This window comes from Falco cherrug, chromosome 9 (genome assembly GCF_023634085.1).
Source record: "Falco cherrug isolate bFalChe1 chromosome 9, bFalChe1.pri, whole genome shotgun sequence".
NCBI classification, from domain to species: Eukaryota; Metazoa; Chordata; class Aves; order Falconiformes; family Falconidae; genus Falco; species Falco cherrug.
The window spans coordinates 32121799-32236729 of record NC_073705.1 but is presented as its reverse complement, the minus strand read 5'-3'; the positions used below and the strand labels follow the sequence as shown (position 1 = coordinate 32236729).

At 39.2% G+C, this 114931-nt stretch overlaps 2 protein-coding genes across 9 annotated transcripts; one reads left to right on the top strand and one right to left on the bottom strand.

Annotated features, from left to right (window-relative positions):
* Positions 1-5596: 5596 nt before the first annotated feature.
* PANK1 (pantothenate kinase 1) lies at positions 5597-53963 on the bottom strand. 7 transcript variants are annotated; one of them, XM_055721453.1, is made up of 10 exons: positions 53826-53963; positions 52704-52828; positions 44990-45085; positions 44224-44342; positions 24350-24702; positions 16096-16349; positions 13683-13859; positions 13161-13284; positions 8211-8336; positions 6060-7563 (listed from the first exon to the last, which is right to left on the bottom strand). In XM_055721453.1, exons 5-10 carry the CDS (start codon positions 24683-24685, stop codon positions 7504-7506), a joined length of 1077 nt encoding a protein of 358 aa, XP_055577428.1. In that variant the 5' UTR covers positions 24686-24702; positions 44224-44342; positions 44990-45085; positions 52704-52828; positions 53826-53963; the 3' UTR covers positions 6060-7503. The 7 variants fall into 7 exon arrangements, with proteins under 7 accessions (XP_055577427.1, XP_055577428.1, XP_055577424.1 ...); XM_055721449.1 differs by lacking the exons at positions 44224-44342; positions 44990-45085; positions 52704-52828; positions 53826-53963 and adding an exon at positions 33425-33709; XM_027797507.2 differs by lacking the exons at positions 44224-44342; positions 44990-45085; positions 52704-52828; positions 53826-53963 and adding an exon at positions 32906-33042.
* A 228-nt stretch (positions 53964-54191) lies between these two features.
* On the top strand, positions 54192-97504 carry KIF20B (kinesin family member 20B). Of its 2 annotated transcripts, none has more exons than XM_055721448.1 (33): positions 54192-54329; positions 56769-56925; positions 57455-57541; positions 57654-57770; positions 57957-58095; positions 60296-60480; positions 62470-62518; positions 63164-63355; positions 64825-64936; positions 65395-65466; positions 66535-66681; positions 68246-68408; positions 69441-69680; positions 70366-70505; positions 71083-71233; positions 72263-72464; positions 73040-73101; positions 73285-73404; positions 74972-75134; positions 78900-80109; positions 81453-81591; positions 82668-82790; positions 83263-83323; positions 83959-84084; positions 84349-84485; positions 85462-85617; positions 86638-86814; positions 87394-87558; positions 91112-91315; positions 93319-93396; positions 94171-94309; positions 95854-95996; positions 97301-97504. In XM_055721448.1, exons 2-33 carry the CDS (start codon positions 56770-56772, stop codon positions 97373-97375), a joined length of 5430 nt encoding a protein of 1809 aa, XP_055577423.1. In that variant the 5' UTR covers positions 54192-54329; position 56769; the 3' UTR covers positions 97376-97504. The 2 variants fall into 2 exon arrangements, with proteins under 2 accessions (XP_055577423.1, XP_055577422.1); XM_055721447.1 differs by having other exon boundaries at positions 54214-54329; positions 72197-72464.
* Positions 97505-114931: the final 17427 nt, after the last annotated feature.

The following is a 114931-nucleotide window of genomic DNA, read 5'->3' as shown; positions in this document are numbered from 1 at the left end:
TTTTCTTTTTTTTTTTTTTTTTTTGTGTGTGTCCAGAAGTTGCCATCACTGTTGCCCGTCATACACCACCACCTTCCTAGCATAGCAGGGGAAGTGGAAAGTTCAAGGACTGAAAGGAAACTGACTCCAAACGATCTTTCCTCCAACAGGTCTGCAAAGGGAAATAGGTTAGAAAAGGAAAAGCCGTTTCTTCTCTTACTCCTGTGAATAAGGAGATTTTATTCACCGAGCCTAACAATCTCCATACATAGGAAAGACAGACTTCTAGTGTCTTCATATCAGCAGTCAATGGGCTCCACTGAATAGTCTTAGTAACACCGCTTGTGTTCCTGCGCTGATAAAGGCACTTGTAATCCCAGGGTTGGTATCTGAGGACTTTTTAGTAATGTGTAAAAACGAAACTTTAAAAAAATTCCCATAATTCTGTGAAGCAGATGCTCATGGAAATCTGATAAAGAAGTTTTCTTAACCCTTTCAGGTAAGAGAGCCAGAACAGGGAGACATGTATCACGGGTTAAAAATCAGGCTCCTAATAGTGCAGAACAAGATCAGATACTGAAAAAAGATGTCTTCCTGACAAAAAAGCTAAGCTAACCTTGACGGTTCTTCCCATGAAGAAAAGGTGAATTAATCTGCAGGGGTTGATACCTTTTCTGCTTAGTTTGTGGTTTATTTTTTTTTAAAGCAATTTCTCTTGTGATGAGAGCAATGAGTGGAGGGGAGAGATGACTTATGAAAGTTATGAGTATTTTCTGCCCTACCTGTAAAAGAGCAGCTGTGGTGTGAGACAGATTACGAGTCAGTCTGCAGCCATTGTCAGAAGCAGCTTTAGTTTCCCTTGCACTGACTGCTCTTCCCCTACAAAGAGGCAAACCAACGATGCACAGGCAAATCTGCTGGAGAGAAAACTTCAAACCTCCTATATCTGGAGAGAAGAGATAACTTGCTTTCTAAGCCAAAAAAGAAATGACTAAAACACTGGGAAATTTGGGAGTGGTTTTGGCTTATCTTGTAAATATTTCTGGATTTTGCGAGCACAGCCTTTTGTAGCCAAGTGCAATATGCTGAATGCTAGCTGGGTAACAGCATGCTCCATGCTTAGGACATAGAACAGCATGTATTTGTTTACTTATTCAAATAACACTAGGGGTGAAGTTGCTCAAAAAACAAAACAATTTTGCTAAAAGGAACTAAAATTTCTTTCAAGTACATTCAGCATTCTGTGATTCATTTAGCCAGCCAGCTTTGAAAATAGAAAAGTCATTTGTTCGTTTAGTTTTTTTGCATTAGTATACATTATTTTACAGATCATTTTAAAAAACACTAAAAGAGTGAAAATAATTTTCAATTACATGACAGAGTTCTCACACTCAAACCAAACTCAATAATGATTATTTCTATTTCCAGGTGCAGCCTATACAACCTTCTTGGAGGAGAAGCTTCTCGTAGCTTCAGTTGCTTGCCCACATTATACTACTGCATTTCACAAAACAGATGTTCACAGACCACATTTACTGTGCTGCCTCCGTTGCACACCAGGCTAAGGGTATGCTGGCAGTCAGGGTATTGATGGGTAATGCCAGCGGGAGGAAAGAGGGGGCAGATTCAACAGAGCAGGTAAAAATTCTACTATCTCAACACGGTATTATATCTGCCAGTCGGTAATGATTTACTGACTTACACAACAATACTTTGATTGCAGTCTTCCAACTGATGCAACTGTTACAAAAGCTTGTAGGAAGGAACATTTTGATCAGCAAATTTTTCCTATGGGCTTGAGGCATTAATTTCCTCATCCTTACTGGCACATAAATATGCCACTTCCACCCAGCCTAGCACTTGCATTGGTAACTCCTACGAGCCAAGACCAGCTGTTTTACTTTTGTGCAACTGGCTAACATGAATGCAAAACAAAACCCCAAACAACAACTAAAACCCCCAAGTTACATCATACCAGTGGCCGCACGATCTGGTGTTCCTGCTACAACAGTCTTCTGCGTTATCAAACCAGTGTCTGTTCTTGACGAGGGTCTGTCTTGCTCTAAGCCCTGTTCCTTGGTGCTTTTGATGCAGCTGAGAATACGTATTCCCTCACAAGGGAAAGTTCCTTTAACAAAAGAATTTAAACCAGAGAAGTATGTCGCTTGGAAAAAAAAAAATAATTCCAACATATTATGTGAGAAAGTGGTAACATCATTAGCTGAGGCCACGCCCTCACAGACGGGCATAAATGGGGATCTCGGTAATGGGGGTAAACTCAAGTCTCTACAGGCATTGCCAAGGCTGCTTTGGTATATCACAGCATTTGTTAGAGGGTGATTTCTGCTGTGTATTAGACACAATATTCAGATTTGCTGAAACTTTTAAGTTTGCAGAGAGATGGATGGGTCATCCACCCAAAAAGCTGAAAAACAGCGAAGCTGTCAAACTGAAGAGACACTTGTGAAGCTGGAAGTGCCCTGATCATCACAAAATAAGCAAAATGACTTCAGAACAGAGAGCGACACATTGCTGTTTCAGTACTACATGATGCCATTCCAGGCTGTTTGCCCTCCTTCATTGCCTTACATCGTATCTTTAACTTGGTGCTTCAGTTGCATCCACAGTGTCCAGAAACAAACCGGGCAGGACCCAAGCACAGTGCTCTGGGCTCTCCCCTGGCTGCACCACTCTGCCATTTGTAAGCAGCTCGCGATTTACCTCGGGGGAAGCCGCAGGAGGCTGCTGACCCCTTGCTGCAAATAGCTGCTTTGCACAGCTGCACGCAACTGCAAAAAAAGGCCTGCAGAAAAAAAAAGCCGTTTCTGATGATAGCATAGAAATGGGTTTGATTAAAAAAAAAAAAAAAAAAATCATAATTCAGAGGCCAGTACATCCCCGATTGTGTGTCTCACGTACAGAGACAAGCAACTGCCTGCACTGGAGGGCATATCTACATCCAGAGACCTAATGCTTCAGCACAAGCCGCTGGGTGATTTACACCAGGGTGCTTCAACCAAATAGTAACCATGAACTGCTTTAGCTCACTGATACCCAGCTGCACCCTTCCTCCCCTCTGCACCAGGACCACACCTGCCATTCTGTCAGACAACCTGACCCCCCACCTCTGCCACCCACTTCCCGTGGGCTGCACTAACAAAGACCTAGTTTGCTGCCTACCCCGCAGGGCCCTTCCCACCTTGTTCGTGTCATGCCCAGAAAGCTCTGGAGATGCTGCTGCCATGTCCCTCTCCCCGGCTTGGTAGCTTCCCCTCTTGTGAGCTTCAGCTTTTGTTACTCACTTCTCCTCCATCCCTCCAAGCACCAGCACCTCCTCTTGCTTGAGGTGAACCTCAAATCCCAAGGCAGTTGACAGGTTCTCCTAACCTTTACAACTAGCAGCACAATTTTTATTCTGCTTCTTTTTGTTGGGATTTTTTCAGGGGAAGGCTTGAAGAACACTTATTGCACAGTCCCTACACGTCTTTTTTTCTTCAAGCACACTAATAATCATGCAACTAGCTAAGTTTCAACCAGCACCAATAATACTTAGAGGAACAGAAACTGGATTAATTTTTTAGGTTTAAACAAGCACTAATTTTCCAGGATATCCTAGAGATCAGACGTCCTCTACCTCCCAGGTACTAAAAGGTACGATAGACAAAACAGACTGTGGTCTTCTTCATTGCCTGTATTTCATTTAATCCCAAATTCAGACACCTTTTACTTTAAAAACAGATCCCAGTAGAAGAGCTCATCTGACTGGAAACAATCATGTATGTTTATTTTGTCACTAGTTCAACCCCATACGGTTTTCCCATCTCAAATTCTGTTGTGTCCTGCCAAAAATCACTTGCAAGTATCTTGTGACAGTCTAACAGGAACGTAAGTGCTGATAACAGTGAAACACCAGGACAGCTCTGCTGAGGGTGGAATGCACTGCAAACACCCCACTTGCCCTGGAAGTCAGATTTTTGTACTGCCCGTGTGCTAGTCTTCTCTACCAAATCTGATCAAGCAAATACTCTTTGTTGTCTCACTCTTCAGTCAACATTAGCAATTTCCCCCCCTGACAATTCAGTCCAAAACCTTTACTTTAAAACACAGACCCTTCTTCCTATGGGATGTAATCAGACTTTTTGTCAAAACCTTTAAAAATTGGGGTTTCTTGGCATGGGGGGAGACAATGAGGAGAACAGCATGTGTTTCACAAGAACAAATACTTGAGTCCAAAAGAAGCAGATCACAGCACAAGCCATCACAACTGAGAGGAAGGAATCCCACTCATTCTGCTCCGGCTTACATAATTACCTGAACATGTTTCAGAATGAGAAACTAGATTAACATAGCCTAGCTTGTTAAGAGCTCTCATAAATTTATACTGAAACAAGTGTTTTGAATACATATTAAATCTGCAAACTCATGGATCTTCCTCAGGGAAGCCTGCTCCTTCATCCTCACCATTCCCAAAACAAAAAGATCCAAGTATCCGGGTAATTCTAGGTTCTCAATACAACTCATCAATAGTGCTGCAATAGAGCTTTGCTTGCTCAAATTTCCAGTTTGTACCAGTTATAGTAGAAATTCATCTATGCAGTTGAGTTAAGACTGTTTTCAGACTCCTTAGGTAGCTCTGGATGGTGAAGCAGGGCAAAGAGCCCTCCCATCAGGATGACAGCAATTGCACATAAAACCCATATAAAATCAGAAAAATTCATAACAGTGATGCTTAGAACAGTGCCAAAGAGCGCCCCTATGGCAAAAATACTGGAACAGTGCTAGAAATCAATCTCACTATCATTTGTCCATTACCTTAATTATGGAGGAGATACACAGGAAGAAAACAAAGGTTGGGACTAGCAAAGGCAGGCAAAGTCTAGAGGTAAACAAACAAATTACAGTACTAGCAGATTCATATGATGCTTCTGGTGGGGAAGGAGAAAAAAAGTCAACTGCAGATTTCAAGGCAACAGAGAAATACTTCTGCAGTAGGCTTTTCTCCTTCAGGAAAGGAAGAATTTGACTTACAGTGCCATTTTCCTCTAATTTCTCTTCTTTAGTGACTTCTAACTCTCCATCCTATTAATTTGCTAATACTTTTCCCAACCAAGTGTATTCATATCTGTAGTATACGCTTCAGAGTATTTTTTCTAGCCTTTTAACTACAGCATCTTACCTATTACGCATTTTAAATTTCAAATTAGTATTTTGAAGTTAACATTTTATTTTGTGCTTCTCTTACCACTGCTGTGATCAACTTAACCTGACAGGACCTGGAATCTTACAGCTAAGGCCAGGGCTACCAGAATTGTGCTTTCCTTCTTCAACCACACAGCTTCAATTCGTGCATCTTGCGTAGTCCATACATACTTTCCTGTATGATTTCCTAGGGTTTCAATTTTTTTTTTTTTTTTTTTTTTTTTTTAGGACTAGAGGATTTTAATCTTAAAAGAAGTGCTATTTCCTATTTGTTTACTTACCATTATATTACTATAAATGATAAGAACGCAGCAATATTTAAGTGACAGATATTCCCATATCAAATTCCCTTCAAAAACTGACCAGGGAGAAAAAGATGGAATCTTTTCTCTGAAACAAACCAACCCCACAAACTGCCCCGAGCTCCGCTGCTTCAGCAAAGCGCAGTTACACTGTCGATGTTACACTTCCCTCTACCGTTTATCCTAAGAGGTGCAGTTACCTCTTAGTCTTCCTTAAAAAAGCCAGCATACAACCCAATCTTTAGTTGCGGGCAAAACTTAGCAAATAACCTTAATGAAAGTTTCATTTTGTTCATGAAAAACCAAAGGCACTGAGCAGAACTACTCCCACTTACCTCAAGCCTAGTATTTCATACAAATATCAACTACAACATGCTAACTGTTGTAGTTTATAGTCTATGAAAATGTCAACTTCCAGCTGCCAAAAAGCTTTAAAGACCACAGCAATGCAATGAAGATTAAAAAAAAATGTCAAGAACCAAAGAATTATATGGAACTAGCTAGTTATATGTGTCACAAAACAGTGTTATGTATTTCACATCACTGATTTCAAGAAATTAATTCCACAGATAACATTAAAACCGTCAAAACAGTAGTGGTCTTTATTTCCATCAGACAAGTTAACACTTCAGTTAATATTAATTTGTTTTAACATTTGGGAGATAAGGAAATTAATGGATATTATAAAGTGAAATAAACCCCCTTCCAAAAATATACTGGATAATAAATGTCTGAATTTTATACGGTCCCTGTGATAAGCCCTTTACATTATGTGATATCACATACAGTTTTGCAAGACAAAAACATTTATGTACTGGTTTTCAGCCTCTGATTTGTGTGCCCTCATGGTGTTTAAGAAAAGCAAGTTTATACACGCTACTCAGTAACCTAAGTACATAGATTTCAAAGGGGTCTCAATTCAACTGGGAAAAAAACCCATCTAGAGGTCCACAAATCAAAAAAAGGCAGAAAATACCTTATTGGAATAAACATTAAAATCTTAGTGTCCTGGAAGAAAAGTTAACATTAGCTTAAAACCAGAAAATACATTAGTCAGTGTTTTTCTAAATTTAGAAACTGGGCTTTGAATAATGCAGTTATCAGTTGCTTTTGATTAAGAACAAGTTAAAAATTACAGACTACAGAAAAAGTCTTCAAATAAATGAAAACAAAGTCCTCCCTTTGTCATTTAATGCCAAGCATATACCATATAAATCAGATTTTCAAAAGACAGCATTTCATTTTAGTGTCAAGCCAATAATTTAAATTGTAGTTTGTATATTTTTAAATTTTTTTAATATAAAGGAGAATTAGTCCTGCAAAACCAGCTAGCAGTCTGTTTGTGTTCCAAGTCATGACTACTGAAAAACTACAATCTTAAACCCCCTGCGCCCATCAAGTCTTTTTGCAGTCTTGCCAAGAAACTCATGTAGTCATGAAAAGCTTGTAAATTTTTTTTTTCTTTTGGGGGGGCACACACACAGGGCAGGGGGATGTTAAATAAGAAAGTGTCTCATCTAATGAGGAAAAAAGGAAAGGCAAAACAATCAATGACTAGTTTTCACAGTAAAATGCATCAGCTTTGTAGTTTCATTTGAAACCAAGAACAAATCATGAAACGTCATGAAAATAAGATAAAAAATCTCCTAGAGTGATTACTAAATAAAGTTAAAATTAGGCTAATCAGTAAACCCCAGAAGAAAAGCAGATGCCTCATATCGCAGGTCCTACATTAAACAGTATCCACTTTTTAAAATAAATCCATAAAATCTGTATGTTTGGCCGCTTTGCACATTTTTCCCCTAAAAAATACAGTGTACAGAACAAAAAAAATCTCATTAATCCCAGTATGAATTCTGAAGTACAAGCTCAAAACCCAGAAGTTAAAGATCAGCTAAAAGGATTTTAAATTATTTACAAATCCAGCAGGTAGAACTACCATAATGGCTTCATTTCCATCCTTGTAGTGGCTTTCACTCTTATCCAGCAGCATCTGCAGTAGGAATCTCTTCAGATAGCTTCATCACTGATCATCTGTCATTTTAAGCAACTCTAGAAGAGCCCCAACAGCTCCAAAATAACCCTTTAAATGAGGCAAAAGCAAAACAAAACCAAATCAAATTCTACAGTAAGACATAAGCACGAGCATGTAAAGTCTTCAGTTCTGTTAAGGCAATTAAAAGACCTTTCTTGTAACATCAAACCTGCTGTGCCAGGTATTTGCTGTATCTGAATTATGATTTAATATTGCCTTGTTTAGGTCCAAGAAAGGGCCTTATACCGGGAGAAATCTTACACAGTTCTCCAAAACTGTCAAAACACAAGAAATGACAGAACCACTATAATGATGCTGTACTGAGGCAGGGCAGTTTCCATTACAAACATATTCATCTGACGGTCACCTCAAAATTATTTACAAAATAATTTTGTTTACAAAAATTAATTCTAGTTGAGATTTTTACATCAGACCACACAAATGAACATTGTTGGTACTGGGGTCACAAAGCAAAAATAAGAAATATGCAACGTTCAGCAACAAATTCTACAAGATTAGTCATCAAGCCAAGGAGTTAAGAAGGGGTATTTTCAAATGAATTTGTAATTATATTTATGTAGAACTTAAGTCTGTGCGGTCACTTCAAGAAATTCTCCGTTTTAACTTCACGACGTCAAGAATCACAAGATTTTTGTACTTACAAATAAAAGTAAGTTCAATATGTATTTCCTTACCTCATGTTCCAAAAACAGAGCTTTCAGCTGTCCTTTGGACCAGTAATCCATAGCATATGCTAGCACCTTCATAGAAATCATATTAATTCTGAGAAAGTTGCCAACAAATACTACCTTGTCGATATTCTGTAAAATTGAAAAGCAGACCAGCAAAAATTATCTTCAGTTGCATTATTTGTCTCATTCAACATGCACTTCTGCCTTCACTATAAAGTTAAACGGGAATTTTGGGTTACACAAACTCTCCAGGCTGGAAAGTCAACCCCCCGCCCCCAGGGTTACTGACTGCTAAGTAGAGGTGTTGCAAGGAAAAAAACCAGAAGTTTTATTCCAAAGGAAGAGAGAGGCTGTTATCACAGTTGGTGAGTATTTGTTTAAAAGCCTAGGCCCTTCCTAACATGAACATGATTATAAGTGTTGTTTTTTGGTGTTTTTCTTTTCTTTCTGTTTTTCTTTTAATCATATATGACATGGCTGCACTGAAGACAACTTTCTCCTCTGCTTGTTAAATGAAGCAACTTTCCAGAGATCACTATGATTATTAAATCCAGATGGAGAAGCTCTGAACTGTATCTGAGGAGGATTACAGTAGAGATGGGCAGAAGCATCTTTCACTGTCTATTATCTGGACTGTGGCTCCATTTTCAAAAAGCAAGTGAAACGTGGCCAACATCATACTTGATGTATTGCATTCCTTTGTTTCAAAGCTCACTTGAAATACAGAAGCTTAAGATTTCTGAATAATCAGCACTACACTATCTGTGAGAAAGCAATACGCTATCTTTACTTTACGTACATCAGTGCATGTAAGCAACAGTTCTAGTACTAGAAACAATGGCCATATCCACCTTATCTAGCCCCGTTTTGCCTGCTATGCATAAAAATGCTCTTCCGTTTTGGACTGGTGTACCATATGATGTTCACCATACACTAGAATTGGTCTAGAAGATTCAGCAGGAGAACAGATCTTTGAGACCTAAGCTTTTACAGGAGTCCTGAAGGAGCCCTAGAAATGTATCTTCTAGAGTCCTCTGTTGAAAACCACCGAAAATCTGCATAGAGGCTAGAATTACCAAGTGTGACCTCTCCACACTCTTACAGCTCTGTAAAGCCCAACACTTGGTTCTGCAGCAATCACCTTGCTACAGACCACAGTCCTGTTGTGTCCAGTACTGCGCAGGTGACATACCACAGAGAACATCCTCACTTGAATGCTCAGTATTGGAGAGTGCTGATACCCAGATGCAGTAATTAATTTACCCAGTCTCTGATGACTGAGTTACATGTCTGCTTGTCCTCACACCAAACACAACACAAGCTTTATTTAAATGATTATAGCCATCTATCTTAGACTCTACAGCTGTATCAGCATGCATTCATACTTGTTCTTAGGAACTTATATGGCTGAAAATAAGAACTTCTCGAATTGCAAAAGGCTGATATTAAACACAGCCAAGAACACTTTGCATCCTCTGGCAAGGCAGTTTTGTCTCTGAAGTAATTTCTGAATAGAGGGACAAACATGTATCTAATTAATTTCCTGTAATGCAACACCATCAAATTGATTAGAATCTACATTTGAACTTAATTTTCATGAAATTGTATTTTTTGCTGAATACACACAGAAAGCTACTGTTACCAGAAATTGAAGAAAGCAGTACTTAAGAGTATAAAAATTACCAAAAAAAATTAAATCTAAAAATACTGGTCATATCTATTAGCATAGCAGAGTGTATATCAACATGCAAATTTCACATATTTTTTTTCCCCCAACATTCCTTAAGAAGGTTAAAAAATATGTTAAAGATGTAAAGTTTCCTGGGTCTTTGAACTGAACTAAAAACAGCTTTAGAGTTTTCCAGGAGTTGGGAAAAAATGAAGAAATGCTACTTTTATCTCTTAAGTCAGCCTGGCCAATTTACTTTTAAATTGTTCATTACTGAAACATTCAAGACAGAAGTCTTAAGAAGTCTTAAACTGGTTAAGGGATAGTGACAAAATGCCTACTTAAACTAACCAAATTACAACATCCTGAAAAAGACATGCACTCTTTCACTCTGTGAGGTCTTGCTAAATTGTTCAACTACCCTGCAGTAGAAATTTGTAGTATAGATACAATATAGTATATACACCTATTTGCCAATATAATTGAAGAGAGGAATCTATACCAAAGATGCAATAAAATAACCTCTGCACCCATTTTTGCAAGAAGCCTCGTTCAGATGCAACTTGCATGTTCTGCCAGTAAGAAAAGTATAAACCAGGGAGATTGGTTTCTTGATGCAGTTCTGCTGTGCCTAGGACAGACTGTTTCAAATGATGTGTAGCCAAATGGTTCCAGACTATGGAATTTTTCTGCCCCACTGCCAACTTTGTGCAAGCAAACTTTGCTTTGAAGTTCTGCAGACAGAATATTTCATTTATTACCCAGCCGCATTTTTTCCTGCACATATGCAAGTCATTTGCAACACAATATAAAAGCTCCAATCACTGGGAAAAAAACCCAAAACCACCCAACAACTTACCAAATCTCACGCTTCAGGGTATAAATTGATTTTGTCAAAGAACCTAGAAGGGAGCTTCACTGTAACTCTAATCTAATGCACACAAACTCCACAAAAGAATATATCATATTCAACATTTTTAATGCTCTTATTTAGGCATTCCATTCATCAACCTTGGTGAGAGTCAGAGCTGCATCTCCCAAAAGCAATTTAGGTGTCCAGCTTATTTAGCAGAATGATAGCATTACCTTCCCCAGCAAGAGCAAGCTATCTGGAGATTCGCTTACTTCCAATGATGTATCATGTTTGGAGTTTTTTTTAATAGCATGTAAAGCTACTAAATGTAGTTTTCACTCTCTAAAGCTACGTAATTTAGTTCGAGCGTTGGAGAAATTCTACTTTGACATTGTCTGTGAAATCCAGAATACTTCACACATCAATCCAGATTCCTTCACAAAATTCTATGGATCAAGTCCAGTTTTTAAGTAAACCTGCCCACAAAACAAAGATGTTAGGAACTCCTCCACAATGACTCAGAAGCATTAGTTTCATTAGTAGCCTATTCCCTCCTCTGAATGCATTGCACGTGGTCCCCTGCTGCAACTCTCCATGCTTTGATAGCCCTGTACAATGCTGCTTGAACTCCATGCCACAAGGCAACACTGTAAAGAAGCTGAAAGCAAAGAGAAGATTGAAAGAGAACCATCCTGACAAAGAGTCAAAGTCCCCCCCCCCCACTCCCCGAATGTCTGTAGCCGCTTTTCATGATGAAGGCAGGTTATCAGTGGCATTTGATAGGGACATGGACTAAGATTTGTGCTGTTCAACATATTTTAAAAATGGTCTAGAGAGGAACTTCAGCAACAAACATTATACCTATTGGCATACAAAGTTATTCAGGAGAGTCAGAATAAAAAATGAGCAGTATAGCAATGCTGAAGAGACACTCAGTGACCGAGTAATAAAATGGCAGATGGTTTAAGTTAAAAAAGTGCAATGACACAACAAACAGAAGGGGGAAGACACAGAGAGACTTCAGTATTCAGACAATGACAGGCTCCAAATTAGCCACTATCACTCAAGAAAGACTGTGGAGGGGCTGGTTTCTTAAAAATACGAGCTCCATGCTCACAAAAATAAAATATTAAGAACTTTTAGTAAAGGAACTCAGAACATTAAATGTATCAATATGCCATCACATAAATTCATTGTGCAACCACTGTCTGAATACTTCATGAAGATCTGATCAATCTCAAAATCAGAACCACAAAAAGATTAAAAAGACAAAATGAAACAGCAGAAAAGACGCACACAGCGTCTTCCACAGGAGAGGAGACCAAGTATTAGCACTTTCTGTCTTTGAAAGAACAACAGGGAGATATAAAGATTTACTAAAAAAAAAAAACCCAAAAATGAAACGCACCACAAGCACTAGTGATGAATTATATTTGTTATTTCTCATAAAGCAAAAGCTAATAGGATCCAATAAAGTTTCCTTTATATCCTGGATAAAGTATCCTTTACATCCTGGATATATCCTATATATCCAGATAGCAGTTTGGTGAATTTCTTAGCTTTGTTTTGTTGGGGTTTTCTGAGCTGTGTGGGTGTGTTATTGAAAAAAAAAAAAAAGCAGCACTTTCTTCTAACCACAGAATGCTGTGAACCTAAAAACATCTATGCATTAAAAAGAATATTAAATAAATTCACCAAGAGCAGATAAAAGGGATTAGTTACCACATAATATAAAATTTGCAATTTGCAGCTCAAAACAAGTGCCTCATGTTTGGGGTTTTGGTTTGTGTTTTGGTTTTTTTGTTTGGGTTTTTTTGTTGTTGTTGTTTGTTTGGGTTTTTTAACTGCTGGAAGCTGGAAAAGTGTATGGATGGAACAATCCGTTCATAATTATCATGCCTAAAGAATATAACAAGGACATAATAGGAGTTTGAGGCAGGATAATGAGCTCTGTTTTTCTTCCGTCTGACCTGATACAATGGATCTTATATCTATCAAACCACTGAACACATCATGCTATCAAAACAAGCCAAGAAAAATACTATTTAAAGAAAAAAAAAAATCTGTCATGGTATACTAAGTTGTGTTAATAACTACAAGGTAATTGGGAGTATTAATTTTGATTACAAAGGTGTTAATATCAATGTATTACAGCTTGAGAGAAACCGAACAGCTCCAGGTATCAATGGATCAAGGAGATCTTTACAGCCAACTTTTCACCCCTCTTCCCTACCTTTGAAGCTCAAAATACCTTACACGTTGCATCAAAGCACACACATAACAAATCACAAGTTTCAGAACACCATATTAAATATATGCATATTTAGTAAGGCCAGTTACACAGCTACTATACCAGCAATATGCATTGTTGTATTCTAATATCTATGTTGTTTCTCAAGGTTTTAAGCTCATAGTAAATACGCTATCTTACCTCATTCAATGCACACATGCGAGCAATAGAACCTATGTTGTTGGTGATGGTGACCAAAGTAGCTCTGGCCAAGTCCTCTTTACTGATGGAATCTCTCTTTTCTTTACTCATCATATGACCAAAGCTGTGTGAGGAAGATTATTCCTTTTAATAAGAGTTACTCAGGAGCGTTAAAAACCCTTAGAAATGTTATCATTTAAAGAGCTTTGCTTGGATTTGATATCCATTGCTTTGAGGCAGATTTGAAATGAAAAGGGATTTCATTGGAAAGGCAGAAAAATGAGTGAAGACGCTTCTAAAATAACAGTAATTTAAGTAGAAGCAAACTACATCAAGAATTGCTTACACCTGCCTAAAAAAAAAAAAGCAAGAAGTAGGTGAGAGATCTAGACGAACCACATGATGAATTCTGAGTGACATTTCACATGGACACAGTGCATAGTCCAGGGCTTATGCACTCAGTTCAGCATGCACAGGAAGTTTCCCATGGAACTGCTTAAAACCAGGTCAATTAAAACGTACCTTGAGGCTACGGCAGACCCCTCAAGGCCAAACCGCTCATAGTCTCCTCCATAAATATCTTTCACCAGCTTATCCACATTGGTGCTGTCCCCTTTCGCGGCCATTTCTAGCGCTTCTTCAAACGTCTCGCAGCCAGTCAGCAGGCAGCACAGGCCCAGGAATGTTCCTCCTCCAAGACTGGAAAAGCACAGTTTTTTCAGACCAGCAGCTTGAATCAGCTTTTAGCACAGCTCTTCAGACTCTTAAATGCAACACTGTCTACATAGCTACCAACTGTATCTTGCAGCTCCTCCCTCAGAGAAGACAGACACTCTAATTTGTATTTAACACAAATGTCATCCAGCACGATTCTAACTGAACTACTCTTAAGTCCTTAATATTTAAATAGGACAAATGATGCTAAATAAAGGGTTAGCCAAGAATAAGGTCCAATCCAACAACACCGCAGATGGCTGTTTGCTATTTGTAGCATGCTAGCAAGTTTTCCTTGTGCAAGAATAATTAGCCAGCAGATCACTTAAGTCAGCAATGAAAGAATAAACAGAGATCAAAGCTAAATATCTACGCAGGGGCAGGCAGCCAAGACATATCTTGTTCCCCTAGCCAGTGGCAGGAAGCAGTCTGGTTGGTTCCTGTTCAAAGCAAGAGTAGCATCAGCCCTGAATGTCTCAGCCCTCCAAAGTACTCTTGAGCAAGGAGCAGTCACTATAGCATCTTGCATAGGCTCAACTACGGTATTTACCGACTATATTGATTCAGCAGGGAGTATCTGACTGTGTAACAGCTTGCTAACTCATTTCATTAAGATTCTACTTCGGACTCTTCAGCCTTAACAGACACGAACTTCAACTTACTAACCTCTACGTCCTTCCTCATTCTTTCTTAACCCTTGAGAAAGTTAGCTTATTTGCACTGATCAGAGTCACACCGACTGGAGCCATTGTAAACAAGAAGATTAGTGAGAGACCACACTTGCACTCCATGAAGCAGTACAGGAAGTCAGATAGGAACACCATTTAAGTCAGCGCTCTTGGATTATTAGGGAAGTTTTTCGGAACACGTCTAGTAGCACAGTAATATATTCAGTATCTGAACAGTAGGAAGCTCTGCACACCAGCCACAAGACAGTATTGATTTCATCACCTGTAACAAGTCAGCAACACACTGCAGTCATGTTTTTCCTTTCGCAGTGGAAACGATCAGAAGCGCATCTACAGGTATCAAAAGTGCTATGCTTGAAAAACAACCAGAAACGCAAGAAAACCAATACTGCTTCCATTCAAGTTTGTTCATCTGTATTGTATACAGAAAAATAGCTCATGGCTACCACTGTGGCAAAGATATGCCCTAGATAAGGCAACAGAAGACACATATGCAGTCACGTCCAGTATACAGGAGAAATTTTATTCATATGTAACGCACTAAAGAACAGAATACAGCTTTCCAAACAACTATAGCAAATGCAAAAAGCTTCTTTGATTGTTGTTTTGGAAAGGGATTTTTTTAGGTTTCCGTTTTAAAGATTACAAGATCACTAAAAATGAAATATATCAATTTAGTTTGCATGTAAGCGAAAAAAATGCGATATATTTATTGGTATTTTTACTACTAGTCTGGATGGACACATTTGTAACTGAAATGGTTTCCTGTAAGCACTGTTGCCACTTCTATAAAGTTAAACATGCCTCACACTATTTTTTTTGGCCTTGAGAACAAAATTCTGCATCCACACTACTGAACTTCTGAATTTCTAAACAGAACAGTCACATCTAAATCTCTTACTGAACATAGGCCAGAGACTGTTTCAACTCTGCTGTACCCTACAAATAATTTCAGAGAGCACTAGCTGACCTGGGCTGAAATTATGCTGAGGACAATTTAAGAATACAATCAGATTTTACATGCTGGCATTTCTCACCAGTATGGTCCAAAGACTAGTGCAAACAGCAAGGAAACAAGATCTAGTGAGATTCCTCTGCCAAAATTCAATAGTAATACTGGAGTTTTCCTATATCCTAGATATATCCTAACTACTAAGCAAGAGGTTTTTGTTTAGTCCAAACATTTTTATTTCACTGTTCTGGCTGTTCTGGGAAAAAAAAGCAGGGCATAGAAGATTAATTTACTGGGACAGCTTTATTGTGGTAATTTACAGCAAGACACAGGAGTAGCTATGAACACCAAGAATAGACCAAGGCAGCTCTGAAGTTGAAAAGATCAATGATTTCCCTGCTGTAGAACCCCTCTCTGAATGAATCCTAGGATATTTCCAGCCTTGCTACTGGTGGGCTTTTAAAAGCAACGGGAAGACAAGAACAATTTGGGGCTCCACCTAACAGTCACACTGTCTGGTTCTATCTGTTCAATTATTAAGAAGAAAAAAAGAATTTAAATAACACAGAATTAAATTTACCTGGATCCTGTGACTCTCTTATAGTTGTCCTTAGAATACACAGCTAGGATGCTGACCCCTGAGCCTATGTTAACCAGCAGCATAGGATATGGATTATCAAGGCAGTAAGGCTTTTTCTGGCACTGTTCAGGATCTGTAGGATTTTCAAAATAATAGCACTCCGGCTGGCCATTGAAACCAACAGAATCAACATAAAGGAGGCCCTGGATCAAACAGTCCAATTCATCCAGTTTATGGAGTTGTAGATCAGCAATCTGGAAAAGAACAAGAAATTAACAAACATTTCCTAGTATAATACAACACTGGGAAGGACAAAAGGCTCCACTGAAGCACTTTGATCAGTTTAATAGTAACACATTATGCTACTTAAACAGTACAAAGATCTGTCTAAGCATGAAGTCCGAAATAAGAAGTTAGCTATCTGCCTCACAATGGGTACCTCACAAAACAATGACGGGCTGACCAGTAATATTGTTTCGTTCCTCTGCCTCGGAGATATTCCCTGCTCTGCAAGCAGGAAACATTTCCCACCCTCACCCCTATTTTGAAGCAATAGATTTCCTTCCCCTCATCCCCATCCCAAGACGAGCTGTGTTCTGCAGCTTTTGGACAGTATCTGACACATGCCTGCACAGCAGCATTCCTCGGGTTGCAAAGTGCTTTAACTCATCATCCAACTACATTTCCCAGCAGTTTAATTAAACTTTCAATAGAAGCATTATGATGAAGAAACTTCAGTTAAAGACAAGATAGTTACAAGCCTTACAAAGTGCACGTGTTTATGTTAATACGCATTAAGTACGTGATCAATTATGCTCAAAAGATTTACATTTTTTTTAGTATACGTCACCAGTAACCCAAGAGTGCTATTTATTTAAATTATGATGAGCACTTTAAAATGCCTTATGAAAAACAGGGTATTCCCATTGTTTGGTGAAAAACAATAGAAAAACCCCCTTAAAAAGAGCTTAAGAAGGACATTCCCTCTGAGACCTCACAGCTCACCCATGGCTGTACTTAAACAGACATGTCTACTTGCCACAGCATTCTGTTTACTAGAATTAGAAATCACATCTCTTGAAATAGGATACAGTGACAATCTGTAGAAAGTCTCCTTTCCAGATAACATTGAGCTAACCTGTGTTAGGGAGAGGGAGGAAAAAAAAAATACAATAGTAAAATGGCCTATCCAAACCCTGAGGTCATCTGCACTCTCATACCTACAAAGTAGGTCTTACTGTCCAGCAGAAAAAGCAACAGGGTATTAGGAACACAAGGCAGTTACACAGTACAGAGCTAGTTCTCAAACATTTGCATATTGCAGGATGTTTTTACAACAGCTCATGGAGAAGATTTACAAGGCTAACTACCTCCTATTTTTAATTCTGGAGGCTATATTAAGTCACTATAAAGAGGAAAGGTATTTCTGTGGAACAGGCACGGCCAATAGGTTACATTCTTTTGAGCTATTTAAATCTCTCCCCTTAATTTTTTTTCTTTACTTGTACATAGCTCTAACTCGTCTTAACTGAAAGCCATTCTACTCTTTGGATTTGCCCTTTTGTTATACTAGCTAGTCCTCAAATCCTGGAACCATAGAAAATAAACAAGACTAAATAACACCAAACCAAAGACCTCAGTATAGATAGTTATTCATAGGACAACAGAGACAGGTGGAGATCATCTCTTCTTGTTTCAGTATTTCTTCCTTTAACTTTTGCAATCCCTTCCTATTTTTCTTCTTGGTTACCACATGGCTACACAAATTACAGTTACAGAAATGCAGCACAAAAGACTTGAACCATTTGGCCAGCAAATAAACACAAATCAGGAGAAAAGTTTTTAAAGAAATATCACAAAAACGTTAAGGCTACTTTGCAAATATCTTGGATTTCAGCAATTTCTTGCTATTAGACTGAAGGGAAAAGCTCTAATCAAGAGATACACAATACAAGGCATTAACAAAACAAATGCTTCGTGCACACTTTCTCACAGTGGACATTGTATGAAGCCCACCAAGTCATCACCCATCAAAGGATTTATTTATTTTGTTAAAACTCAACTAACATTGCACATAGCTAGTCAGAATAAGGAAGGGTTCTATACTAACCATGATCTTTCTCTAGATTTTGGCTGTACAGTCTCAGTTTGCTCATCTTATTGTATAAGCTAGATGCAGCATGACCAAACACGATGTAACACAGATACAGCACGCACAACCACGCTACAAACCAGAAGCCTGCTATACAAAGACAAGTCATCAGCAGATTCATGGCCCCTACTGTCAAAACTTCTGTCCTCCCATAAGCCAAATAGCCAGCCACAAGCTGCTTTTGTCTCATCCACGTTAAACTTTTATTAATAGGTAAGCATGAGTGAGAGACTTTGCAAGACACAAGCAAGCAATACAAATCTAAGGGTAAAACACTGCTGGCATCAGTGCAAACACCCAGACAAAACCCTTGTTTCTCGTCTCCAGGCAGCTCACCAGTTTTGTAAGGATAGAACAAAAGAAGTAAATCAAAGGTTCTTTTTCAAGCACTAAGCATAATAAGCACTTATTAGGTCCAGCCCTCCACATATAAAAGACACACTAGATTTTGTTCTGGTTTTTATAGCTCTGTGCTATATTTAACAGCTGATACCCTATAAGCAGAAAAGCCCTATTACTGCTTTCTTTCATCTATGATATTCATAGCAGACTGAAAAACTATTCTCCTGCGCTGTTGCTGCAGTCTGGTTTTGATTTTTGGAAGGTGTTAAGACTGGCATCAGTATTCCATGTCAATCCCCCTTCATTCAGAGAACTGTAAGCTCTGCAACCACCAGACCTCTGAGGCTCCAAAGAGCCCAGTGAGCCACCACTGTTCTTGTTTCTGAACACAAATTAGGGCTCAGTTGCAAGAAATGTAGTAATCCAGTCTTGTACAAGAAGCTGTGATAGAGCCAGGTCACAATTCCCAGTCCCTTTCCTGGCATACAGAACTGCCTTTTCCCTATTTGTTTCTTTGCTTACAATGACTCAAGCAGCAAAACTGCATCACAAAATACATGTGCCCGTAAACATCCTAACTAATGCACAAGTAGGCAAACTTTTTTTATCTCGTGTCATCACTTGACCTACAACAGACTTACTTGTCCTCATCTTTCAGCTGGTTGAACCGCTTCTTCTCGCGGGAATCAAAGTTTATGTGCAAAAATGCAAAACAGAAATGGGAGCTGTATGCAGAAGCACATTTTAATTGGACCTTTTTCCTAGAACTTTTTACAAAATGCATATGCAGATTATTTTCCAGCACTTTACAAGCCCCAAAGTGAGGGCAGAAAGAGTAACGGTCAACTTCCTCCGCTCTGCACTCTTGTAACTATATGCAGCATGCTGCCTCCCTAGAAAATTTTATGTCAGAAAGGTGTGCTATGAGAGAAGAACTGCAGAACGAAGTAGTATACAGGACCCTGGAGGGAAAAATTTATGAAGGTTACAGGGAAACCATATGTACATTTTTTTGTACAAAGACCAATTTTTCTGCATTATAGCCAGACAGTAGAAATACCTCTTTATTTTGAACTGTTTTTTAAATACCAGGGGAGAGAAGGGAACAAACCACTCTGAACCTCAAGGAACTCTTAAGTACCATCAAAAGGAGGGACTCGGGACTTGAACCATGCTTACAAGTGAGTGCAACACAGCAAGGAAGTTGTGAACATTTCCCCATGACAGTTCTCACCTGGCAAACTCCTGAAACCCAGCTGATTTCAAGGATCTACAAAAAGTCTTTTGTTGCTACATACAGATGCTACCCATTCACATTGAAACAAGGCAAAGTCTATGCAAATTAAGGGTAACCCCAACATCTGCTGACGCAAAAGAGAAGACAGACTCTGCACCAGCCTTTAAAAAAAGAACTAGTCTGGGATCCTCTGCAGAGGATCTGCCCTTTTGCCCAGCTAGCTGTAAGGATCTTTCCCCTCTCTTGGCAGGGAAGAGATGCACAACGCTTCTCCACGTTCCCTCCGAAGAGCTTCCTAGCTTCTTGCAGTAGTGGTAAGAGAAGGTATCATGGCTACTTCACGCATTCTCTGGATGCCACTTTCAGCTCTAGCCCAGTCTATGCACTACAGGCCAGCACCTACAGCCTGAGCAGCAGTGTCCAGCCTCCTCAAGCAAGTGAGGCGCAATGAGATTTTTGGGTGTCTTATGTTAACCTAGGGCTACACAGCTTACTCATCCCACAATACAGGACAGCGAGTTATTTGTTTTAAGATAAATACAATCTAAAAGTCATCCACAAGCATTCAGTTCATACCACAAAGTCAAGCCTTAGAATCTAATAACTGGCACAAGGAAATTACTCTCCAACAGCCAAGCTTACTCTTAAAGCATTTTCCTTACAGGTTATGGGGAAGGTAAAGCCTGAGTTTAAGTTTGTGTTGGTAACACATTGCCTTCCTTCCCTGTCCCAAGTGTTCTGTATTAAGTGACTGAGTTTCGGCCCAGACCCTGCCACTACTGAAGACAGCAGTACAATTTCTACCAAGACAGGTTCTTTAAGTGTCTGTTCAGGAAAGGGATACAAAGATCCCACCTTTGAGCCACTGCAACCGACAGGAATTTTACAATAGAGCAGGTTTCATAAAAAGATCTGAATAATCCTTTCTTTCCTCATCCCCTATGTATCCTTTACCTTGAGTTGCTTTAAAAAAAACTAAGCAACAACCAAGGAATTTATTCCTCATTACATTAACAGCATACTTTTGTGCAAGTAATGTGCATGGGCTATCATGGAGGAGTCACAGAATACAGAGAGTTTTATGTTACAGATGCACAAGCAAGTCAGTCTATGTACTCCTTACTTTTACAGAAGTGACATTACTTGAGAATTTCCAGAATGGGAGGTGACAGTATGTAGTTGAGGAAAGGAGGGAGGATTATCAGTGAAGTTCAGCAACAGATTCATCCATGCCTGAAAATAAAGTCAGCCAGCCGTAAAGACCAGTAATTTGGAAAGGGGGTAAAATACAAAGAACAAAAAACAAGAACAAGAAACACACCCCCTAAGCTGGAAACAGTCCTTTTAGTGAATTATTTACTGATGCTCTTCAATGAGCATTAAGTATAACCATATGGTTGGTAAAATTATTTCTGCAGTCTAGTTTAATGAATAGAGTCAGTTTTCCTGCTTCTAGGGGAAGCATTCAGATTTTAAGAATCAATCAAATGATTTGCCAGGCTACTGCTATTGCCATCAGTCACCAAGCAGTTCATGGGGACTCTTCCACGTCTCCTCCCATCCAGCATTGTAGATCACACAAGAGGGAGGTCAGATAGCTAAACCTTGCTAAACCTAGCTAGCTTTGTAGATTTAGTTGCCTCTCTATGGCACAGAAGACAGGCTTAAGGTGAATAGAAGCCTCCCAATTTTATTTTATAATATACAAAAGCAGAAGAGATGTCTAGATCAAACGTATTTAACTTATTTAGGGATTCAAAATTAAGACACTGGAGCAGGCAATTAACAAGAGGGTGTTTGCTTGTCTATTTTAAGGAGAAAAAGTTGTAATCTTAGAAGGATTCCTTCTTTGGGATTTGAATGCTGTTTTGCAATATGTGGGATCTTTTGTCCTAAATCTATGCAATCCTCAAAGTCCCATAAGCATTTAGAAATACCATCAGAGACAAGTAACTTAAATGCATGTACACAGGGAAATAAACAGAACAAAAGCATGTTATCTGTATCAGGTTCCTAGTGTTTAGCCAGATTTTTTTATGAAATTAATAACATTCACAAACTTACTTTAGTTTTTCCATATTGCTTCTAAATAACAGAAACACTTAAAGCCTCCTCCATATAAGACATTATACAATATGGGATCTTGCAACAGCAGGATTTTGATGACATGTTCTCTACTTCTACAGGTGCATTAGAGTGATCAAATATTTGAAACAGGTATTTCAATCCTTTGAGAGAGCAATCCTGAAGCTGTTGTCCAATGTCAATTTACAGTCAGCATAACACACTGAGGTAGCCAGCTGCTGTTACAACAGCTGATGAAGTGTGATAATTTAAGTGCCATTACCGAGGACACTCAGCCCTTCAAGAGAGATTAAGCAAGTAAACCTTCATGTAATGAATAGTATTTGCTTCTTTAATACTCTATGGCTGTTACAGCTTGAGCCAAGAAATACCTGCTGTAAAGGAAGGTGTGGAAATGGATAGCTGTAAGAAGGTGTCCAAAGCGCTCTCAGGTGTGAGTGCACTTCACCAGTTGCTCAATGCTACAAAACACTGCACCAGCCTTTACAGTGTTTTTCTTAAACTACCTATGAGTATTGCAGCACACAGAATGTTAACTAACACTGCAGAGAGGTGGGATTTCATGCCTGAGTCCACCAGTAACTTGCTATGTGACCTCATATTTTTGTACAATAACTAGCAAAACAGCCCAGACTTCAGCCGTGGCTTCCAGTGCTACATTGACTGTATTGCAAATGAGATGACAGAGACTGGTCCCTCACTGCAAATTGCATGTTTACACTAGATAAAGCCAAAGCTACGGGGAGAAATGCCTAGCTGTGATAGCCACCGGGTAACTTCCAGTTCAAATGAACAGCTGTGGGAGTGAGGGACATGAACTTCCCTATTAAGTAAGCAACCCTAGCTGCTATTACATGATGCAGGAGAGATGAAGTTGGGAGCACTGACCATTCCAAATGGATAGTCAGCCTCTTCATAAAGTCCCAAAGTGACCTCCCATTGTCACTAGAGAATGAATCATCCCATGAACACGTGGAAGGACACTCAAAAACCTGAAATGAGGCCACACTGACTAGCACTAGAACTCACCTCCTACTGTGGTGCCAACACCCTTACATTATGCGAGACAAACCAAAACTTTTGAGGACTCTCTTATCATTAGGCCCTAACACATAAGGGACTTGCAATCAGCCTAAAGGACAAGAAGTCTGGCACTGGTAGTGGACTACTACAGCAATTCAGAAACTTGATAGTCCTTCATGAGACTAGCTGCTTCCATGTCCAGCGTTCACTAAAAAATGACTCAGAACAGTATCACAGCTGGAATTTACGTTGATCTCTTAAAACATCCTTTTTCCCTCTTAGGATCTTGGTCATCTGGTAGGTGAGGGGTATTTACAACGGAAAAATGTCTTGTACTGCAGGAATGGATGCTTGGAGTTAATGAAGCACACAAAGCCAAGGACTGCTGTCAACGGCAGTTGGTAAATCAGTACGATAGCTCCCTAGACTGAAGCAGAGACAGAGGAGCAACTGATCTAACCTGTCATACCCAGCAACCATCCCCTACCCTCAAGAACAGCTCAAAAGCTAGGGACAGTCAGACCTGCCTGCCAAGTCAATAACATTAATTTTAGTCAGGCTGCTCTGGTACAGGCAGACTAATCATTCTTTTCCAGAAAAATGGAGATAGGTCCCAGTAGAGACACATACGTAACAGGCAACTGCCTCCCAAATGACTGTTTCTCTCTAACGCAGTTTGTACAACAGCATGCTCTGCCTCCGTTGCCACAATCAATTTTTGCAGTGCACCCATCTGGGAGCTAGGACTATTGCTGAAGTTTATACAAACAGCAGATCTACAAATTCAGATCTATATGAGCTTCCAGAGCTCCCTGCAGAGGTTATTTTTAAATGCTAAGGTATCTGGGACCTAGTCACCTCTTGAACTGCCCTGCTTCACATGACGTACTCCCAGAACTGAAATCAAAAGGTAGCTGCTATTGTCATGTTTCCATACACTGTTTCTCCTCCTGTCCCCCACTTGGTCTTACAGACTCTTGACTTAAGTCTGCTTGAAGATTAATACAAAAGGGAACCTGAATCTAATCTCCAGCCTGTATAGTTTAATTTCTGGTTTTCCAATAGATAGCCAGTTTGCAAGATGAGTACCTGTAGTCTCAGGCTTCTGGGTTGTCATAACACACCCTCAGTTGTTTATGAAGCATCTGATCATCACATTTGTACTCTAAAAAAACCCCATTTTCTGAAGACATCCTGCACAGTAATACTTCAGTAGAACACTCAGCAAGTAGAGTACCCTCCCCGGCCCCTGCCATGTTCTCAGTAATTCCAATTAACAAACAAACTGATTCTGGTAGTCTTAACCAGTTAGGATGGACAAACCCCGTAATTTTCTCTTCAAGTTTTAATAGAAGGACTCCCCTGATGTTTTACCAAAGTGCTTCCCACTGAACCCATACTAATTGTTCACATACCATTCTAAAGTCCTCCTCAAACTTGTAAGCTCCGCCTCCTGTGGCACAAAGCGTAGTGTGCAAACTGGAGAAGTTCTTTTCACTACCCATCTGTATGAACCTGTGCATGGCACAACTGGGAAAGCGGATGAAGTGCAGGTTTCCTTTGCGTCCACACATAGTCAAATTTTTCAGTTCAAGATGGACATCACGAATGCCAGTTTTACCATAGGCTGTATTGGAGGTCAAGTATTTCCTAATGCTTTTCAGGTTTTCCACCTCCTCCTGTTCCTCTTCTGCTGTAATGTCCTTAGGTTCGAAGTAGACCAGTTTAACCAGTGTTCCACCGATATCCATTCCGAACCATGGAAACGCTAAGGACAAGGGGGTTGGGGAGGAAGAAAGAGAAAGTCACTATAAATATACAGGTTAGCCATCACTTACAACATTTGCTGAATGACACAATTCAGTGCAGTCACAGTAGCAACATCTGCTCCTGAAAGCTGGTGGTCACTTATATATCCAGTTAACATGTATTAAAACATCTCTACAAGTTAAGACTTCATAAAGCCTCAATTAAAAAAGAAAAAATAATCTCAAAATACTCTTCTATGGAGAAGCAGGTTTTAATAAAGGAAAAATATTTTTTTCCCAGGAAAACATTTTACTCTTCAGTCAGCAACTCTTGACAGAGCACATTTACTGCATTTCACCCAATCTGACTGCCAGCACCAATTCTTAAAATAGACAAGAGGGGTGGAAGAAGAAACAACCAAATAGGAGAACAAGATTTCTCAAGTCACATTCCTACTGCGTAACATCTACAACTGCCTTTCCAAGCCCAGCTGGAATTCCCAGTTACAAGGTTCTGCCTGGAGAGAAGTAATACGTAACTCTCTCATTATGCTGGGAGTCTCCAGACTTCAACCCACCAGAACTACCAGGTCTGTTGGAACTACATCACCTGCATTAGCAGAAAGACAATGAGCTGGTTTAAGTCAAATATTTACTACTGTCAGTCCTTTTTTTATTTGAGCACAGACTCCCTTTGCTGGTACATATGTTAGCCAATTATACAACTATAAAAGAAATGCCACTATTTGCTTCTTTGTGCATGTGTGTGTATATATATATATTGTCACAGGAAGCCTACATCTACTAAAGCCTCTGTTCTGTTAATAGCAAAATGACTATGTATAACATGCAGACAGAAGATACTAACTGAACCAGCCTGGTCTGCCTGCTCTGCTTATATACACCCATGCATTTTAAATAGTAAGCCAGGTAACTTTATAAGCTCTAAGAAGCAAGACTACAACACCTATACACAGGTACTGCAGGAGAAGGCAGCTAGTATTGTTTCCTGGAGAAATTAAATTAAACATACCAAGTATGTGGTTAACATCTAAGACATTTCTAAAACAGCAGTCACACAGTTGCCTCCTGGCTTTTTAGGGAGAATCAGGCAGGCTTGCTTGAAATGTTATTCTACCAACTGCGGCATCCCATTTAGCATTGATACAAACTCCAAACCATGGATACTACCTGCATTACTGATTTTTCTGCCAGTGAACCCAAGTGTAAACAAGTTGGGACAAAGATTTTTAATAAGTACAGGAGGTACTGATCTCACTGTTCTTCCTCGCGTAGTCACAGATCAGTATTAGGTTACTCAACTTCAAGCTGAAAGGAGCTTAGATTCTTCTTACCACAAGGGTCTCGGCACCATTCCTGTCTGGCTGAATAATTCAAAAGTCTAAATTTCACAATTAATATACCCTCCTCTCCCAAACTAATCCTTAAACATCAGATGTTTAACACTTATTTTGCTCCATTGCTATATGCCAAATAATTGAATCATCAGTTGCTCCCCACTTTCCCTAAGGAAAAGGCATGCATGAAGTCCCACAAAGCAGCCTGCTTACAGCTCAGTTTTTCTAGGAGCAGCTACTGTACCTGTTGTAAAGCCTAATTTCTTCTTCCATGCCCTACAAGCTACAAGACGCAAAGACACTGAAATGAAGCCTAATGTGAGGTTTGGGAAGATACATTCTATACAAATGCATAAGACCTCCCTGAAATGGGAAGAATTCAGAACAAGTGTTTTTAAAATAGGCTTTATTTTGAAGAGGAAAAAAATGTCCTGTAACTCAAAACAGTTTTGGAAGTACAAGGTAAGTATTTATGCAAAAGTGGTCTGATCCACACTTTACAACACCACAATGCAGTGGAGCTCAGGACACCAATCCCATTAGTGATTTACACAGATCTTTGAGTTACTGAGAACTTTAATCACCTGTCCCACTGGAACAGTAAGTCTCCTCCTTGGATGTATCTTAAGTAGGCACGCAGGAAGTTTAACTGTAAAAGCAGCATGGTTGGAGTGTGCAATACACAGCCAGCCTGTAGCTAAGTGTAAGCCAACTCCCAATATTCTATATTAAGGGCATAAAATCTGCTACAATATACCTGCGCCAACACTTGCTTTAAAGCTACAGTGTAGATTTAAACTTTACGAGAGGGCAGAAGTATTCCACTCTGCTATCAAACAATTCCAGCAATGAAAGTGTTAAGTACTAACAGCTGAGAGTTGTCCATAAATGACTGCCAAGACATTCACTTTTATATCCTAACATTTTCAGGAGTCTTAACTAAATCACTAACAAAGAGTAAGTACCATAGAAAATAACTATGAAGTTATTTCATGTCTGTATAGTTCTTAGGATAAGTACACATAATGCTCACATTTAAGAAGCAAGCAGAAATACCAAAGACACTTTCTTTTTTTAGTTCATTCTCTCTGTGAATCTAAGCTCTTTTCATTTTGTTGTAAGCCAAACAGAGAGCTACAGAAAGAACTTTGCTCTTAGAACAGCAACAGTTTCAACACAAAGAGCACAAGAGCAGTCCACAACAACCCATACTTCAGTTACACAGAACACCAGCTTAGTTTTCTTCACAGCTTCTAACACCAGTTATCTGTTGAAATCATTTGCAATTTTGACTCATTGACCAATTAGGCCAAAACCCAAGTCCCACTGAAATTCACGCAACTGCTGTACAACTGGAGTGACAGTAGAAACACTTCTGTATTCCAGTGATAACTTTAAAAAACTATGCACTGTATCTTCTGTTACTACCAGTATGCTCCAAAACAAAATGCACCACTGAAGCACCATCAGTTCTTCTCAGTATTTTTAGATAACCCACCTTAGCTGGTACCTATACACCTCAACCTCCCTGAGGCCACTGAATGTGGTGCTAATGGGAGCATGCATGCAGACTGCAAGGTGCTCCTGGGTTTTGCTGCCTCCCCGAATACAGGGAGTAAGACCACACAGAGGCCACCAAAATCATTAGGCCCCTCATTGCTACAACCAGGATGTATGAAGAAAGAAAGGTATTTGCACAGATACAGTCTCCACAGACTGGAGGGAAAATGGGCGGAAAACTGTGGAGGTTTTTTCTTTTTGTTGTTTGGGTTTTTTGTTTAAACTGGAAGCCCAGCACTTCATTGATAACCTGAATAAATGTCCAGTTTCTTGAGTTATTAGAAGCCAGGAAAGCAAGGAAGGGAAAGCGAAATCTCTCTCATCCACATCTTAGGCTGATAACAGTTATTCAAAATAGCGTGATTTACTATGAAAAAGGAAGACAATGGATATGTTGCAAAAATGGTTTCACAGGGTAAAAAATGCACTTAACTAAATTAGTCTGATAAGTCTGTTATGAACTGATTTCTCTCTTCTCAGCAATCAGTATGCAATACACCTACTGGATCAATGCAATCTATTACTGTGGAGAAAACAGAACTATTCTACTGTATTACTACACAGCAGTCAAAAAAATAACAACATATAAAACCTAGTTGTAGGCCCCACAGAACTGACACAGAAGCATCAAGACGAATCATGCATTCTTAAAAGCCTAACATAAATCAAAGACTCCACTTATCTTAAGAAAATTAATTCTCTTTATGTTAAACTGTACCAACTACTTACCAGTTTGTTATCTTGAGATAAAAATCTCCATTACTCCAAAGTTTAGCTGCAGAAGCATGTGACAATGCAAACAGAAGGTATCTACAGCATTGCATAATTAGGTAACCTGATGCGCACCAGCAGCTGTGCTATCTGGGGGAAAGGTTCACTCATAAATTCTATGATACATTTAACCTAGTTTCTGTACAGACCTTGAAACGTATGAACCCATAAGACTATTCCTGTAAGACATTATTACATTCAGAATTGAACACATTTGATTTTTAGAATCAAACTAGGTGTGAAGAGTAAATATCAAATCACAACCTGCTCCCACGGACAAGAGCTCAGGGGCAGCAAGAAAGAAAGGAACTCCTGGGTCACTGAGTAACATTTCCCCCCATTAAAGAAGACAACCAAGGGTAATCCTTTTCACGTGCTTAAACCACCACCACATAAGGTTAGCAGAATCTTTTTACTCTTCAACCTTTAGAAAGAGATTGTGCCTGAATTCTGTTGGTTAGAACTTTCTTCTTTCTACCTGGTTCCTAGATTTATTCATGGCCGATTTGTGGATTCTTCTTTTGCCAAAACCATTTCAGCTTGTGCATCTCTCTTACAAGACCTCTGTTCCCTCAAATACAGGTACAGTATCTCAATGTTTTATCAATAATTTGAATAGTGGTATCAATTCTTTGATATCTTAGTCATAAATATCTCTGATGAAAAATCCTAGGTTTAACTTTTCTTCCTGGATGCACATACGATTAAATCCTATTACTGAATTTACATTTTTCATTATTATTCCATTTGCATTGCTTGACACTTCAATGATCTAAGAACTTCCTGTTTTAATTGGGACTGGAAGAGGCGAGAGCATGCCAAAATTAGTAACAGGAAAAAAAAAAATCAAAACAAGAGACATACGTAAGATGTGATAGTATCCTCACAGCTTCTGAAAGCTGTTTATTAGAAAAGCTGATAAGAGCTAACATATTTTGCAATAACTATTTTACACAGTTCTTTCGAGCAATCAAAACATGTAGTAAAACAGAAACATTTGTTTTCCTTGGAATAGAAATAGAATATGTAGCTTAAAAAATTAATTATATCTACTTCGTAATGGAAGTTTCTTCAAAATGTACAAGGCTAGAACTAAATAAATCATGCACACACATCAGGTGAAGCCTTCCAGTTCATTTTCAGCTGCAAGGGCTTATTGAATGTCTACCTCCTCACCAGGAAAGGAAGAAAACCCCCCCAAAGACAAAACCAAAAAACTTCAAGCCCGAAAGCACAGAGCTGTTTGTTAAACAGGTGTGATCATCTGCACATACATAGTCATATCACCACAAACTGATTTCTGAAGATAGCACTAGGAGACTAGGTCATTACCTAGCTTGTGTAGCTTCATTAAAAAAAAACAACATTAAAAAACAAATAAAAGCCAAACTTGCAAAGCTACAAGAAGTATTGATTAGCTATTGAGAATCTTATTCTTGGATCCAACGGCACTCAGCCCACCCAGCCTGACAGAAGTGATTCGCATGAGTTTCCCATTCCTGTCAGAAACAAGTTACCCTGTTGGTAAGGTGGATACGCAGTTTTAACTCAGAAGAAGCTGAACTACAACACACCAACTAAATCAGCTTGTTATGACCGGTCCTATTCCTTAGGCAATCCTCACTTCCACCTACACTAAAAGCAGCTGGAAACCTTCTTTAAGCAGCATGTCAACTGAAGAAATTCTTCAAAATTAAAAGATTGTGGGATATTCCAATGCCTTGGACAAAATTTCAGTAACAGATAATGTGTCACTTTTTCACTGCGTCAAACAATAGCAAAACCAAAACCATTTTCACTCTTGTACTCCTAACTAAAATATAGTATATAATAATAGCATTCCATATTTATCATCACCACAGATTAAAAAGCCTAGCTTTTGCACAGTTTCCACCTGGCCTCAGGCAGTACAACATAACCATGCCATAGCCAAACATCACAGGTCCAACAACCTAAATATTGGCCAAAAGTGTTCTTCATGGTGAAGCTACAATTTCAAGTGTTTAGAAATTAACCATGGCAATTATGATGCCTATTAGTTGTACACAGTCACACCGCCTCAAAACACACATTTTTTGTCTCCTAACAAGTACCAACAGACTCGGGGTGACATGCAAGATGCTGATTGGAATAGCCACCCCAAAGCTTTATCTTAATTTAAGAAAAGCAATAGAATTCAGATGTCCAGCTGGCTTCTTCCCTGTGTCTGATGTAGAATAATGCTGTGAAGCACCAGTCTAGTTAACTGCCATGCTGAAATCTTTGTAGTTACTTGGCTACAAAGCTGCTTCACAGGGATCGATGAAGGGATTTAACTGCTCTCTTTCCTTCTTCTGTTCAAAGATCACATTTAAAGTGAACAACACAAAACTAGCAGGCTTTTGAAATTTGCAGAATTCAGACTGCTTCAGTATTTTATTCTCTTCTGGAGCATCTCACAGCATAAGGCTTCATAACAGACACTCTTCTGTATTCATTATGCTGTGCTACAGAAAGGTAATGTAAACCCTGGTCTCACAAAGGGTCTGCACTAATGATTTGAAGCAAAAACTTGACATAACCCTAACAACCTTGACAAGTGGTCTAGTTCAACTGAGGAAAAAACAATGCAAAGACAAGCTTCTCAGCAGAAGCAGCAGGAGGGTGAGTCTAAAAGATCTAGAGTTAGTCCCCAGATCCTCTCTCACTGCATGCTAATCAGCAAAGCACACTGGTTTCACAGGGAATCCTCCCTTCGCAGAGGGGAAGACGACTTGGGAATATAGAAGTCTGCCTCACTTTGATAGAAAGTAAATCAAGAAAACATATAATTTATAAGGATTTAAAGGAATAATTGCTGCAGGAAGATCAGTTTAATTTGTTGAAATATTGGGAAATGCCAATTATCTCATCTTTTCCACCATGCAAAGCAAATCCCACAATCAATATTGAAGTCTCACCTGCCATGGGGCAACTGCACTTCATTTTGCAATGTGTCCTTAAGCACAGAACAAACATCTGCAAAGTCCAAGACTAAATACAAAAACCAGTAAAACGGGACTGAATAGTATTCACTAGAGATGGATACAGTGGAAAGCTATGCAGTACCATTAGAATTTGAGTATAATTTAATATTTTTTTTAAGCTGGTGACAATGTACTACCATATTTTCCTGCAAGACTAATACTAAATAGCAAATTTATTCTTGTATAAGATAAGCCATATAAATTAATATGATCAGCAAGAATTCAGGTATTTTACTCAGCGAAGAAATTGCCCACAACATAGTTCTACAAAGCACTTACCTCACCTGCTTTTTTCACTAAAGCCAAAAACCCCACAACTGAAGACTCAGTTGTCATAGACCTTGGGCAATATAGCTAGTCACCTACACTCTTTACTCTGATGGGCTCTTTTTCCCCTCAAGATAGGAGGGAAATTCCAAATTCCTCACTCCTCCTTATTCAAGCAATTACACAAATCCCCGAACACCTTATTCTTTGCTTCAAACAAAACAGTTTACTATTATGAAGAGTTCAATATGCAAGTGCTGACCCTCAGCCACACCAAATCAAAATGTACACTAGCTCAAGTTCTGCAGTTCTTGTTCCTGAATGAAAATGTGAAGCTGGACAAAGACTACAAAACCAGTTTGTGACAGAGAATGATCTGGTCATCAATATGTTAAATTTGATAGAAGACCAAATTAACTATCAACAGATAGTGTTAGCCCTATGTGATGAATCAATACAGAGAACATTTTAAGGGAAAGTGGTACGTGTAGCTCAGCGAAAACATTTAAAAAGCCAGAAAAGGCACCGGCTAGTAAGTAGCCCTGTGAAAGCTGCAGCGCTTCAAGGCTGTTACTATTTTGCTCTGCTTACACACAAAAGATTTCTAAGTACTCATTTCAAAATTAAGAAAAAAAAAAATCCAGAGTAGCTGAACGCACACTGCTTTCTACTGAGCAGGAACATCTTTCAAGTTTTGGCAGCGGGTAGCTGTCATCCTGACCATCCTTGATTGCCCTTTTGGAACATGCTGAACTTGTAACAAAGCAGCAAACATTTGTTGGCTTTATTTAAAAAGCTAGTGAAGCGAGAGCGGCAAGGAACAGAATACTTGTTCCATGGGATTGCTCTACTTGTAGAGCTCACTATGGAATTCAATAGCTCTGTACTGACATGTAAAAAGTTGGCTATGATCTAGTAAATAAAAAATACTGTTAATCAACAAACCTTGTAGAATTAAGTACATTACAAATATGGATGCCTGGGACTCAGCCTTAAAACATGAAGCAGAGAGCCAGTTCACTAACACTTGGCAAACCAACTAACCAAAAGCCACAGGGGATGCCCATAGGCAACGTATTACCAATTTATCATGTTTGCAGCACAATTCCCCCCCTCTCCTACCCCCAGTCAGAATACTTTGCCCTCAGCTGCCAGGTCTACTTCTTTTCGGCATTCTGACACAGTCCGGGGATGTGTCACGCACGCAGCCCGCGGTCCCCCCCCAACGCACACGGCCCGACCCCCGCCCGGGCGTCGCTCACAGCGCTGCTTGGGCACGATCAGCTTCATGGGCGCGGCCGGGAGGCGGCGAGGCCGGCGGGACCCTGGGCGCCGTCCGACGCGGTGCTCGGCGCGGCACGGAGCTGGTGGGACAGCGCTGCCGCCCGCCGCCCGCGTTTGTGCCGGGCCGCCGCTCCCCGCCCGCCGCCGCCCCATTGGCGCAGGACGGACCCGGCCCACGCAGCAGCGGGGCCGTGTCCGGGCGCCGCCGCCGCATTGGCCGGCACCGGGGGCCCTCGCTCCGCCCGCCGGGCGCGCCGGCTGTGGGGGGGTGGGGGGGGCGCGGGAAGGGAACGCCCGCGGCGCGGGAGCCGGGCGGCCGCCAGCCCCGGCCGGGCGGCGCTCCGCAGGGGGCGCGGCGCAGGAGCCGCGGGCGCGGCGCCGGGCGGCTGCCGAGGCCCGCCGGGCCGGGCTGCGGCAGCAGGGCGCGGAGGGGGCCGAGCCGAGCCAGCGCCGCCCCGCAGTGCCGCCGCGCTCAGCCCGCCGCGCTCAGCACTTACGTGGCCTGTGCCGCCGGCCCGAGTCCATCCTCCGGCGCAGCCTGCATTTCTTGGCCGGCGAGCCGTGGCTGAGCGGCGGCAGCTCCGGGCGGAGCAGCAGCGGGTGCGGCGCCTCCCCGCAGCCGCCGTTGCTCAGCGGCTGGCTCGAGGGGTGGAAGCCGTTCTGCAGCAGCCCGCCGAGCAGCGAGCAGGAGGCGGCGGCGGGCGGCGGCGGCCCCGCCGGGGCGGCGGGCTGGGCGCGGAGCTGCTCCCCCATGGCGGCAGCCGCTCCTCTTTGTCTCCCGGCTCAGCTCCGGGTGGGCGCGGCGGAGCCTCCGCTCATGCCGGCGCCCGTGCCCGCAGCTCGGTGCGCTGGGGATGCGGCGCCCGCCCCCCCCGGCGCCGGCGGCGCACGGCGCAGGCGTCCTGCCCGCAGCGCGCTGCAGAGGGGCGGCCGCCGCCCTCCGCCGGGGACGCGGCGACCCCCCCCGCCCCCTGCTACTGTGCGCGTTCCCGGCCGCTGAGCCCGGCACCTGCGGGGCTCCGTGGGCAGCCCCGGGCGAGTGCCGGAGCGAGGGACTCGGGGGGGGGGGGGCACCCACTCGCCCGCTGCGGGCTGGCGGGGGCACGGTTACGCTGGAGCTGGCACCCGGTGCCGTTCCGGCGTGACTTCGCTCCCGTGACTGGGCCGGCCGCCCCCGTAACGGCCGCGGTGTCGCTTGCGCCGCGGGGCTCCCACGGGCACACTCGTGTCACTCGTGTCCCCACGCCTCGGGGGCCGCCGTGGGCGCTCCCGGGTTGCCCCGTACCGCGCACAGGTACCTGCGCATCACCGCCCTCCCCCAAATTTCTGGCTGCCTTGTCACGTGTTCCCTCAACAGCTCAGAGGGACCAGCGTGACCTTGAACGCGTCTGACCTCATGCTTTTATAGTACCTTGGCTTTTCCCTGCGCAGCATCGATAACCTTGTGACTGGGATTGACTCTGTGACCACTGAGACATCCAAGCGTGGAAACATTTTCTGAATTAAATGTATTAAATATCAAGTGGACACAAAACAGAACTGGGTAAACTGTGCTGCAGTGTCGCATGCATACTTGAAAAGAAACACTAACTGAATTTTCCTCTGCACATGATGGTCATGTCTTTATACAAACTGCCAGTCACTGTAAGGATGACTGTCCTTAAAGTAAAAACAGGTCACATAATGGCTCCTCCTTACTCCTAAAATTAGCACAGGACACAGGCCCTCCGCTGTAAAACACCTACAAAGAATAAAGTCATTCTAACTGCCTCCAGAATGGGATACGGTACTAAGAAATTGCTTCAAGAAAGGTAACGCAACATTCTCTCCACTTTTCAGCTAGGACCAGAACATTATGTTTAGGTACCTGGGAGCAAGCCACAGAAAAACATGGGCATGCAGTTGGGGAAATGATGAAAGTGTGTTCGCAAATCCAGAACAAGCAAATTTTCTTCCTAAAAAACAGTACCCAATGTTCTGAAGATTATTAAAACGCTCTAAATTGTCCTCATGTTCAAATGCTTAAGCAACTGCTGAAATTGCCAGCCCAAAAGTGATTGCCCTAAGGAGGCTTCCTTGGAAAGAAGGCAGGCTACATACATTTATTTCTAGAAGATGTAGTACTTCCAAAACTGTAAAATTCTTTGAGAACTCCCTAATTTACTGAATTATGTTTAAACTATGTTTAAACTGGTTTTCTGGAAGGCTGCTGCCTGGACTGGTAGGGACCTTCATACCACTTGTTTGCAGTTCAGGCAGCTGTGGCTGGTTATGCTTCATGAACTTTCCTTGTTAATTCAGACCTCTCAGGCCATGAGGAATCCTTGATACTACTGTCCCCAGCTGACAATGGTTGTCCCCTTCTCCATCCCTGACAGAGAAACCAACTGCACATTCAGCCAGCCCGATGGAGAATGAGGGATCATTCCTGCAAACCTGTTTTTCTCTGCAATTGCAGCATAACTGAGAGCAGACATATGGACAGTTCCTGTACCTTGTCTGAAGGGTGGCAACTTTTTACCCTACTCCAACAAAAGCAAGACCACCTTTAATTGCACGCTTAAGACTCTTTGTGGCAGGATACCAGTCCTTCCACTGATTCTGCAATGGAATAATGTACCTGTTTCAAGTACTGTGCCCAATTCTAGGCGTTAAACTTTAAATGAAAACATCAAGTTTTGGTCTAGGAAATGAAAGATTTGAAGGGCTATTCAATTCTGGAACAGGTAATAGCAAAGGAAATACATCAGAGTTGCTGAGAAACAAGAAAGAATTCATACGTGATAACTGCAGTAAGGGAAATTCACTTTAGATATGAGGCAGACATTCCCTAGAATGAACTTAGACAAGCGTTAGACTGCACCAGACAACTCAACTGTCCATTACTGCAAGTATTTGGGAAAAGTTAAATATCTCTGAGGAACTGTCTAAGTAGAGCTGATCCTGATTTGGAACACTAAGAAGGCATGGCCTAGACACCTTTCTGAGGTTCTCTCCAGTCTTTTATTTCTGATTAAATATTCCCCTAGTATTTTACTGTAAATATTGCACAATTATGCCCAGGACAGAAGTGGACTAGACTGTGCTGAATAGAAGTAGTAGGTCAGGAAAATAGTCAGGATATGGTCCAAATCACTGACAAGTTCAGGAGCAGCGTAGACCAATACCATGTAAAAACAACAAATGTCACCTCAAATAATGCTGGATAAATTATAAAACTGGAGAAATGTTAAAGGCTGTACAAATTAATTGGCAGTTTAATATACAGGGACAGATTTACCTCTGAGTGTGCAAGTCTCCCTGTTATTCAAAGCTCTCCATCAGGACCGAATGAGAACACTTTCCAAACTTTGTGTTGTATAAAGATTGTTTCCAACCAATGTGCTGCTTTATCAGAATGATTTTAGACTCTTGTGCTGATGAGTATCACATGAACTGATTTCCGCACTACAAAATACCATCTTTTTCTTATTATTTTTGTTTACACTTGTTTAATTTTGGAGTGAGCTTTTAGAAAGGTATTGTATACCCTCTACATTTTTGATTTCAAATTCTTCAGCTCTTCCGCAATGTAAACTAAAACAAAGGGAATAAAATTAAGACTAGTTTTAATGTATTATGTGATCATCTGTACGGGTTTAAAATGAAGGAATCTCATGTCCTCAGGTGCATATAACATTGCTTATTTTGGGCACAAGCAAACTACAGTGCAATCCATTTGGCATTCAGGGGAAAAAGTCCTGGACCTTTTGCATTAATAAAGTAGAAAAAGAGAGCAGATGAACTGTTCATCCTGTTCTGCGTCAGCTGAAAGCCACAGGTAGAATCACAGCACCACATTTCAAGAACTCATTGCCTGATGTAGTGATGTAGACAGCCTGTGCTCTTCTAATATTCTACACAGGGACTAATTTGGTGATGTGAAGGTCTCACATTATACTCAGTATTTGAAAATCTGGAACATCTTAGAAAACATAATCCAGAAGAAATATGACAGAATTGATGATGTCACCTCCTCAGAACAGGACAAAAAGTAGAAATAAACTGTCCTGCTAGTCTCACAGTTGAGCAGTTGGCTCAGGACCTGCTGTCTGCTGGATTTTTATCGATACTATTTATGAGACTGCATCACAGTAAAACTGGCTGAAAGCAGGTATTGTTAAAAGGTACTGCACTCTCTTGCCTTCGTACCACATATACACATTCAGTGTGTTACTGCCCACTCTACATCCCTTTTATATTAATTTATGTTTATTTTATATATATTGAAGTTGTTGCAAATCAAGAACATACAACGTCTGTCAGTGAAGTCATGGCATGTATTACAGGTGCAGCTTCTAACCCTGTGGTGCAACCAAAGTAAATTTTTCATCTTCCTTTTATCCTGACTTTCCAAACAAACCCTGTGAGCCAGTTCAGTTTTCAGTCTAACTTGCAAGATAACAATCCAGCTAGAGGTGCAATACTGACAAACAACATGGAGGATGCTTCCAGTTCTTTCAATATAAACGTTTACTCAGGATTTCTTTCTGAACAGGAGTAGGTAGAAACTACTTGTTTATTTTGAAATATTTTCTTATGTATTTCGTTGTAGCGATCCAGTGGCAAAAGGACTACAAACACAGTACAGAACACAAACGGACTCAGAACAGTGAACAAGTCTGTTGTACTGACTCACTGCATATTACACATTGGCACGGCAAAGACTTCACGGATTATTCCATACCTGCCTGCACTTCAGACACCCAGCTTTCTATCACCTCTTATTTGTTTATAAGCACAGAGAGCCAGGCTGCAATTCCCTAACTCTGAGTCAGCTTCAGAAAACTAATGACTACCTTGTGGTTAAGATACACTGCCACAGGATGAAAAGTGCTGTGCTCCAGCCCTTACAGTTTCAAAACCAATGGGACTATAAAAAAAATAAATCCAACCAAAACCCCCCATCCTTTCAGGTATGTTATCATCAGGCACCTGGCCTGAAAGTTTTAGGAACCTATGAAGGTTAGCTCATCTTCCCTCATTCTGTGGGGGTCCTGTATCCCTGGTCTGAGGCTAAGCTAAAATAAGCATCAAACAGGTGCAGTCCACATGTAATTCCATTATCTAAGAACAAAAACAAATATCTTACACAGCACCAGTGGTGTTATTCTAATTTAAAGCCAGCCACCTATAAAGCTGTGGTCACATTTTGGAGAGAAGAGGTAACGAGGAGCATGTACACATCTCACATCTTCTCAAATTACACAAACTGTATTATGCAATGCAAAGAGTGTAATTAAACTTCTGGCATAGCTGCCTGCAGATTTATGTTCAAGGGGCTGCTGGCACTCTGCCATTCCTGTTTATATTTCTATTCAGGTTACTTCTATGTTCATTCTCTTTCTATATTACCAAACAGTCATACTTAGTTGTTATTCAATTTTCCCTCTTTGAAAATAAAGCAAATACAGTACAGCTTAATAAATGAACATAAAAATATTATTTTTTTTTATTTTTTATAAAAAAAACCACCTTGCAAAAAAATCAGATACTGTTGATTTGTTTTAGGTATATTCACATCTCAGACATACCAAAAGGAAAATGCCAAGTCTAGGAGTCCAGTATTTCTTCCAATTTCTTTTCAGAACTGGGAAAAAACCCCATACTTCTTTGGCATATGCAGGACCTTTGGTAGACACATGTTTTAAATGTATTTTAATGCTCTTTTTCCCTTACTTTAAATTGCAGGGTAGAAGACCAACAGTCAAACATAACTATATCATGACAAATTAAAGATGTGTAAATCAAATGGGACAAAACAGGTCTGAAACCACATAGAATTCTTATCTGGCAAATGCAATAACAGAGTATTTAAAAAGGGACCCAAAGGGCTCTAGTATTATCAGTGTGATCACAGAAAAGCTAAGCTTTACTATGACAACAGCTAGCCAGCATAAGAATTCTGCTTTCCCAACAGAGAGAGGGGAAACTGATTGCAGATGACAGAGGAAGTGAAGGTCATAAATTTAGTTGTATGCCTAAATCTTTGTCAAATGGAGGCCAAGAAAGATTGAGTTTACCAGTTCCTCCCTGCCCCACCCACCTCCTGGTGCAGGCCCTTTTCAATTATGCCTTCTGTCACACTTAAACATAACCTGTGGATTTAATGAAGAAAAGCCCTGCTCCCCTGCATAGGGTTGAAGCTTATCTCCCCTCCGCTTCTATCAAAGGCAAGATGGAGCAAGGCACTCTACCTAAGCAGGAGCTTGGCTTTGGCAGTTGAACAGCCCTTGAGGAATATTCTCTTACTTCATTTATTACAAGTAGGGCATAGGTAGATCTCCTGGCCTAAGCATGAAGCTGAGTGTCCAGGCAAGGCAGTATGAATGCTAACTGGAAAAAGTTGTCTGGACTAGGACACGACTTACGTATCTAACAACAATAGCCAAGACTAAGGAATAACAGTCAGAAGAGCACATTGGTGTAGTCTAGTCTTACCAGCCTGGCCATCCCTGTGGTCAGACTTTGCAGTGGCCCAAGTGGTTTCAACAGTTATCCCCTGGCAGTTCTGAGATAAGGTTAGAGATTGTGGTTGCCATCTTTCATCCCAACTGCAAAAAAGCACGGAGCAGTCACAAAACAGTGAGAATCTTTTCCTTCTAAAGCCTTCCCTGCCAATACCTCTTTCTCTGAGTCCAACTAGACAATTGCAACTTAATTCACAGGTGCATATACTCTCCACAACTTTAACCGATCCCTGGCAGAGCTGTTGGTGTCCTTCTTTTATAGGAAACAAACACCTTTAGTGCCTTAGTTCAGACATTTCAAATACAAGTCCCCAAATTAGTAAACATTTAAAATCTAGTCTTTGATTATTGCTTAGGAATACAAGTCAGTGAAGATAAAGTAAATGTTGGAGGTGAATCACTTTTTTTTTCCCCATGACCTAGCTTCTGTTTTGCAGAGGGTTTGTAAAAAAGGAAAAGCCAGGTAATAGATTCAAACTACTATGTATGTAAAAAACCTAAAAATCTCATGTCAAATAGACTCTCCTTTGCCCTCATTTGCCCTACCTCATGCCTAAATATTTGCCTCAGTGTACTGCTGCTTATCTTTAACTATTAAACTTAAATATACAAAATGTAATTGGAAAACATGTAAGTTCACAACCCACTCATTGATAAATACTGTTCATCATCATAAAAAATGGTTGCAACAAGTGGCAGAGCATTTAGTACAGAAAACAATGGCCTTTGCTCCTGACTGCTCCCCCATAGACAATTACCCTCATGTACGTATAAATACTGGTTTTGCTTGGCTGTAAATGTCTTCACTTTCTTTTCAACTCAGCATTTTTATATGCTGATACATAATGCCATCAAGAGGGAAGTGACAGTTTCAAAACAAGCACTTCAGACAACAACAGAATGGCTGACAAGTACAGAAGACTCTCTCTTCCTCATTCAGCACTGCCACATCTGAAGAGGAAGATAAACTGGTCCTCCTATCAGTACTCAGCTGCATGGAGATTTTTTACTTGCATTGGTCTGTACTCCCAGAGCTTAAATGCTGACATGAAATTCCCACGGATATCAACAAAAATTACTAATTAGGTAACAACAGGGAACCAGACTTTCTGTGACTGCATGTGGAAGAAGAAAAAAGGCATCTCTCTCAACTATTCTAGCTAGACACACATACCTCCAATGCAGACAAAACTGGCTTACACCTCTAACCCAGGAGGAAACACACAGTGTCCATCAGAGGGCTGAAAGGACAAGAGCTTTATTTTCCTTCTTCCAAACTAGTCCATAGATGGAAATCAGTGTAAAATGGAATCATACCACACCTTTGGTATTTCTCCTCAACCACCTTCAGTAGCAGGGAAGTGTATGTCTGAATGAGCACTGAAGCACAAGGCTAAGTCCAAACACTACAACTAATCTAGAATTAAAACTTCAGTACTCGAACAATATGACGTTGCTTTTAGACAGGTAAGACAAAGATTTGCTTAGGTTTTTGATGCTGAAAAAGCATTTAATATGTCCCTGTGAGATTAAACTGAAACGACAGACAATAAAAGTCAAATGCTAATCCTTTTAAAAATATCTTTTTTATCCATGTTTGCAAAGAATGAGAGTCTTGTGTAGGAAGGGGCCGTGCTGTAAGTGACAAATTTGCTCCTAAAGGCTCCAACTACCTAGTACCAAAGATGGGAAACAACCAAACATTATGCTAACATTGGGTTGGTTTGCCATAGTTACATCTTCTGTTATTTCTGGGACTGGTGACCTTTTACAGAAAATATTACAGTGAATGGTCTGTTCTGTGCTATGTATTTTGTTTTGTTCAAAAGGCCAATTTAGAGCTTTCAGCTTTTTACAAGGTCAATACAAACTATGCACACACAAAAAAATAAACACAGAACAATAATCATAGACATCTGTCTTCTCATTAGATACTTTGTGGAAAAAAAAAAACCCAAAACAAAACCCACCAAAACTCGAACTATAGAAAGTAACTTCAAGTATGTCTCCTGCATAGAAAGCAACTTACATTTCACTGCAGGAATCTTAGTGTCACCAAAATATTTGTTTTCTTGTAATAAAACGTAACTAATACAAACACACACTTGGTCTAATGGGAATTTAAGACTCAAAGAGACCGTCTGAGTCATCAAAACAAGGTCTTTGAATCAATGATTAACCTGAAAGGGTATAAGAAACATACATACCAAGTACCACTGAGCACAAAAGATTTTGTATTATCTCGTAACATATGCCTGAACACCTCGGGACAAAAGTATTATTTTGATACATATAAAGTCCTAATTAATACACATTTATTGTTCTTTTAAACTCAGAATGATAAATCAGACTCCTTGATCTCATAAACACTGCTAACCAAATTTGTCATATTTATCCCTAATTTTGACATGAAGTCAGATAAAGAAGCTACACAGTTACTTTTGGTGCCAGCAATTTCACACATGGGAAGAGAAAACAACAGCATTGTGTATCTCCTGTAAAACAGAGACAAAGATACCTTTTTTGCTTACAAAACCACTGTATAGCCACTGAAAACAAAACTGAAAGGGTTAAGACACCATCTCATACTTTTTGCCTAACTGCTCTAAAAGTAGCAAGCATAAATTAATTTGCTTTTCCTCCATTTATAAAATTTGCTTAAAATACCAAGAGACACGTATCTTATCTTCATTCCATCTCCTCTTTGAAGGGAGAAAAAAAAAAATATAACAAGCACACAAGCCAGAAAGGAAGGCACAGCCACCTCATCAGATGAAGGTATGAGGAAAATACTGCTGCAGTGGTTATAAGACATCAGTGGTCATGGACCGCAAATACCAGAATCCTCACTAATTATACAACATGATCTTGTCTCCATTCACAGACACAACTGCAATGTAGTATAAGCTGGAATTGGTACATCTGACCTAAAATCATAAACCAAGAAAGGTCATCTGATTTATGACCTACTCATTATTGCCAGTTTTCAGACCTTAGATCCTCCCAGAATATATAAAGCAAGCAATGCTTATATAAACCAAGTAATTTTTTGAGCGGATTGATTTCCACATTTTGAGGCAACCGCAAAGAGCACTGGATCGGCACATCATGACTGTTTTCATAGGATTAGCAAAGACTACCTAATCAATGAAAACATTTTTTAAAAAATTGTCTCTTTCCTGCAGAGGGAAATCAGGCTGGAACCCTAGTTTCAGTGAACTAGAAAGTCTGTGCTTAAAACAAAAACCCCTGATTCTCTGCCTCTATTCACCAACCAAGTTTAAATTTGATTATAAGCAGACTGATTTCAGTCACAGCACAGACTGGCATAAGGGAAAAGGAAGAAGACATAACATAGTTCTGAATTTAAATAATTTGCAGTTTAGTGCTCTGTCAGATCTTCAGACACTTCAAAAATTGTGAATAACTGCTCTTCTCACCTCCCATTTAAAGAAACAAAGCAACAATGCTAAAACAAAAAGTAGTGAGAGAGCCCAGAACAGACTTGCAGACAGGTCTCACCTGCAAAATGAAACCCACATTTGGATCATTTGACCCAAAATGGAAATTAAAATACCCATGCCCCACAACTGAAAAATTTATTTTCCAGTATTCCAGAGACATTCTCAGATTTTTAACTCATTTGCCCAGGCAGGGTCAGTGGTGAAACAGAAACCTGAAAGACTTCTGTTTGAAAAACATCCAAATATCTTGATCTTCTTAAAAGGAACTCCCTTTTTTCTCAGCCAGTCACAGATTAAAGAAACAGCTTCAGTTCCCCAGAAGTTGTATTCTCAGCAAAATTGGCTATTAATCTAGCAATGCTTTGGGTTGGTCGATTAGCAGTCAAACATTTCATTACGTTTCATCAGACAGAACATGCTGTCTTTATTTGATATGGCAAGGCCCTGTAAAGACTCCTTCATTCTGCTTATTGAAAACAGGATCCATTTAGGTTTTAAAACCAACCAAACAAAAAACCCCTTTGCTTGCAGTTTCAGCAAACTAACTCATCACTATTAGCTTCCTTTGTTGAAGCTTCTTGAGCCTATTAGAAACAAGAAACATACATTTTCACTCCTTTGACATTTTGCTGTTCTGCTTGTAAAATTCAACGAAAAGCTACCTATTTATCTCTGCATGTACATCCACATATGTCATTTGGCTGTTACCAGTGTGATCAAAGTTCTAGGCACACAGGTTAGTGACCTCAAAACATGCTGTTTGAAGTTCTTGTTTGACATGATTTGTGTTACTCTCTACGTCAACAGTTATTTCATCTGTTCTCTACTATATATACAACTGAGCAAAATAAAGATAACGGAAACTACTACTCAATGCAGTTTTCTTAAGACATTCTCCTGTCTCAGTACAGGAGTAACTTCAGCTATACTAGCAAATAGCCCACTTCTTAAGAATAAGGATTTTTAGGTATCTGCAACAAACACGAATAATTTCTAATGTTACTAGAAACTCCCAATTTAAGAATCATATAGTTGAGAAACATGGAACATCTCAATAAAATGTGCCAGAGTTTCCTCTTTGATACTTTACCTGAAAAGCATTTAGAACTATTACAATAAAATTGTGTCCCATATTTTCATTGATGAATGTCCAACATGGAGGCAACAGCTGACTTCTTTATAGAAGAATATATGTATAGCCAAACGAAATTGGGTTCCCAGCAATCAGGAACACTGAGCTACAATATGAGTTAATGACACAGAGGAAAGACAGCAATGAAGGGAACTGGGAGGGGGAAAGGGAAAGATGAGCAACGGACTTACCTAATCAGAGGCCAGAAATCCCAAGTTTGTGGTCTGTGTTCTCTTCCCATCATAGGCAGGCACCGGCATTAGCTGTGGTTTCATGAGATCAGGCCTGCATTGTGATACTACCTTACAAACTGCAGCCGAGGAAGGGGGAGGGCAGGGAGAGAAAAAGAAATAAAACAGAGACAGATGGTTACAGCCAACAATACAGTACTATATCCTTCCCAAGCAAAGATGGCATGGATCTTCCCATCACAGAACCATAGAATGGTCTGTGTTGGAAGGGACCTTAAAAATCATCTAGTTGCAACCCCACTGCCATGGGCAGGGACACCTTCCACTAGACCAGGGTGCTCAAAGCCCCATCCAGCCTGGCCTCAAATGCTTCCAGGGATGGCGCACCCACTTCTCTGGTGGCAACCTGTCCCAGGGCGTCACCACCCTCACAGTAATTTCTTTCTTGTATCTAACCTGAAGTTTAAAGACATTCCCCCTTGTTCTATCACTCCATGCCCTTGTAAAAAGTCCCTCTCCAGCTTTCTTGCAGGCCCCCTTTAGGTACTGGAAGGCTGCTATAAGGTCTCCATAGAACCTTTTCTCCTCTAGGCTGAACAACCCCAACTCTCTCAGCCTGTCTTCATAGCAGACACGCTCCATATCAACGTTCTCAATAATACTAATCAATTTATTAAGAATTTTGAGGTGAAAAGTTGATTCATAGGAATGTTCCTGTGACGAGGCTTTAATAAATCTCAGTCCCTGGATGAAAAGAAATACATACCACATTAGATTGTCCTTGTCCAAGTGCACTGCTAAGATTCTTGGTGGTCATGGCTGCTTTAGATACCCAGTAGGTAGCTACACTATCCATCTAAAACTGAAAACAAAACATCAGATAAAAAAAAAACTGGCATGTGTAACACATCCTCAAGCAGCACTGTGGCATAATTTGCAGAGCATAGCTACATTTGTTACACTTGAAATCAAGTCTTATGTTTATTTGTAACAGCAATAGCCATCTGATTGAAACAATAATAAAACTATAGCATCTATTTCTGAATTGCTTGTCTTGGATAATTAAACTGCCAAGAGTATGAGTCATCCAGTTTGAAATGAGCTAAAGAATGACTCACTTCTAACTTTATACTAATACTATCCTTAAATTAAAAGGATTTCTGCCTTACCCCTAAATTGTTGCATGTTTTGGTTCTTATCACAAAGCCAAAACCTGCTTTATATAGAATATTTGGATTAATTGTTGGAATAATCATCTTTTTAAAACACCATTCAACCAGAAAGATCTTATGGTGCTTTACAAATGTGTGTGTATTCTTCACTGCACCCACGTATATGATGAAGCTTGGTAGTATGACAGTACTTGGCAGCACTATACAAAAGCACCTGACTGGAACTGCAATCACATCCTGTAATCTGTCGAAACAGCAAGGGGACAAACAGCAAAGATGCACAAAACTGAATTACTAACTACGGCATTTTGCCATTTACATTACAGTTTCTGCAAAATGGGGTTTATTCTGACTAGAAGGTCAGATCAGCCAGTGCTTTGTAACACTCAACATTTCAGTGGAAACCTTTCAGTTTCTTCAGATTTCAGCTGTGAACAAACTTTCAGCAAGGGAGCCTGGCCTGTTTCAAAACTGCTTATCCTTGGCTGCAGCATGTTGTAATAACATCGGGCAGGGCAGCATCAAACTGAGAACTATACGCTGAACTGTGTTTGGAAATACTTTCTTACTCTGCAAGTCTGGATATGCCCAAAGGCTGCAATCCAGCCAGCCACCTACATATTTAACTCCTCGCTGAAGAATTGCCAAAGATGAAACTTCAGAAGCAATTTAGCCAATCTAAGACTACCTAAAAGAGAAGCAGCCCTGCCCTTTTGTCCCACCAGCATTTCTGCCTGCTCTTCTGCTGTCCCAGCACCTGTTTGACCAGCTACATCTACTTGCTGATTTGGCTGAAAATAATGGTGTAAGATTGTGTTTAAAAAATTAGCTGCTCATTAGTTCAGTCTTTCAGAAGCAACCGAGACTTCACGAGTTTTCATTATCTTTCATCTGCTAGTCCACTTTCAGGGAAGAAGGCTGTTTCTCTTCAAGGACTGCAAAGAGCACTGCAGTCTGATTGCATGGCATAAGTACAGGCTCTTCTTTTCAGAAGTATGACTTCATTCTATGCAGGGCAGGTATCTAGCGTGTATTAAGCTCCCTGCCTTCTGTTTTTCCTACAGGATGGGCAATGCCCAGCCTGAAATACTCAGAAAATACAAGCTTAAAGAAAAGAAAAGAAAACAAAACAGACAAGCTCAGACTAAAATAGGAAATGCCCTGGGCCATTTGCTATTGTCAAAGAGCCATTATTTTTAAGTCATTTAAAGATAAAGTCACTGCTTAAAAATATTTGTTTTCTAAATGTTAATTCCTTGCCTTTTTGTTGTGCTGTAGGATAACTGTGTTACCAAATACTAGACATTAATTTTGATATCTAAACTAACAGGCTAGTGAAGAAAACAAGGTTCCTACAGAGGGCAATTTGGTTACGGTTATATTGCTTAGCTGCACCTTGTAACGTAACTGCAAGAATAAGAATTTAACTTAGGCCTGAAACTATTCTGAGTGTTTCTCGCCACTGGCTCTACAGGAAGCTGAAGTTAAAACATCTGAAGGTCAATGGTGTGACTTTCCCACTCTAATCATATCTTCCCAAGTTCAAGGAGAAGCCCTGAATGCCCAAAGCTGTGATGACATTCTGAGGAATGGTACATTATGTCAGAGAACAACACTAGTCTCTGAGGTCAAGACAGACAGTTGACACTTGCCAAGAATAAGAGCAGCTCTGTCTTGGGTGTCAGAGCCAGAAAGATGAGTAATACTACATGGAAATACTGTAATGGCTACACTGTATCATATCCTGCTCCTTAGATTTAGCCCATGTTACATGAGCAGTAAGCTTCTTGCTCTTGAACCACATCTTTTTTAAGGTATCTTGTATTTTTGAGATGCCGAAGTCTCCAGTCTTCTGGCTTCTATGCAGAACTTTCATATACATCCATACACACACACACACACCCCTTTAGTGGAAATCTCTCAGTTTCTTCAGCTATCAGCTATAGATCTGATAAATATTTAGATATACCTTGGTATCTTAACCAGTTGCTCTATTTCAGAATTGCATTACTCTAGACAAGTATGGACTTCATGTTCCAATTTATTTATTTTGTTAAGTTTCTAGTAAGATGACAGAGCAACAGTTGAGAATGTAACAAGCAACAGAATGTCTTTAGTAAAATTTTCCGGGACTGTTCTGAGAGCTCTGGAACCATTAAGATAGCTATTTACAGTCTATATTTTATGCAATACTACAAAAGGAGAAACAGTATTCTCAAAAAAGTAATCCTAAGGACTAAAGCTTGAATTTCTTACATCACGAAGAATTTTCATAAGCAGCCTGGAACTGAAATAAAACTTCTGAAACTTCAATTGAAATAAAACTCAAACACATGTTTCATTTTAGGCAAGTCAATTCTGAGATTTTACCTTGAAATGATGGTTACTCATGCTGGTATTTATACAACTTTGTGAATGATTGAAAAAGAATCAACAACACATGGAGAAAAATAAAGTTTTACTAATAAGAACTGGAATTTATGCCCAGCCCTTAACCTGGAGGTTACAAGCTAACACAGTGTCTGCAAAAAAAATAATTAACATCATGTATGGCAACAAGTGGCAACAGGCCTAGCCCCAGACTCAGAGCTAAAAAGACATTATGCAAATATTTGCAGAACTTAAGCACAGGTTTAGAAATAAAGAAAAAAAAGAAAAAAAAAAGAGGGGACATCATTTCAGGATACCAAACAAAATCTGTTTACACAGTTCAAATACACTTCATGAAATATAAGCAGCATATACAGAAAACCACTTTCTGAAGTAGACAGCCAATGTTCCTGGACTCTCATCTGTCCTGTATCACCAATACTACCCCATTTTTATGTCCAAAGGATATAAGGACTTGAAATCCATAGAAAAATTAAGATGCAAAATCCTGGCTATGTGAAAACAGTGGTAAAACTCATACTGACTTAAGTACAGGATTCAGTGTATTATTCCATCTGTAGAGCTGTTTCTAAGAGTATGTCCTGAGACGTCAGTATAATGTTGACCAGGAGGGAAGACTATTGCACACCTAGTCAACACCATCAGTCTTCCTGCTTGCAGATTCTCTGTAAAGGTTTCCCGTTATGTGATTACCAGTAGCTCAAAAATGCCTGGTTTACATGATTCAGCAACCCAAATTGAGGCAGTGTACTGGGTCTGGCTGGAATGGAGTTAATTTTCTGGGGCACATCACAAATGCCCCAGAAACTGTATTTGGCAGGCAGTTCTACGGAAAAGCCACCTATGCAGACTTGTTCTTAAAAATAAGACAGCTTACAGTTTAAGAGTAGTCATCTTTTCTCAATAAATATACTTTCACCAAAAAAAAACCCCTTTGACTGTGTATGTTTTAATACTTTTTTAATAGTTTTACTACTGACAAACACCTGATAAGCAACTACACTATCTGCTACATGACTATGAAGCAGTCAGGCAAAACAGCTGATACATTTATAGGACAAATACTTGCATCACAGTGAGAAAACAGTTCTTACCATTTTCTCCAATGGAGGTCACTTTTGCTGTTATATAGCCTACTATGATATCGTCCTGTTTGGCCTGATCAGCTGTCTCGTGTCTAAATGCTTCAGCCCCTTTCATCAATAAAGAAGCAAATACTTAGTCATGACTGTCTTACAGCATCTGTTGCCAGTTACAGAAAGACCCTAGAAGAGGCAGAAGAAAAAAAAAAGCCATCTTTTTTTTTTTTTGCCTCCAGTTAGTAAAGGTTCAGTTTCCTTTGGTAGTAAAACATATATAAATATATACATACACACAGAGATACACAAAATATGTCTCAATTATTATTCATCTTGACAGCTATTAAATTTTACTCCAACGTGGCCGTTCAAATGACTAGCATATATCATAGAAACATTTAAGAAATATATTTTATCATTATTTATACTGTGATGATGTTAAAAAGCCCCTGTGAGGTTAAGAATCCTACTATATTAGGAAAACATGCCCTAATGGAAGGCCCTAATTATTCTACCTTGAAAAGCTTAGTGTTCATAATAATAAAAGTTTTAAATATGCATGGGTGGGTGAGGAAAATATATAGCACACTAAAAAAATCAACTGCATTACTAATTCCTCAGAATATTCAAGCCATTCACTTCCTTCAGTCACTAGAGCCAGTATAGAACGCTATGAAGCACCTCATTACACATGCTTCTGAAATAGCTGTTCAAATAAAAATAACATGAGAACCTAAGTATACTCATACACTTGGTAAGCGTAATGATCCAAAACACACAATTATGTCTTCAGGTACATTTTAAGCCTGTTGATCAGAGATAGAAGGTTCTGATTTCAAAATACTAGACCTGACCTTCAAAATGGTGACTACTTATATTACCATATTAGAGAGAATAATAAATTTTGAAACTTTTTTGTTTAATTACAAGATTTAAGAGTTTGGTTACAGCTGAAATGATCTCTTTAGTTCATTAGAGAATTATGAAATAATTTGAAGAGGGACAGAAGGAATAACCAGAGGGTTGAGGGAGAAGCAGGAAGAACTGGTGATAGCTTTTCTGAGTTGCACTCTTTCCAGAGACTGAAGTCTTGACTCATGCAAACTGAACAAAACACATCTCAGTAAATATATTTCAAATCTTCTCCTATGTAAGACAATACAGCTTCTGCTCAAGGAGTAACACTGTGTTTGCCATGCACAGCTTCATTTTCAAATGAAGCTATGAAGATTTAAGAATGATATGCTGAACAGATGAAACATCTTCATTATACAAAACTCTGACGTGGAACTAGGGGGCCTCACTGCACCTATGAGAAGCACACTCATGGCAGTACCTAAACAAGCCTTAACACAACCACATCTCTCTCTCCTCAGTGCATGACTTTTTAAACAACCATGACCCAGAGCACAGGAAACCCCAACACCTCACTTGCTGGAGGAGCCAGCTCTGGCCCTGGGAAGTTGCCAAAGGAGAAGTGTCAAGGCCCAAGTCCAGCACCAGGTGCCACAGCTTGCCTCCAGCTGCCTCTCAGCGATCCCCTCCTTCTTCCCCAGGCTCCTGGCTGACTATCTCACACTGGCACGTGCTACTCAAGCCCCCTCTTTGCTAGTGGGTCTATGATTCATTTTCCAGACTGTATTTTATACTCCCAGAGCTCCTCAGGTAAGTAACCTCTGCAAGCACCTTCCAGTGAAGGTTTCCTCCCACCCCACCCGCAATCCTGCAATTACTCAGCTAACCAAATCAGCCACGAAAAAGCCGCAGCATTTGCAGGACAGGGGCTAGCAGAAAGCCTCTGCACCCCTGGGAAAGGGCACTGATGCCCTGGCCAGCCCCCCTCTGCTGCCCAACCCCCCTCTGCTGCCCAGCCCTGCTGATCATCTGGTCTTGACACCGTATCTACCTTCAGCGTGAAACCTTCCAAGCCAGGGAACACCCACAGCCGTGCCCAGCTCCTCTGGCAGCCCGTGGGCCAAGCTAGGTGCCTTCTGCTAGGGGTTGGCCCAAGAACCTGGCAGGGTTGAGGCAGTGGAGTGCAAGCTGTGGTCTTGCTCCTAGCTGAGGCGGTTTCCACCAGCACTGCAGGGCAAGCGGGGCTGGGGGGGCCTTGCAGCAGGGCTGAGGTGCTAAGTCTGGACATTACTGTGAGCCTCACGCTCTGGGCACCTTGTTTCACGTAATCAATCTGATATACGTTCATGTCTGTTTGAAGGAAGAAACACTATGCTAGTCAACTTGCACAGGATGGCAATGTGAATGTTTGTTTGTTTCCAGGTGACTGCCTCTCTCCTGCTTGGTTCAAGGGAAAGCTTGAACGTATGCCCACTATAGCACACAAACTAGACTGACAACCCAAGCTGTTCTTAAGTTTGTGACCTTAAAGTTAGTCTTGCTGTTTCAGATAACATGACACCAACTTCTACAGAAAACCAACAAGACATGTTTTAGGAGGCACAAGCAGGCAACAAGCAAATAGGTAAAGAATCAAAAGTCAGCCACAAAAAAGTTATATTGAATGAACTGGGAAACATAAGACTAAAGAAGCAGCTCATTGCTTAAAAGAGATGATAAAGGAAAACATACCTATATTCCTAAAGAAAAAAAAAAGCAAATGAACAGCCTGCAAAGTCATGAGTTCATAAAATCAACTGTATATGCATTAGAAATAATGTCACCTGAAGGCAACTGAGAGGAATGGGGCAGTGAGGGTACCACTGTATAGGTCCAGATTAAAGGAAGTGTGAAATGCATCCACAGAACTATGCAAATAACAAGATAAAAATGACAAGCACTGCCCTGAAAAACAGGGGTGAAAAAGGGCTGACATGGCAGACTACCAAGAAGATAACACAATGCACCATCTTCCTCCAAGACACCTCTGTGACAAGGAACAGGAGCTTCCTTGCCAGTCGGCTCCAAATGACCCCTGAAGAAGGACTTTGTCTCCAACCAGGACAGGAAGGCAACGCTGTCAGGGCATGGGGAAGCACAGTAGAAACACATGTGCTAAGGGGGGAACTGAATGAAGTACTTTGTTAAATCCCTGGGGAAGGTGAGTTGAGTACAAAGAAGCTGAAGCCAGTCCTGGTTTGGCTGCTGCTCAGATATGCTGAAGGATGATGCTGGGCCAAGTCCCAGCAGTGTTGACTGTCTCTCTCATTACTTGTGACAGCAATGTAAAAGATAGCTGAGATACGCTGTGTCGTGGGGCATCCTCTCACCACTCATATGAGTAAACTATCCACAGTTTTTGAATTCTGTCCCAAATACAAGGAGCATAAGTTTCTAAGGGTAAAGGTGAGAGTTCTAACAAGTAACTTATAAAAGAAACTTTTCCCCTTGGAGAGTGGCAACCTTGCTCCACAAGTTATAGAGAATTTAAAAAGAAAAATAATCAAATTTCTGAGATGAATGAGTTAACTGTTCTGGCAGCAGCTCCTTCTGTTGCAACGAATTGTCCTTGCACAAACCACTTTAAGGAGTATATATTAGTAGAAAGCCATAAAGGTTATTTACATAAATGGAGTTTCATCATCTCCCACTTCGAAACAGGCTGGATTAGTTATGCTGATCTAATGTTTTATTTGTCATGGTTTGTCTGAGGCTAGAAGTACATGTCAGATTGTGTTTTAGTTTGCTCTTTCGGTATGCTGAAGGTAGCCCTCTGAGATACTAGTTTAAATTATGCAGCATGTACTATATTATAAAAACAGTTTCATGTATCTAATATTCAAACAAAACCAAAATATTGATTGTACCATGAGCTTTCTTATGTCCTAAGTTAGCAAGAACAATTTTCTGCAGCCAATAGCTCCCAACTCTTTTAGGAATATACCTTGCAAAATATTCTCAGAAGATCTTCAGTTTTCCTTTACAACAAGTGGAAGAGAACAACTTTCAGGTCTGCTCCCAGACCTTTTCTCTTTTTCTCTTTCTTTGAGAGCCATCCTCAGTCCCCTCCTGGTATGAGAAAGGTGATTTGGCATTAGGTTAGTTCAGCAGTTGGAATTCACTGTTCTCTTCAGGATAGAAACTAAGATACTTTTCAGAAAGTTAGCAAAAGTCTTAGAGAATGTCTATAAGAGCTTTTCAGTTTTGCTTGGCAAACAATTTCAAATTCAATATTGCATCATTTTCTGCTGTTAAAGCAGACCAACTTTTGTAGCATGGCCTGCATCTGAACTGAAATCAAGTATACATCTTTTACTGATATGACAGCCTCAGTTTAAAGAAAGATGGGATTTGATCTTAAAGACAACCTCATCAAAGCAGCTGATCCAGGATCTGTGTAGGATTATTCTTTTACAGAATTGATTGCACTAGAGGGCATTCTTTTCTTCAAATGAAAGACAACATTTGGTTTTGGTAGTTACTGACTACTTTCAAGTTACTTTTCCTTTCATTTCAATTTTAAACAGGCAGACATTCCTTATTAAAGTTCAAAGAATTCCTGAGTCTAAACAGAAACTTATGGTGACTTTTCTTACCAAAACCTGCATGTTTCCACACGCTGTTCTAGAAAAGGATGAGCTGTTTGGCCTTATGACACTGTTTTGAGAATAAAGCCAAAAGATTTCTCTCATTGCTGTTTATGAAATTAAATCCCCATCATGTAAACCTGGTACCAAAAAATGGCCACCTGGAGAAGGTTTTAAACAAAGACACCTTACTAACTGTTTTCCACAGCTGTCACTCTATCAGTATTGTAACCCAGGGTAAGGAACAAGTATAGTCCAAACTTAAAACTGGAATTTCCCAATTCCATGGATCCCTGCTCTGATATAGCACATCTGCAGCTTGAGATGGTCACCTGGCCTCTTCCCTTTCACTAACTGCCAACACTGATTGTCCCGTTCATATACAGACTACAAAGCCTCAACTTGCTGCTCAGCCTGAAAAACGCCTGCAGAAATATCATCACTGTAATCACCCTGCGTATCGACAAGCTTGAACTTACATACATCCTTCTTGTCAGGCCTGAGGGCGGCAAGGCCCGGGCACCGCAGACGGCGAGGCGGGCAGGTGGGGCAGGTGAGGCAGGCCGCAAGCAGGCCGCAGGCGGGCGCGGCGAGGCCAGGGCGCCTTCCCGTGGCAGCCCAGCTCCTGCTGCCACTGAGGGGACAGGCCCAGAGGTTTCTGGGTGCGCGCAGTACGGGAGACCCAGTGCACACCCGCTCGCAACCCAGTGCCGTAGCAAAGCCCAGCCGCCTGCGGGCCAACCTCCCGCCGCCGCGCCCCGCGGGCCCCGCCCGCCAGAACTACCCTTCCCGTCGGGCCTTTCGCCGCAGCAACGTCCGCCGTCCCAGGGGGCCGCGCGCGCCGCGCTCTGCCATTGGTCGGATTTGAAAAGCAGCCGCGGGGCGGCGTGGCCCTGTGGCGGTTGTGCTGGGCCGGGAGCGGCGCTGCCTGCGCACGACGGGGGTCGGCGGCGGGGGGCGCCCGGCGAGGGGGAGGCCCTCGGGTAAGTTCCACGGGTGCCGGGGCTGCTGGGCTTTCGCTTGAGGGGGGAAGGAGGCGGTGATTGCCGCCTGGGGGCCGCGGAGTAGGGAAGCAGTGCGGGTGACCGTGGCGGGGGGTATTGAGGCTTCTCCCCTTCGCTTCGCCCTGCTGCGGCCGTCGTCGCTAGCGCTACGGGGCGGGGGGGCTGCGCGAAATCTTCGGTACCGCGGTGGGTCGTGCGAGTCGGCGGGGGGTCCCCCTAGGGCCGTGGCTGGCGGAGCCTGCGGCAGTGTCCCCTGAGAGCTTCGCGCCGTTGCGAGGCCTTGAGGTAAAAGGTTGGTATTTTCAGAGGGAAAACTGTCCTTCTAAACGCTTTTGAGCGTGAGGGCCGGTGCTTTGTGTGTTACGTAGGCTGGCAGGCATCCCGTGTGCTCCGGGGCCTCTCCGGCCCGTTGTGCCGTCTGCCGGCCCTCCAGGCCCCGTGCGCGGGCTGTGCCGCGCTCCGCTGTGCGCGCCGCGCAGGGTCGCCTTCCCTTAGGCCGCCTGCAGCTCTGGACTCTGTTGTCATGATAAACAGAGTTGTAATAACATATGCCGCTGTACAAGTTACTTTTTCGTGGCTACAGCCAGGCAATATACTAGTTTACGCTGAAGTATCTAAGGCAATCGCAGCGCTGGCCCAGCCCGCAGCTCGGGGTTTGCGGGCGGGCGGTGGCCCCCCTGCCCGGCTGCAGGGACACCTGTGGCGCCAGCTTTGCATGCGGGGCTTTGTGTTTATCTTCTGCCCCTTACCTAAAAAGGCACGCAATGAGAGCATAATCTTGACAAATCACACTTTAACATAAGCTTATACTTCAAGCAACAGAACTGTCAGTTTTCTAACAAATGAGTTTCCTGCCAAGGGCTGATAAGAGTTTTGCGCTGCGATTTTTCTGTAGCTGATGAATAGGACTTCCACATCGTGATAGCACAGGTATGTTTCTTTCCAGTAGTATCTTATTCCCAGGTCAGCGTTTTCTCAAGCTCTGGTAACATTTCAGGTCAAGCTTTTCCTGGTTTTCATACAGTTGCTTGACCAAAATAGAAACTGTAGATTAGAAGAAACAGAATAAACGTGGTTGCTTAGTTTACATATAACTTTACCTCATTTGCAGCTTGGTGATGTTTGTCTAGCTTCACAAAGTTCTGTATCTGCCTTCTACATGCTAGATGGGAAGATTGCACTATTAAGTGTTTTGGCACCGAAGTGCAGGCATGTTTCACGTTTTATGCTGGGGGGAACAAAAATGCTTTGACTGCTTAGTAAGCAACACTCTTCCTGAGCAAAGAGGCTTTGAACCAGCCCTGGTCTGTCCATTGTTTCAATGAACACTGTGTGTTCACCGTTAGTATTTAGAGAGACAATACATATGGGTCTCTGTAGCATTGATATGGGGATGTAGTATTAGAAGACTATTCAGTCATTGTGACCAAAGCTTCAAAACCGTAGGAGGCCATGTGGAATGTATCTAATTGCTAGAATGAATGCTTGCTGCCATAGGCTATGGATAATTGTCCAATGAGTTATTTTATATTTACTTAAATTAGTTATTTAAGTATATAAACTTAATCCTTAAAAATGTCCAAGTCACATCTGTAATATCACAGAAAAAAGCAATAGGAGTGTAAAGTGCAGACAAAATACTACTATTTTAAATAAAATACTTTTAAAAGCTTATTTCAAAACTTACCTGTCTAATATCAACACAGGATCAATTTGTTTTCATTTTCTATAGCAGCGTTTCACTGCCCAGATTGAGATGCACAAAAATAATTAAATTACAGATAAATAAATGAATTTCTGATCTGGAAAACGACTGGGAAAAGTTACTAAAAAACAATACTTGTACTCTGGTATGACATCTTCTAATTTTCTGGTGTCACCTTAATAGCTAAAACTATTAGGTTTTGGAATGTTTCTGAACTCTATGTTGCATTAAGCTACACTGTTATCTTTGTAATAGCAACTGTTTGACAGGTCCTGCAAAGGCAAACATGAAGCTTGGGTTGCTCTTGCAATGAGCTTTTATTCTAAAGAACACTATAAAGGGGTGATGGAAAAGTGGATGTGGAACAGTATGATTGGTTTGGTCTTTTTGTTGGTGTGTTTTTTTTTTAAATCCTGTGTCAGACATGGTTTTTAGCAAGGTTGTGGTCGATGTGTAAGGCTTTTCTGTGCTAAGCAGTTGCTTTTCATTGAAAGAAGAATGGATGTTCTTGTTTCATCATGATGCAAACCCCTCTGCAGACTCTTTCCCCAGCTATCAGAAACATGCTATGTAAATTATGACAAGGGTGAAGAAAGATTTTTCCTTAAAGAAATTGAAGCTTTCTGTTGCAAACTGACTTGTCTTCTAAGTGACTTCAGAAGCTCTACATTAGGTAGTCGGAGAGGAAAAAATAGTTTTATTTTATCTTTCAGGATGGAACCAACTCTGGATAACGTGCAAATTCTCAGACCTTCCTACATTGCTAGTGTTGAGCTCCTTGAAAGGACAGGACCAGTAAATGTGGAAGATATTAAAGCAGATCTCTCTGCTGACTTTTCTTTGGTTTCCTCAAGCTCAGACACAAGCCAGGTAAGAAAGCTTTAATGTTGGCATTGTTTGGATATTTTTTTTTTAAAAAGCTTAGTTCTTTCATCAGTAAGAGCAATCAGAATTTTACAGAGAAGATAAAAAGCATCTTTAATATGTTTCTAATTTGGAGGAGATAGATAAGATTAGATAAAGTTGTGTGGTGCTGCATTCGTACGTTATTGGGTGCATCAATCTTCTATGAATGAGGCTAACTGCCAGTCCAGAGCAGCTTAGTCATAGAATGTTGTTGTGGGTTTCATTCTCGATCTCTAGTTAGCCTGAACGTAGAGAGTGTGTGTGTGTGTATATGTATGTGCTGTAAGATTATGAACTCTTAAGTTATCACAGCAAACTTCTGCAGGGGCCTTGTAAAGCACTTTTAAAAACTGATATAGTAAATTACTTTTGCTACCCCTGTCATCAAATAAGTGTTCAAAGTAGCCTGTTGAAAATAAAACTGCCTTAACATGCTAATTATCAAAGAATCTAGTCAAATGTCTAACTTTTTTTTTTCTCTCCTTAAATTAAGAGGAGCAGTTTGGAGTCTAAGGGACACATAGAAGTTTGCTTGCGTATTAGGCCACTTACATCGCTGGAAAGAGAAAATGAATTTCAGGTGTGGCATTGCTACATTTAAAAATACTTGGAATGTGTGAGGGTTTTTCCCTTTTAAGTTGAGCTCTTCATAGTCTTTCCATACCTGTATTGATTGTGTTTCCTTTTAATAGGACTGCATCTCACTTGAAGACTCAAGAAGCGTCATACTGAAGCCCCCCAAAAACTCTTTGAGTCGGCTAAGTGAAAAAACTTCTGGACAGATGATGCAGAAATTCACTTTCTCAAGAGTAAATGAATTGTCTTTAAAAGTTTTTTAAATTTCTGGAAAAAGTTGTTCAACTTATTAAATAACCAAGCAAATTTTAAACTGTCAATAGTGTTTAACATTATAAACATACAGAACGTAAAAGATTTTTTAAAAGTCTTTAATGATTGCTTAAACAGAATAACAATATTTCTTGGGTAATGCTTAGGTGTTTGGACCTGAAACAACTCAAGAAGAATTCTTTGAAGGTACCATGAAGCAACCAGTGCAAGATTTCTTAAACGGATGCAATCGTCTTATTTTTACATATGGTGTTACAAATGCTGGGAAAACCTACACGTTCCAAGGTATATCTAGAAATGAGTTCTCCTTGAATGACCTTCTGTTTTTTAAAGTGAGGATTCCTTCTAGCAGCAATATAACTCTTTGCTTTATTTAAACTGTAAGCCCTATACATTGTCTTCTCCTGAATATTAATAAAGAGCCTTTGAAAGGCTCCTTCCATAACAAGTATCACTAAATCGCCAACAAACAGTCGTTCCCAGAGTTAAAACATGTAGTGTTACTGCTTTGTAAGGCTCTAATAATTTCAACGTAGTGTGTGTGACTTCATTTTTTCCTCCAAGTATCTACAGTGTCAGGGAGAAGGGGCAGCTGGGGAAAAAACACTTTGTATATATCGGGATGTGAAAAGTGTAAGTCATTCTACACCAGACTAGCTTTTAATTTTAATCATTATGCATATGACTTTCATAATAATAATCTTGTATGCACCATCTTCAAATAAGGAATAGTATTTCAGTCTGTTTCAATTATTATAGGCAGAGATTAAAAGTTTTAAAACATGTTTGATTACTTCCAAGTATTTCTGTCTTGTCTCAAGCTTCTGAGCTTATCAGTAATACCCTAGGAGACTTTGTCTTCTGATGCCCTAGTTCTGTACTGTTAAGTCTCAATATCCCTTCTGGTCAGAAGATGTCATTTAATTATTTTTCAAAGCATTTTAACAAATGAGGTGATTTGTTTCGCATGGAAATAGTTTCTTCTCTAGTGAAATGGCAGTTCTAGATGCTATACTGCTCATTTTATATGCAGAAGTAGTAGAAGGACAATGAGTTTTGTGCCATGGGAAATTGATTTTTATAGAAGTGACATTGTCTTCCAAGTGATTATCTATTAGGTGGTTTATTACTGAAGAATACTGCCAGTACTTTGTTACCATTAATCTGGGGCAATAATGGGGATGATCTTTCCATTCCTAATAAATAATAGGTAAATAAAAAACACCAGAGTTCCTAAAGTGTATAAGCCCCCCACGCTTTACTAGTTTGGGGTATACTTTGTTGTGTGTGTTCTCAAGAATTTCTGATTCATGACTTTTTAGATTCTGGAGATTCTTTCTTGGTATTACATTTTTTAGGATTTAACTGTCAGCTCGTGATAAGATTTGGCAGGGCAGAATGTTGCTCACTGGGTGCCATGATTTCCTCTTCTGTTATTCCCATTACTGTCAATGTAGCCTTTCCACTTCGGCACTACATGGGAGTCTATATTCAGTCAGCGGCAAAGGACTCAAATGAAAGATGAAGCAGCTTTTCAGGACTGGTCGTTGTTTGCCAGTGACAGTTGCTTTGTTCATATTAAATTGAATTAATTGTTAAGTGGTGTTGCAATAAGCAGAAAATGGTTAGAGAAGAAAGGAGATTAGGAAAAACAAATGTAATAATATATTATGTGGTTACTAGCTTGCTATTTGAGTGCAACCAGATTTTTACGTAGGTTCTGACTTAGGTGACACAGGTAGGGCTGTCTGTGGTAAAAACCTGTCTTTCAGGAGTAGGAGGAATTATCAAAAAGCTGGAAAGTGATGCTGTCAGTCTGAGATGGGACAGCAGTTTCTTCCACTCTCCCTTCTCCTCTCTGATTTAGAAATCAAAGATAAATGAACCCTTTTTAGAATTGCAGCCCTAAAAACTAAGGCTTTTATTGGACTGCTTTTTGCCTTTCAGGTGCAAAAGTAGTATGCTCTGAGAAAAAGATCTGGGACAAGGAAAGGAGTGTCTTCACGAGGCTTCTAGAACTTTTTTCATAGGGTCTATGGAATTAGGACAGGACTAGAGCTGAGAGATCGGAATCAGTTGTATTTCGAGATTACTTGCATGAGAGAGTGTGAAGGCAGCCTGAGAGATGCAATTGAGGAACTGCACATATCTATTAAATGTCTGTTGGTCGTGGTTGGTTTGTTTTTTTGGTCCTTAATGCTAAGCTTATACAGAGTACCCCAGCAGTTCTTGTTTTATATTATGTGCCTTTACTGTCTAAGGGATACAGCATGAGCTGTTGCTGAAAGCCAAATACCTTTCAAAACACTCTTAACACAAATGTCATTACCCTGAGAATACAAAACCCCACTGTTTAATGCTGTAAGTTACCTCCAAATTTCTCATGTGTTACCTTGAGGTTAGAATTGCTTATCCTTCTGTCTTCATTTATCTGTATACCTTGTTCACAGTAATGATTAAACTTTCTTTTGTGTGTTGCTTTCAGGGACAGAAGATGATGCTGGTATTCTTCCAAGGGCTATGGATCTGTTGTTTAAAAGTATTCAAGGAAAGCTATACACAACAATGGATATCAAACCCCACCGGTGCAGAGATTATATAAAGCTGACTAAAGACCAAGTGAGAGAAGAAACTTCTATTAAAAATTCAATACTTGAACTAACAAAAGAGGTAAAGAGCACTTTTATTCTATACTGATAAGCACACACATCTTCAGATATCTCAGTGTTACCCTCTTAATTTTTCAATGGGCAAAGACTCTGTATTGGAGCATGGATGTATCTTTTTGCTGTCAGCCAGCTATTCAGATTAGCAGTAAAGTGAGCAACAGAGCTGATGAACCCTGTTCTGTGGATTTCTGTCTTGTGGCTGAATACTTAATGGAATGTAAACCCCAAGCTTTTTCCTATAGTGTGGACACCTAATAATTTATCCTCTGGGGTTGCTGGTGCTTAAGAAGGGCTGAATGCAAATAGTCTTCCCATCTCTAGAGGTGTGGTAGGTCTACTTCAAAGGCAGCTCCTCTAAACTATCTTTCAGGATACTTGAAAGAAATTAATGACTTTGAGGTTGAAGCAATTTTTTTTTTTTTTAAAAACAGCAGATGTGTAAAGCAAATATACAGAAGGATTTATAAAGGTCTGAATGAAAATGGTTTTCTACTGGACTTCATTCTTTAACAGACCACTGTTGAGTGGTCCAGAAATACGCTCCAGTTTTATGAGTTGCCTGGAATTCTAAAGCTGCTCAGTCCAGTTACAGATACAGGAGACGTGTATTTTGTATAAGCACTTTTTCTTGGGCTTTTAATTCTGAAATTAATGGAATAATATAAGAAAAACCCTGACCATATGTTAGGAATTGGAACTAGAAAGGAATTGTTGTGGTGTTTTTATTTTTAATGAAGTGGTATGATAGGTTATAATGGGTTGTTCTAGCTGTTGTGGGATGGAATGGATCTGTTACCTTGATTTTTAGCAGTTGGTTAGCTGGACTTCTCCAGTGTGGAAGGCAGGTGGCAGCAAAATGCTTCAAGACTTCAATTTAAAAAGCACAGACATATGTTAGATCTAGCTCTAGCAGTCTTTAAGGACTTCAGAAAAATGTGTTGTGTATGTGTGAATATATATATATGTCCCTCTAGTTTCTGGAACTGGTTATAAGAACAAGTTTGGTGGCAAAGTTCGCATCTGCTTCAACAGAGACAAGTTTGGGTGGGTGTTTTATACGTGTAAAGCTTAAATCTAAAAGCTTTGATTGTGTAAATAATTATTTCAGGAATCACTTTATAGGATCCTAGCTTTATATGAAATATAGTCTTGACAAAACATTTTAAAAAAAAAAACCCACACACAAAAAACTGAACCAAACCACACCTGTTCTTTAATCCACATTTCTTCTCTTAAGCATACTGAGTTTGGTAGATGAATTGCACTTCTCTGCAGTTCCATGCCTAAAAAACCCAACAAAAACATCCAACCAAAACTGGGAACAGAGTGTATGAACATTGTAAGGTCTAGCTGTAGGGATTTTTCTATTTGTATATATATGTGTTTTTAAAAGAGCTTAGCAGAAGAAATTTATCTTTCCCTTTCTAAAACCTAGACTCTTTCGACTGTGAAAAGTTTCTACAGCCTGTATCATAAAGCAGTAAGTCACTCACTTTAAGTGAACGAGTGTGCTATGTCTAGCTCTGTTTCTGAGGGCTGACCTAGTAAGCTGTAAGATATGGAATCCTGAATTAGCAGAACACCAATAATAAAAATTTTAGTCTGGTGAATCTATAGAGTCCTGAAGAGTAATGTGTAAACTGCAACTGGACTTCTGCAAATCATCCTGTTAAATCGTGCTGTTTCTGTGTTGGCTCCCACCCCTCTATTCTGTGACTAGTTTTCTTGTGGTTTAGCAAGCTGAAATGCTATATACTGTAATAAGGTCTGGTATAAGGGAAGTGTTGGGAATGAGTATTAAAGTAAGAGCAACCCTTGCAATGGGAATGTACAGGTGCATTGAACTAGGCGTGATGCGTAACCAGAATCTTTGTATTGGCACGTGCAACTATGCTGTATTCCTATTTAGTAGGACCATAGAGCTGTTACAAAGTAACTGGTGATGTACTGTCAACAATGTGTGTCTTAGAAACTCTGTTCTCTTTGGCAGGTAGACCATCAAAACAGCTCTAACAACAAAGCACCCATTGATTCTGAGGGTATGTTTTATATTAAATAATTGCAAATAAAGCTGGTAAAGATGCTTTCTTAAGGTCAATAACTAACTTCTGGCCTACGTTAAAAATAAAATGACTACGTGTATGACTGAGTTGGATAGTGAGCAGGTTATCTGGGCAGAAAACCCAAGGATAAAATGGTTAGAATATCTGAACAGGCATTACAGGAGATGAAATTATAGCAAGGAAAAGCAGTACTAGTTATGCTATAGGCCCTAGTTGTATCCTAAGGGGCTTTTGGAGTACTTGTAAGTAATCAGATAAACTGAATTCTAGCATGTAAAAATTACCTAAATACTAGGTTTGCTTAAAAAAAAATCAGTGTGAAATATACTTGCTAGTTTAATTCTGTCATATTGAAGAGACTTGAATAATTGTAACAAAGCTGTGCATGTTTGATAGAATTTGCAAGTGGAAAAGGAAGTGGTAGAGTAGGTGTCTTACAAATATGTAGGGTAAGCGTGTGACTTTAAGATACTTAAGAAGGAAGGGGGAAAAATGAAATGGATTTTTGTCTGGGATAAGTGGTTTTTAGAAGGCTGCTGTGATATCAATTTTAACTTTTTTTAAAAAATAAATTCTATTTACTAGGCCTATATTGACTTGTAATATATCTGTACTTGGCAGATGTGGAAGAACTCTTAGACCTGGAACAATCTAGCACAACTCTGAAAGATTACACGAAGTTTTCTGTTTGGGTTTCATTTTTTGAGATTTACAATGAATGTTTTTATGATCTGCTGCTTCCTATGTCAAATGACAAGAAAAGAAAAACACTACGCCTTGCTCAAGACATCAAGGGATGTTCTTATGTAAAAGGTGATGAAAATACATTGCAAATTGCCGAATGTAATTTGAAAAGTCAATCTTCCTGTAGTAGTGTTTCTTTCTAGATTAGAAAACTCCTAACTGCATTACTGTGGCACAAGAAACATCTACTTTGAGTATGAAAGGCAACAATCTACATACACAGAAATAGCTGTATCTTTAATAGCCTTTTTTATTCTTGATTGTACTTTTTAAAGGCCTGCATGCACTCCACTGCCTTGATATTCCTTTGAAATAGGAGAAATATTGAAAACAACTGGCAAATTTGTTTGTGGTTTGGTATTTTACTTTTTTTTTTAAAAAAAAAAAAAAACAAAACAAAACTCCAGAAGTTTCTAACTGTAGTTAAAATCTGCTCAACAGGTTTTTTTTGGGGTGTATTTTAGTATTTTCTGTAGAGAAACAGATTTCAGAGAATGTGAGAAAGTGCAGTCTGACTACAAATTACGTAGTACAGTACTTTTAGCTTAATCAAAACTGTAATGTAGTTTGTCTTGGTTTGAAGAGGGTGAGGAGTTAACAGAACTCAAAATAACAATTCAATGCTTGTTTCTGGCTATAGAAAAAAAGACATTTGAAAATACTTTGATTTGTTACTGATTCTTTGGACAATCAAGGCAGCAGTTTTAAAGGCTTTTTTGTAGGTGTTTGGCCTGCTGCTTTTATCTTTCATATGCCAAACTACATTAAAAACCTGAATTAGACAATAAACCCAACTCCTTCATTTCTTCAAAGAATAGAAAATGTAGGAAATAGTCTCCTTTGAGCTGTACTTCAGCATAATTTTTTGTATAAAGCTTAGAAGCATAAGGCCATTCCTGATGTTATTGAGGAAAACCGGCCAACAGTTTTCCTGGTTTTCTTGGTCAGAGCTGGTATTTTTGCTTGTACAATTTTGATGACCTCTAGATTAAGAAGCCACAATATTAATATTAAAAGTTCTATTAGTAGGATTGTGGGTCTTTAGCGCATACCCAGATGACATACAGTCATCATATTGCAGACAAAATTCTTAACTGAAAAAGATCAATGAAGCCGATGGTTTTGAAAGAGATCCAGATGGCATACCCCCGACCCCCTCCTCAAAACTGTAGTCTAAAGCAGAAGCTATCCATGTGGAATTCTGTCATGATGAATATGACCACAGGGCTTTCTTAACCATATTAGACCCTGCCTTTTTGGCTTTTCAGTGCTCAGGCTAAGGTTGCTCCCTTAATTTGGATGGAATATATTTCAGTGTGCTAATAGGATGAAATGATGTAATATTTGTCCTTTCTTTCCCATAGAAGGGGGAATCTTGATCTTATTTGTCATAATATAATTTGTCTGAAGCAGGCTTAGGAAAACATTTGTATGTCTTAAGTATATGTATTATTCTTGGTGTTCATACGTTATCCCCAATCCCTTCTTTCTATTTGATAATGATATTTACAAGATGATCATGTTTGTTCTTTCTAAAGATCTGCAGTGGGTTCAGATTTCTGATTCTAAAGAAGCTTTTAGACTTCTAAAACTGGGGTTGAAACACCAGAGTATTGCAAGCACGAAACTAAACGCTACCTCCAGCAGAAGGTGAGAAATGTTTTTAAAAACATTGGGCATAGGATGCTGTGTAGGAGGAAGGAGGAACTAAAATACGGCTTGTGGCTTTTAGGAGGGGAAGAGGGTTTAACAAGGTCTAGATATCTAGGTTTCAGTTTTGGCATCCTTTAGCGGTATGTGACTCAATGCTTTAAGCCAAAAGGATTCAATCCTTCAATAAGACAAACAGGTGCTAAAGGTAGTAGTGTTGTATCAAATACTGTCCTTCAAGCAAAACCACTTAGCTTTATTCCGTCTAAACATCTGAGGAAAAAGCAAAATAAGTGCTACATATATATCCCTTTAAAAGTTTGTATCTAATGAAGTATATGCTTAGCTATGTTAACAGATTCAACAATGATTTGAACAGATGTTGTGGAGGCTAAAAATATTTTGAAGGTAATGTTCTACTATATCACTTCTCTGCTGATTTAAACTTCTCCTTTTAGTCACAGTATATTCACAGTTAAGGTACTGAAAATAGAAGATTCAGGAACACCACGAGTGACCCGAGTCAATGAGTAAGTTCAGTGTCACCCCTTCTGTGATGTTGTCGGTTCTCTTCAATGTTGATGTACTGGTACTGCACTATACACCCAGTGCTTCCTGGTAGGGCATCATGCATGTATGGTGGTTTCCCCACCTCCTACACTCATACAGTACTTGGCCCTCTACCTCAATCCATCAGGTTGCAGTGCTGTTCTATATTTCGTCCCTCTTGTTCAGCACAAGGTTCTGCTAACCTGCTATATTCCTAAACTCACGTAAATTCTCAGAAGGAGGAGGACTGCAGGGGTGAAATAAGAACCATGTTGTGAAAGGGTTTGGCAGGAGGTAGTGTGAAATTTCATTGGGGAAGCAACATTGAAAGGATGGAACTGTTCATGCCGGTGAAAATCAAGCAATTCTTCCTCTAAGGAAGGTGATAATTTTAAAAAGTGAATAATTTGTGGATGTTCCTGTCCTGGTTTTGGCTGGGATGGAGTTGGGTTTTTTTTTCTTTGTAGCTGGTACAGTGCTGTGTTTTGGATTTGGTGTGAGAGCGGTGTTGATAGGACACTGATGGTTTTGGTTGTTGCTGGGTAATGTTTATACTAGGTGAGGGACTGCTCAATTTCTTGGGCTCTGCCTGTGAGAGGACTGAAGGGGTGCAGGAAATTAGGAGGGGACACAGCCAGGTCATCTGAACCAAACTGGCCAGGGGAATTTTCCATTTCGTATGATGTCATGCTTGGTATATAAACTGGAGGAAGAAGGTGGGGACATTTGGCGTTATGGCGTTTGTCTTCCCAAGTAACGGTTATGTGTGATGGAGCCTGGCTTTCCTGGGGGTGGCTGAACGCCTGGCTGCTGATGGAAGCAGTGAATAAATTCCTTGTTTTGCTTTGCTTGTGCACACGGCTTTTGCGTTACTTGTTGGGTTGTTATTATCTCAACTCTCAAGTTTTACATTCCTTTCCGATTCTCCTCCCCATCCCTTTGGGTGAGAGGGGAGTGAAGGAGTGGCTGTGTGGTACTTAGTTGCTGCCTGAGGTTAAACCATGACAGTTCCAAGGCAAATGAAGTGAATTTTTCTTGTCTTCTTTCAGATTGTCAATGTGTGATCTTGCTGGATCAGAAAGATATACCAAGACCCGCAATGAAGGCGACAGATTGAAAGAGAGTGGAAATATAAACAACTCCCTCCTGATTCTAGGCAAGTGTATTAATGCACTCAAGAACTGTCAGCAGTCAAAGTAAGTCCTTTTAAAAGTTGCAAACTGGGTGTGGTTTTTAGCTATTGCTTACAATGTTTAAAAGTTATTGTTTAAAATCTACGATGTTAACACTGAGTTTTTGGTGAAAAGATGTATAGAATTGTAGAGTCTAAACTGTAAAATCTTGTTAATCTACCAAAGTTATCTTTAAACTTGCCTAAGTACTGCTAGTGTAACGCTTTTCATCAGTGGGATATTGCTGTGCTATCATAACTGTGCGCTGTTTGACAAAATTTGTCTTATTTTTTTCTAAATCTGGACATAACTTAAACACTCACCTCCTGATCTAGTTAACTGTATGCAGACAAAAGAAAGCCTTTCCCTTGTTTGTACCCTAGCTTGAGGATCTAAATAAGAGTAAAATAATACAAAAAGTTAGTTGTCTAAAAACCAGTACTATATATAGTAACTGTCCAGGAAATGCTTTCTCTGTAGGTTCTCATTTGAAGATCTGTCCCAGAAGTTAAATGAACTTGGGTTGAATATGCCTGGCTGTACTTTGCCATACAGCCTGTTCAGTCTTTCACACCTTAAGATACAAAAGCTTTGCTAGTGTCTGTTCCTGATTAAACCTGCATTTTGTGAATTTACAGTCTGTCTTGTCTTCCTGTTCTTTCCAGGGAGGAAGCTGCTTAGAGGACTGTTAATGTGTTCAGAACATTTTTTTTTTCTGACACTGCTAACTTGGATTTTTAACAATATAAAATAAATGTTCTGAGGCATGATCTCTTAAAGTGTTAATAGATGCCCCTTGCAAGTTGAATAAGAAGCAGTAACTTTCTTAAAGTGATTCTCATTTATCAGTCCTGTAGCAAAGCTACTTATGAGCTATATATGTATTCTGGAAGGAGTGTCACTATTTTGCTGAGTTCTGCAGCACTACTCCTATAACTGAATAGCTGTTGTGTGTCCAAAATGCAGGCAATATATTCAGTGGTGAGTGTGTGTTTAGCCATGTTTTAGGATTTCTTATAGAATTTCCTGTAAGCATAAAAAAACTACATCACCAGCTGTTGGATTCAAGGGCACAACTGGATTTAGGAAATGACAGACTGCTGGGGAATTAGGGAAAAAGTTCTGAAAAGTATCTCCATGTTTGGTGAATACTCGCTTTCTTGCCTAGGCACTTGGTACTGTCCACTCTCAGAGGCAGGATAGTGAGTGAGAGGCATCTCTGATAACGTTGGGTACTGCATGCCTAAACTAGATGTGTGTCTTTTATGAATGTGGAAAGGAGGAGGAAGAGGTGGGATATAGTTTACTGTAGCAGGAGGCTATGTGACCCACCTTAGGCTAACAGTTGAACAAGCTCTTGGTTTTAAGTGCTCCCATTGATTGTATTGCTATAGCCTGTGTGAGATAATGGCTACAGCAGCAGTCACAACAGCCATACAAGCTCTTCCAACCGTTGTATCTAGTCCAAAACAATTTAAACTGATTCCAAGACTACTGCTTTCTAAATACTTCCAAGTCTTCAGGCTGGATAGCTCTTGCACTGACGGAGTTATTAAACTTCTGGTTATTTGTTCTTTTGTCTTTAAAGGTTGCAACAGCACATACCCTTTCGGGAAAGTAAGTTAACTCATTTCCTTCAAGGATTCTTCAGTGGAAAGGGGAAAGTATACATGATAGTAAACGTAAGCCAGTGTGCTTCAGCATATGATGAAACACTCAATGTGCTAAAGTTCTCTGCTGTCGCACAAAAAGTAAGTGTGTTGTAGTTTATCTTGATCAGTACTTCTGATTTGCATTTAAAGAGCAGGTTCTCTCACTTCTAAGAATATGAATTTAGTTACTGGATTTTTCTGTCCCATATTCCAATCATATTTTCTAATTACTCCTAGTCAAGCTTTATTTCCTTGTAAAGCCTGTTTTTTAAAAAGGCTTTCTTGCAACTTTTTTCTTTGGAGTGTGGGCATGGGAGCATCTCCTGCTGAAAAATAAATAATTTCTATAAAATGTCCAGCCTAACAAGACACTTGGTATGTTTTGGAAGAAATTCCTTAAGATTTAGGTAAATGTTTCTTCTGTAGTCATAACATGACCTCACCTAGGAGCAGTTCTAGCTGCCCCATATACTACTGCTATCTTAATTTGGAATACTGCTCACTGGAAATATCAGTAAAATAGGTTGAACACCAAAGAGCTTGAAAGGCTACCATTGTGTCCGTAGAGGCTTCAGTGTGAAGGTGGAGGTTAAGCAGAATGAGTAGCAGTAAATGCAGTGATATAACTGTGGCAAAGTTGGAAGATGAAAGTATCCATGGCTTAATGAAGCCATGGAAAACTTCTGTTGACAGATATGTTTAAAGGACAATAAATCAAAGCCTTTGGAATGTGGGCTCATATAAGCAGTTAAGTACACCACCAGGAGGAGCAGACTGTAAGGATGATACAGCTGTTCAAGAAATAGAATTTGTAGGATGGCACTTGGATAATGGAACAAGAAACTCAAATTATAGGGAATACAGAAATCCTGGCGCATGAGGCGGCAGCCGTCTTGGAGGTTGTCGAGCTAGTGAAACTTGGTGTTCCTGGGATCCAAAGAAGGGTTAGGCTATAAAGTGACTCCTTTGGACTCTAGTTGGGAACTGTTCTACATAGTGACTCGAAACAGTGGATAGGCTGCAGGAGCACCATGCTCAGGAGACCTATAGGAAAGTAACAGGTATCTCTTGGAAGTGTCAGTAGAGGTTTAAAAAAAGTACTGATGACTTTGTTCTTTATTTTCTGGGTAGGTTTTAGTTATGGACACATCTGTTCTTCCCCAAGATCAGTCGTTTGGCCAGAAAGCAGCAAAAGAATCATTACGTAGTCATACTAAAATGCCAAGGAAAAGAGCTACTATCCTATGGGACAGGAGCTTAGAAGATGTGATTGAAGATGATGAGATGGAGGAACAACATTATACATCAGGAGAAGCAGCAGTGCAGAAACATGAAGAAAATAAAGTTCTTATTGGAGAAGAAAAATATATGGTATGTGCCAGGACTACGTTAAGAATTGAGCATTAAGAACTGAAAGTGGGATTACTCATAACTTGGTTCCTATTGTGGGAAAACGCTGTGAAATGTGTCTAAGTACAGACTGAGCAGTAAAGTAAGAGTTGCAGATTTAGCTTTCTTTCCTTTTGGTAACCTATGGTCAATGTGCAGCAAGTATTACCTGGTTTTTAGCAATACAGTAGACTGTTCCTTTGTATGCTATGCACAAGAAAATTCTGAAAACTTCTTTAAGGAACAACAGTTTTAGCTGCTTCTAGGGAAGACAAGGAGGAGGGAACAGAGAACTGTTGTGTGGGGGTTTCATTAATAGGGCCCCAAAAATTAGTATTTAGAAAACAAAAGCTAAATCCTGTGGAGCTTAAGCCTGGTTTTAAGACAACTTCAAGAATTCTTGTAAAAAAAAAAAACAACAAAAACCCTTGATGCTCTTTGCAAATGCCCACTCTGTGTAAACTTTTATAAATAGTTGTGCTAGTACCAAACAGATATTTCAACCTATTCATGAATCCTCCTGTTTACAAATAAGTTAATAAAAGAATTGGAAGAACTTTTGCCACTTGGAAGAGTAAAGTGTTGTTGTAGTATTTGAGGAATAGGAAAGATTTCCCTTCTGGGAAACTTTTTTTAATGAAAAAATTAATACTAATGGTAATTCTAGATGCTGCTGAATCTCATAGAAGAGTTGAAGAACAGACTTATTACTGAAAAGAAGAATAAGTTACTGCTAGAACTAAAAGTTCGTGAAGAAGTGACACAAGAGTTTGCCAAGTACTTTGCTGAGCAGGAAAGAGATTTCAAGTAAGCTATCTTTAAGTAGTTTTAAAGTTACTGGTTAAAAATAAATTCACTTATTTTTTGACTCCTTTGGCCATAAAAGACTACACTTTTCTGGTAGACTTAGAGCATCTGTTAATATATTGGTTTGTTTGGACTATGAGATCAGCAAAAATGCTGTGTAGGAAAGGCTTGGATTTTGTGGGGGTGGGTAGGGCTGTGTATGTATAATCTGTGTGTTGGTTCCTGTGGAGCGCTCTTTAACAGAAGAGCTTTGTTGATAGGATGTCTATAGACAGTGTGACACTTGCAAGTTCTTTGGTTACTGCAGTCTTACTGATACTTCAAAAGGGTATTCTGGCTCAAGAAGCTTAGGAAACAAGCCTGTAGTTAAGTGCTATCCATAATCTCTGTATGTATTTGTCTCCCCCCTTGTCCCTCAGGGGAGTGTGTGGAAATATACTTTTATTTTGGTGTAGCAGCACTGTTTTGTTAACTCTGTTGTGCAAAAATAAAGAAGGAAACATCTTTAGGCAGCTGTACTAGTAACTTAGCATCTCATATCGGCTAGCTTTTAGCTGACTGACTTTTCTTCCTCTAGAGTGCGCCTTTCTCAAGAACGAGAACAGCTTGAAGAAAATTCTGAAAGACGCCTGGAAATCTTCAAGGAACTCGTAAATGGTTATAATAAAAATGCAGATGAAGAAAATAAATTAAAAGATCAGCCTTGCAGTGAGCAAGCTGGACCTCTGGTATTTTTATATCCCCCCCCCCCCTCTTTCCCCATAAGATCCCTCTTACTAGCTACCTGTTATAGTCATGGTATGTCCCAAGGATTAGAAGGATGGCTTCAAGGAATTGCATGCTGTGTAACTATATCCTCAGCAAGATAAATTTATCCCATTTAATAGGAGTAGGTGCTGACCTCAAGTATGCATTTAGGAATCTTTGGAGTTTTCTGCATTTCTGCAACAGAGTAAAAATTACAGTATACAAAGAAATTGGGGGGGGTGAAGCTGCAATTATGGTATACAATCTATTGCATTAAATGCCTTTTAAAAGGTATCTGAAGCTGACTTCTTGGGCTCCATATATGGACTGCACTGGTGTGGTCCCAGAGACTTTCCCTTGAGGCTATTGTAGCTACAACTGAAGCAATGAGAATTATATCTACAACTAAGCCATAACAAGGCTCTTAACTTGAGGCCAGCTTTTGTGAGTTTTGAACACTTTGTTTTTAAAAAAGAGGAAAGCTATAAAGTCAATGTTTTAAGTACAACTTAATCTGATAGGATGCCACAAACTTATTTGACCTCACAGACTTTTACTGATAAATGAAAATTTCAGATGTATTCCTTCTAAAAGTGTTCACTTGCTGTGTTCGTTGATTATTCTCATTGAGTAAAAAAAAAAATGCAAGTACCATTTATATGGCATGTGGAGGGGATGCTTTTGTGGTGATAGAAAAAGAAATGTGACAGTGGGTCATTAAATGTTATAAAAAATAAAGTAGCTATTACTTGATACAGGAGGCTTGTGTTAAGGTAGACAGCAACTGGCAATTAAAATGTATGTGAATTCACAAAATGGTTTTGAAGCCAGAATTAACTGTACTTCTATGTTTCCATTCATAAAGGTTTTTCAAATTTTCCATAGAAATAATGGCTGTTGTGTAATTATTTGCAATTTCTAAATGGATGTAAATTATCTTTCAGGATGAAGAATATGGCATAAGGTCAGGCACCCACATTGGTTTTGAGGGTATTATTGATTCTCTGCAGAATGATGTCACTGATCTCAGAAAGCAGGCAGAAGAAGCACACAAGTACCTTGTGTCGCTAGGGGATCCACAGGAAGCTATAGGCTGGCTTGAAGAACAGCTGGGAAAACTTACCACTGAACTGACCAAGACCAAAGAAGAGCTGACAAAGAAAACGAATGAACTAATAAAAACTGAAGAAGAGCTGGCAAAGAAAACAAAAGGTGAGCTGAGTGGGAGTCTGATGTGAAAGGAGGACGGAAAAAAAAAGAAAAAAGAAATGGCTGACTAGAATAGAAATGATAATCCAGTTGATCAGGGTTTTGGAACCAAACCATATGTATAGAAGTGGTAACAAATTGTTGTATGTGTTCAGGTTGAGCAATTCTGTGGGCCTTGGTTATTTCATTTTTAAGACAAAACTTTAAACTGTCAATTGCAGACTTTTGAGTTGAGGGGTAAAATGTCAAACTTAATGACCATGAAACCAAGAATCAATTTGTAATCCCTGCATTTCACATTTTGCTGGTGCAGCGTTTTCAGATATCCTGTGGAATATTCATAGAGGGAAAAGTAGCAATGCCTCATATTATTTCAGAAGTCACTTGACAGGATCTATATTTTATAGGAGCTGCAAGGCCCAATTCTTCTGTTCAATAAAACCCTAACCCACTTGTAAATTGTCAACAATGTCAATAAATGAATCTATGCAAAAACTACTGAAGATCTGGAACAATGGATTACTAAGTAAACTATGCAATGACTGCCTATTTGATGCAGGCTTCTTTTCCTGTTACAGACTTTGAAATGCAGATGGCTAAATTGGGTGAGTCTGCTGAGCAGCTTAAAGAAGCAACTGAGGTAACTTTCTCAAGGAAAAACTTCTGCAAAATTATTTGTTTTAGTACAAAATTCCAGTAGTTTAAAATATTACTGTAGTATGCTTCTAGCTTTTTTTATATCAAGCTTAGCTTAACTGATCTTGCTTCTAAATGTGTGGTATTGTTCAACAATTTAACACTGACAACTACTTTCTTTTCCAAGAAAATGAATACACAGAATAAAAGGATTCAAGAACTAATGGATATTGTGGAACAAAAAGATGACGTTATTAAGAGATTACAAGATTTGATATCCCATTTAGAAGAAACTGTAAAAGACTATGTAAGTCTTGGACATCTCAATTGTATTCATATAAAAAATCTAAATCCATGCTTGTAATGAGCTTAACTATTTGGGAAAACAGTTCTTTTCTATATTGTTGCTGATTGCTTGAAATGGTAGCAGTTGAGTTGTCATTGAAACTAAAGTGACAGTAAAATGGAGGAGAATCTGAAAAATAGGATTTTTGGAAGCAGTGATCTGGGGTTATTGGAGGACTGTAGATGAGACTGAAGAGCTGCTCTAAAGAAAGAAAACCTCCCTTCAAACTGGGAGGACTTGAGCAGCAGGAATAGAGGGATTATGTCACTACCTCCTCTATTTTTGCCTGGATGGAAGAGATTTTACCTCAATTAAGTTTGACCTTTTGCTGAAGTTAGAAGTTAATAATGTGAGAAGGACAGTGATTGTGCAAATTGGCAACAAAAATCAATGTGTTCCACCCGCCACCACCACTATGCACGCACACCTTCAAAGGAAAAGCAATAATATTCATATACTGAGCAGAGTTTGAACTAAGTGGATGGCCAGGGTATGTCTGCTTTTGATGTGATTAATAAAACTTGTAGCTGGCTAGTCTACTACTGGCTGCTGAATGCCAGAAGACGAGCTTGGCTAATTGTATTCAGATTAAAAAAAAATAAAACATGCAGTTAGTTTTGGTTGGTCTTTTTTGATTCTGATGGCCAGTAACCTGAAGTAGTTCTAAGAACCTTTTAAGTGAAACTTAGGCAGCACGCTGATTTCTCTCTTCCACTACAAACTTTAGGCTTTGACCATACTTAATCTTCTACTCCCTCTCCATGCTGCACAGTGACTTCACGTTCCAATAGTATCAATGCTCCAAAAGTGATAAGAGTTCTGATGACTGCTTCCTGTTACTACTACTTCAAAGAGCAAGTCTCCAACTCTGTCCAGTGTTTCTACGAGACTGTGGCATGAAACTTAAAACATGACCACAAACCTCAAGTCTGTTCTATGGATGTTTTTTTAATAAAGTAATTAAACATGAGTAATAGGTCCTTGGCAACCCGCATGGCTTGCCACTTGTCATCTGGCAAGTTAAAAAAATTGTTCTTAGTCGAATATGTAGTTTAAAGTATGTATGACAGAACTGATTAGACTTTAAAGTTGCGTCAGATCTGTCATGACAAAAATGATTTCTGGCTTTGAAGGCAGTTAAAACTATGATAAAGTGACAAGCTTGCAGAGCTGATCATTTGTCCTTTGAATAAATGGGGAATTTCATCAACTCTTTCGAACACTGGAAATTGGTTTTGGGTGGTAAACAAACTCATCTTACATGCAAGTCTTGCATTTTGTAGTTTCCTAGTCTCTTGCTCTGGTTTCTGTATAGTGCAAAGGATTGTGCTTATTTGTACCTGAGAGGTGTACCTGCTTTTGGTTTAAGTAACTGATATGTAACTGACTTGTTGCTCTGACAACCCCTGTACTTGTCACCCGGATAGTTTTGGATAGGATAAAAAAATATTTGTGTATAAAAGATTACTAAGCCTTGTAAGTCCTCACTTTGTAAAACTTCAAAGTGATTGATCTTATTTTAACACAGGACAACACTGTAACTACCATTAAAAGAAAATTGTCAGAAGAGAACCCTGACGAAGTGATTGAAAATGACCAGCTTGAGGATAGTGAGGAAACTGTATTGGAAGTGGGAAGAAAACGTTGCTTTGAAAATAAGCCTGCTGTAGAAGAGCCTCCTACAAAGAAAGGTACAATTTCTACCATCACTCAACAGGGGGTCTCCCAAAAAACTGTGATTGCTATTCCAGAACAGAAGCAAAAAGTTGTGAAGCGTAAACACTACATTGTGAGGAAAAAATCTGCTATGTTAAACTGTAAATTAAAGTAACTGTTATGTGTATATATATCATCTGTTTTGCAGAAGGTGTGATACTGTTCACTGCTAAATGCTTAAAATAAAAGTTAGTTTTCTAAAGTTGCATTTTGCTGCTTTTTCTTATCTGTTAATGTACTTGCAGACTCAGCTGTCATTCTTAAGCAATTTCTTAACAGTTGTTTTGTGCAAAACTTGCTGTTGCTGGACTTGGGGGGTGAAATAGCATCTCCTGCTCAAGCTCTTTAAAATTGTCTAAGCAAGTATCAAACATGTCCATGACTTACTGTGCGACTGAACAATCGGTATGTGCTGTGAAATTTGATGTTTCATTCCGTATGCATGCTGTGAACATGCCAGCTCTGGTCAAGGTGACAGCACTGGCAAAGGAGAACAGCTTTCTACTTGAACTGAAGTAAAATTAAGTCCATAGATGGCATATTTTATGCAGCTCTCACGTTTGCACTTCCAGTCTTTTTGCTTTCCTTTTTTTACTTGTGAGCTTGCCAGTCTTTTTAGAATGAGAGGAATAAACTAGCTGTGGTTGAAAACCTTCAAGGATAAGGGTGAAACTTACAAGGACGTCACTACTTCTGTTATCTATGTCATGTAAGTCTATTAGTATAGGGACTGACTTGTGCAAAATGCTATTTGTAAGATCTGCCTGCCTGTAATTTGACTTTGGGGCAGAGCTGGGCTTGTTTCTCACAGAACTATGGGAAGCATATGCAAAAGGAGAATGTAAGGTCTTCCCTTTGTGTCCCTTACTTTCTTGCCTTCCTCCTGCAGAATAGGTGCTAGTAAGAAAACCTTTCAGGCATTGTTTGGGTGAGGATGGGATAGAAGAAGAGAAATATGATACAAGAAGCAGAAAATACCTATCCTGATAAAGAGGGATAAACATGCTAAAGGGAGACTTGCCAAATTCACATGATCAGAAAACTGAGGATACAGATGGTGAATAAACTGAATGCTGGACTGTCATTCATCACATTCTACAGCGAAAGAAAAAGGGAACCTTGTATCTAGTAGAAGCTTAGCTTAATTTTCTGGAACAAAGCACTTCATGCAGTGGATACTAAACTTCTAATATTTGCTACCCTAGAAGGTGGGAAAGGCAGACAAGCTTAACCACCAACAGGTTCATACATAGATACTGAAAGGTTTAAGCAGGGATGTATAGTCTCGAATTCCTCCAACGTACCCAATTGTCCTGTCAGGAAAGGTCCGTAGGAAATGGCTGAGTCTACCAGCAGTAGCAAAAGAAGGTAAAATATTGGGCTAGTTCAACTGATGCTGTTTACTCCAGTAAGGAATTTCTGGTGTTTGTACAACTTGTTCAAATAAGTATGACTTAAAGTGTCTCGTAAGAGAAGCCTCTGTATCTGTACCAGACATATCTCTGATCTGTCTTTACCATCTTTGGTTGGGATGAATATTGGGTCCTAGCATGACCATTTGATGGTGCCATCTATATAAACATTACAGGAAGGGGGTGGGAAATGAAGCTGATGTAGACTTCTTGATATACTAGATAGATAGTGGTAGGTTAGTCATAATCTTATGACTGAAGCTTATTTAAACAAACAAAAAATAGAAAGGTGATAGCTCCTCTCAAACAAGAAATTACAGTGGATAACTATCCATGCTAATGTCAGCACTGAGATTTTTTTGGGAACAGGCTATTCAGTCATGTTAAATCTGTTTATTTTCAGATGTTGAGAATACAAGGCATCTGATTGAAAAATTGAGTTGCTAGATGCTCCATAACAATGACACTTATTAATGTATATACTTAAATTTAGTCATTCTCTTTAAACGTGCTTGGCACAATAAAACAATGAGCACAGCTGCATTATGATGGTTTTCTTGTGGAATCTAGATATGCCAGTGGCCTATGACCAAAGTTTATTTTGGGAGAAAATAGGTTATCTTGTCTGGAAGTTCAGGATTTTTGTACTTTTCTCTAGGACTTGCCTCCCATGTTTTGGAGTGAGTCTCTTTCTTCCTTAGTGCTTCCTGCATGAAAATTTTCTGGATTGAATATCAGTTATCTTCTTGCACTAATGTTTATCCAACTGTGCTGCATGATTGTCAATGTCCCTACTAGATCAAATCTCAATCCCTTTGTGAATGATCATACCCTTCTCACTATAGGTGTTGGACTAAGGTCTGATACTTTTTTCATCTTGCCAACTTAAACCACAAAATATGTCTTCAGACACCTCGGCACCTCTCCCTTTTAGTGAAGTATGTAAAAATTTGTGTCCAGTATGAAGAATGTAGTATTTTGTCTGATGTGTTTTCTTGGGACTACACAACTGGGCTATCAGAGAAAACAATCTCCCAATCCAAAAATTTTAATCTTGTAGGATTTAGGAGCATGGTTTTACAAGCCAAAGTAAAGCTGCTGTTGTGTCTGACCTAGCCAGAGCACTTGATGTGTTTATTTAGAACAGAAAAGAAAAGGTAAAGAAAAGCAGGAAGAAAAAAATGTCCTGTGTAATCTGATCACTGTAGAAAATAATCAAAAAAACAAAACCTGAACTGAGACGGAAAATGCTACTGCTAATGTTTCTGTGTGACTTTTTGTTAGTGACTCTATAAAACTTGTTGGATCTGTTCAGGATGTTTCCATGCAGTACACATGTATCTATGTGCTTAATGCTCCCAAAGTGAGATGACTGCCAAACTCTATTTTACAGTACTTGCGAGAATCCATAGGATCTCCCTAGACTATGTAGTTGTGATGACCTAATCCTTTGAGACAGGCTTGATTTTAAGACTAAAACAGCATGCATGTTACTAAATGGACACAGTTGGATTCAAACACATTTGTGTATAAAATACAGCTAGAGTCAATTTTGAAGATGGTGAAATGCATGTGACAAGTTAGAATCAATTATTACTTTGGGGAAAAAACAGTTTTAGGCTAACAATATATTTACGGAAATTTGGGTTTGTGTTGGAATGTTGCACGTATTTCTGGGAGAACATTACATGTAATTCATTAAGTGTGGGCATAAATAGTTATCCTTATATCTAGTTGAGAAACCAATGGAAAAAAGGAGAGGAAGGACTTGAACACAAAGGGAAAAACTGTGCTGCATTTTTAGCTTTTTATGAAGGGAAAAACTGTGCTGGATTTTTAGCTTTTTTTTTAAGGGGATAATGAATGTGAAAGAGAAGTATATGTTACCATTGTTTTTCTAAATATAGGATGAGTGACTGCTGGCTGTATTAAAGGGATTGTTGACTTGGTGAAGGTGGAAACTAGATATAGCTGTGAATGTTATCTAGCTCATAGGTATTGCTACGTGTTAGTAAAACTAGCTAGACTTTTCTACTAGTGGTGCAAAGTAGAAGGCTGCAATAAGGCCGTGGCAAAGTATTCTTCAGAGCTTCTGAATACCTCTTGGGGCAAACTATGTCTAGAAGCCTAAGAGGCACCTATTGTATGTTAAACCATTCAGAGCGCTTTAACTACTTCAAGAATCCAAAATGCTGTGTGATATGAGGGTGTGGCTTTCAGATGGTGAGTGTTCTCAATATAGTAATTGCTGTTTGGTGTTGCTAGTGATTTGTACCATTGATTTTAATCAACCTGAGCTGTATGGTATCTTTGGTTTGTTTTTTTTAGGAGATACGAAGGAGAGTTGGGAAGAGGACTCTCTAGAGCAAAAGAGAAATAAATACGTGAAAAATACTTCTGAGAACTATGCAGAAATACTAGCACTGAAGGAAAGAACTGAAACCTTGGAAGGTCAGCTAGCTGTACTTCAAGAACAATGCAGAAAAGAAAAAAATAAAAAAGAAGAGTTCAGTGGGCAGATAGCAAATTTGCATCTCAAGCTCTCCGCTTCTGAAGAAAGGGCTTCTGGCTTAAGTGAAGAACTTCGCCAGTGTCGAGCTGACTATCAGGAGATTGCTTCTGAATTGGACAAACAGAAAACTATAAATAGAGAACAAGAAGAAAAGATTTTTCAGCTGAATAATGAGGTAGAAGGTGCCAAAAAAAAAATAATTGATAAAGTGTTACAAATTAAAACAATGCAGTCCAAAGTAGATGAGTTGTATAAATGTCACTTAGAGTCTTACGCTATGGATGTTGATTTAGTTAATTTAAAAGATTCCTTAGACTCTCAAAAGGATGAACCAGAGAGAGCTCAAATGAGTCTTGTATGCATGCAGTCCCAAACTGCTTCTACAGCAGATCTGAGATGGGAGAGCTCCTTTCACTACAGTGTTGAAAGCATTTGGGAAGAATGCAAAAATATTATAAAGGCTTCTTCACAAAAAAGTCAGCGGATTCAAGAACTACTTCAACAAGTTGAAGACTTAAAGAAGGAACTTGATGATACTAAGAATTATAATAATCAACTAAAAAGTAAACTAAATGAGATTGAAAATCAGGATCATCAGTCCATAAAGGAAAAAGATCTTGTGAATCAGTTACAAGAGCAAATCCAGAAGAAAACCGAAGATTTTGAAAAACTGGCTGCAGAAGATCACAGAATAATTGCACAGTTTGAGGAGGAAGTTACCAGCTACAAGGGAAAAATAAGAGAGCTTGAATGCCTCTTGGAGGATTTTAGAGCTAAAGATGACAGTGTAACAAAGTTAAAAGAGGTACTTAAAGAAAAAGACTCTATTATTTTAAATCTGGAAAGTAATGCAGTAGCTCTGCAAGAGAAATGTGCCAGTTCAGATGAAAAACTGAAAGAATTAAATGACCGAGAGGCAAGTCTGAAGGAGGAAGTTGTGCAGTTGATGAACAGCTTGGAAAACATGAAACACTGTCTTCAGGAAAAAGACAAAAATGAGGATGAGCAAATACGATCTATAGAATTGTAAGTAAATAATGAGAACTCATTGCCCTTTGAGAATAGACTCAAGTTAAAACTACCTTCTGTGAACATCAGCTTATTTTGACATAACGTATTTGCATGTTTATCAACAAAACTGTTTCTTTAAGGAGTTTTAACACACTGGTTGAGTGTTATATTGCTTATTCTGCTGGCTTTGTTTTCTTTGCCTGTTCGTATATGCCCTCAAAAATACAGATGTAAATAATGTGGAATTATTGAAGGGGGAAACAGGAGCATGCAAGGAAATGAAGAATTATTTGAGGTTTCTAATAGGTTTATGTTGCATACCCTATCTGGAAGAAATTACAATTTGTTTAATGTTATATCCTGTAATGTATAAAAGCAGGCAAAGTTTTCTTTGGAAAGAACTGAAAGTAAAAGGGAAAAGAAGAAAGAAAAAAAAAAAGCCTGGGGAGTTAAGAGCTGTTGTTAATAGCTGTTCCAGGTGAAATCAGTATGCTGTAAGAACTTGAAGGAATAATGGCTGTAAGAAGGCAGAACCTTTCTGAGCCCCCTCTACTTTTTAGAACTTTAAGAAATTAAATGTGTCTGAGGGATTATATTTACTATATGGTAAGGAAATTGCAGTCATGTAAAAATAGCTTTAAGACACTGTGTAACCCTTCTCCTGACTAGGGTTTCTTCAGTGCCATATCTGTGTGTACCTGCATATATTCTAAACTATGTTTTAGCATGAAGGTCTGGAGATCCCTGACTCTGCTTGTGAAGTTTTGAATGGTTTTCCTTTTGTGAGGCCGTGTTTTGTGGTGTTAGCTACAGAATCTAAAAAATATTTTTTTTTAGTTAAAGTAAAAATCCAAGATGTGTTACTGTAAAAGTTTTAAATAATCGTAACCATTTTAAAATAAACCCATCAAACTTTTTAATTACTTAGTAGCACTTGTAACAGCAGCACTTGTTGCAGTGTTACTGATTTTCCATTTTCTTTTGATTATTATTTACTTTGATACATACAAGGTCTGGAATGAAGGTATCAAATTTAAACTTACTTGATATTAATCTTGTTCCTTTTGTTACTTTATAAGGATATGTAATGATAAAAATGGTTGCTCTACTGTGCTTAAAACAATTAAAAAAACCTGCAGTGTTGAGAAGTAAATTTAAGTGGTTTGTAACTTCAGGATCATATAATAAGAAGCTGATATCCAAAAGTAAAATTATGAAGTTTGTCATTGGTCTGACAGATCTGAGATGCTATTAATGAATAAAAACAGCAGTCAGAGAGCCTGAATTAATGTGTAAAAGCTACTTCTTTGAGATGTGTAACACTAATGTTATTTATGTCTCTTAATTTCTAACACAAGGTTACATAAAGAACTTTCTGAGAGCTCTGCCCTTGTACAAAGTTTGAAAAAAGATTTGCAGATGAAAGAGGAAGAATATACAGATATGAAAGAGAAATTTTATGATGCCAAGAAACAAATTCAGCAAGTAGAAACAGAGGTTGGTAACCATAGTCCAAATATTTCTTCTGCAAATTTATGCTTGGAGTTGTGTTACTAAAGCCTGTTTTTCACAAATCTCAAGCTACCAATATTAAAAGTGATTCATAATAAAGCTATTTGGAGTGATACATTTAGAGTTACAGTGAATCTTAAGTTACGTTGCCATTGAAGCTGTAAGCTAAAGATAAGATCAGATGTCAAAACATGGATTGGTAGAAATATTGGGTGGGGTGGGGTGTAAAACTTATTAATACACTTGAAAAAGGTTTGAAAACTATGGCTAATCTGGTTATGGAGAAGGACTTTATAATATTTATAATAACAGTAGCCTTACATTGTTATTTGTGCTGACTACAAGGCCTCAGATTTCAGACTTGTAGAAAGTACTGATCTCTAGGAGGAAAAGATGGGTTAATCAGAAAAGTACTAACTTTTAGAGGCTTTAAAATCTTAGCTATGTTTTCTATTAAGGTTGAGAAGAAGAAATGAAAAAATGGGATAATTTTTACTAGTTAGTTGTTAGCATTTAGTTATCAAGCAGTAGGATTTCTTAGAACCTCATGGGATCTCAACAAGACTTTAAAACCCAAAAAACTACCGCAAGAGTTTGGGCTTGAAAGTTACACCTTAAAGTATTAGTGTCTTACCTAGGAGCCTAGCATTTGAGGACCTTTTCCTAGTCAACATTCAGTGTATAATCCTATCTTTGAGAAGCAGCAAGGAGCAGATGGGATCACATGTCAGAAAACATTCTTTTGTGTGTTTCTTTTTTTGTTTGTTTGTTTGATTTCGGTTTTGTTTTTAAAAAGGACAACTGACACTGCAGCTTAATTAGGCTATTTCCTGGTGGGTTTTTTGGTTTGGTGGTGGTTTGGTTTTTATCCCCCTGCTAAATGTAATAATTATATGGTGAAAATCCTTACCTAGGAAGGATATACAGTATAGTGCACCTCCAGTCCCTGAAATTCAGCTAAGGTGCTTGCCAAAATTTGACTCAAAAGTATTTTGTTAGCTTACGGAGATTGTAAAAGGCTAAATGTTGGCTTTGCTTGCTGTCTTTGTGAATTGTTACAGGTATGTACAATGCGATCTGAGGAGAAATCCCTGAGGAACAAAGTTAATGAACTTCAGAGAATTAAAAACCAATTTAGTGAAGAATTAGAGATCAAACAGCGCACAATCCTACAACTTAAAAAGGTATTCTAGGTTTTTAAATTTTACTTGCTCTTAATTTTTTTCATTAATCCATTCATGAGGCAAGTTTTCCAAGCAACAGGAGAAAGCTTACAGAAATTGGGTAAAAACAAGAGTAGCCAGCTGAAACTAGTTTTAATGGATGAACGAAAGATGTTTAAAAACTTTTCACTGCATGACATCGTCAAATCATTTTAAATAATCTGCCCAGTAAATACATACTTAATACCTGCTGATATTCTGATTAGCGACACTTAGATATACTAGTAGTAATGTCTTCCTCTTAAACATTTTTCTTAATCAGCTTGAATGCTCCTTTATACTATATGAAAAACTTACTTATTCTGGACTGTTTGTCTTAAATACTTCATTTGTTACTTAGTAAAGCTCAAAATGAAAAGCTGCTCATTTCTAGCATGTATGTTTGTTTCTTTAAACATGCTTTCTTTAATTTGCTTTTCAATGTGATATTTAGGAGCAATTGAATAATGAGAAGTTGGAAGAAATATCCAAGCAGTATGAGAAAGCATGCAAAGGTCAGGAAAAAAAAAACATTACTGTTCTGTTTTTTTGGTGTGAAATGGCGACATAATGAGTTGTTATACTGTTAACTAATTTGGAGAGCTTTATAGATTTGTATTTTAAAATACTGAGAAACTCCAACTTGGACATCAAATGTTACAGTCTGGAACTAATTTTTGTGAGTTGTTAGTAGCAAGTATATTTGAAAGCAATGAAACAGTCTCAGAAAAACAAACATAAGCCTCAGAGGAGGTGTGGATTTGCTGTATTAGTGTAAACTTATTAAATGTTGGTATTTATTTGCCACTTCTGTTGGTCATTCTAACAAAACCAAACACTGAAACATGAACTAGCACCATAACAGTTTCTGCAGGTTTGATAATCATTGTTTAACTGCAAAATGTTTCGTTTTTATACAATACAAGTCATAATCTGACTGACGTTAACACAGAAATGCTCACCTAAATCAGGCTGAAGAAAATCAGTCAACAATTTTGGATATGGATAGTTGAGTAGAGATATTCTATTTCATTTTAATAGAGCTTTTGATTTCAGGGAATGGGGAAATGATTTGTACTGAAGGCACTTTGAGAGAGAATGGTGGGAACTTGGAGGGTGCTCAACTGTAAATTTATTTTCAAATCCTCAGATCTGCGTGCAAAGGAAAAAATAATTGAAGATATGCGGATTACATTAGAAGAACAAGAACTGACTCAGACTGAACAAGATCAAGTGCTTGAGACCAAATTAGAAGAGACCAACAGATTAGTTTTGGGTAATTTCTCCATGAAAAGGGAGCAGGGAGGCAAAATTGTTTTGGATGTATTGCGATGTCTGCTTTACGTTTCTGTTTTTATTGGTTGACTGGTATTTAGGCATTAGTTTCATGTAGTACATCACAAACTTCTAACATTAAAGGCTTCTGTCCCTTTGTGGTCATAGCTGATAAATCCATGTAACTTTAGTAGGAGGATGTGAATGTGGTCAAATATGCATTTGTAACTCTATTCTATGTAACTTCATTTTGTGTACTGACCAGAACTGGAAGCATGGAAGCAGAAATATGGAGAGCTGAATAACCAGAGCAGTAGTGACTGGCAGCAAAAGATGAGCAAAAATGAGGATAAAAACATAACTGAAAATGAGGAATTAATAAAGCTGCAAAAAGAACTGAAGGTAAAATATGGTGACATAATTCATTCTTAGTTTCAAAGCCATAACTTTCATTTAGGAGTCTAAATTTTCTTGTGGTGCTAACTTTAAAGAGCTGCAGCATGATATGGCAAGTTGTTAACAGCAGGAAAGGAAACCCCGTCTAAAAGCTGCAGTGCACCAGTGCAGCGAAGTGTGGCGGCAGTATCTTTGTACTGGATGGCATCACTGAGGCCCTTTTCCTACATCTGGGTACCGCGGACAGTGCTTCTGTAGGTGGGCTCCTCTTAGAATTGTCTTAACCAGCCCAATTCCTGATAGCCATTTTGAGCCTCTTTCCTGTCAGTTGCGTGGGCAACTAAAGCAGATTCTTTCAAGGTCTTGTGCTTGCTGTATGACTTGTAAGCCTTTCCTGCTAGGTTGAGAACTTGCCTCTTAATTCTCCTTGGATTAGAAAGTAGACTTTTTTTCCAAGCAGTTTTTAAGATGCCTTCTGTTTTATGTGGGAGAGTGTCTGACAAGAGGTTTGATTGTGATAGAAAAGGAGGCAAAGTTGCTGTGAAGTGATGTCCTTAGGTACACACTGTCTATACCCATCGTTCAAACTATACTGCATTCTTTCCCCTTCATTCTTGAAGCAGATATAAGTTTTCTACCTGTAAGGCGACATAAAGATTGGCAATTTTTAAGTTAAAAGGCTGTCTTTACTGTTACTCTTAGAGTGACTTTTATAGTGTTTGTAACTTACCCAGAGCATTTTTAGAAGAAAATTTGTTCCATGAAAACGTGCCAGGCTGAATAAGAAGTGCTGAAAGTTGTTAATTTTTTCCAATAGAGAAGAACAAATGAGAATGTAACACTTGCACTTGGGAGTATGCTGGAGTAAATCTATGCTATTTCTGTTATTTTTCTGAGATGAATCCATTTGATGGTAAGATTTTAAGATTTTGTCTGAGTCTTTGCTTAATCTCTGTTTTTATTTCTGGTTTCCTTAAAATAGGAAAATGAAGCAAAGTATCAGAATGATAGAAAGAAGTGGCTGGAGGAAAAAATGGGGCTCATAAGTCAACTAAAAGAAGTTGAGAGGCATCGCAACAGAGAAATGAGAAAATTTGCAGAGGATAGAGAACGTTATGTAAAACAACAAGCAGAAATTGTAAGTGCCTGGAGGCCTTTGCTGAGTCCTCTAGTGTAAGTCTTTTAGTACAGAGCAAGTCTCATGTCAAGTGTTAACAGCATGGGTGCCTGAGGGAAGCTGGCCTTTGTCAAAGTCCCCTCACTTTATCATGTGGCAAAGCTCAAATGAGATCTTCTCAATATGAAAAGGGAAGAATAGAAGGGTCAAAAAATGAAAAAGCTTAGTACATAATGGAAGTTAATGTGCCTGTTCCTTTCAATTCTATCACCACCACCACTGCTCTATGAAGCCTTTAGACTTCACAGTGTGTGTAAAACACCAGTAAGTAACCTACACTTAAATGAATTGCTACTTAATGAAGCTAAGAAAACATATTTTGAACAACAAGATTTGTTGCTTAAGCTATAAGGCTTTAGAAGGAAAAGGACAAAACAAGAAGTTGACAAAAAAAAATAGCTTCTTTCCAGATACAGAGTAAAAATACTTGGTCGAAATTGGTAGTGGTTTTGCTCCCATATTGCTTTCAGAGTAGAGTGACTGATAGTTAATAACGAGGTAGATAACTTGCCTGTTCACTGGATTGCATCAAGGTTGTAATTTCTTAAGTATATGAAAGTAGTATATGAATCTGTAAAATCTAAACCTATATTTGAGTCTAGAACTTGTTTGTCATGACTTTCTGGACCTACAATCAGTACAGGAGGGTGTTAGGAGCTTGGGACTGCTTTTACTTTGTCTGTGACTATCTGAGACTTGTTAGTAATAAAATCACAGAGCAAGCAAACAGGAATGATTATTCTTACCAAAAATTATTTTCATAAAGACTATAACTATAGATACAGATTTTCTAATTCAAGCATGGTTTGCTTTTGCATATTTGTAGTGAAACTAGCTCTATGTGAGGTTTAAGATCTACACAGGCTCTCAAGTTTACTAAGGCCATAAAATAGTACTAACTATGCAAAACCAAACTCTTACAGTAGTTCAGATAGTGTGTAGAAGTGATGTTCAATTCTAACCCATCTTTTCTTCATTTAGGAAAGACTTGCTGCACAGCTGGTAGAAAAGGACAGCAATCTTCAAAAGTGGCGTGAAGACAGAGATAAATTAGTAGAAGCTTTAGAAGTACAACTCAAAACTTTGGCTTCTGACAACACACAAAAAGATAAAGAAATAGCAGAACTGAAGCAGGCTACACTAAAGGATTCAGGAAAGGTCATCTGTATCTCTTTCTTGTTCCTGTGTAATTTTTTTTTTAATCCATTAATTCTGCAAAACACTATACTTCTTTTTGCATTTTTGCTCTATTTTTTATTTCTTAAACACTGTTATATTGAAACCATTTGCAGCTAATTTAAAAACAAAAAAGGTTTATTTATGTATGTTTGAAGCTGAACTTTGTAACTAACTGAAGCTTCAAAATACTTAGTGGTCCGAATAAACACTCCAGTCTATTTGATACTTGTATTGCAAAGTTGGACTGGAAATCTGAAACAACTATCACATTTGCTGCCTTTTCCACAGCACCGAGGTGGGAGGTGAACTTCTTATAACTTTACATATGTAGAGTAAAATAAAACTGCATTACATCTTCCCAGGCTGTTATATGACTTGTCTTCACTTTAAATAGTGGCCACTCATACATGAAACTATTGGCTTTCTGTTGGGATAGCTGATTGCTTTAGCCTGCAATTCTATAACTGATGCTACCAAGTAATTGTAATGATGCTTGTGTATATATTAATTTATTTTGCTAATCTTGTAATCTGTGGCAATTTTTGCGATGTTTATTAGGATAAGGAAACTGATGTAGAAGAGCTAAGAAAACAGCTGGCTGAGAAAGATGACATTATAAAGGAGCTGAAAAAGCACGTTAACCATAAAAGCGTTCAGTCTTTGGCAGAAGTACCTTTACCTGAAGAAGAACAAGATAAAATAGATCAGTCTGTAAACAAAGAGGTATGTTTGTTCATATTTATAGGCAGTATGTATTAATGATACGTTGTTATAACCTCCTCATTTTGTTATTTTCTCAGTATATATTTCAGCAATACTGGGAACCTCCCAATTAGTTTTCATAGTTCTTAGTACTTGAACTGTATCTCCAGTTGTGAGTTCTTGTTCATTCTTTCTCTCCCTCTTTTGCTCTTGCTCTCAGAAAAAAGGTACATTAGTTAATACAGTGTATAGAGAGGTGGTATTCTAGAACTTCTATACCTGAAAGAAAAACTAGTTAACTAATCCAGGTTCTAGAGATTTGAAGACATAAAGTTAGTAGTGTTACGTCAGTGTTAACAGGATTTCTGCTCAAACAACTTTCGTATCATCACCTATAGTATGGTAGTAGGGATGCCTCTAACTACAGCTGCCAGCCCATACTGGACATCACAAGAACAGTATCTTGCATCCCACTTCAAAATAAAACAATATTCGAAGCTTACGCAAAGAAAAGATCAACTTTGCATATTTTCCAAACTAAAATTAAAAGGCTTGCAACTGTACTGAGGCTCCTGATTCTGACTGAACCTTTGTGTGCTATATGAACAGTATTTAATGAGGTAGGCCTCCTGCTAAACTGAATTAATGCTGTGTGGCTCTGTTGCTAAATAATGACACGCAGGGCTGAACATGGGTTTCCTAGTAGTCCCTCCCCAGCTGCTAGATGACTTGGTTCTCCTCTTCCTGCAGAACTGGACTGAATGCCAAAATGCATCTTTTAATCTCTTTCCTGTCTACTGCCAAATAAGACTTTCCGGCTTGTTTCTTTCTACTTCATCAGTTTAGCTAGTGCTGTATCGATAAAGCTTGTGATATATGAGGGAGGGCAGAATAGCTCTCAGAAAGGTTACTGCTTTTTATACAGCTTTGTTCATAGCAGCTAAGAGAGCACGATAAAATTAGTTTTTTGCTATGAAATCAGTTATAGAGAAGAATTGTTGTTAATAGTTGGTGGAGTATTTACCTCAAGCCGATAGTAACAATACTTGATGATATTAATAAGGAGAGGCTGCTAACAGGATTATCATGTAAGAAACTGTTATGTTGGTATTGAAGTGAATGGGGTAAAGTTTTGGGGGAAAGTTCTCAGGAATCACATAGTGGAAATAAAGAAAAACTGAAGTGATCAAGGTGATGTGTATTGCCTGCCTTGTGAGGAGAGGCCAAGAAGGTGGCATCGATTGGGAGAGGTTAAGCCACTAGAGGGTTATGGAGCTGAGGCTTAGAAAATCATGGTTGTGGCAGGTAAACAGAAGGCAGTACTGTCTTTCTAAAATCTTGCAAGAACTTGGAAGCACTTGATGAAGCTATTAAGAGATAACTTTAAAACAGTTAAAATAACATATTCCTATATGAAGCAGCTAGTGATCTGGAGGTGATGGAGATGGGTACTTTCAGCAGGGGTTAGAAAAATTTGTAGTAAAAATCGGTAAATATATTTGTAAATGGATACTCTGAGGATTAAGTAGAGGTTTTGCCCTCTGACACGTCCAATGCAACAGCTGAGAGTGCTGGGAGTGTATGGAGGGAGCAGTTGACAGGGTGGCTGGGATCACATGTGTTATCCCCAGATAGCATCTCCCTTTGCCACTCTTGGAGGCAGGATATTGAACCAGGTGGACTGTTGGTGAGACCCAGCAGAGCACATCTTATGATCATGTCATGAATAGGTGTTACTGACTTAAACCTGTTTTGCCTTCTAGCCCAGGAGTTCATTAGGTTTCTGCACTTGAGCTTTTTATACTGTAACTTTTGAAAACTCAAAATATTGTGAGGTTTATGGTCTAGCATAATCTTTACTCGTTCTAAATATTTACAGTTTATGGAAAAACAAAGCAAGACTAATCCTATAGCTGGAGAAAGTATTCCAGTAAGATATGAGGGAATTAAAGAGAATTATTCATTATCTTGATGTCCTAGCAGTGCCTTCTCATTAAGTAAAGTTGATAGAAAACTTTAAATTTGAAAATTCTATGCAATTGTATGAATTTTGCTAAATCAAGAATATGGAAGAAAATGTTGCCTGAAGAATTCTAAAGTTTTATTCTGCAAATGCCTTGATGATCAAATCACCTGATTTAGTGCCTTTGGTAGAAATAAAAGCTGTATAACATAACCATGTGAATAATTGTATCTGACTTCAACTGTGTGCTCTTGAAAACTTACCTCTTATGGATGCTTATGAAGTGGCTGATCCTTCCCTGAGGGGGAAGAAAAAACCAAACCAAACCCACCTTTTAAATGGAGGAGTAACAGCAGGGCAAATTGGATTTGCTTTCTCCCAAATGTAGGATTGCTATAGGATTCCTTTGTGTAGCTTTGTTAGCTAATGACACTAACCATTCCTATGTAACTTTGATTGCAAACTCTCATGAAGTAGCAGTTATAAAGAAAAAATATTTCTATTGACCAGCTCCATTCCTGGGAATACAGTGGTGCTGATATTCCCACTCAGAGTCCCAGCAGAGCCGGTTGAAGAAGGTGACTACTTTTTGGCTTTCCATAAGCTTTGATTATTTTCGTTTTTGAGAAGAGGGAGGTACCCTTCAGGGTGAACCAGTGTAAGAAGCAACAGCACCTAGTTTGCTTGGGACCCTACTAGCAGCAGCAGCAGCAGCAGCCATCTGCCATTTATCACTACCAGTCCCAGCAGCCTATCTGCCATGTTTCATTCAAACAGCTACTGAATTGATTTTTGTGCACTAGCCAGCAGCTGAACTGCTGCCATGGAGATGCAGGAGCGGAGGAGACCACAGCTCTGTCTTGATGGTTTTGGGAAGGAGGACAGGTTTGGCTGGAAGGTGAAATGCTGCTGGTGAAGAACAGTTGTGCAAACTGAGCTTGCCATCCCACCCTCACTGTGCAGTTCTTGCAGTTTGGCTGTAAGGAGGTGCAACGCAAAGTCTTCATTCAGCGTGTGGGCAAATGTGCTGCCTGAATGCCTGCTGCTCTTCCAAAGAACAGATAGTGATGAAGTGTCTCATAGGTTGCATTTGGCTTGTAGCTTGTCTGTTGGACCCTGTTACTTACACAGTTAACTTCTTTAGTGTAGAAGGGGAAGAGAGTGCTCCCTAAAGATAAGCTAGAGAAAGATTATGCTTTTCTCTCAAAAGCTGCTGTTACTGCCTAGTTCCTAAGGAGCAGCAGAGTTAAGATGAAGAAAATCATGTCAATTCTACTACTGTTAGCTGTGAAAACTGTGACTAACTGACTGCCCTTGAGGAAGATGACTTGGAAACAAAGTATCAGGCTAAGTTCAGCAAGGAAAACTTTAAGTACTGTGATCATAGATAGACATGTCTAACTTTCTAAAATGTGACAAAAAAGTATTAGAAAATAAGAGTTAAACTCTACTGTAGTTGAAATAGATTTCTTGACTTTGGAGTGTTCTGAAAACTAGCAGCTGGAAAATGGAATGCTTGCATTGCGATACCCTGGGGATGGGTAAGTATTATAGTACTTAGCTGATAGCTATTTTAAAACTTGTTTTCTTAAAATTTCCATATGCTCGTAGGACCATTCAGAAGTTGTCCTTGACTCTTCTGAAGTGTCCACAGAAGATGGAAAAACCAGTCGGTTCCCGAAACCAGAGATGGAAATCCAGTTCACACCTCTGCAACCCAACAAGATGGAGGTGAAGCACCAGGGCAGCACCTTACCAGTTACAGTTAAAATGCTGAGGCCAAGAAAGAAAAGGAAGAGCGAAGAGATGGATAAGGTATGACCTAGACTAACTGACAAAATATGTTGTGCAGTTCTTCAATGTATTACCCTGCTCATTTGTTAAAAACCTGTCCTTATCTTCCGATTCTGAGTTGACATCCTAAGGATGTGTCTAGGGTATATTTAAACCTCCCCACTCTGCACGCCCCCCCAGCGGTGGATCTCTGGCCTGTGTTGAAGTCAGTCATAGACCTTAATTTATCCAGACTCTGGCCTTTTGCCCCTGATTACACCAGAACCTCCCTGTTTTCTGTAGACCTTAATTCCTCTTTAATTTAATTCCTCTTTGATTTAATTGTGTTAGGTAATATGCTCCAGCTGCCTTAATGTGCTGTGGTGTTTATATGCGAGACTAGGGCTCCACAGCAGTTCAAGGTGCTAAAAATCTTCATTGCTTCTACCTGAACTGCATATCCCTTTCTTCTGGCTTTTATCAGCGTTAGCACCAACACAGCTGTCTCTAAGACACAAAGACTATGAAACCCTAAGACCACATTTTGGTGATACTTAAATCTTGTAATCCTACTTGTGGGGCTTATGACTCTCTAGACTTCTAAACACTTTTGAAGCTGACAGATGAGTATGAGGGAGGTGACCTGTGGATGATTTGGCTAGGTGGTAAGTGATTTCTTTCAGTGAGTGAACTTGTCTCAGCTGGAGAGTTAAGTATCTGATTCTTTTCTAACATTTCTCACTCAAGTGTTCCCAAGTAATATGTTTTTTTAATCTCTTAGTAAAAGAGTTAAGAGAAATAGTGTTCAACAGTACTTCAGTAAACTCATTTTGTTAAACCTGGATTGCAAAAGTAACTATTAAAAACTGTGCAAGCTTATTAATCTGGAAATCAACACTTCACTCTGGAATAAGGTCCAAAATTGATTGAAACTTGTGTTGAACTGATTTCCTTTTGAGTAGTATTCCCTCAGGCTGCTGGAAAAGTAGGCGTAAAAATAACCACCCTTCTGAACCGCACTGAAAGTACCAAACCTTATCTACAGATAAATATATTTCATCTAATGTAGTTATCCATGTTTTTAGAGAAGACGGTTTTACTAATTCATTTAAATCCTTTCATAGTGTAGTCATCTGTGTTCATACCCTTATGGAATGATATTTAGCTAAGTAACTTTAAATAACATGGAACTAAATTTAAAACTATCTTATTGCAGTTTTATTCACCTGAACGTTATTCTTAAATATTATTTTCATGTTAATGTGCCAAACAGAAATAGATTGTAAAACGAATCAGTAACTTTAACTGTCACAAGGCTACTGAAGACACAAGTTATTTTTTTAATTTCCTAAAACAGAAAATCCCATTTTCAGTGGTAAAAGTAAAGATTGAGGGGAAACCTGTGGTGCAAAAAATAACCATATACTGCTCATCTCAAATTTATTAAAAAAAAAACCAAAACAAAAACACTAAAAAAACCTCCAAAGCCAAAACAATGCTTGCCTTTTTTTTTTAGAAACAAACAAAACCAAATCTTCTGCAGAGACTCCCTTCTAAATAAACAAGGAACAAAAACCTCTTTTTTCTGACACTTATCGGTCGGTATGGCTATCAGTTATCTGAAATCTCTTGGCACCCCTTCACAAGACAGAAGAAGTCTTTTATTGACAGCTTAAAATGGTACTGTGCTCCAACCGCTTTTTGTAGTTGTCAACATAAATCAGAATTTACATTTAGAATTAAGTTAATTTTGATTTCTGTGTTTGCTTGTCAAATCTCTTAAAGCCAAAAGTATAGAAAATTATGGAGAGAAGAATAGTATGTGTCAGAATGGTTTGACTTACAGGTATTTCTAGTTCCTTTCTACAAGTTTGTTTTGCATTTAATTCACATTTCAATAGTTACCTCTTCAGTATTAGCCAATGCCTTCCCACTGTTAGTTGTTGCATTTAAACAACTGTAATTGTTTTTCCTTCTGTAATATAAATACTTATTGTCCTTTCTGCAAGAATCCTAGTTTAAATCTGTCATGTTTATTTTCTTAGGATTTTGTGAAAAATGAGAACAAGAAAAATGAAAAATCTGCTATGACTAATTCACCTTCTACAAGCAATAAGAAAATGGTGCGGTTTTGTTATGTTTTTGAAGTTAATTTGACCTTTTCTGTAAAGGTGGACTTGTGAAAGGAGCAAACACTTTTATGTAGCAGTATCTTATTTTAATCAAGTATATAGATAAGGATTCTTAAACACTGATGTTGTCTTCCTACTAAACTCTATTAGTCAACCGAAGAGAGTAAGTCTATTTGCCAAGAATGTGTAGTAGCTGCAGTGTGCAATGATTCAAAGGGAACGATGTTGCATATTGAAAAGCTGTGAAGACTAGTTTGAACATACTGTTAGTATAGTTGATGTTAAAGGCAATGCCTTTGAAGTAAAACTGAGGTTCGTGTTGTCTATAGGCATGACTTATGAAAAGATGATTTTTAGGCCTTAATAGTAAGCTGGGTAGGTAGTAGATTTATTTCCCCATCAGTTTCCTCCTGTTTGATTAGACGAGCTTTTCTTGATGTAAACAAAATACTCTACAACTTTGAATCTACTTTTTTCTTTTTTAAAGAAACTATTTGTTTCCTGTATTACTGACACCTTTAAATATATTCTATGAAACTTTGTCAATTTTTTTTCTTCTGGCTATAAAATGGTGTAGTCTACTTGCTGTGGTAGTATCATTAGTATAATGGACTGAGGGGTCAGAAGCAAAGCTCAAAATGTCAGCTTGAAAATAACACTGAAGTCAACTAAAATGGAATTAAACCTGAAGTTTGATTTTCAGCTGTCAATTGAAATTGACAATTCAGTTTTCAACTTAAATTATGATATTGTATTTCTGTGCAGATGTCTACTACACAGTCGTTTAGAAAAGACTTAAAGCAAGAATCCACTTCAAGTAAAAATTCAGCCAAAAAGAAAGATGGAACACTACAAAAAATTGGAGATTTTTTCCAAAGTTCTCCTACTATTATTCACTCTAAAGGTTTGTACAGAATAAATAAGGCTTATTCCATGTTCTCTGGGCACTGTAGAATGGCCTTTTTCTAATGTAATCTATTAATGTATATGTTATTAAAGGACATGTCTGCTTTGTTAAGTTGTTATTTCATTTGAAATAATGGAGGCTGAACTGAGGCCTGCTATATTGAATCTTGCAGAGTAGTAAAAGGCTGTCTTTATTGCAAGGACCACACATTCTAAAGTTTAGGTTCAGTGTGAAAGGTAAACCAAATGGAGTGAAAGGACACAGTGTGGAATATGTGCATATAAATTTATTATAAAAGCAATGATAACTTTAAGCTCAAAATGTCTGAGTTATTTTTGTTCTTGCTTACAGCCCAACAGTTAAAGACAATTTCAGAAACTTGCCCTACTGCTCTAAGAAAAATCAAGAGCTGAATCCAAACTCCAAATCTTACCTTGTTCTATAAGTAATCCCTCTTCCCCTCCCCTGCCCCACTTTGTTTCTGTGGAAACTGTATTAGTGCTTTTTGATGTATATATGTGGGAGGTGAAGATTAGTTATACAGAATCTGAAAGCTGGTGTCTCATGAAAATATTTGGAAGACTTCAATAAACTGACTATGAAGCAATTAATGGATTTCATTAAGTTTAAGCATAGTCTTGGGAAGATTAACTGCTAGGAGGTTGCACTGAAGAATATATTTTTATTATTTCCTACAGTAAGACATGATCTCTGAGTTAATGTGGTTTAAAAAAAAAATTAAATTAGCAGAGGGCACAAGGAATCACCAGTGATAAATTCTAAAAAATGCTGTTATTTGGTTAGTTAAAACAAGGTCAGTCGCTTTTCACTGTGGACAGTTAAAATTAAGATCTTTGTACCAACTTTAAAACTTGATGTGCTACAGAGCACATCTTGCTTATCTGCTGTAAGATAGTCTAGAAGATGATAGTGACGTTTTTAAATTTCCCAGGTTTGTCAGATTGGTTCTATGAGGACAACATATCAATATCAATAGAAGCCAAATTCAGACCACTCAGTTTCACCCTGAAAATAGTTAATTTGAGCAAATGAGTTCTAGTTTGTAACCTTTTGTTACCATGTCCTCTATTTTTTCCTCTTTCACATAACTTAGTATTGTTTGGGATTTCTTCCTTCCTTCTAGCTCATAATATGCATACATTCATTTCTTTATAGAGCTAGTACTAGCTTGATAATACTATACAAATACCTAGAGAAACTGGCTCTACTCTTGTGCTTCTGTCAGCACAAAGCAGTTAAGCCTGTTGTTCAAATACTGTTGAAGTGTTTAACTTCCAGTGAAGTCTGAATCCTAATTGATTTTTAATGTGCTGTTGAAATGTGTCCTTTAAGCTTTTGCATCTGAAGCTGTAGAAAACTGTGGTAGTCAAATACAACTTCTGATTTTTTTTATATTTTAACTTCAGGCTGCATCTTTATTAAAAAAGTACAAAAATGGAACAGCTTTCTTTAATTTTTCATTAATTTTGAGGCTCACAAAACCAGTAACACATTGATTTACAGTAAAATTTTTCTTCTAGCAAAGCAGCTGATAGCTACAATAAGCTCTCCCAAGTCTGCAGAACCAGAAAGTGTCAAAGAAAAGGAGCTCAAGCCAAAACGAGTTAAGAGAAAGCTGTATTCAACTGACATTTCCTGCCCTCTTGATATCTCTGGTTCTCCGGTAAGTGATTACAGGTTACTGTTCTGTCCACTGTAATCTATTTCTGTAATCTTGGCTTAAAATAAACTATGTAGGCGACAGAACAAACCTGAAGGTCTAATCATGTTGCAGAAGAGGTTTGAAAGTACTGACTTGTTTCTTGATTCTACTTAACCATGCCTTTTGGTCTTGTCTTCCTGCTGTTTTACTTCATTTTTTCTGTTTTCTCACCTATCTTCTCTGTGTTTGGCTACTGACTTACTGTATAGGTGGTACAGCAATCACAGAGATATCTCTAAATTTGGATTCATAAATATCTTAATCGTGGTATGTGGAGGCTTACTTTTACTACAGCAGTTTCTTAATTTGTTTTTCCAATAGCTGGTGTTCATTTAAGTGTAGCATAAAGAAAGAATATAAATAGAGACTGTTAAGGGATCCACAGTTTTTGAATAGCGTGATCGAAACACTGAAGTTAAAGGTCTGTATGTACAATTAACTTCACAGGGCAAGTGAGCACCTAAGGTAATTTCCAATTCCATTTATGACCAGCTAACATTCCAGCTACTTTAAGATGTGGATGCATCCATGCTTTTCCAAGCACCGTTTAGGTAGCCTTCTAGGTGTGCTTAAATTATGTTGCCCTGTCTAAGCCAGCCTGTAAAGAGTCGTATAGGCCATGGCTCGATGTTTTGTTTCTGAAATCCAACTTTAAAGTTTTGACCGTAACTATAGTGCTGAGCATACTCTTGCTCTCTTGAAAATGTATTCTTCTTTCTGTTCAATCCTTTCTTCCCTTTGCTATGGAGAGCGTTTGCCCATACTGAGATATTTGATTTTTCTGTAAATTGTATTAACGGGAGCAGCAGAAACCAAAAAGCTGCTCATAGGAGGTTGAGGAAAATGACAGAAATACAGAGCAAACGCAGCTAAAATGGAAATGAAAGGAAAAGTGAAAGGCTGAATCCTGGCAATGTCAGAGAAAGCTAAAGGAGTTAAAACTAAAAATGTTTTCTGAACACCTATTGTTTCACGAAATGAGTGTTAGAGATCAGAAGTGAGACCTGCTCTCACATCACGTATTTCTTGGGATTTTGGTGTTAGTTTCAGCAAAACCGGAATTTTATATGTTCCCAGTATTTGTCGCTTATTATGATGCACTAAAATCATCTGACCATCCTGGAGACCTCAGACTAAAAGGCAATAGGCAAATTTCATTCTGGAAACAGCTTCTGGGAAGAAACATGTTGGTTTTGTGGATCTAGAATTGCATGTCATTTGTCTCTAAAGAAATATTGAGTAACTCAATATATTGGCTTTTTTAGATCTTTGTAGAAGAAAAAAAGGAAAGTGATCATCTAATCATCAAGCGACGGCTAAGATCAAGAACAGCTAAATAATCTTGAAAAAAACTGTTTATATTTCCTAGTTAGGGCACATTGCCATCCAAAGTCTGTATGTAGTTGTATAAATTGTTCTGATGGTTTCCAGTTCTGACTTCATTAAACCTGAAATGCTGTTCAAGAAAACTTGTGTCTGAATTTATATTTTTTTTCTTAAATGTCTTTGGAAGTGTTCACAATTTACCCATTGTGCAGTAAGAACTAATTCTGTGTGGAATGGTTTAAGTTGCTTTTTTCAGGTGGCCAGTATACCTACCATAACTTTCAGTAGGAAGGAAAAAAAAAATAATACACATCAAAACCTATATAGCCTTAAATTCTTTAAAAGGATCCAAAAAGAGGTTCTGCGAAGGGACAAAATTAAGGTGTTGGCACTCTGTGGAGGAATATGTTTTTCATCACTTGTGTGATTTTACCTGTTTTCTATTTACTCTTCTAAAGTAATTTATAAGCATCATGTTCTTTCAGGATTATAATATCCATAAATAATTATAATCTGCTATTAGAAGTGACCCACTCTCAGGTAGACATTTCATATTTTATTCAAGCTATCTAGTTCTGCTCAACTAAACAGCTACTTTTATATAGTAGGGTTTCAGCTTATCAGTGACTGAGTAAATGTTTAAAACACTTTTGGTTTCATCAGTGTAGCATTTACTGAAGTCACAGGCCATGACTGTGTTTCATAGGATTTTGCATTGTTTGAAGAACAGTACTGGTCATCTTTCAGAACGAGCTGAAATGAACTTTTACAATGACCTGCTCTTGCCATGGATGAAGCAATACAATCCCAGTAATTGATCATTTACCCTACCTTCTTGCTCTTATAGCTTTCTTATTTTCTTCAATAACTGCCAACCATACAACATTGTTTTTAGTCTAGACTATTGGATTATTTCGATTATTACCATGTTTTGGTGTTTCGGCCATCATAACTATAACCCCATGATGTTATTCCATTTAAAGAGTTCCTTAGCAATCTGTTTTGCACATACATAGTGTTTAGCACTACAGGAAGATTATCTTGTTTGCAAGATTGCATTTTGAGGTTTGGTATTGGCCTGACCACAAAAAATCTTTGGTTCCCTATCGATATCCAGTCAGATTTATTTTTCTTTTCTACCTTCCTCCAAGCCATACTGGTTCATCAGCCACAATCAGTTGGTCAGTAGAGGCAGAAATATTTTGCTCATATAGCCAGATAACTTCTACTCATTTTTGATAGTATATCCACAACCTTACTGTCCTTCAGAAATGATTCCATGATTTAACAGTTAAAAGTGCTTTTTTGTTAGCTTTTTTCTTGGACTGCTTTTCTGTAGTGCCTTTTATTTGGTTGAAGAAAAAAACCCCAAACTGATTGATTGATTGACACAAACAAGCGATTAAAATTGTTTTTCTTGAGAGGAAAAAAACCCTTACTTTAAATACCCTTTGCAGTTTAGCTTTAATAACAAAAGAGGTCCTTTAAAAAAAAAAAAAGGCAAATAAATATAAAAATGGTCATCAGTTATTTCTTTAGTAGAAGTATTTTCCTTTAATTTTTATGTGACTATAGCTTGAATGTGAACAACGATGCTGTGGGTCAGCTTAGTTCTCACTGACTCATTAAGGGATTGTCCAAGCATGAAATGTCTCTTCATAGGGGTAAAGCATAGTTCATTATCATAGTTCTGTAGATCCTGACTTGTAAGATCTGGTTCTCATACTAAGCTCATTCTCTAGTTTCCAGACTGTAAAATGGAGTTGTACCTCTATACTCTTCTATATCTTGTCCTTAGAAAGAACAAAACATTAATCTTTTTTTGCTAAGTTGAAAGTGTCAGTGAGCCTCATTCACAAATCATTGAGCTCTTCCATTGGTTCAACTTTTTGTTTTCATCTTCTGTGTGAATTGAGAATTTAAATTTCCTTTTCATTAGCTTATACTTGGTATTGCCATTTTCTCTCTTCCCTCTTTTTTTCTGGTAGAAAAATGTAAAATCCAGCTGATGAACAGGTAATTCTAAATAAAAATAAATGCCATGTCACTTAATCTCTTCACAGGTAGGATTTTATACTTTACACCCCTTTGTCCTTCTCCAGTTCTGTTTTCTGCTATCTGTAGTCCAGATATCTGGACTGATCACTGCTCTTCAGTAGCCATGAAAGAGAAGATTCTTATCTTATGCAGGAGCAAGCTGCTTATTTTACAGAAGTCTTATAGCTAGAGACAGTAAATATACAAGATGAAGTCATATAACAGTCTTAAACTGTGGGGCACTACTTGGAATACGTATTCTTTATTTTAACTTTTTTGGGGGGCTTTTTTCCATTTTTAGCAGATGTTCTGTCAGCTGTTCATCTTGACCCTTAACATGTTTTCTTTCTGAACAGTTTCAGTTAATTTTAGAACCCATGAGCACGTGCCTGTTTAGCTCGATTGTTCCTTCCAGTGTGTATAACCTGGTACTTGCCTGCAGTGAAATTCGTATGCCATCATGTTGCCTTGAATGACAGTTTGATTGCTTACCATTAAATCATCAAATGGCCTTATAGTTCTTATTTAACCGAAAAACATTTGCAAGGTAAATGCAGGATTAGAAGGATGCTGAATTACTTGATTGTTGCATATATGATTTCTTTACTGATTCACATGTGTGGAAAGTAAGAGAAATATCTTCAGCCATTTGACATCTCTGAAATTGTAGATTGATAGCGTTTGTTATTCTCCCTATCAAATTAAGATTTCATAGTTTCAAATAACTTGTGCTTCTTTCTGACTTTGTGGGTAAATAACAAGCGACTGCCTTAACAAATTACTTACAAACACTTAAGTTTATTTCAATTACTTTGGTAAATTGCAGTTTAGTTATCAGTGCAACTAACTAGGAAGTAATCTCTCAGCTTAGTCAAGCCACTATGGCATGCAGGAATGCTCTGTACTTGAACTGTATTGCCAATTTGCCTAAAATTTCATTAGTGTCGGTGAGCTATCGAGGCTATAGGAAAAGCTGTTTTTTCTGGAAGTCATCTGAGTAAATCTAGCTTCTGAAACTAGCTGAAACAGGACAACCCAGTTTAGTATCAGTCTCTCCTATACATTGAAAACTGCTGATACTTAAAATGAAGTTTTCTTTTCCCGAAAGAATAAGCTTAGATCCTTATAATTTTAATAACAGACTTTAAGACTTCTTAAGGCCTCACTTCTTTGGTGTTTCATTTTCCCACCAGGAAACTCTTCCGTAGTAAGAAATGGTTCTATTTCGGGTGTATCACCTGAGTCCTGCAAGTGCCTTGTACAGCAACGCCATTGTCTTTGAACAGTTCCTTTCAAGCATGTCGTGCTGTGAGGTGTAATTCTTAGAAAATAGCCTATGCCATACTTGGGTCGAGCTGCCCCATCGTTTCCAATGGTGAAGCCTCGTCTTGAAAAGACCATTCCTTGCTTAACTTCAGCTCGTCTGGGGAGAAAGCTTTTTCTTTTGCCATCTTCATGGCACTCCAATTACAGAGATAATGAAGGCATCTGGAAGGAAAATATGAGGATGCTACTTCATATAGGTCAAGCTTTTCACTTTGGCAAAAGAGAAAAAGGAGGAACAGTGACACCATTTGATCAGACAGCTCATGAAGCGAGGGTAACTTTCTGGAGTTGAAGTGAGAAAAGCGAGCAGGATATTTTTGAGATGATTTTTCAGTAATAGGCTAATTTTCCACAGATAATGCAAGTACTTGAATGTTCTTGAAATAAGTCTTGATTAGTGCTGTGAGAGAATAAAAATAAAAACACTTTATTAAAACATGCCTACTTGAGTCTCAGCGAAGCCAGCTGATGTCTCTTCAGCGACAGCAAAAATCCCCAAGAGATGGTGCTGAGACACTGCCTGGAACCTTCAGTCTTGGCACTGAGGACCAGTTTTTATCCCATTTAGCCAAGCTTCATAAAAAGTTTAGAACAGGGCCTTGCTGGACTATATTCTAGCAAAGTCCTAGTCCTCTAGATCTTTTTTCCAGCTACAGTGACACCACCCATGCACACAAGCAATCAGCAGGATTTTGTTTCTTGGGTTGGCATTCTGGGATGAAGTATTAGTTTATAAGCACTGATGTCTAATGTAACCTGTTCATCCATTGCTGCACACTAACATTTCACAGGAGTTTTATATAATTTTTCTCTTTTAATCAATATAAAGGATACTTCCATTGAAAAATTCATTAGGCAGAAGTGGAGGTCCTGCAAGACTTAAGAAAATGTATGAGGTCAGATTCACTAAGGAAGAATTTGTTTCTGCAGTTGCTGGATGTAATATTTCTAGATCGTTGTATTGATGAATCAAGTTGAACCTTTTTTCCTTGGAGATGTTTACTGGTTTTGTATAGTGTCTTCTGTTAGGGGGACTTAGAATGCATTTTGTGTAAGTGTTACAACATTGTTTTGTATTTGAATGATCTATGAGAATAAGGAATATTCTGAGGAGCAAGTTTGAGCTTATTTTATAACATGAAAATGTCAAATTGTACCTTTCTTGCTGTGCACTAAAGCCTCGATGTGCTTTCAGATTGCTGCTGAAAGGTGAATTCTGAAACTTATCTGGGAACACATAGTTTTTTTGAATTTTAACTGAAAGACCAGCTTTTTCAGTTCATTTCCAACTGTTTTGTGTTTTGCTTATAAAAAGGAGTCCTATATTGCTAATACTGTTTCACATCAGATTGGAGAAAACAGAAAATTCTGGCCAAAAAAAAAAGTGTATAAAGGAGAGACAGCATGTTAGACAAAATGCTTCAGTATGTTGAACAGCGTGACCATTTTGGAGGTCCTTAAAGTATTGTACCTTATGAGTAGGTATACTTCATCATCTTGGAGACCTCATAGAAAGTGGGTAATTCTGTGCATGTTTGGAGACAGCCATCTAGCTATGTTTCTGTGCGTGACTAATCGGGAAGATTTAAATGTTCTTTCCTTGTCATCTGTGGTCAGTAGCCCTTGAATAGTATTTCTGCTCTGACATATGTTACAGCCTCAAAGCAACGCCAAAAATGATTGCACAGGCTCTGTGCAAAACCCCAAATACTAATCCTCCCCTCAGTGAATTTAACAACTTCGGGTGTAGTCAGATAAGGCAGTTGAAAGGTTCTTGGCTTGCAATATGTCCTCATGCAGTCTCCTATGGATTCAATTGATTAGAGGATAGACGTGTGGAAGAGAGCATTTGACAGGAGTGAATTACCTTAAAAGCAGCTGGCAATGGAGCGATATAGTTTTATTTTCTGAAAAATAACAGTGTGTGTTGCTGTACAAAAAAGCTTTTTCCTCCCTTGTACACTGGTGATATCCAGGTTTATGTTCTGGAGTAAATGACTGGTGAAAAAAAAATCATCACAGAAATTGTGTTTATATTTAATTACCTCATTAAAAAATTGAACTTTGGAAGTTTAGCTGCTTGATGTTAGCCAGACACATCCATATGTGGATGCCAGCATGGAGGTTAGTACTAGTCTGAAGAGGAACCCAACATTCATGACTCCCCCAGGAGAGGCAAGCAGCTATGACACGTTAATTAAACAAGGAACATATAGAAGTATATGTATTGGAAATCATTGTCCCTATGGTTTTTTAACCTCTTCAGCGTAACAGTTACAAGATAACATTGTTTGAACTTCAGCCGAAACCTTTTTTAAAAGTTTTATTTGACTTAGTGTAAGGGGATGTGTGCAATGTCTTATTCCACAGGGAAATGTGTGTACTACCTGTATTCCACAGTACTTGTTTTGGTTTGGGGTTTAGGATAGCGGGGGGGGGGGGGGGGGGGGGGGGATCAACATGGGAGGCAAATGTACCTGGAAAAAAATACTCCAATCAGATAAAAACTGTTATCTTTTTCTATAGCAATGAGACCTTGGCAAATGCTTCTAGTAGGCAGCAGAATGCCTTGGGATCAGATTGCAAAATTAAACACTATAGCTTAAAATGATCTGTGAGGCCATTGAAGCTGACTCTGATTACATCAGTCTGCAAGTTACTTAAGTAAATATTTCCATTCCAGAAATTTGCAAGTTACTGACCATATGATATTAAAGACAAAAGCATAATAGGGATGAGAGTGAACAACTTGAACAAGCGATGTTAACAGAGCTTTCATCCATATCAACATTTCATAATATGAAATAACATCACAGAAGCACTATCTTTTTAAAACAGTGTTTTATCATGAGAACAGCCTAATTGCTAGCTTACACTCTGTGTGTGTGTGTGAGGGGAAACAAAAACCAGTAGTGCGTTTACTATACTAACTTTGTGCTTTGTTGTGACAAAATTGACCTTTTAGCAAATACCACTTGTAGTGTTTGGTGAGTCTCAGATTTACCTGTCAACAGGCAGGGAAAATAAGCTGCTTCACTTGGAAAAAAAAGAAAAAAAAAGAAAAAAAGCCAATTGAAACATTTAACATAGTTTTATTAGTTTGACAACCTCTGACATTAAACTGCTGTGACTTAATAGGGTATCTTACAAAGTTATTGACCATTTTTTGAGACACTGCGTTGTCAGTGGGTTCCATCTGGGCTGAGGCTTTGCAAGGTGATGAGGGCAAGAGATGTTACTGTTATACAACATCTTTTCAGCAGTGCTCTCTTGCTACTCGGTGCTCCTAATAAGATAGTGCAGGCTCCTCTCTCTCTGCTACCCTCTGGGATGCTGCCGTGCATTGCCCGGGGCTGGCCCATGGGCACTGTACAGCAGTTAGCTAAAGTACAGGAACTTGCTGGCTCATCAGTTCTCTGAGTCTCTGAGCTCCCTGTTGCCCAGTGATAAGTGGAATGAAATGACTTGCATTTACTTCCAGCTACACCAGCCTCTCAGTATTTAACATGATGATACTTTTTGTGTGTTTGATTAATTATTTAGACCATGTCACTGATGTCAGAGGAACTGGAATGTGACTTTTCAATCAGAAGTTGTTTGGAGGTCTCAGATTTTGCTCCACAGGCATGAAGTCACAACCTCCTCCTCTGAAATGATGCTGCGATCACAATCGAAGTGTTTTCTCATCAGAAGAAAGCTTTGTGATCATCTGTGCGAACAGGTTTCAGTGGCAGCTGAGAAGCTGCTGCACAAGTTGGCACCCTCCCTTTCTCCCACAAGAAACTCTATAGCTTTATGACCGTGCTGATTTGGACATATTTTATTTGTATCTTTGTATCTGGGAATTGAGATGTTGATGAGAAAGAGGCATTTGGAAAACAGATGAAAAAGCCTGTGCCTTTAGTCCCCGTAGAAGGAACAGACTGCTTCTGTAATAAGGAAGTCTTTGAAAAGTGCTTTGAAGCAATCTTATGCTTTGAGCATAGCTGGGATTTCAAGTAAAGGCAATGACTGAATTTCTGAGGAAAGTAGTTTTACAGAGACACCTCTATGCTCACAGGTATTTGAAAAAGTCATGTATCTCTTGGCAGGGGGGAATGTCACTAGCCCTGATCTGATGTCATTAATTATGAGGCTCATGTGGATACTTAACTAAGATGTATTTCTCTTAGGAAAAACACAACAGGAACATCTGAGGAAATGCTTCACCTGGACATATTTCAGCTTTCTGATTAAAGCATTTCTGTTATTCCTTAACTGTGGTGGGAGGTCAGGAGAAAGAGTCTACTTTCCAGTCACCTGTTTAAGTTTTCCCCTTATGAAGTGTAAATCACCTGGTACGCAGCTTTTGGAGCATTAGGCACTCCAGAGTCCCTAAGAAACAGTCTTAGTTTGTTTGCTTTCGGTGGTTCGATGAATAATTCTGAAATTAGTGAAGTGATTGCGTTGTGGAAGGTCTGCGTGCAAGATGTTCTGGCTGTCTCTCTTTCCAAGCAGTTTAGCCAGCTAAAACATATTATCCAAGTAAAAAATTTGAATAATCCTTGTTTTTCAAACAAGAATTTTAACTGTTTTGAAACAAGTTCTGGAGAAAATGCTTTGAGTTTTATGTCATCTTTTTAAGCATATGATATCAATGTGTGAAATGCCACATGTCATTCGTTTTCTCTAACATCTATTTGTAATATCAAGATGATTATGTAGATGCTTTCATCAATAATATTGACTGCTAAACTTCTTGTTTATGAAAAAAGGCCCAGTGAAGTACTTAATTTTGCAGACACTGCTTGAGCAAAGCTGGAACACTGAGTTCCCAGCAGGAAATCTCTTGGACCATCTCACACAAAGTTTTCTTCCTTGTAAATTATACTTCAAAAACATAGTCAGACTCTAGTGATGCAAATGAGTAATAAAAAACGAAATAACAAGTACAGTCAGTCTCTTTGACTCTCATGACAGCATTTCAAAGAAAAACTCTGAAGCTGAATTTCATTTAAGGAGCGACTCCCGTTTGCTAACGCAATAAATGTAACTGATGGAAGAGCAAATTTCTGTTATACAGATATTGCCAAAATACTAAGTGCTTCATAACTTAAACATTTCAGTGTTGTGGGAGATAGAAAACTATGTGCCAGTAAAAGATAAATATATAATATTCTGATTGATTCAAACACATTTATAATATTTAATTCCCAAAGATGTTAAGATTTCATTTTTGCTTAGGGAAAAAAGTTCAAAATCCTGTGTAACATGACCTCCTTCATCTCTGCAATGCTTTAATGTTATAGCCGCTAGGGAAATACATTGTTTGTAGGTCAGTGTCTACAGGTAAAAAGCAAGACGGACACTAACAAGTATGGTTACGGACTCCCTAACCTCGCCAGCAAACAAGTGAAGGTGGCGGGGGGGTGGGAGAAGGCTTTTTAATCATGTGATATTTCAATCTAGCCAAGAGTACTATATTAAAGATTGGTTTGCATCAAATGCTGTCTTTTTCAATCACCTTTTAAAAGAAGTAATGATATCTATCTCTGTCTCACTGCCTTTCGTTCTTCTGACTTCTGTTTTGCATCTTATGTCGCTTTAATGGTTAACATTTAAGCCTTGATGTCATGTATTTTTTTAATGTCCGTCATTCAATTTGTTCTCCCTTTCCTAGAGACTGAAAGCACTGTGCTGTGCACTGTGTGTAAAGTAGTTTTATTCTTCCTCATACTCCAGACAAGCTGAGCAACTTGTGTGTAGAATTTGAGGATATGGTGCCTGATTTAGTCACAAGCGTGAAACCTTGTGCTGCTTTATAACTTGATAGGAGTTATAAAGCTTCTTTTTTCGACTATATTAATAGCTCTTGAGTTTGTATCAGCAGTTGTACTTCTATCAGCAGGAACATGAAGGGTGGTTGGGGCCCATTTGCCAGTCTGATACCGGGAACAGAAGCTGGCTCTTCAGATCGCTTCTTCTATTGAATGTTACTGTATCGTAGTGTTGACAGTAAGGGTTTGTTTCTTGCGTTAAGATTTTAAAGAAAGCAGCAGTAGTGGCATTAATTAGGGAAATTAATAAAATATACCTTTCTATAGAGCTGATGGAACAGCATTAAGCAGCCGGTTTCAGTATGCAGGTTGATTTGTCTGTCGGCATTGCTAAATATGCTGTCTGCAAACTGCTTATCTTGGATCTAGAACTGGCACCAGGGTTGTGCTGTATTCACCTTTGCTGACTGACGCAGTTTCTGAACAGAAGTATCGCCAAACTCACACGGACTGTTCGTGGAAAAGACTGGAGTGTTTCCTCTCTTGTTAAGGGTTTCCCATGGGGACACCACTTGTTTGACTGCTGAAAAATCAGTCCATGGCAAGTTAAACTAGGACAAGTGACACAGAAACCAGTTCTGGTAAACACTCCTAATCTGTTAAGAGTTTACAGCCTGATGTATTTTTTAAGTAGCAGCCCTCTGATGTTTGTTTTTCCACTAACATGGGAGGGCTGTGGTCATTTAGGATGAGATTTAAAGCTTCAAGAAATCACTTGTGCTGTCTCCTACTCCCCTGGAGTGTTTTGCAGTTCGCCATCAGAGCGGGAAGGGTGCCTCTATGGGAATGGACAAAGAACTCTCTCTTTCAACAGTGGGAAAGTTGATCCCAGCTATCTAAAGCTGAGGATGGCCTGAGCTACTTTTCTGACTTCCTCTGTAAATTACATAGCAAAGGAATTAATAGACCTGTCTCACCATGGTGAAGAGACCCAAACAGCATCATGGCAGAAATCCATCAAACAAGTCCTCTTAAATGAGGAACTTAGAGGGGCAGGGAGGAGGGTAGTAAGAAGGAAGAGGAGGGGTCCAAATGACTTGCAGAGATGAAGAGAGAAAGCTTTAGGGAGAGGGATGCTATGAGCTGCTAAAAAGTGTGTACTCCGTAAACTGTGGAGGCTACTGAGTGGGTGACATTGACTTGAATAAGACTATTTTGGTGTATGTAAACCCCCACCTCTGCATGTAGGCATTTCTCTTTTAAGCCATTGGGAAGAATGCCCAGAATCAACCTTGATTCTCCGCTTTTTACTTCTGCTCTTTCCTGGGCATGGAGCTTCAGTTAAGTTCAAGTAGCTACAGTGTGGTCAGTACCTGAATTTCTGCCAGCTGAACGTTTGGTTCAGGAGCTCGCAGGACTGTTTTTTGATAGTCAGAGGGGTCAGCCCACATGAAACTAGGCTATGGCTGTGCTGGTGAGTGTGCGGCTCTAGGCAGGACCAACCGCCCGCTCAGAGCTGCGCAGAGCCATGGCCGTGCCCCCAGGACCACGTGCTTGTCTGATGCTAACAACAAATTCACGGAGCCGCTCTTCAGATCTGTCCTGTGGCTTAAGGTGTAACTGTCTCACCAAACACAGCTCCTGGCCTGAGCTAATGATTTTTGCCTAGCATCTTAAATTGCCACAGAGAAGCTAACTAACTCCACAGTGTAGAGGCTCTTCTGCTCTTGTAGATGGGGTGAAAAGAAGATGCCTATAAGGTGCTGAAGTCATGCTATCTTGAGAGGAGACAAGTATCTCAGTAGAGATCTTTCCTACCCCTCTACCCTTCCTTCTTTTCTCCTCCTGCTTAAGAAAGCAATATGCCACAGCTTTTGAAATACGGGGAGTGTTATTCCACAGCTCATTCTGTTCTCTTATAAAGATTTATGCTCTTCATCAGTATTTTGATTTTGTAGTTCAATAAAATATCATCTACAATAAAACAGCCCTGGACGGTCCTGTTTACTACAGTTGGAATCGGCTGGTGACTCTTAGTTCCCTTCTTTATCTAACATTAATTTACTTCATTCTTTTTCTTCCAGCCTATGTGGAGAATCAAAATATCACCCCTTTATAACTTTTATGTATTTAAAGGTGGCCTTTCATTTTTTTCTGATGTTTAGCCTTTCTTGAAAGGCCATGTTTCATGGAAAGAAGGATCTCTGCTCCTTCCCTGTGCTCTCCTTTGGTTATCTCCATTTGGGGGAAGAGTCCTCTTTCCCCTGGTCACTCTCATGCCCCAGCTCTACCTGCTCTGTAGCTACCTTCTGCTTATGTTCTGTGGGATCTGGAGCCTGTGCTAAAACTCGGGATATTTTGCTGTAGCTGTGATGGACCGAAGATACATGAAGGCAGGATCTGTAAATAGAGGTAATGCCTTAGAGATATTTTTTAGACCAACAGATATTTCTGGAAAGACCAGACAAGCTTGTGCCCACAAAAACTCAGACTGCTTTTTACTTACTGTTTCATACAGCAATTTTTTTTGTCTTCCATGCTATATCATGACATGGAGACATCCAGCACATATACCATCCAGCATACAAGATTTGTGGTAGCCATGGTGGTCTAAGGATGTAATTGTCCAATTGTCCTTACAGTATCAAGGAGGGCTTACATGTTTAAAGGCTTGTCTAAATTTTCCCTTTGTACAAGTCAGTCTAATAAGTGACACTTATGTTTGTAATCTCATCCTGCATGAGAATTTAGAGCTTTAGTGCCCTGCTGCGGGCACTTCATAAATTTATCAGATCCATGGTTGGGGAATGGCTTCCTGTTATTCAGTTATATGGAAATTACTCTTAACACAAGCAAAATTAAGGTAAAATATAAACAAAGCATCCAAAATAGAAAATATGGGCCTGATCTACCCATCTCATGATTAAATTGGAAGTTGCTGAACCTCCATTATTCAGGAACTGGTTGTAGGTTTTTCCCCGACGTGGGAATGAATGTCCCTGATGTTTTCTCAGAAGTGCAAATGTCTCTTCACTGGCCAGGTGTCACCTCTCATTCTTTAATGGCTGAACAACAATTCCTTGGTTGAGAAGTGGGTGCATCTACCCTGCTGATCCAATGCACGCTTCGTCATCACTCTGCTTGGCTGTGCCAGAGGACGGGATTCAGTGATGAGGGTGAGCTGATCCTAGTGGCATGTTGCTGTCAGGCACAGAAGTCCTGTGTCCCTGCTGTCCTTCTGGCTCCCCTTTCTAGTGCTGATGCCAGCACCCCACAAACCATTTGCGAAGCCACAGAAAACTGCCCCCGGTACAAAGCAAATTGATCTTTTTGTGGTTTGAGGAAGGGGGAGCAGGTGGGTGAGGGGGCAGACGGCTCCCACAGCTGCAGCAGGAGCGCGGGGGGGACATGGCTGGGTGTGGAGCAGGAGCAGTGGTCCATGGGGCCATGACCCTCTCCATCAGCTCAGCTGTGCCGATGAGCAGTAGGTACCCTGTGCTCTCTTTCAGCCTGAACTTTGACAAAAGAAGCTGACATATTTTGTGGCGATAGCTGTCAGCAGCTTATTACTGGCTCTTGCTGGAGACCAGGCACGCTGGTGACTGATTCAGAGGTGACTGCTAGTATCTCTCTTCCCAGAGTACTGTAATCCCTTGCCGGACACTGTGGGCTAGAAAGGATGAGTAGGGGTAGGGGTCTTGGCTCCGAGGCAATGTTTTGCCCTGTGGTGCGACAGGTAGCCAAACTCAGAGGGCATGAGAAGCATCATCCATTTCATAGGTGACTGGGATAAGCTTAGATGTCATTTAGGATGTAGTGGAACAGCTGCTTCTGTTATCTCAGGTGTATTTTAAATGTTTTCTCTCTAGAGACAAATATTTACTACATGGAATGAAATCTATGTAAAGAAAAAGCTAAGAAATTAATTTTAATCTGTTTTTAACTATGAGAGCCTAGGCTCTCCAGGGATACATAACAGTAAATAAAATCTATAAATTAACGTTAAAATTCTCTTGATCAAAAGGTAGATTTTTACGTTGTGTAAACTGGAGCATAATTTTATTCTGTAGAGAGAATAAAAAAGAATTGTTGTGAGATGTGGTCCAGCCATAGTTTTTTCAATATTAGCAGATAAAACTTAAGGTAAACTTTTCCATTAGAAAAAAGTTTAGTTCTCAGCAAATGCTGTCACCAGACTCTTCTAGGGCAGAGCAAGGTTATTCTATTAATTATAGTCCTAGTCGCTTGTCTTACTCATGTCAAAGCCTTTTCTACAAGATTCCACCTCAATGAACAACTTGAGCTGAAAATGAGTGATGGAGCAGCATTATGATCTTCATGTCTCTGCTTTCAAACACAGAATATATAGCGAGTTCAGTATGGATGTTTCTGGGCACCTGTAGTATGCTCCTACAAAGCTAATCCTCACTTGTCACACCTGAGATTCAAGATGTTTCAGTTAATAGTCTGCTGTGGGCATTGTTGCATGAGCTGTGGGTTTCTCCTGATTTAGTGAGTAGGATTAGCTGGTGACAGGCCCACAGGTGACACAAGAGAACAGAGGGGCATGGCGAGGTGTGTAGGGGAAGGAGGCTAAGATGTCTCCTTCTGTTCATCAGTACTGAGCTCTGCTTCTGATATAAAGCTAGAGTTTCACGAGGATTGTTACGGTCCGCAGCAGAGGCACATCTAGCCAAATGTATCTAGTTCGATGAGGGCAAAAAATGGTATGAAATATAAAGAGGATGAGAAAGCCAGAGGGGAGGAGGAATGGGGGGGTTATGCTGTGAAAACTAACGCTCCCCTCTGCAGTGTCACCAGCCTTTTCTTAGCATGCACCAGGTATATTGAAGACAGTGGAAAGAACATGGCCTTGGGAAGCTATTCTATGATCTGCCTGTTACCTGTGCCCTTTCTCCTTTAGTCAGGCTGAGCTTAATTTAAATTTCTGGGTTTATTTTTCTGTGTGTGTGTCACTATCTAGATATCTGAATTGACCCACGCTAGAATTTGAGCTATGGTTTCACGTAAAAAAGGCAACAAAAATTTTCAGTCTTAATTTCTTGGCGCTGGATGACTAGTTGTGCCCTTGGTAGCTGATGAGTTACAGGAAGTGGGTTGGAATTACGGACAAGAATTCGAACTGGGTGCTACAGAAGGACTCGGTGCTGAAACTGTTAATAAAGCTAAGAGCTAATGTGCTCCTGGCTCACTTGGAGCAGCTGATGCCCTGTAACACTGTCTCTGAGATGGAGGTAGATAACAGCATCCCTTACGTTCTTCAGGTAAGCAGGTAAGCGTTGACACAGTGATAAGTCTGTAGAGACACTATATACATAGAAATCTAACTACAAACAAATGAGAACTATAGATTTGTGGTAAAAGATACCTCAGAATCTTCTTTGGGCAGTTTATTGTGAGTGCACCATTTGTACTGTCCTTCATAACTCTGTTTTGGGGAGAAGTCTCCCTGAATTCTTGAACTTGTGGCTCACTCAGTCCTTGCAGCGTGCTGAAATCTCAGAATTGATACAGCTTAAGCTTGTGTCCCTCTCAGACCCCCCATGGAGTTAATCTGCACAGTTCTGTGGAAACACAGCGAGCAGTCAGCTGTTGATAGTCTCTGAATATTTATCAGTGCTGAAGGCACGTTCTTGTCACTATGGTAAGGGAGAGCTGCTGATCTTCTAGTGTTTAGCAAACTCTTTTGGGGATCCCAGACAAATTAGGTTGTGGGTAGTCTTCTTTGTGGCCCCTTCTTTGATTTATACTGGCCATAAATCAAGAGCTGTCTCCTGAGCTACTTTCTACACAACCATGCAGAGAGAGGGAGGAATGGCACTGGCCTCTGCAAAGAAAAGCCTTTCCTTCAGATGCAGGTTTTGCTTTAGTTGAAGTATGTTGGAAGTATAATCCTGCTGACACTGCCTGATAACGTTTGGCCGAGTGGTTGCTCTGTTACAGTGTTTGGGGGTGGCATAGATACCCCTTCTTCTACCTGGTTACAGGTTATGCTTCTCCGTGGTCGTACCAACAGGTAGCTGGAGCAGTGGAAAGGACAGCTGAGGGCCTTACTCTGAGGTTAAGCCAAGGACTGTCCACTCTACCCAGATACTGATGGATGTTGGTTTACTTGAGCTGAGGATTTCAAAGGCAAATATATTCGTGCCCATGGAACAGTGCTAAATTAAGGGCCTATGTGGATCGAGCTGTCCCTAATGTGGACCTTGGCCACTTGTCTTAACTCTGCAAGAAAAATACTCCAGAAGAGATCATATGGCTCTGCCTTCACCTCAGCAAATTTGATCTCCCTTTTAGAAGCTTGTGTTAAGTGATCTACAAATAAAACAGTTATGCAAAGCCCTGCACTGGTAAAGGATATGCAGTTTGCTTTATCTCTGTCTTCACACAGTTTATGTATGAAGCATTTTCTTGGCTTGAATTCCCTTACAGTCTGATGTGTGCCGAGGTGTGCACCTTGGAAAACATCTTTCTCTTAGAAGACTTACAAAAACCATAGGAGAAAATCTATCTTTGAGTCAAAAAAATAGAAAAAAAGTGTAGTGTAGTATAGCATCATTTGTTATCTTTGGCAGTGTTTGGATTTATTTTAATTTAATTAAATATAGATAAAACACATGAGACTATCTGAAAACTCTCAGCTAAACTTTCTCCTCCACAGAGTTTGGTGTCCTGATTTCCATTAATGAGTGGAAGAAAGGATTATTGGAAGGAGTTAATCTGAGGTAGTTTATGGACAAGATTTATTGGCATTTTCTTTAAATTCAGATTTTTATGTAACTCCTTTTCACCTTTTGGGAAGTTTCAGCATTAAAAAAAATGTAAATAAAGTGTATGTGTGTGTGCATTTGGGGAAGAATAGTCTTTTAAACCTGAAATTCTATTATGGTAGCGAAATCTTTGCTCTGTCTGGTTTGTTAGCATAATTTTACATCTGTTCTCAGTTAAGCCAATTACAAATCTTTTAAAAAACCCAGTCCTGGAGCACAAATCAAGCTTTCTTTCATTTAATTATAACTACTATATGTTATGATTGGATCTTCAGAAGAATTTCCCTCTGTGTCATGGAGGATAGGAAGAAGCTTTCTGAACTCAAAATCGGGTGTATATGATTAGAAAGGGGCTGTAACTAATGCCATAATATATTTTAAGACTCTGAAATTTATAGATTCTTTCCAAACTGAGTACTTTTTTTTTTTTCCTTCATGGTAACATCTAGAATTCCTATGTTATGCTATTTCACTGTTTACTACTGAATTTGAGAATCTTGGAATTGAGTTGGCCTTATGTCAACAATGCCAAGTACAAGTATTTTTCTAGAAAGTAATTAGATTTGAACGTGCCACAGAAGAAGTGAGTCCCCTGTGGGAGAGAGATGATGAATGCTGGTGTGATATTGCTCATGCAGACTTTTGCTGGCTTTTATATCAGAACTATGGACACTGTCATGTGGAGTTTTGGCCAAAGCTGGTTACAAAGGAGTCTTGCACGTCTTGTCAGCATGATACAATTACACGTGCAGGGAAAGGAAAAAACCTCCTTCCATTCACTCCAAGGTGCCTTATTGCAAATTATATTTTTCTTGTCAGTGTTGTCTCTACCTCTGACAGTGTCTTGGTGCTATTGGAAATGGAGATCAGAGGATTAAGTGAAATTTCCCTCACATTCCATTTAAACAGGCAAACTACAATTTAAGCCATGCAGGAATGCAAGGAACAATAGACAGAATTTTTTATGAAAAAAAATGGTTGTTCAAAGGCACAAATAGCGCGTGATTTTTCTCCATAGTGTAAGATTGGTTTTGTTGCCTCTTCTTCAAACAGTCCCTTGAGTGCTTTTGGATTTGCAGAAGACATGTTGTATTGGTTTTGTTCTGTATTTTCTGAGGATTTTAGCCTGTTTCTGTGTCTCTTTTTCTCTGAAGGGCACAAAGTCTGCACAATGACTGCCATCAATGAGGAAGTACCTGAAATGGCTGTTGTCCTGCATTGCTGCTGATGCCCTCCCACCCAGGGAGGGGACATGCCTTCTTCCACTGAAGCCCTCAGTGGGGCTGAGGGTGCAGAAGGCTGTTACATTCTGGCTCTGTCCTGAACACCAAGGAGTATCTGTAATGTAAACCAGCTAGTATTATACTTCTTATCACTAAATATGGGGGGAACAAGGCAATTTATAGAAGCAGCCTGCACCTTGTATGTGACATCATCTGATACACTTGCAAAGCAAGTTCTCCTAGTAGAGGAAAAATTGCATCTGAATCTAGCGTTCGATCAGCCTCCAGTTTCTCTTTGCATTGAGAGACTCAAACATGGTTGCCAGAGCACATTATCGTACCAGGCAAAGCTACCCTAGCTTGTTTATGGAGCAGCATGTTATCTCTCCTATAGCCAATGCTCCAGCCTTGGGTTCCCACACTTGTATCTCATTCTG

Coding starts and splice junctions, on each gene's coding strand:
- PANK1 (XM_055721449.1), bottom strand. CDS start 33,680: ATGGGGGAGCAGCTCCGCGCCCAGCCCGCCGCCCCGGCGGGGCCGCCG. Junction 16,350..24,349: donor TTGAGGAGGACTTTAGAATG/GTATGTGAACAA, acceptor GTTCTTTTCCAG/ATTGCTGATCTACAACTCCA. Junction 13,860..16,095: donor AAGAGAGTCACAGGATCCAG/GTAAATTTAATT, acceptor GTGCTTTTCCAG/TCTTGGAGGAGGAACATTCC.
- KIF20B (XM_055721447.1), top strand. CDS start 56,770: ATGGAACCAACTCTGGATAACGTGCAAATTCTCAGACCTTCCTACATT. Junction 73,405..74,971: donor AAGAAACTGTAAAAGACTAT/GTAAGTCTTGGA, acceptor ATTTTAACACAG/GACAACACTGTAACTACCAT. Junction 83,324..83,958: donor GTATGAGAAAGCATGCAAAG/GTCAGGAAAAAA, acceptor TCAAATCCTCAG/ATCTGCGTGCAAAGGAAAAA.